Here is a 144,179-nt window from a genome sequence, read left to right as displayed (position 1 = left end):
TAGTCATTTGTACCCGGTCCTAAAGGCACTTTCTCGCCTTCAATGAAGAATGGTGCTTCCTTCGAATGATGCTGAAGAGCAAAGGTATGTCTGGATGGCAGGCCCTTTAGCCGCCCTGTTTCCTCAATTCCCCGCCCCCCCCCCCCCCCCCCCCCTTACTAGGCCACATTTTACCATCGCTGATCGCCAGTCCTGTTAAGGTTCATGAGCCATGATTTTAGAAAAACGCTCTCAATACGAGGACGAGGCGAACGACTTGTCCCGAAGTGGGGCCTAGAACTTTAGCTATTTTTTCTTCTGACATCGCCTAGGCTCATCCTCGCTGAACGCCAAAATAAAAACAAATTTACTCCATTCCTGACTAAGGGAGCCGTTCAGATTTGAACTTGCTTAAACGTTTCAAGCGACGCTGAGCGTTGAGCCAAGTCGAGAAAAAAGAAATGGAGGCAACGTATTATTTTCAGAAGCAGAAACGTACACTCTTGCTCAGAGGTCTTCAGGTAATAGGATTTTCGCTAGAACCGCACCGCAGCGGTGGCCAAGTGGTTGAGCATCCGCCTCACATGCGGGAGGTGCGGGGTCCGATACCCAGTGACACCGGGCACCCACCAGTGATACAATGGGTACATTTCCTTGGTCCGGTGCTCGGCTTATTTAGGGTGAAGTGCTTGGAAAATGGGTCTTTGACCCCATCTTGAGAAGTCGAAAATACATGCCATGGCACTCTTTGGCCATAGATGCCCTTGCGCCATAAAAATCCACAATTATCATCCTCAGAACCGTACAATGGAGCCATCATGGCGCCATCAAGGACCAAAGGGTCTTGAAATGCTAGAAGAAGGTTTCTTCGCGCGGAATAGAACCTTGCTGCTTGACGTCTACTGTACATGCTACGGTACACGGAGCATTCAAGATACATTCTGTACGCTACAAGGGAACGCTGTGGCCTGGAGACTTTTGACGCGGAGTGTACGTACCAGTCGTTACGATCACCACCACCAAGATGCCCATGAGGATGAGGAAGAGCGTGACCATGATGCTGAACACCATGAAGGTCATGTTCTCGTGTACCCTGCGTCGCGACGATCAAACGCCGTTTTAGTAGAGAACAAAACAAAGTATATTCTTCATTTGCGCGGGTAATCCGTCTTGTTGTAACACTTCGAGTTAAATCGACACCAAAGGCAACAAAATTGAATGTTTGCTCCGAGTAAACAACGGCTGCTTGGCTCTTTCGGGCTATGCTGACGTTTTTTAGGCAGCAAAAGATGTATTTATTGCTCAGAGGTGTAGATTTAGAATTAGAACATTTTTTTCTAGCCATTCCATTTAAACGCATGACATAAATGCTTGCAAAGATAGCGAATGGCAGAGTAGCTTAGCCTCAGTGATCCGTTTGTGGAAGTTGTCTTGACGCCGACAGAGTTTGCGGTGGTAGCGACAGAGGTCGTTCTTCTATTTTACGACCACTTCTTATTTTACGAAAGCTCTGTAATTTATAAACACAAGACCACTTTGATTTGCCCTCTGTGTTCCTTGGCAAATTTTAGGTGTAGAGCGCTTTGAGGCCCTTCAATTTACCTCTGTCATGTGGCACATGGACACCCTATAGCGCTTTTAGCATCTACATTGAAGGTGTCCTCGTCGCTTGTTATACGGACGACTCCAACCAAGCAGCAAGAACAGCGACGGATGATCAAGCGGTCATTCAGGATTGCACGGCGGACAAGGTCCTGGGAGGGAGCGACCAACTGTTCGAATAAAACATGTTTGTTTTCCTTTCTTTCACTCGTAGGCGTTTTGAGTGACCGACAAGGGGAGATGGATGAAATCTGCTCCAAGTAAAGTTGAATGCGAAGAGAGAGTTGGCGTGCCGCAGATCTGTGCAATGAGGTTTGTGCCATAACTTACGTGAACATTTGACTCTTTGATGCTAGAAAAAAACAACAACATGTAGTGTCGACTGCTGAAACGTATGTCCGAGCAGCCAAAACAGCATTTTTCTTTATCCAGTAAACGTTTATTTACAAGATACATGAATATGTCGTTGGTTCCGCGCATTAATTAGCTAGCCAGGCCCACGTGTACCTGGTCTTCTGAGAATGAACCAGACTTATAAATGCAGAGCACTTGTCAAAACATGCTAAGAGGCCTTATCGAATAATGCGTCATAGTAGAAGTTAAGGCCTTAGTAAGAAGTTAATGTGCAGTAGACTTTGATGCGGATGTCTTTCTTCTTCTACGTCTTGTTTCGCCCTCCTCTGTCCAAAATAAGCAGTTACTGACTGACGAAGCTTTATATCTTACCTGAAGATAACCTCCAGCAGCTCCATTTCAACGTAACATCGTCGACTTAACGTAACATGCCGCGGAATCCAAGCTTATTAATCATAGGGCAATGAGAGTTTCGAGCTGGTCCCTACCACGCCACTCAGCGCCATTTGAAAGCCTGTTGAGAGCAAACAAAGGCACAGAACGCAGGGCAGAGCGCTGACTTCTGCCTTACAGCCTGTCAAAGTGTGGTGGCCTGTCCTATCCTATCTGCTGCTTTTACCTCTGTTCCTTCCTTTGGCTGGCCTTCATCAGGCAGACATACCAACTCGCCCGGTGTCCAGTTCGCCACGTGAGTGCATATACAGGACTACACTCACTAGGCTCGGTGTTCATCCCTTCCGTCATGGTCGTAGAGCTGACATAGGTCGGCTGCGTCTGTGCCACCGGTTGCGGTTGTGGTGCCGGCGGCACAGGCGGCACCAGCGGCACCGGCGGCGCTGGCGGACGCTGCGCGGGCACGAGAGGCACCACACGCAGGGGCACGGCCTTTTGCGGGATCATGGTCTGCCTGCACGGACAAAGAAATGGACCGCGCGACACGCGATATGGTGGATAGTCAGTGAGAAGTGTTCACCATTGGCTTTCCCCCATAGCGTGATGTGTTACGAAGCGTTTCCTTGTATTTGATCAATGCACAATTGTTGTATCCTAACACAGCTCTTTTACGATGCCTCAGTCGGATCTTCAAGTAAAACCCTTGTTTAGAAATCTGGGGTTTCGACAGGCCCTTACGATAGAAGATTTCCTGATTGTTGCGTCTCAAATCCGCAGAGCAACGAACTGCACAGGTAGCGGCTTATGGTATATAGGATATGAGTGATGACGAACTGCTTCTGCTTTTGGTCAAATGTTTAGGGGAATCCCCCAAGGTGGAATAGACTTGTAATAAGGGAGTACTTACTCCGTTATTGCTTGTGTTTTTATTTGTCGCTTATAGGACACCACGCTGGTGGAAGGCAAAAGTTGCGGCTCAGAGAAACAGCTTCGTGCAAGGAGGCAAAGACAAAAGCGCGCAGCTGGATATTTAACCTTCAAAGTGCTTTAGGCACAGTTTGCAGGCATTGCAGCGTCACTCCTTTCGGTTGAGTCTGCTTCATATAACACAGATTTCAATGTTGCATACGAAGCTGGAAACGTTCATAATGAAACTGTGATTGATGTTAAGTGTCGAATCCAGGTCAGTAAATCTGATTAGACAAAAATTTTAACTGAACAAAATATGCAACAACTTGCTATGAAGGCTGACTTTGCCATTTTATTTGAATGTTAACCGTCAAATGCATTTCTAAAAAAAAATTACTTCCCTGTAGAATCTTCACCTTGGCATTTAAGAATTACCATAACACCAAACGGGAACCTTTCACCAACACCATATCTTTGTGTACAGCTACTCGCTATTGTGAAGCTTTCTGTTCTGAGCAGTGTGCATGAGTATAAGCGAGTAGCAACAGTTTTCTATGCAATATTTATCCGTGTGATTTTCATTTTACTAATAAAACGCGTGACTAAATAAAAAAGCACCTATCAAAATTTATTTCCTACGAGATGGGGAAGGATCATTCACGTTGACTCTGGAGAGAAACACGAGTTTTCTGAACTTGACCTTTACATTTACATCGCCTTTTAAAATTCGTTGGAGGCACTTAAACTGGGGAAAAGCGAAAGCCGTTTGCGACTCATTGTACTGATTTGAATTTGCCGGTCGCGGCCACAGTGGGCAGTTTGCTTACAGTCCAGTTGGCAGGTTGCGATATCACAAGGTCACGTGACCTAAGATGTAACGGACGGACGGTCACCGCGAGTATAAGCCATTAAAGGGTATCGCCTTAATAGGTGAGTTAAGAAGTGAAGGAAGGCATGTCTTCCGGACAAAGGTTCCACACTGCAAAGTAGGGCAATGCTAAACGAAGATAAACCTCCACTAGTGTCCACTCGATCGACTGGTGAAGTCATGCTTCACGCAGCTGATATATGTTAAAAAGCAATGGCTACTTACGGTATATCTTAAATCGTGCAAATGCAGTTCGATGGTTTTCGGAAGGAGGCGCAGCCTGCATGATACCAAGAGTACCTATTTCAGACCTGCTCCCCCTAAAAACCACGCCAAGTGTAATCAGCGATCACATTATAATGACTCAAGCCAATATATAACCTTATGCGGTGTGAACAGTGTGCGTTTGCAGGGCAGCTGGGGGCAGGTTTCGCGGCGTCGTGATGGCCGTGAAGGTACGCTGATCGAACACTGCCTTGAGATATGTTCCGTGTGTGTTTCGTAAGTGCCAGTACTTTAAAAGCTGTCGCATCACTCGCTTGACCTCCGTTTCATAAACTTTGGCGTTCTCAAAATCGGTCGGATGATCAAAGTCCTCGGAATCCTCAGCGACCGCACTGCCTTCTGCGACAACGACGCGGACGTTGATCCTGCGCTGGCGAAGACTTCGTGGAAAATTCGCTTCGCCGATGAAGCTGCTGAAGCAGTCAGTACAGGATATTTTGTATGCGCTGCTGGGAGCCAGTTCCTTTGGTGAGCTCGTTCTCGGCGGGCTTGAAACATCCAGGATTGACACTGAGTTATCACACACCTTATTGCCTGCTATCTAAACAAGCCTTCGATAGTTTCACTCGAGCCCTTGACGTCCGGTATGGTGAGGGAGGTTGTTTTTTTTACGCGTGTTGTCTCCTTCCATCAAGAGCAGATTGTCTTAGCTCTAGATAGGTGAGAGGGGGCTAATGTTGCTTTCTGTAATCTCGGATTATTTGATCTGAAATTTAAGCGTCTGGTGGCAGTGGATTTCCTCTAGACAAAGAATGCCAATTCAGGTCTTGTTCGCTTCAGTAGAACATCGAGCTAGAGGCCGGTGATTGTTTCGTCTTCCGCACTGAACTTGCCGGGCTGTAAAAATACGGTCAAAGTTTACCAAATTGTCCACGAAGGATTTGATCAGGATGAAAAACCACTCCGCAACCTACTTGAGGAGTGCGCTGCGCCCGTCGCGTACAACTTAAGCACTCGTAGGACACCTACCTACAACGCCTGGTTAGGAGCCGTCATCGAGATTGGCGCTGCCATTTGTGTGTTTAGCCACAAGAATTCCCTAAAGAAGTACGTGACCCCCAGGCAAAACTTCAGGTGTTAGCACACCTCGTCTTCATTGAGGCACGTCCTATCCGCAAGTCGGTCCCGCTTGCAGCGCTTTGCTGTTTGCGCTTACTGCCAGAGGCACCAGAACGCTGAACAAGACGACAAGCTCAGATGAAATGAAAGCCTCATTCGATCTCACTGTCTCTAGCGAGAGTAGCGGATAGAAATGTCCGGAGCTCCATATCTTCGTGGATGTTCTTCCAGTAAGTCGGGACAAAACACGGTGCAGGTAGATGGAAAGGCTCTTAGGGGGGGGGGGGGGGGGCATGGGAAGTCCGCGACTGGTATCAGGGGCACATCGGACTTTTGCACTTTGGGGAGGCCATTCAAGCGAGGTCCCGGACCACATTGTGCAAGAAGACCTCAGGAAGAGTGGTCTAGTGACCTGATGTGATTTTAAAATATGTAATAGAAGCGCATGAAGCACAGGTGAGGTGAATCTGAAGAGAACTGAAACGTAGGTTCTCTCCTCATGCATGTGTCTGTTTGGATTATACCAGTAATTTCTCTCTAAACAAAGTGAAAAAAAATTATTTAGTCTTCGTGCTCAATGACTACATAACTGCTTAAGAGATGAGATAAAGAGGACACTACAAAGCTTTGTGTTATTACAACCCTTAGGGTCTTAACATTCCCGGTGGAGCCATAGCATAAAAAAAAAAACTTGCCGAACAAACAAGCTGTGTTCTGTCCTCCCTAGGTGTATTGCCAGTTGCGCTGCAGCAATAGAGTACATGAATAAACTTACCCAACCAGTTGTCTTGTCAGATTTCTTTAATCTTCCATAAATTATTTCCGAGTTTAAAAAGTCATTCTGCACTGAAATAGTGATTGAAGCCAGAAAGGTGCAGCGCCACACAGCACGGTCAGATTCAAACTGCCCGCTGCTCGATACTTTCATTAAGGTAAAAAAATTTAGAGGGTTGTTTCACCTACCAAAATAGGAGCCAGAGATGTTTTAAACTAGAGTAAGAAGAGCGTTACGAAAGATGAGATGGGGAATTCAAAAATTTTCGAATATTTCATAGCGTTCTTTACTGACTATTACTCTTCGTCACAGGTCACAGTGCCTTGGGTATTGTGTTGTGGCCTGCGGCGCCTAATAGAATGCCGCATCACATATACTTTTTACAGTCGGGTCTTTCGCAGCTATTGCAGTAGCGCACACGAACAGCTTGTACATCAGATTTAGAAACAGATGCCATATACATCAAATAAAAAAGGGTGTTGTTACAGTTCTCCAGGAGTCGAATGCCACATTACAACACCGCAGGATCAGCCAATTACACAGACAGGTATTTAAAAACGCGCATGTTAGCCCATACACAGGTGGGAATGACAAGACAGCAGTTGTTCAACAATCAGTATCGAATGAAATAAGAATGAAATGATGTTTCAGAACAAGTTCATGGAAATATAAAAGAATATTCCGAACACCTGCGTTACCGTTATTCTGGCAGTGCCCTAGCAAGGCGGCTCCCGAAGGCAGCGAAAGGCGATCCCCTGAACTGATGGACATCAACTGATCCAGCTTACCGTGAAAGGTTCCCTTCTTCGTTGTCTTAATGTGCGGCTCCCATGCCGCATGCCCCACGTTCAAAGCTGAATGAAATAGAATACGAATATTTCTTACCGCAGAAGGGAGCGCGCACTACTATCTGCCATATATTTTTGGTCTCTGAAAAAAAAATCATCTGTCTTTTAATGTTGTGAAATATTCTTTTGAAAAATAAATTGCGAATCACCTGCTCATGACTACAAAGTGGATAGGTCATTTCAATTACGAGGCTGGCAACTACGTCTCCATCTTCCCTCTCCTCATCGAAGGCTGCTATGAGGGTTGCTCGATGAACAGAAAATATATGGGTAGCGGACATATTTCTCCGTGAATCCCAATCCCGTGAACTCCTGGACAAGTAGGTGCCCACCTTTGGGGACCTTTTTTTTCAAATAAATTTGGAAACATGACTACTAGGTGTCAGCGGAAAAAGAAGTCAACAAGATCGACAGCTATGAGTAACTATCCCTTAGGTCGATCATCACCATCACTATCGCCCTCTTCAACTTAATATACTTGGCAAAACGTTTCAGCAATGGTTCGATCCTTGCTTAAACCAAACAATTCATTTCTTTTGCCTTATATGACGAACTCCTTTTCTCTGTACCCTCTGTACCCGCCTTGCAGAATTCTCGCGGCAGAGCCCACAAATCGCTTAGGCCCATGGCATAGTGGTGAGGTTGTTCTGGGCAAACATTGCGCACTTTCTTAGTTAAAATCTGCATGCAGTGTCAATATCTTGATCAGCATATTTTATCATTACAATCGATTGACATCTGTAAAAGCGCTTCTGAACAAGAAAAAATGAAACGCAGAGAAGATGAACCGGGCAAAAACATCCAATTACTGTACTCCTTGCCCATATGTGCGCTTGTATTAGCAATGCACCCTGGCAAATTCCCCACCGAGGGTATGTGCCATTCAGCCTGAGAACATCGTCATCATCATCATCGTCATCGCCGGCTGGCTGCTGAGGACGCCAGAGGGGTAAATGAAGTTAATGAGAGCGACCGCAAATAAGTTTCGTCCGCCATGTTCGTGGGGCGCAATCATGCGGCTAGATACACCATGACCATACAAAAAATTGTTTATCAATAGGCGGCAAGTCAAACCCATACATTTTCGGTTATCGTACAGCCTTATCGCTGGCGTCATCAGCCGAATATTTTAAGCGCCCTACTCTTCAAATGTTTTGCCATAAAGGGGGCCAAATCTGTAATAAAGATGGAATATTACACGACTAAAGTCTGCTGCATAAAATTCGATATTGATGCTGTTACGTCGCTCCTCCCATATTGCAGAGACAAAACAAATCGTGAATTTTCTTTTTCTTGTCGAATGCTCTCCTCGGCATTCCTAAGGAATGATAGCCATGCACGATGGCTCTGCGAAATCGCTGCTAGTTAGCCGCCTATAGTAGTCTATAATCCTCCTGAGTGTCTTAAAGCGGCTGCGCCTGCCAAGCTTGTTGATGGACGCGCACACGTTGGAGTAATCGTCATAGTCTACGTCGAAGGAAGCGATACCGAAGTTCATGTCCAGCTCTTTGCTTTTCACCCTGCAAAGCTGCGTGTTCAAGAAAGGAAGACGCATTCTGAGCATTTTATGAAAAAAATGCTCACTAACGCTCAACTAAAGCAAAAATTTTCCATTACGTGAATTAAGAACATTTAGAACCATCTCGAAACCATGGAAAACATCACATTCCAGCAAGAAATACGTAAGTTCAAAAGCCATTCAGAAATCCTTGCCAAACTTTTATTGGCTTCCACAAGTAGCGACATTAGTTGGCTGTCAATAGCGATAACCGCGGTACTTAATCAGGATATTTAAAATTTGTTATTTTGAATCAACTAGGTCGTCTCGAGAAACAGTGCGCGATAATAGAGCTCGGTATTATCTGAAAGGAAATCTGTCGCCATCGACTATGCGAGTTTCTTAAAGAGCACTTCATCCACCGCGGGAATGCCGGGAAGGCGAGGTTTCTAATTTCAGTAGGCTAGTGTAGAGACGAAAACGCAGGTTCTGCCTCGGAGTCGGCAGCTGCAGTGCGAGGCTGTGGTCTGCGAGCAAATGAAATTATTAAATAGTGGCTCTTTCAGTTCTTAGCCCATTGAATAGAAGAGTCAGGCGGGTAAGGAAAATCTCACAGCATTTTATGAGGATTGTTAAGAGAAGAGCAGTTTTGTTACGGTGGAATTCACACTTTATGCCCAACAATAGCCAAGCCAGGTACGAAACATGATTTTCCCGGCATTCCAGAGCAGCGCCGCTCGCTTGCTCTCTACGTAGCAGTGAGAATATTGAAGTAATATGGAGTGCTTCCTTCAGACACAACTTTTTCCGACGACTATAAAATTGGATTGCAAAACATTTATTTCGTCGGAAAATGCAAATGCAGATCATCTGTGCTAGGTTGCTATCAGTCGACGGCTGAGAGCGACCTGAGTAGTCCATTCAATGGCTCATGTTTGAACGCCCAGGTATGAGCTGACCAACACGGCCTCCCATTGCTCGAGAGTATCAACCTGTTTTAGAAATTCCGGTGGCGGCTCCTTTTTACAGTTCCACAATATGTGATCGTAAGTGCCTATTTCGCCGCATAGTGTACATTCCGGGTAGTAATCATCGGAATAGAATTTTGATAGTAAGTGAGGAGTAATGATAGGTCGCGTCTGGAGTCGCCTCCAGGTGGTCTTTTGCTCCTTATCTAAGAATTTGTCTAGAGGGGGAATAGCCTCCTTTCTCCTTCAAAATGATCAGTAACGTCGTGATCAGATGGTAGGGACGGCCAAAAAAAAATAAATGAGAACTCAAAACGTGCAAACTTCCCCCGGTGATTTTAACTCTTCAGCGGCACGATGTGTGACACAGTAATCATAGCGCGGAAAGAACGCGGGACAAAGACGAGACGGGACAAGCGTTTGTCCCAACTCTATATGTGACCTCATATACATCGTCTAGCTAAAAAAACCTGAATTAAAATTGCACACGAGAAGCGTTTCTAGCAAGAACTGGTTGCAAGCAATAAAATTCCACATGCTGATCCACGTTCACTAATATTTTGCGCACGATTCTTAAAGAACTGACCGCAAATGTTTAGTTCCTGTACCCCTGCAATTCTCAGTGCTTTCTTGATTCGGTGTAGCTGCCAAATGACTCCGCTTCCGGGTCCTGCTTGCACCGTGCAAAGAAGTCCATCCGCTATCCCCGTTCCACATCTGTGTAGCGGCCTTTCAGGGTCACAGAGAGGAACCCTCGGCTCGAAACATTCCTAGTGTGGAGCTCACGAAGAACGAACTCGCCGGCAGACTGCGAAATCAGGCTAAAGGCAGTAAGTAGTTGGCTCAAGCAATATTATTTTACAGCGACAGCCTTGCCGAAACTCGAAGGAGTACGAGAATAAAATGAGAGGGGGAAGAAGAGAAAAGCAGGTCACCACGCCTCGCTAAATTGTTACCAACGCCGTGAGTGCTACGCATTGCAGTGATTGGCTCGAAAGATAGTAATGTCACGTATGACTGCCTAGTTACGTCACGCGCACTCTACTAGAGAAGACCAAGAATAATAATGAATAAACAGCAGCTTATTTATCCCGCAAACCCTGCGCGCTGCCTATTGCCTGATGTAGTGAAAACCAACCTGTGGGTTCTTTACAACTGCGAGGTATATGCCAGATATCCTTTACAGAGGCTGACTATTCGACAACTGAAAAGAAGTGCCTTGCCATCATCCGGGCTACGTCAAAATTTCGCTCCTACCTATACGGACGACCGTTGAAGGTAGTCAGCGACCACCACGTGCTGTGCTGGCTCGCCAATTTGAAGGACCCCTCTGGCCGACTCGCTCGATAGAGTCTGCGTCTCCAGGAGTTTGACGTCACCGTCGTTTACAAGTCCGGACGCAAGCACTCTGGCGCCGATTGCCTCTCACGAGCCCCTGTAGATACACCGCCGCCGTATGACGACGAGGACGCCTTCCTGGGACCTACCAGCCCCAGCTCTTTTGCTCAGCAGCAACGCTCGGACCCCGACCTAAAACGCCTCATCGAGTACCTGAAAGGCAAGGTTTCTTAACCCCCGCCTCATTACAGCGAGGACTGCCTTCCTTCTGTGTGCAGAATGAGGTCCTTGTGAAGAACTTCGCAGCGAGCAAAACAACCTACCTCCTTGTTGTACCTGCTTGTCTCCGCGAAGGAGTTCTACACATTTCACACGACGAGCCGACAGCTGGACATATCGGGTTTACTCGCACCCTCCGACGCATTCAAGACAAGTATTACTGGCCCCCGACTGTCTGCCGATGTCGCACATGATGTGAAAACCTGCTGAGATTGTCAGCGACGAAAGACCCCTCCCACACGACCAGCAGGGTTTCTGAACCCCATTGAACCTCCCTCAAGGCCCTTTCAGCAGATCAGCATGGACTTGCTTGGCCCTTTTCCAACGTCAACGTCTGGAAATAAGTGGATCATCATTGCGACCGACTACCTGACCAGCTACGCCGAGGCGAAAGCCCTACCGAACGGAACAGCAGCAGAAGTCGCCAAATTTTTCGTGGAGTGCATTCTTCTTCGACACGGTGCCCCCGATGTGCTCATCACGGACAGAGGAACATCATTCACGGTGGAACTAACGCAAGCCATACTGCGTTACAGCCAAACCAGCCACCGGAGGACAACTGCATACCATCCGCAGACGGACTGACCGAGCGCCTGAACAAAACCATCGCCAATATGCTCGCCATGTATGTCGATGCCAAACACAAAACCTGGGATGTCATCCTGCCTTACGTCGTCTAAGCCTATAACACCGCAGTGCAGGAGACGACCCAGATGACGCCTTTTAGACTCGTCCATGGCAGGGAGGCCACGACCACGCTCGATGCCATGCTGCCCAATGTTACAGAAGAAGAGAACGTCGAAGTTGCCGCCTACCTTCAACGCGCAGAAGAAGCTCGAAGGCTTACCCAATTACGGATCAAAGATCAGCAGCAGTCCGACGCCAGACGCTACAACCTACGAAGACGCAACGCGGAATACAAGCCAGGAAACCAAGTATGGGTTTGGACGCCCATTCGCCGCCGTGGATTGAGTGAAAAGCTTTTGCGCCGCTATTTCGGCCCGTACAAGGTTCTGCCTCGGATAGGTGAACTGGATTATGATGTCATCCCTGACACAATGACTGCATCCCAGCAACGCCGTGTACGTTCAGAAGTTGTCCATGTAATCCGTCTGAAGCCATATTATGTGCGCTAAAGGACGCTGCTTTTCCAAACTCTATATTCGCAAGATCCGTTTTATCTCTTACTAGGCGCATTATTTGTTTTAATGCATCGGGTCGATGCTTCTTTGAGAGGGGAGTAATACCGCGAACATTTGCAGTGTTCATTCTTCAAATCTGCCGCCACACAACTTATGGCTTTGTTTGCGACGTAAGACGCGACTAGAATTATCTCGATTGATCGCAGCCAGGCAGAGCTGATTCTACGTTGTTCCGGAATGTTCTAGTAACTTTGCACGCTTTATCTCGAAAGTTCGCTATCAGCTTTAAATTGAGCACGGCCCGACATCGGCGGGCATTCTGTTCGACGACCGTCGAGCAGGCTTGTCGCTTCGCCGCCGCCGAGTGATTCAGTCCGTTTTGGGTGCAAGTCAGCCCAATAAACAGTTTTCGTTTAGAAGACACTTTTCTTCGTCTTCATCGCTGCTTCAACTGCCGTCACCACTACGTGACACTGTGAATCTTGCTGTGCACTGCTATTTCAATGCTTATTAAGCATTGAAGCACGTTTTGCTCACTGCGAGAGTATTTTTTGCTACACCCGTAGATCCTGAGCTCTTCAAAGCAAATACCCGAGTTATTCGTTGCTTACCTCTACAGTGGCTCAACAAAGCAGGGAATGCCATTTTTACGTGCCAAGTAAACGTGTATTCAAGCACATCGAAAACGCCGAACGACAAACAGCTTGAATAACCGGTGTTCAAGGCATGATAGAGGGCACAAACAGAGAAACAAGGAGAATATTGTGTGAAACAGGGCAAGCGTTTTCTTTTGACTTTTTCATGCTCTGGTTCGCATTTGTTATTCGCTTTTTGGTCGCTACATTTCCGCGCGTTTCACGAAGCACGCGTGACTGTATGCGAGGCACTTATGAGCGACAATGTTTCCAGGAGACAGATGTAGGCTGATGAGATGCACATCGGAGCTCCTGACTGCGCACGAATGCCGCGTACGTGCGTTCACCGGAGACATGTTCCCCTGAGACATTCGCAACGCGTATGAACTCGTATTGAGCCCGTATGAGTTCATACAAGGCACATCGCACGTTTCTCGACACATATATCTCATATGAGTTCATATGAGACAGATTTTATATGACCGCGTATGAACCATATGTGTTCATACGAGGAACATATCTTGACACCTATAACTCATGTACTGCCCATTGAGTTCAAGGGAGACACATTTGTGGCACATATGACCTCGTATGTGTTTACACGAGGCACAAAACTTGTCCCAAATCATCTCGTATGTACCATATGTGTGGTCATACGAGGCACATATATTGACCCATATAACTCAATTGGTAGATGCAGCTGGCAAAGGATAGGGTTAATTGGAGAGATATGGGAGAGGCCTTTGCCCTGCAGTGGGTGTAGTAAGGCTGGTGATGATGATGATGATGATAACTCAATGTTGCCCATATGAGTTGGTACGAGACACATTTGTGACACTTATAGCTCGTATGTAACACAAATGAATTCATACGAGACACCTATGAAATCATACGAGATTTTTCGATAGGGAAGGATTTTTGTGAAAGATGTCAGGACATGCATTTTGTGCTAAAATGAATAGGAACGTGTAGCACGATCTTCATTATCAAGCCTGTTTTGTTTGCAGCTTTGCAGTACGCCTTATGGCTCCAACTACAGATATGACAGTGTAATAGCCAGCGAATACGCTTTGAATCCCGAGACCCGCTTTATGATGGTATTTGACTCTGATTTCGCCCTCAAGCAGAATGTGAGTGTTTGGCAGAATTCTTCACTGCAGTCAGTTAACCAATGTTTCCATTTAAAGGTCAGGTTATCCAGCTAATTTTTTTGCGTTCATCGATTATGATGCATGTGTATTTTTTTCCGCGGTTGGTTTTTACACATTCCATTGAGGCCTGAGCGCTGTGTGGAAGACATATTACTGTAGAAAAAAAGACAAGACGACTTCTTCAACTTCGTATAATCTGAGAAAGCGTGTATGTCTTCAGTGTAGCTCTGAGACAGCGCTCAGTTCGTTGTTGGTAACAAATCGCGGACTTATTTGCATTGAGAGATTGTGTTTTTTGTCATTCTAATTATGATACAATAAGATCTGAAAGGTATTTTCTCCGGAGTAAGTTTGAGTAAGTTGTATTCATGCCGTCAACGCATTAATTCTTTAGTCTATGCTGGTACCGGAAAATAGCACTGTTTCAAGATCATGCTTACACGTGTAATCTGTAAGTGGGGCTTGGAAGTTGTGTTTTCAGGTGATCTTATCTATACAAAGGCCGAGTCAACAACTGAAAAAGTAAAAAAAAACAGCGCAGCGACGACGGAGAAGAAAGAAGCACGAGCGCTGACTAACAATTGAGGTTTATTAGAAAAAAACACAGGTATTAATACTCCCAAATAACAACCAGGACGCATGCGTCTCCGCAAACATTTCTAATCATGAGAATAAAGATACTTATTCTCACAGGCATCAAGAAGCACCGAAGCTGTGCTTAAACAACTGTAGCCATTCTAATGGATATGATATGCTCACACAGTTCCCTTGTGAATTTGTCCCTATGCCTGCCAATAACTTTTGTCTCATGGAAAAGAGGTGTGCATATGAGACAAAAGTTATTTGCAGGCATAGACATCAAACATGAAAATCAATTCGTCTCCTGTGAAGAAGGTGTAGTTTATGCCATTCTCTTCTAATGTGGCAAGCTTTATGTGGGTCAGACGGGGAGATGCGTCACTGAACGCTTGAAGGAGCACAATAACAATGTGCATAACACTGTAAAAGGGCATCTCGGCATCCGCTGTAGCGATTGTGAGAGCAAAACTTGCCATCCTGACTTCGCTCGCACACACAGAAGTTTTAAGCAAGCACAGTAACCAACTAACACGTGAAATAATTAAAGCACCGCACATCGCTTGGTCGAAAGACGCCTGCGTCAGCAGCCCCTCTTTACCGATTGGTTCCAAAGAACTGGCATTTTTAGCGGGGAGGAAATGATGATCTTAGTTATTATGTTTGTTCAGTGTGGCATGTATGAATGACTTGAATCATTGAATGTTTTTTTTTAACTATACATGCCTCGTTCCAAGCAGTAAACATCAGTGGCAAGTCAGCGCTCGTCAATGTCGTGTCTTTCTCGTTGTCCCTGTGAAAGTGCGCGCTGTTCTGTTTAAAAAGACAAAAAAAATATTATGCCGCATTGTTAGCTTCTGTATATATAGAGTAGATGTTTTTTAATTTCTTTCTGAGTAAGATACTTACGAGCCATTGCTCTGCATGCTTTATGATTACGATCTGTTCCGTGCCTCTGTCGTGTAACAAACAGGCCAAATATCATCATGAATGTGTCAGGCTTTTGCTGCTTCGCCTCAGAAGACGGCGACATTTGTGGGAGTATTTTTCAGGACTGTGGGGTCATTATTCTGTCATCCACGCAATTCCAGATTTGCATCTCGAGGTCAAAATTCCGGTACTTGGAATTCGGCATTGCCGTCTACGACATTGACTACGACTCTGATGATACGCCCTGCCCCGGTATGAGGATCGGCCCTGGCTTCTTCAATCGTTTGAAGCTCATCAGGAAGCTGCTGGAAGCTGTCAACTCAAAAAACCGCTACAGTGCTTGGAGCTGTGACTCACAATCTTCGTCTTGACTGCATACCCGACCCTGAGCGCTTCGGCTGCAGAGCTGAAGAGTCTGTACATTAAGAGCTGATAAAAGCTTGCTGACTGCACTGTTATCTTATGAAGGTATTGTCCTCGTGTACGAACATCGCTGCACTGGCAAACCAAAAAATAAATGTTTTAAAAAGCGCCTAAAAATACTGACTGAAAAACTATTTTCGAAATATGTACACGGAGCGATTGAAGTCCTCCTTAAGAGGCCGTCCCTTACAAACACTAGGTGGGCTGCTCATTGCAGGAGCCCATTGGCTGTAGCTGCTGCTCGGGCGCGCCCGACCAGGGCATTTTGGCTCCCCAGGTCAGAGCAGCCGAGCAGGGCAGACTCCCAGTCCTCCCGGGTGGGGTAGAAGATAGGGGGAAGGTGCGGCGTTGATTGGCATGTCCACACCATGTGGTAAATGTCCGAAGAATTTTCCTTACAGTGCGGGCACTCCCCTGTGCACGCAAGGTCGAAGACTCGGGTGATGTCACGAAAAGTGACTGCTCGGTGAAATTCCCCCTCTATACGGTCGTTGGGCTTAACTTCGGCCGCCTGACATGTGGTAAGTGCCCGAGCCATTCTTAATCACCGCCTAAAGTCAGACAGCAGACAAAGGCCTCATCCGTTCATCTCCTCGTCATGCGCCTGTAGCAGCCAACTTATCGCTTTAAATTTCCTAATTTCATTCAAGTATTTGACATTGTGCACGTCCCTACTGCGCTTGTCTCCTCATTGGAATCCAATCAGTAATCTGTAATCGGGAGGGAGCGTCGGTTTGCTTCCCTTCACGCTTCATGGAATGTCCATGTCCATTCTCTCGTCTTGACCTTACTCATTCGTTGTAATTATTTCTTGTTTCTTCCCTAACTCGCGCCTTCTAATTTTTTCTTGTCATTAGCCTCGGGGGTTATACTGCGAGATTGAGGAGTGGCAAGGTACAGCTGCTTTATATCACGAACTCATTGCCTCTGTGTATTTCCCTCGCTACGCCTGCATGACCACTGCCATTACTAGTATGACACTTCTGGCAGCACATCATGTTCGATCGTTATGGTTAGCATGTGTGCCAACAATAAACTACTTTTTTTAAACAAAGTGCAAGACTTTGGTGGAGTCGTGTCTTTCTTTCGGTTCACTCTTTCTTCCCCTACACACCTCCCCATTATTTACGGCGGCGACGTTTCATTGACGAAAGTTAATACAATAACTTGCTCCATGAGCACTCACTCCCTCTTCCCACTACGAGAATCTTCTATTTTTCTGGAGCAGTAAAGAATGGCGATGTCGCAATCTTTAATCCTTTTTCATGCGGCCTCGTTGTCGTAAATCCCAGATAAATTTCTACCTGTGGAGACCTCCTCTTGCGATCTTCCTTTTGTACCCGTCATGAGCTGAAGCCGAAACTGCTTATCATTTTCTGCAGTCCTGCCGCTGTTTTTCTTCTCTAAACAGGCTCTCGATAAAAAAACTTAGCTTCAGAGACTCTGTTTGCATTACATTTGCAAACTGATTTTGCACTTTAACTTGAGCATATGAACATGGAGCATCACGCAAAGTTTACTTTTAAAACGGAAACAGTCCGTTTCCCAGAAAATTTCTTTACTTACACCACTTTTTCCCTTCTGCATCTAATTGTAATTCCAAAAGCTTATAACTTCTTGCGCGTCAAGCCCTAATCTCGTTTAATGAGCTATCTCACCGGAGCCAACTAGTTACTTGAGTCAGGCGTTCAAATATTTAATTGCAACACATTTAAAAGCGTCTGGAAGGCATTGCGTGTTATTCAGTCACCTACAGCGGGCATGTGTCATTTGCGACTTGACCACGCGAAAAAAAATTGGATCTTTCCTCCCTGATGAGTGTTAAAAACGGAATAAAGACTTCTGCAGTTCGTCCCAAAAACGAAGGTTTGTCTCGTCACCCCGACCCCACACGCAAGCCATAATCTATAAGGAACGCATAAGCATTGCTGCAGTTTCTATGTCATCTCTTACAATTGCTTCGTTCCTGCGATTTCCATGCAAAATAAAAATCAACTTCGCCTGGCCTCTAAAGTTGCTACTGGGGATCCGCTGTTCTTAATTAAAGCACGTAGCGTGTGATGAGTTGCGCGTACGGAACAACAATGACCGACGGAGAGAACTGAAGAGTCCAATTTAACACAGACACCTTTCTTAATGCCCTCCAACAATTCTGGTCCTGCGCTAGCCAGGACGACGGCCTGCGTAAGCCAGGATCAACCTATCTTTACACCCGACCTTCGACCTATCCCGGGTGTGGTCTTCTTCTTTTATCGTTTATATGGGTGCGCCATGGGAATGACAAGCTGGCCTCGAGCAGCGGCGACAGCGGTAGCGATAGGGAAGGGGGATCTGAAAGGTATCCGTAGCTGCCCGCCAGATGCAGGGTCAGGGCGTATGATTCTAAGTAATAGTTTTCTCTAGCTTAACATGAAATGTTAAACTAAAAATATGCTGTCCTTGTATAAAGCCCGCCCACCCCCCAAATATAGTAAGTAGCTTATAGAAAAAAAAGGCAAAACAGACGCCATCTATTGCAAATAACAAAAACTACGCTAACATAGATGTCGTCAATATAAGTTTAGCTAGGTGAATTCATTCAGTCTACCTGTTATGCTTTGCTCTTTTAGAAAAAAAATGTGAATGAGCTGCTTCTTAAGCATCGCCCCCAAGTTAAGAGTTAATTTCATGCGAGTGCACAGAATTTAAAGTGGCGTGCTTTTCTCCGACGAACTTGCATGAGAACGTGCTCTCCTGCATCGATAGAAGAAGAAGCGTGGTTCGACTGATTGCGGTCCGCCCCAAGCTGCTGGAGGTTTTTAACCAAAGCGGACACCGCACGTCATCGTCCTATCAAGCAAGAATGACGGGTGAGCCATTTCTTGAACCCTCTGGAACAGTTCTGTAGGCTAGTGCGGGTCAGTATATTAAGCCGGTGCGAAGCAGTTGCAGTGTCGAATGCTAGGCGCCCTAGGCCCGGTTCGCCACGAGATTGTAATTAATTTATTTTATGGATCCGTGTCAACACTATTGTTCGAATTTTCGTGCTATAAGGCGCTTGTTTCATTGCAGTAGCCACTGGAGTCGGTAAGTAAACACACTTCGTCGCATGCTGACGGTCTGCAAATTAAGATCTTTTACTCCACGCAACTTATTCCTTAAGCCAAATGAGCCGTGTAAAGATGTTTCTTTCCGCCTTTTTTAATTGCAGCCTTTGCTGATAATTGCAAATTAATCGAGTTCAGTTCAGATATGAGGCACACTTGAAAAACGCAGGAGAGAAGGAATCTAAGCCCACGACGGCCGCATGAAAAGGGCGGTGCTCTTCGAACTGAGCTAGCTTAGCGGCCGTATCGCTTAGTACTTTAGAAAGCAGTTATTTTAAGTATAGCCTGACGTTGTGAGTGTTCACTTGCACCACAGCACCACGTGACACTAGCCACGTCCACCGCTATGGCTTTTCTGTCTGTGGCCATTGTTGCTGCGGCCACCGTAATGGCCATTGCAATAAGTGAGACGCACAAATCCAGGGGACAGAGGTTTTCTCGCATAGATTGCGTGCCCTGCGCAAAAGGTTCTTTGCGCAAAAACATTCGCCACATCTCGCTGTCATTTCACTCCAATGACTGCAATGCATGTAAATTACTAATATGGCTCCTTGGGCTATCAGGTGCGACAGCGCGCAGATATTACCGCGAATATGTGTACTGTTTGTTCATTTTTCCAAACTGCAAGCGTGCGGCTTTATCCTTTGTTTGGAAGAGGCGTCCTTAGAAGCCTTTTGCGCTTCGCACCGGAGGACGCGCGACCAGTTCACAGAGTCAGCCAACGTCTCCAGGGAGAGGAGCCTCAGTTCAGGACCCCGCCGGACAGCACCCGACAGTGACAAGACGCTGCTACGAGCGCCACAACCTCGAGAAAGACGCCGACCCTGATCATACTACAGCAGTTGCGGGTGTCGCCAACTTTCAGTGGATCCCTAGGCGAAGACTCTGAAGAATGGCTGGACCAGTTTTAGCGCGTGGCATCATTCAACAATTGAGATGATGCCGCGAAAATTGGACACGTATTTTTCTCACTGCAGGGCTGAGCACGTACGGGGTGCGAATACCAGGAATCGTCCCTGTCGACATGGGGACTATTCAAGCAAGAACTTTTGAATGTATTCATCGGTGTCATGAGAAAAGGAAGAGCCGAACGAATGGTCCAGTCCAGGATCCAGCTTCCGAATGAGCCCGTCCGCGGTTACGTCGAGGGGATGAAGTGATAAGCGCCTTTTTGGCCGTGCCGATCCCGAGATGACTGGAAAAGAAAGTTCAGTTTTATTGAGTGCCGTAAGAGGATAACTCTTTGCAAGCCCCGCCCACCAGACGGCAAAAACCGTTGACGGATTCATGCAAAAAGCCTGCACAATCGAGAAGACCCTCGACATCCGGACTCGGCGGAATAACCGCTCTGCTGATGTCTGTGCAATTCGTTCGGACACAACGACCACAACCAGCGGCAACTTGCGGGAACTTGTGCGCGAAATCGTCCGCGAGGAGCTACGATGACTGCTGCCCACTTCCCCACAGCCTCAAGCAGCGACCCTCACGGATGTTGTGCGAGGAGTGCAACAGGCACTTGGCACCGCGGCATTGACAGCCACATAATCCTAGGCCATGACTTAAGCCGCCGCTGTGCGCAGCCAAATGGGTCCTCCCACTCACAGCCAGGAGCCGCATACACCGCCCCAAAGATCCCAGTCGCCTGCCCGACCAACTCAATTCCAAGCTCACCCAAGAAAAGCCGACCTCTGGAAGACCCCCGACCAGCGCCATCCGCTCTGCTTCCACTGCGGAGAATCAGACCACATTTTCCGGCAGTTACCTACAAACGAATGGGCTTGCGTGGCTTCTCAATTGGTACATCATGACCCCGTCCCGGCCAAAGACCGCATGATATTGACGAGTACCTGCGTCGAAAGGAGTACGTCTCATCTAGCCGTCTCTCGCGCTCACTATTGCCGTCCATCCCACGTTTTGCGGGGAGGGGCCCTAGCTACGCAGCGGTTCTTCGCGGAAGCCCAACCCCCCCCCCCCCCCCCCCCTCCCCCCAGCTTCCACAGGGGAAAGTAAAGAAAGCATCGTTTGGAAGTGAGGTTGCTGACCATAAAAACGACGAAGATCCGCAACCGACCACACCGCATGAAGACGCCGCATACACTACGCCGACGCCGCACACAAACACGAGCTCGAACACGAAGCGACCACACTTCAAAATGACGCCCCCACTAAGAAAATTCCCCAGGGCACGCTCTACCCACGATTCACATACCCGACGAAGCCGTGATCCGATACGCAGGGCACCCTGCATCGCAAGAGCCAGTGCATCTCACTTAGAGGTGGCTGTCGACGGCCTGAAAGTTTCCGCTCTAGTCGAGACAGGGACCGATTATTTAGTGGTGAATGGAACATTCACTGCACAGTTCAGGAAAGTCACGACCGCTTGCGACGGCCCACAAATTCGCACCGCAGGAAGACACCTCAATGTGCCAACAGGAAGCTGCACAGCGCGAGTGACTGTCAAGGGACGTATTTAGTCAGTATTTATTTATTATTTATTTGTGACATGGCCTTCCGTCAGAATTTTTTCTTCGGTGATATGTTCGTGATTAGTTTAGGTTTTAGCTTCTGTCGTCCTGTCTTTTACCTCTTGTCTTTTACAGTTAGTCATCTGAGACAGGGATGTTCCACGTGCTGCGGTAGAGCTTAGTGCTCTCGTCATGTTGTTTGCCTTGTGCGATATCATGATTTGCCGCTTCGCACATCATGTCCATGTGCATCACTGTATGATTATTGTTCACAGTTTGGGCGTGTTGCTTGCTATACATTCGGCACATTGGCAGCCAAACAATAAAGTTGTAAGTTGGCGCTTGTGTGTGTGTGTGTTCTCCTGCTGTCCTGTCACTTGATCTGCGCCATTATTCCGTTAAGTATTTATTCTGCGACCTTAGTAATGTTAGAGCACTGTTCCCGCGTAGTAATATCGGGCATGAATCTTCTAAATGAACACCAGGTGATCATCGACCTTCGATCCAAGCTCATCACGCCTTCGACAGGCGAAGCCATTTTTTCGATAACAACCATGGAGCATTTACCTGAGTGTCGTCGATGAACATGTGAGCGTCCCACAGGAATCAATCGTCATCGTCACCTCAGGTACCACAGATGCCAAGCACATGGAAATTCTCATCGAGGGGAACACGAAGTTGCTCATTGTAGCGACCGACTACCTGACCCGCTACGCCGAGGCGAAAGCCCTACCAAACGGGACAGCAGCAGAAGTCGCCAAACTTTTCGTCGAGTACATTCTTCTGCGACACGGAGCCCTCGATGTGCTCATCACGGAAAGAGGAACAGCGTTCATGGCGGAACTGACCTGAGCCATCCTGCGCTACAGCCAAACAAGCCAGCGGAGGACAACTGCATACCATCCACAGACCAACGGACTCACGGAGCGCCTGAATAGCACAATTGCTGACATGCTGGCCATGTACATCGATGCCGAATACAAGACCTGGGACGTTATCCTGTCTTGCATCGTCTTCGCCTACAACACGGCAGTGCAGGAGACCACCCAGATGACGCCTTTCAGGCTTGTCCGAGCAGGGAGGCTACGAACACACCAGACGCCATGCTGCCCAACGTTACCTAAGAATACGTCGACGTCGCCTTCTATCTTAAACACGCTGAAGGAGCCCGTAGACTAGCACGATTACGGATCAAAGACCAGGAGCACACCGACGCCAGAGTCTAGAAACTAAGAAGACGCAACGCGGAATACAAGCCAGGACACAGAGTCTGGGTTCGGAGCGCCCATTCGCCGCCGTGGATTGAGTGAAAATTTTGCAGCGCTATTTCGGCCCCGACAAGGTTCTTCGTCGGCTAGGTGAACTGCACTATGAAGTCGTCCCCGACAAAATGACTGCTTCCCAGAAAGGCAGCGTACGACCAGAAGTGGTCCGTGTCGTCCGAATAAAGAACTATTCAGCGCGCTAAAGGATCCTGTGTTTCTATTCTTGGTGTTTTATTGTGCACTGTGCATTTTATTTGTTTCTAGTCACCTTTTTTGTGTCAAAGCACCGGGTCGATGCTTCTTTGAGAAGGGAGTAATGCCTCGAATCTGTGTACTGTGTGTATTGTTCCTTGTTCGAGGCTGCCGGCGCGTGGCTTTATCGCTTTGTTTGGAAGACAGGTCTAGATTTATCCAGATTTATCGCATCCAGGCGGAGGTGATGCTAAGTTGTTCCAGATTGTTGCGGTAACTTTGCACGGCGTATCTCAAAAGTTCGCTATCAGCTCTAAATTGAGCACGGCCGAGAGCGGCGCGAATTCTGGTCGATGACTGCCCAGCGCGGTGCTACGCCGTCGCCGAGTTATTCCGTCTGTTGTGGGCGCAAATCAGTCCAAATAGAGAGTTTTGTTTAGACGCCATTTTTCGCTGTCTATCTGCTTTCCGGACTGCAGTCACCGCTACATGACAATATAGAGCGCGCAAGAGACAGGATACCATGAGAGATTCTCACTGCATCCTCCCTCTCGTGCGGTGTATCTCTTTGGTAGCGTTATCAAGCTTATTACAGATACACTGAGTACTGCACGCAAGCTGTTCACTGAACCTGAGAATAGCTCCACCAGCGTACTTGGCTCTCCATTTTCTCTGCCATTGGACTAAAAGGAAGTCTTAATATTGAGTAGGTAGATGCATATATTCCCTTTTTTTTTCTAAAAGGTGGCATGATTCACTTAATATGCAAAGCACCACAAAATGGGTCTTCCGCATCGGGCAGTCGCATTCCGAAGCTGCTGAAACCACAGGAGTCGACAGAAACTTGATGTCAGTCATCGAACTCGCAGGCAAAATGGCGTTTGTGCACACTGCAGTCGCATATAAATTGTTACTAAAACTTACGCTACTCGTCTGCAGCAGTTTACGTCCCAGCGATAGAAGTAAATTCCTCATTATTCCTTTGAGGGTATGTTTATTACCCAGCAGCGCACCAAATAGATGAAACTTCGCTTAGGCCTTCTCGAAGTACCCATCTCTTCTAGAACTAACTCGGTATCATCTGCATTCGGTACATAGTATGCCAAGAGTCTCCAGTATTTTTGCAGTAGCTATACAACCATCTTCCTTCAATTTGACAAACCCTGCCGAGACAGCGCCTGCAACTCTTAAGAATACCTTCTGGTTTACCCTGACTAACGTTTTGTTTTTTGGTAATACCTAACTTTGCAATGCTGAATTTAGAAACCTATCTAGGGCGCACATATTCTTATATTTCCTGAAAGCCGTTGGATCTATTTTCAATGAACTCCTTGTTGTTGAATTCCACTAAACTGTCTCTTTTCCTCACTAGCCGGTGTATAAAAGACAACTGCCGAATAAACAAAAAAATTGTCCACAGCCGCTCCATTCTCCGACTCGGGCGAGGGTCGTAAGTACATTCACGAATTCATATTTTTTCTTCTGTTTTTAGAAGACGTCTTTTTTGGGTATCACATTCTAATTGCTTCATATATGTTTGTCACTCTTCTTTTCCTTTTTTAAAAAGCCTTAGCAGAGTAAGTAGAGGGGAAAAGCGAAAGCCGTTAATATTAGCTATGGCCTCCTTTTCGCAGCTAACCTTACTAGGCAACCGATCGAAAACAGGACTACCTTTATACTGAAATTTTTACTCCTGATCATTTTGGGAACAGCGTTAGCACAGGATAAAGCGAGAACACAACACAGGCGCTGAAAAAGAGCCCAATGTAGAAGAAATGAAATTCAGAAGGACATCGGGCCCTTTCAGTGCCCGTGTTGTCCTGTCGGTCTGTCCTGTGTTAGCGCTGTTCCCAAAATGATCGTACACCAACAAGCCCAACTCTCCACTCTTCTGATTTTACTCCTGTATCGTTCTCTTTCAGTAGTCATCAACTAATATTATTTGCAGTTAATCAAAGTTCTTTTATTTGTGTCACTCCCTGAAATCAACAGTTGTAATTCCACATCTGAATTAACTTTTTCGAAATATCCGTTCGTTGTACTGTCGGCTGGCGCACTGTCATTTCCATCAAATTGGCATTAACGCATATCAGTTCCGGACCTAACTGTAGATGATGTCAGGACGGCGCGAAAGGAACAAGGACGAGAGAGGCACAAGAACACAATAGGACAGGACCTAACATTACAATTCCAACATTGACGACTAGCATCATCAGGAGTTATTAACGACTAAATAATACAGGAGATCACTGCAAGAACCATGATGAAGTAGCCGTCGGACGGGCTGCGCTTACCGCGTCAGGTTAGTCGCCGTAACGCAATCACTGTACCAAAGGAGAAATGTTTATTGGACCGATAAATTAAGTTCCTTAACTTTTTGGTTTCTTATACCAAGTAAAATTCCCATCGTTGTCACGAACCAACGGTGGTTACGAGATTACAGAGGCCTCCTCTTCAGAAGAGCCACACACCGCTAGTAGCCCAGACCGTCCTCCGCGAAGTTCTGTTTGCGTAACAGGTGGCGCTAGATTTAAGTTACGAAGTGCGACACTTAGAGGGACAACGTGTTGCCAAGAAAACCATTCATACACTTCTTATCGACAGAAAACCAGAAACTTGGTTTCGGATTATTTTTCACCCATTCTACACGGAACATTCCTTGGATTCCTTGTCCCGTATTTTTAGTGCAAGACCATCATATGTTCGTCACTGCACAAAAACAAGATGAAGACATAACTTTCCCTGCAGTAAGACGTGCATGCATATATTCCAGAGTTTAATTTGAGGCTTTTGTAATCAAGGCCAAAATAGTGCCGAGGCGTTTGTCACACTTCATTTGCCTTCTCTTCTGCAGGGACGCCCGAGTACAAGAGTTCTACAGCATTGTAGGATGCATCTTCTGCTCTCTGAGCTGCCTGGTTTTCTTTGCTTTCATACTCGCCCTGTTGTCGACGGGTGAGAACTATTCGATTAGGTCGCTCTAATTAAATTACTTTATTACTTCCTTGCCTTCACAATCATAGCACATTAAGGAGGGGAGTAAGTTGCTTAAAAAAAGAATAGGTAACTCGCAAAAATTATAACTACAAACCAGGATCACAAATACGAAGGTCGGTTAAGTTAAAGAAATCGCTGACAGGCTATGCAAAAGCGCAAAGTATAAAAGTACACTGACGATTATAAAAATACCACAGAAATAAAATCCGTTCGCGAAAAATTAGAGTGAGATGAGTAAGCCATTGGCATAAAAGCAATCGAAATAAACGTAGTAAGACTTTAAAGGTTGTCTCGTAACAGTGGTCAAACCTTCCAAGTCGTCTTTCTATAATGACGAAAGAAAATTCACAATGTTGCTTCAAAATGCATTTCTCTTGAAATAATGCTCGCTTCGAACATGGTTTCCTTCAAATATTGCTGTTTCGCCTAAGGTGTGATGCAATTTTTAAGAATAGTCTGTGAGTTATAATTACGAACGATGTAGCACATTGGATTTATAACTAAGACGTCCTAACATGTAGACTGGTCCACTAATACTGAATAGATAAATTTTTAACTCTGTTAGGCAGTCTATTTAATTCGAGCCGTGTAGCCCAACGTAAGGAATATTCATGCCAGTGTTTAAAACTTTGAAAATGCTGTTACTTTCTCCGGTCTGACCAAACAAATTTTGGTGTATTTCGTCGAGGTAAATTTCAGCGACGAGGCTATTTCAGCAAAGGTGAATACGATTTTTTTTTAACGCATTTCAATACATTGAGATGGCTTTTGCGGCATTGTAACAGCAGTGTTGGCGCATATCATATGCATTATGTTGTCTTGTAACCCTGTTACTAATTATCATAAGTCACATTTTTAACTATTCCTTAATAGTCCTTTATTTGCTTCGGAGATTTCAAGCGGGAAGTTAGTAATCGCGACGTCACTTGTTAGAGTTTAAAAACGCCACAATAGTTCTCGCTCTTTCTTTATGTTGCGTGCGTGTGTGTGTGACCGTATCCGAATCGTCTGTCTACCTCGCAAGCGCAAATGCTCACTTGATATTGCGATCGCATAGTTCTGATGGACAAAATGTTTGGGATGTTAATTGCGTGTCCCGGCTGGCATTAAGGTGGCGTTCGAGGCCTCTCCCAAGATGGGCCGCCTATTCCAGCCTCTATTACGCGTGAAATTAGTTTGATTGATTGATTGATTCATGTGTATGAGCACATGTGGCGCCACAGTAGCGACAGTGGGCGAGGAGGCAGCTGATCTGGATCTCGCCCACTGCCGGAAAGCTTGGTGTTCGGGCCTTAAATCGAAAGCCTTGAAATAAAGGTGTCTTATAAATACACTACCTCACATTTGACTCACTAAAAGGAAAAAGTTTTAAAGCGCCCATCATCATGCATGCACACAGTGCACGCACGCCTACGCAGAAGACGGAATCGTAACGACTTCGATTCGAGCGCTTACTCTCTTTGGTAAAGCGATAGCATACAGATCGGATCCGCAGCTAAATTCTTACAGCACACGCGATTCCACGAAAAACATTTCCAGCCAACTGATATGCACGGTTGTCGAGATTGTGTGTGCATTAAATTCCGGCAAAACTCTTAATAGCCGGCGCTTTCCCCAATCCCTATTCTATCTCGCTTGCCGATTCTTTTCCACTTACAGCACACAGGAGTCAGTTCACGAAAGTAGCAAGCGCAGCGACTACAACAGAGTCGGTGACCAAGCAGGGCCGATCGCCCGATGTCCAATTTACTGCTTATTTAACCAACACGCGATAATCCGAGAGTACGGCGCGTTGTTCGATGAGCAGTGCACGCGCAATTCTTCCCTGATGTGGTGTCGAATGAAATACTTTAGATTGCGACTACTGGTCGCATGCTTTCGAAGATTTTGCGAGGCTTACATGCATACTTCACGACAGCCCACACAAACTACCGTCGTCGCCGCCAATGTATACGTGTGCCAGCGTAATAAGCTGTTAGCCCTGCAGTCTGCGGTCGCTCGCAATAACTGCACGCCGTTTCTTAAGCTCTATAGGAGCCTACTTCCACCGCGCGCTTGCGAGCCACGGGACGCAGCAGCCCTCGAAGCAGCGGAGGGCATCTGCACTCCGTGATCCGTGGCTGGCGTCGACACCGGATGGCCAGCGAGCTGGCTGCAGTTGCTGCCAGCCCACGTGACCACGATGCACCTTCCAGTCAGGAGCGAATTTTCGGGCAGACTGCAGTCTGCCCGAGCGCGGTTAATCGGAGAAGCCCACCACTCATTCACTACGTGTCGCAATTATCACGTGACTTGGGGTTGCTCACGCTGCTCGCTGCCACCCGCCACACGTGGTAGAAGAGCACGCGAAACATGCGCCACAGGGTGACATGTAGTGATAGCGAATACGCGCTCTTTCGAAAAGGGCGCTCGGCGGGGAAAATTTTTAGCGCCATAGCGCAGAAGGCAATTGGCATTTCAAGATTATAATAAAGTGATTTCGTTATCACTACCGGGAGGCTCCAAATCTCCAATTTCAACCATGCGTCTAACACTGATTCTGGAGATGTTAACAATTAAAAGCTAATAAGACAGGGCACTGTTAACATGATGCATTTGTTTTCTGAGCTCGCCATCAACGGACTTACAAAGCCGCAGAAATCATTTTCACGTCTCAAAAAACATAATCTTAAAAATCCTGGTTCTCGTTCTCAGAACCAATAGGCATAGACATACAGCAGAGGTCTCGGAAGGCAGCGCTCTTTTGCAAGCTGAAATGTTATGACATGAGCACCTAGGCTCTGTTTGCGGTTTATTGTATTATTATTTTACTACAATTTTGAGAGCTGAATTGCCTCCACATCAAGTTTGCAGGCTTATGATGGCCACTACAAAGGCGCAGCCTATGCGGACATTTCTGTTTCTTGTCTCGTAGCACATAGATGGGAGAGGCAAACAGAATGAATACCAAACCGCACAACAGCTCTAATCGCAGTGCATGCAATGATAACCGCTGAAATATTGCCATCTCGTCACCAGTGAAATATGTAACACGTGCGGTATTGATCACTTGTCTGCAGACAGGGATCGCGATCCCGACTTAACAACGCGCTCAAGTCTTCAGGGGCCTGGCGGTGGCGATGGTGACGCGCCATTGTCAACAGCTCGAACAAACGCGCCCAACAAACCGGATGTAGTAGTAACCACGCGGCTAACCCCAGTGACAATTTCGACGGAAAGGCCTGACTACACCACCGAGGAGGAAACCGACTACACCGATCAAGAAGCAACGACGCCAGATGCGACGATTTCGACCACAACGTCCATAACACCGAGAACACCGAGAACGACCACAACGACCATAACGACCACAACCGCCACACCAGAAACTCGTCTCCAAGGTAAGCACTCAATGTCTGACGCACGTATATTTTGAGGACATTGACCCGTAACGGTGAGAGGCTGTGGCAGGCTGGCGCTGACAGGAAAGTCCATGCTCCTCAAGTCTTCGTTCTTGGGATGGAAGGCGGGGGAACAGTGGGGGGGGGGGGGGGGGGGGGGGGCAGGGGGGGGGAGTTGAAGAGGGGGGTCTGGAGTTCCTCTCTGTGATTATTGCACGCCTTGGGCTTTCTCATTTTCGTGCCCCTTTAAGGACAAAATTGCTTCAATGTGTAAGATGCAATTAAGCAACCCACATGGTCTTGCAGTGGGGGATAGCTAAACAAAATTACGCTCTCTGGGATGAAATTCTCATATGTATATTATCACCGTTCCACCGAGGTCGAGTTGCGTATGTATTCGGCTTTCCCACGGACATTTTCTAGCCATCCTTCAGGGTTAGCCTGTATGAGCGGGTGGCTGCCCTTTACAGACATTAAAACGTTTTAGAGGGCTAATTGGTAATGAAGTATCAATACGCGAACAACATCATGTTAGTACCACATAAAGAGTATAATGGGCGGAAAAGACTAAAAAAGTTTTCTTGCTCAATAACAGACAGCAGGACGAAAAAATCTTGAGGACGCTTAAGCTTCGCCGTTGAGAGTGGGACTTGACGGCGTGTTGCAGCGCTGCCAGGGCGTCCATGAAACGCCATAGCCTTTCCATTCGGACAAATCGCTCACAAATCGCTATTTCCGAAGCGCGGTGTCGTCAACTAAACTCTAAAAATACTACTACTACTACAACGCCGAACGAGCTGTATACGCTATCGCGTAAAAATTAAGATCACGCCAACTAGATTCCAGAAAACGTGCCAAGAAAAAAAAATGCACTCGATATGAGCAAGAAAATAATTGCGCGTGCCTTAGAAGAAAGGACTGCTTGTGCGGCAGTGCAGGTAATAGACGGAGCGTACAGGCATGAACTACACAGCCTCTTAATCTTCAAAGCTTCGACTGCTTCTCTGGCACATGGGGAGGGGGGGGGGGGGGTATTACCACATGTAGCTCTACCGCCGCAGCGCAATCTCACCTCTCAGGTTGCGCCACGCCTCGGTTAGGAAACCCGCCGATCGAGCCTATTCCCCTGTTTACAAAATGTTGGGCGGAGGGGAGGAGGACGCCAGAAAACAATCTTTTTAAACGCGTCGCACTGCTTTCGCAGCGCCAGAGTGCTGCTGTTATGCCTCAGGCGCCTCTGGCAAGAAAAGCCAGAGAAAATGTGCGAGCGTTTTAACTGTCTGCTGAACCTCCCTAATACCAATGAGAGGAAAGCGTTGACACTCCTGTTATGTTCCTCTTGAATATTGGTAATGAATATTTGCTCGAAACATATAAAAGCCGTCAAGGCTCATGGAAGGTGTCGACATCAATGACACTGTATGAGAACACACATAGCAATCGTACTAGCCTGCGAATGAAAGCTCCTGTGTTCCCAAACTACTTAATACCTATGCAACCGAGGTGTGTCTGTGCCATCAGGAAACAGATCAGCTGGTTCGGGCAAAACCATAGGTTTTCTACTTCTATTTCTCGCTCTCTCTTGTAGCCTTTGTGTTTGCTCAGCATGTTCTTTCATTTCATAACTAGTGACACCATACGGAGCACGGATGAACTAATTTTTATTTTTCTGAGGCGGTGAATCATAGAGGCATATTCAAAAGCAATCACACCAGCCAGCGTTATGATACAAGACACCACAAGGCTTGTATGTCTCGCTGCAGGAAGAAGTACCGCGTCCAAACGAATTTCATTGTGAATCAATCAGGTCGGCAGTGAGAGGCAGGAAATGGTGTTCGGACACACGCGCACAGCACTGTGTAGGTTACAACTGGAGTGGGGCGTCCAGTTATTAATCGTTCAAGGTAGAACTCGCGGAGCGTTCGGTCACTGCGTGTAACTACCTGACGGAGAACAGACGGGACGTCAAGCCCGTGTGTTCGAGGAATGCACAGAGGCTCACCAAAGTTCGCTCACGAGTGCGCGCACTGCCCTGCGGCCACAATAGACGCTCTTGTGGCCGCAGGGCAGTGCGCGCACTCGTGAGCGAACTTTGGTGAGCCTCTGTGCATTCCTCGAACACACGGGCTTGACGTCCCGTCTGTACTCCGTCACGTAGTTACACGCAGTGACCGAACGCTCCGCGAGTTCTACCTTGAACGATTAATAACTGGACGCCCCACTCCAGTTGTAACCTACACAGTGCTGTGCGCGTGTGTGATTTAATTCCTCTTAAATAAACTAATCACGCGCACAACCTGGACCCATTACTTGTGTAAATAGTTTGTACATATTACTTCTCCCCCTGTCCTCTATTCCTGCCCCTCACGTCTTTCATTTCATTTCTCCATTCTGCCTGCTGTCCTTTATTTCCGCTGCCCCAGCTCAGGTGCTTCAGTATCGATGGCAGATGCCGGGGCTAGCAAAAATATTTTCCTTCCTTTTTACTATTATTTTTAATAAAACCACTACCACCACCACCACTTTTTCATGACCGACATTATTGGACAATAATAATAATAAAATAATAATAATAATAATAATAATAATAATAATAATAATAATAATAATAATAATAATAATAATAATAATAATAATAATAATAATAATAATAATAATAATAATAATAATAATAATAATAATAATAATTGGTTTTGGGGCAAAGGAAATGGCGCAGTATCTGTCTCATATATCGTTGGACACCTGAACCGCGCCGTAAGGGAAGGGATAAGGGAGGGAGTGAAAGACGAAAGGAAGAAAGAGGTACCGTAGTGGAGGGCTCCGGAATAATTTGGACCACCTGGGGATCTTTAACGTGCACTGACATCGCACAGCACACGGGCGCCTTAGCGTTTTTCCTCCATAAAAACGCAGCCGCCGCGGCCGGGTTCGAAACCGGGAACTAGCTTTTTGGCGAAAGGAAATGGCGCAGTATCTGCCTCATATCGGCGGACACTTGAACCGCGCCGTAAGGGAAGGGATTAAGGAAAAGTTCAAATAATTTTGAATACTGGAAAATTCTAAGTTCAACTATTGAAGGTAATGGTCCATTCTTCTCATGTTCAACCAATTTTTTTTTTAATTTTTCTATCTCTCGCGTCGAAAATTAGGACCGCCAATGGAGAACGTTTTTGGCGATAGCAAAAATGTCAATTACGAAGGTATGCAAGCCTGCCGATGAGCAATGCGCAGACTTTATGATTGTTATAGTGAATTCTTACAATATATGAAAAACTGCGTTTATAAAGTTATCCCCGCTAAAAAATGGGTTTTGTCTAGAACTTTTCGCTATGGAAGTGTCGATGGCTTATAGAGACCCAAAGACGATATCAATCCGTCATTCCTGTGTTTTTTGGCCCCAACATGAAAAGGAGTAATTTTGTGAGTGTCCTGAGCCCCTTGTTAATGTAAACGTATGCTTAGCAGTCTCCCGATTCAGGGGAGTTTTTCTGCAGACTATGCAACATTCAAAACACTATTTGCAGAAGGAGCTTTGGTGTGCACGGTCAGCGTGAAATTTGGAAGGAAGAGCATCTTACCTGGAAACAGAGTGTGTGACTTCATCTTCTACGAGTCATTCTACCTGAAAACAACCCCATTTCAGTGGGACGCCGGCTTGGAACATTTCCGCCTGGTCTGCCGGTTAATGGAGATCCAATTTGGTGCCTCATTTTCACCAGCGTAAGTGCGCACTAAATACTGGGTAAAAAGTTGCCCTTTTATAACTGATGGCAATGAAATGTCTTTCTTCAGACGTGGCTTAATTGGTAAGAATAGTGCTTTTAAAGCTCATCCTGCAATGCCGATTTATTATCGTGACAGATGTTTTGATTGGTGATCGTATTGCTGATTGTTCTTTTGGCACTCTTCTGAGTTCAGGTTCGTGGATATCTTCTTCCTGCGCAAAATTATTTCCCTCTGTGGCTTTATGCAACCTACACGTGCAGCATTTTATAAATAAATAACGAAACACTACCACTCCTCATAAGATGCGACGCCCTTGTCTGCTTCAGCAACAGTCATTTGCTTTCCCTCGCCAATGACTACCAGCCCGGCGTTGACCATGTCTTACCGCGTTGGTGGCTCAAGCATCTTCCCCGTAATGAAAACGCAATGTTTCTATTAAAACGCGGTCATATCGGCTAATATTATCACATCTAAATAATCAAACCACATGTACTGTTTGATTTCCCTGCCCGCTGGTACTACGTGTACTATTTATCTGTACCTTCTATGCGTGAATGACTGTACACATGCCTGTGTTTGGAAAACATTTTTGCTCGACAAAAAAAATTAATGTGGATTATATTGGCTAATCCAGGCGAAAGCTGTCGGCGCTCATTGGGTCCATTGGCGTTGATGGCGTCAACTTCATCTGTTACCGATATGCTGAGTCAGCTCAACTTGGAGCCCATTCATGTACGCCGTTAAGTAGCCAGGTTAAAATTCTTTTATTTGCTCTATCACAACAAATCCGGGTTGTCACCTGACACCTATATTTTTGAAGCACTCCACAGACCAAGTCGACTGAACAGCTCCAGGGTGATACGGCGTTATTTCGCAAGGACCAAGCTATATCAGAATTCGTATTTTCCCCTTACAGCGCACCAGTGGAACTGTTTGCGAGCATTGACTGCCGGATCGTGAGATGCGAAAATCTTAGCGGAACTGTTACTGCAACACATGTAACCCTCTCTTGCTTGCGCAGCGTTGCTGCCTGCAGTATTTGAAATTAAATGAATAAAATAAATAAACAAACAAACAAATAAATAAATAAATAAATAAATAAATGAATTTGAAGATGCCGTTCATTTTCACGAAAGGAAAGGCGCACAACTGGCTCTTTGGGTCACTGGACGCCTCAATCGGGCTTTGATGTATTTATTAGATCTGGGCTGCATGCATTAGTGCTGACAACGGGTCGGCAGACACGCGGCACCGCAGAAACAGGCCCGAGCGTTCATTGTGCAAACAACCTTTCCCGATCAACCTTTAACTGCCGCCTGTCATGACGGCAGGGTAGGCGCGCTGCCTATCCAGTGTGCGGGACGCAATAAAAGCAGGTTTATGTATTTGGACACCGACGCCATATGCATGAAAGCGAGACTGAGGAGTCCACTGACGCAGGTAGCCAGTTGTGCGCCTTTCCTTTTGAGAAAATGAACGGCTGCTACAACGTTGTCAGCGCCAGTGAGCCCAGTGAACGCCGGCGTCTTCCTTTTGGTTTTTAACGAAAGGATATGGTGCAGTAACTGTCTCACATATATCGCTGGACACCGCAACCCAGCCGTCAGGGAAGGGATAAAGGAGGGAGGGAAAGAAGAAAGGAAGGAAGAAATTGAAAACTGAAAATGGATTTTGAGGAAAGGCGCGGCGCTGCGCAGCGGCGGAGCACCTGTGGCTCGGTGCTACTAGTGGCGCATGCGCGGTAGTGACTAGGAACTCTTACCCGAAAGGTGCAGCTGACTAGCCTAGTGTAGCTTTCGCTACAAAAAAAAAAGGAACATCTTGACACTTGAACAATTTGGGGAGAGAATACTGCGTAGATAAAGCAGCCAGGGAACCAATAAACGATCAAATTAGCAGCTGAAACAACGTTGGCCTTGAAAATCAAACTCTAATGATGCCTTTATAATACTCCGCAAAAGTACTATTGATCTTACCTTAACTTGTTGATAGTCTTTATTAATGCCTTAGATATAGTGGTTTCCAGCAATGAGGGTCATGCTCATTTTAAAGTCGGGCTAAAGGTCAGACGGTTGTTTACGTTTTCCTAGACGATGTTGCAGAGGCTCGCAGAATATAGGAAACGCAGAGTTGAGTTATTGCGTATGCAGTCATCAGAATGAGTGCCGTGATAAGTATAGCCTTCGATGAACATGTTCCTTCATGTTACCTTATTCCTTCCAGTGTAAATGTGATTAAAAAGAGGGCCCCATAGATAAGGCGCTCATTGCCCTGATACTGGTAGCAAAAATAGGTATTTGTTAAGTACAGCTTGGGCTCCGCCTAGTTAATTCTCCTGTGGTTAGTGCATGTATGCACAGCGTAGTAAGAAATTATTAGCACAGTTGGAAAGAATTAAACGATGAACAACAGGGATAGACACACCCTATCACGCACTACTGCTCCCAGCCCTGTTGCTCGCCCTTCTGTTCCTTCATAACCTTTGTTAGTGGTCACTATGCGGGGAATGTATATATGTCCAAATAACAGCTATTAATAATTACTGACACTTACACTTCAGCAAAAAAAAAAAATAGTTGCTGGTGTTCGGTGAGAAGCGATGAATAAAGGAAAATTATTTAATTCTGGTGGGGCCCTGTAGAAAAGATAAAATTCAGGCTATAAAATTGGTAAATGAGGCATCAAAACTTATTTAGTGCGAATATCCGCAATCATGCAGATTTCGCATGGGGAGCTGCTGGTGAAGGCAGAGGGATGTAGGCTTGGCAGTTTCTACTGTCTAGAAACGGGTGATAATGCTGCGCATAAATGTTGAAAACGTTTGTCAAAAAAAGAATATCATTAATGAATATGTAAGTGTTGTTGTTATTCATCGTATGCCTACGAAAGGCCACAATTGGAAGAAGGTCACAAGAAGAAAGGATACAACATCCGTATCTTACCACTCACCTAAAGGGCAGAAGCCCTGAGGTTAAGGAAAGGGTTCTGCTTTAGTTGAGGACAACGCACCGAGTTATGGAAAGAAAAATGATAGGTGAAACCTTAAGCCACCGGAAATGGGCGGAGTGAGTTAGAGAACAAACGCGGGTTAATGACGTCATTGTCAAAATCAAGATAAATAAATAGGCTTAGGCAGGGCATGTTATGCGAAGGCAACACAACCGCTGGTCCTTAAGGGAAACGGAGTGGATTCCAAGAGAACGTAGGCGCAGCAGGGGGCGGCAGAAGGTTAGGTACGTGGACGAGTTTAACAAGATTTTGGGAATACGGTAGCCGCAGCTGTCAAAGTACCGTGGTAATTCGAGAGACATGGGAGAGGCCTTTGCCTTACAGTGGGCATAGGCTGATGATGATGATAATGACAATGAACCTTCAATTTACACGACATTCTTCTATTGACAGTTTAGGGATGGCTCACAGCCCTTGATTGAAATCCGAAATGAAAAATGTAAACCGCGCGTTTAAAGACAGAAATACGGAACTCGAAAAGTATGTCATTAGTGTTGCCGTTTCCTGCTTGTAACGAGATGCAAGGCGCTGGGGTAAAATGTTACGCATCTACTTTCTCTGACGTCCATTGCCTACAAAAATACAGTTGTTCTCCCTGCGCTCACGGCGATGCCCAGAATATTGCCTATTTCCGCTTTTCTTTACATGTTTTCTACAGGAACGGCAAGCTCTTTCTCGATGCCAACACCGGACGCCTTACACAGGGTATCGCCAATCTTATCAGCCGAGGATTCTTGCACTTCGGCATTTTGAACTTATACGGCGCCTACAGCACTAAACAAACGCTAATCAAATCTCTGAAGATTCTCAAGGTGCGGATTGAGAAATTTATTATATCGTGATTGTATCCTCATTACAACTTTTTTGTGTGATGCAGACATAACGCTCACCTTTTTTTCCTCTGCAGGAAATCGCTGAATTCCGTACCTATAAAACATATCCGCACACATTTATCGGCGTCCAGTTCGAAGACAGTAAGGCTGAAACGCTGCCAGAAGAACTTGAGTAAGAACGTGTTTTCTGCTTGTTTTCACTTTTCAAAATTGTGGCTGCAATGACTTCAGCACTTGAACAGAAGTGGAATCTTACTTGGCGGACGCGCTTCTCGGAACCAGCAACGGGACTTTTGTCCAACCACTGAAGCGACGAAACTTCAGGCGTGGCAAACATGGAAGTAGTTGACCATCATTTTCGTTATTTGGGGAGCTTGGAAGCTGGTTAGGATCAGTGCCAGAACATTTTACGGCAGAATTCAGACAAAACAATGGCAATCAAATGCATTTTAGAAAGTCCTAAAGCAGATATCAGAAGTTCTCACTCAGGCGATGGATTGCAAGGCATGATCAATGATCTAGACAGGCAGAGCAGAACGGTGAAATTAAGAATTAGCATGCAGAAAACCAAAATAACGCTCAAGAGTCTAGCAAGGGAACAGTAGTTCCCAATCGGTAGCGATGTGCTGGAAGTTGTAGGGGATTATGCATACTTAGGGAAGGTGGTGACCGCTGATCCGGATCATGAGAGGGAAATAATTAGAAGGATAAGAATGAGGTGGAGCGCACATGGCAGGTTCTCTCAGATCATGAGTGGCAGTTTACAAGCATCCCTGAAAAGAAAAGTGTAGAACAGCTGTATGTTACCAGTACTCACCTACGGGGCAAAAACGTGGAGGCTAACGAAAAGGGTCCAGCTCAAGTTAAAGACAACGCAGCGAGCTATGCAGAGAAAAATGATAGGTGTAACGTTAAGAAACCGGAAGTGGGCAGAGTGGTGAGGAAACAAACGCGGGTTAATGACATCCTAGTCGAAATGAGGAAGAAATGGGCTTGGACAAGGCATGTAATGAGAAGGCAAGGTAACCGCTGGTCTTTAAAGGTAATGGAGTGGATTCCAAGACAAGGCAAGCGTAGCATGGGGCGGCAGAAGGTTAGGTCGGCGGATGAGATCAAGAAGCTTGCGGGCATTCGGTGAAAGCACCTGGTACAGGACAGGGTTAATTGCAGAGACATGGGAGAGGCCCTAACCCTGAAATGGGCGTAGTTAGGCTGATGATGTTGTTGATTATGATGATGAAGTTCTTGCCACTTCTATCAGTTCATTCAGGGCTGAAAAGTGCACAATGGAGCAAGGAGGAGCCTCTTTCTTTATTACTTCGGATGTTTTCATTACTTTCTCCGCGCAGGATTGTCGACAGCGTAGAGGCGAAGGCTCAAAACTGAGAGGAAGGGATTCAGTCACGTCTTGGAACATAATAGATACTAACAGTATTAAAAAAATGAGCAGACGCATTCTCCACGTCTCGTCATGCCAGAATGCCGATCACGGTACTGACACCAAGTTGCCGATCATGGTCGGAGAGATACTTGCTGCAGCCGCATACTCACGAGGATGCCAGTGGCATCGTCTTCTGCGTTTTGTGCTACCCGCAATTTCCTGAACACAAGCTACAATTGCTGCGCAAACTGCAGACTGACCACATTCGAACACTGTTAGTAACGCCGATAGAATCCTTAAAAAGAAGGCCTTATACCCGTCCAACACGGACACAATAAAACATTTGTCTCGAACGACTTTCGGAACTACGAAAAGCTTTGGCAGTCAACGGAGGAGCATTTTCAAAGTGGATTGGAGACTTCAGCGTTTACTCCCTGTATTGCAGTGGCTCTGCTGTCGTTAATCTCTGCAGCGATAACCGTTAGTGCGGCTACTCCAGGTGTCCGCACGCACGACAAAGAACCGCAGCATTGTATTGTCCATCAATGGCGGTGACTTACGCGCAGGATTGCAAAGAGATAAAGGAGAGTACACACAGCAGCTCACAGTGCAGGAACTAAGGGCCTGAGGGTCGCACGTGTCATATTGCCCGCAATAACAGAAGTCCGGCATTGGGGCGAGTAGGTAACAGGATGGAGCATTTGGAGTAGTGGTAGTAATGGTTTTAATAAAAATGACAAACCCAAAATATATTTTGCCCCCAGGCCACTGAAACTGCTCTGTACTGTATTAAAAACTTCAGTTGCGGAAGGCAGAATAATTGGCGAGGAGATAGCGAGGGGAAACATAAATAAGGGACAACAAAGGACACGGTGGTGAATATATAAAAGTACACTCATGATCACGCGCGCATTCACACTAATTAAGAAAAGGTAACAGCGCGCGCGCGGCGGCGTCCAGGCACAGTTGTGCACCGCACGCGAGCCGCCACAGGGGCATTCAAGTACGATTCCCGGGCGGGCAATCTGCTCTACCACCCTGTAGATTGACAACAGGTGTAGCGCGTTGCTGTCGGGGGCATACGAATGCTTTCGCGCACTTGTTAACATTACCGCAATCTGCAGTACCTGTGGTGTTAAAAGGCGGCGGGTTCTGCGTATTTTTGGTACCGCCACCACTGCACCACAACAAAAACGCTATGCTGTTTTCACTGGTATCCTGGCACGACGGTACCACTCGCCTTATCAGTTTGAGTCATCTCTACATCAGCCAGCTATCAGAGTAATTCGCACTGCCACAGTGGTAAACTTCGGGCATTTTTTTTTCCACCTCCGCTCGGTTCTTGTGTTAGATGTAACTGCGGTTCTGCGCTCATAAATAACGCTGAAATAGCCATCTACGAGGAATGCTTTCAGATTATCGAAGGATGGATGCTTTATGCTCGTGCCGAACCAAAACCAACGTGATCGACGATGACCACCGGAGTCTTCATGCTGTGCAACTATATAAGCTGCAGCCTATGCAACGATTAAAACTGAAGTTTTTCATTTGACAGGCATTGATAATTTTTTCACTGAGAGCACATATTTACTCGCAAATATTTTTTTGGCTGTCAAAGGATAAAATGAAGAGGCTACAAGCGCGGGTATACGTGTTGATGATTTGAAGGTAGTTCATATCCTCGAAATCCTCTATGGCGTTCCGTCGACTTGAATGGCCTTTAAACCTTGTGCACTCAATGGCTGCCTGGAGGAGCGCAAAACTATGGGTAGAGTCGAAGATTCTTCAGTTAGTTGGCACTTGAAACACTCGTATAGCTGGGGTATTATACGTACAAGAAAACCCCGTTATAACATCTCACAATAATTTGTCAGAAAGAGAGCATAGAGCATAGAGTTTCTACCTTGAGAGATCTTAGGTGTCAGAGCCTCTTTACAGAAGTTCCTCCGGTTGATTTTGTATTTTATTATGTTTTTATTCACTTTATTACTGATGTGTGCGGGCCAGTAAGAAACGTCACTGTAACTGCCAAATAGAGAAACAGATTGGAATAGAATAGAAAAGAGACAGCGTTGCCTTTTAATTTTTTTGTTCAAGTGAATTATCTGCACTGATGGTTCCAAGAAACTGTGTGCTGCTTATATTTTTTTTTGTGCTCAAAGCCAATGTTCAGCTATTCAACACTTCTCGAAGCTTCACGCATATTTTTTTAACAAGCAAAGCTTAGAGCCTTGCCACTGCAAAGCAGTATCTAAGTGTGCGTCTTCTACTGAACTAAATCTTATTGATTGATTACATGGTGTTAGAATGCTGGCGCGGTGCATATAAATACAGAAATCATAATACAGGACTCCTTATTGCACTCTGCAGGACAGTTTTCAAGCCCTCCATGTACATCGCCATCACCCATGTGTCACAACCAGACTTCCCACAGTGCCGGACTCTTCCCATGACGATGTTGCAGTGTCCTTCCAATAATGAGTGCAACGAGCGGACTATTGTAAGTTCTAAGACTTTCCATTCCATAATTAGGATATCCAGCGAGCGTGGCTGCTACGATATTAGTCAAGTAACTATTGCGCCTCCCTCAGGTTGCGTCAAGCTATCGCTTAGTATTAGGTCTTTCACGGAATACAAAAACTAAGCTCAGAAGTTAAACAGCCATTGAGAATTTGAGAAAAAAATCTTAAGTACAGGTTTTCGCAAAAAGAATAAAAAACAAAAACATCAACACATACATCAAAACGAACGAGCAATAAAAAAAAAATCACTATACAGACGCTGTCCAGGCTATGCGCCGTTCCATCAAGATGTTTTACACTTGCAGCTGCAAGTGTTGCAAATTTTTCCGGATTCCTGTTTTTTTTTATTTTCGTCACGCAAGCTTTTGGACGCTGCAGAAGTGGTGTGGATTCGTTCAAGAAGTCAAATTCTAATTTCTGATCTTCAATGTTTATCTTGTTAAAAGCAAGCAAACGGTACCGGCAAATGGCAAATGGTAAGATTGTACCGATGAGCTGCAAGATGCGTTCGAAAAATAATGAAGCTGTTAACACAAGCGATGCCATTACACTGTAAAAAGGTTTTCCACCATCACACGAACTGGTCCGACATACCAACGCCAAACATGGAAGCGCTGTAGTTTTCGATCAAGAGAGCCGTCGGTATCACCTTGCGGCAAACAAGAAACAACGAAAGAATACATACATTAGGAACACGCTTGTAAGAATTCTGCTAATCATAATAAACAGATGTTGCCGGCTGACAAATTCCAAACTTAAATGCTAGTGGGAAAAAGCAGCATTTTAAGAAGCTAGCACGGGCATGAAACTGCGAAACCTTTAGGATGCTATGGCTCCTTCTACAAGAAGGTTTGGAAAATGTCTGGTAATTATCTAGCGAAGAAAAGCGGGGGTGAATTGACTAAAGTGTGCATAAATTTGAGGCATTCAAAACGGTGACGTGGGGCAAGAGTAGTGAATTCTAGTTGGGGAATAAAATTAGACTGCAACGATATCTAGCGGGTTACGCGGTGTCGTCTGGCCACATTTGCCAGGCCACAGGATACAAAAGAAAGCACAATGCAATAATTAAGTAGTTCTTTCCCATGCCACAAACAGTGTCAGCCCCCTGCAACTCGAAGCAGTAGACAGAAAAAAAAAAGATCTGTCAAATCTTCTATAAACAGAAAGCAGGGCCTTTTGCACAGACTCTACTTTGTGTATATCACACTATATATTCATGTCAAATGCGCAGAATCGTCTCTAAATATGTTATAATTGCAAGCTCATTACTGTGACGCTGAGAAATAGTTCCTGCAGTGTTCACTTCTCGCAAGTTGAAATGCATGCCTTTTTTTTCTACTATTTCACTCGAAAAGGTCCAAGCCATGAAGAGGCAGGATAGCGAGGGAAGGCGCCGGATGACTCCTTATTTTGCCATATCCTTCTCTATGCGCGGCCACTGGTACGCGCCACCAAACACGGAAGCCACCGTTGACGACATTGGCCTCTTCAAGCCTTGCCTCCCGCTGCCAATTCCTTTCGACTTTCGACCCAATTTGGTAAATTTCGTTCCATCAACTTGTCGAAGATGTACTCGACATTTAATCTTAACTATATTCGCGAGCATAGCACAGCGGACTATAATAAGCTTCGCGCTATTTCCTTTTGCTAACGCAACGCCCAGTCGGCGCCTAGACTGAGGAGACTTTTTGGTCTGTTCTATTTATTTCACTGATTTTATTAAGTGGGCTGAGAGGGCGCTTTTTCCGAAAAGAGGAGGAGGATAAACTTTATTTTCATCGACCAAGGTAGCAGTTGGTGTGTGGTTATAGCCCAATAAGTGGCCATGAGCCCGTGGTGTTCGGCGACTTCTAGGGTTCTTGTCACAACCCGTATCTGTGTGTCCGAGTCGGAACTGAGCAATACGGCCTACCACTGGTCTGGATTCGAGAGCTGCAAACCTCGAAGAGGGGAGTCCCGAGGGCAAGCTCAGAGTATGTGGGATATAGTGGCATGTTGGCCACATAGTAGTGGACAGGAGGAAGAGTAGACCCTAGGGTATATGCGGGCATATATCGCCAGTTTGGGGAAGGTGTTCGTTCGGAGTTGCCTCCACGCAAACTCTTGGGGTTTGGTTAGAGAAATATGTGCGGGGGGATATAGAAGTCGACCTAAGCGGTAGTGCATGGTTATGCCATGAAATGTAACCATACGATCTCTCGCCGTCCACAGGACGGGCGACACCACATCCTGGTCGACGAATCCTCGGGCAGGATTGTGGGCCGCCTCGTTCCCTGGATGGGATGAGTGCGCAGAGACCCAGATCAATTGGATCGGGCGGATTTGGTCCTTGGTGTAGCGGAGGAGAGATAGGGTGACGTGGAAGACCCGGCCTTTGGCGAAATTACGAATCGCAAAATTAGAGTCGCTGAAGATGGTTTCTGCAGAGGTGGAGACCATCGCCAAGGCTATGGCCGCCTCCTCCGCCTCTTCAGGCGATCTGACGGGAATGGAGCACGCAACCAACGGCCGTCCACAGTAGTTCACAACCACGAGCGAAAAAGCATCGCGATCAGAGTATTCGACGGCGTCGGCGTACACCGCTGTCTGATCTGTTAAATACTTTTTATGCAGAGACTTAGCCCTGTCCTTGTGGCGAGCGACATGATACTCTGGGTGCATGTTTTTCGGGAGAGGAGTAACGATGAGGTTGCTGTGGATATGGGACGGAAGCTGGGCCTTGTCGAGGACGGTCGTTTCGAAGCTGATTCCAAGCTTGTCGAGTATGTGACGTCCCGTGGAGGTGTGGGTGAGACGCACGTATGGAGCCGTGAGATGAGCTTCCGAGAGTTCCGTCACAGTGTTGTAGACCCCCAATGCCAGTAGTTTATACGTGGAGGTCCGGTGGGGGAGATGGAGAGCCGCCTTGTTTGCCTGTCTAATAAGGCAGACAACGCGGTCCCGTTCCTGGCAGCTAAGGTAGAGGTAAGGGAGTGTACATGTGAGGCGACTGATAACAAACGCCTGAGCAAAACGTCGGAGGTCAGTCTCTCGCATGCCTCTATGTTTATTACAAAGCGACCAATTAGACGAATGGTCTGCGAGACAGAGCCTGTGAGTTTAGCCAGAGTGTCGGTGTTTTTCCGATTGCTCTGGATGAGAAGCCCCAATACCCTAATGGTGGATACTTCGCGTATGGGTTGGCCACTAGCAGTAATGCAGATGGGAGGATGGCCGTGGAGGCCGGGTTTACCTCGAATGAGCAGCAGCTCGGACTTCTGAGGTGAGCACGAGAGGTCGGCTCCGGCTACGTGACACTCAGTGACATCCACCGCTTATTGAAGTGCGGATTACACCTCAGTATCGTTGTCTGTTGAAACCCAGAGGGTGATGCCGTCTGCGTATAAGGTATGGGATAGCCGGGGGATAGCGTCTAATTTTGAAGGTTTTTCCGAAAAGTTTCTGTCGCCAACAGTCATGGACTAGCGGCCGCCTAACTCGGCCTCCGGTCCCCAAGCTCTTTAGGACGAAATAACATGTTTTGCAATCAATCAATCTATCACATCGCTCCATACTCTTAGACCCTATGGCGATGCATTGCGTGAATAATTTCGGGATAAAGTACTACTGGTTCTACTATCATATTTTGCCACTGGAATCGGTCGGTAACTGAATCACAAATCATCTGCTGTTCACTTGTTCATTTTTTTTAATAAGCCGCAGAAGTAAATAGCTCTCGCCTACTATGCAGCAGATGTGAATGACATTTCAGAGAAGACAATTAAACAGGGCAGAAGCAGTCAGAAATTGTGGCGTACAAAAGGACAGAAAAATAAGATAATCAGACACCCAAGAAGGATGTTGGAGCTGTGCAATGGTCCTTTGCGTCGTCACCCCATATCGCACATACAAGGCTTTTTCGAAATATATCAAGACACGCATTTTGTGCTAAAATTAATAGCAAGGTGTGGTGCCCCCTTCAATGTCAAGACTGTTTCTTTTGCAGCTCTGCAGTACGCCTTATGGATCCAACTACAGATATGACAGTGCAGTAGCTGGCGAATACACTTTCAATCCTGAGACCCGCTTTATGATGGTATTTGACTCTGATTTTGCCCTCAAAGAAAAGGTGAGTGTTGGTCAGAATTCTCCTCTGCAGATGCCTCAACACCGCAGAGTAGAAAAAAGTTTTCTCCTCCTCCTCCTCTGCAGTTAACCAAAATTTGCTTTTAAAGGACAGGTTATTCTGTTAAGTTTTTGCGCTCATCCAACATGATGCGTGTATTTTTTCCCGCGATTGAGTTTTCACACATGGCATTGAGGACAGAGTTATGCGGAAGAGGTATCGCTGTCGAAAGAAAAAAAAAACGAAGACTTCTTCAACTTCGTAGCATCTCAGGAACAATGTATATCTTCAGGGTAACCCTAAAACAGCACTCAGTGCGTTGCTTGTAACAAATGGTGGACTTATCTGCATTGAAATATTGTTTTTTTCTCATTCGAATTAGTATGCAATCAGATCTGAACGGTATTTTATCCGGAGTAAATTGTACTCAGGCCTTCAACGGATTAATTCATTAGTCTATGCTGGTACCGGAAATAAAACTGTTTTAGGATCATGCTTACTCGTGTAATCTGTAAGTGCGGCTTGGAAGTGGTGTCTTCAGGCAATGTTATCTAAGCAAAGGCCGCAGTCAGCAACTCCTGTTGTTTTCAGATTCTGAACAGTGCAATAAATGCACTCTATGAAGATTCAAACCTGACGTTCGTTAAACCTACGAATAACTTCTAGGAATTGCTACATCGGCGAAACAGGTTTTTGGATCAAAATTCGTCCAGGTGATCGGGCGTACTCTGTGAATTTCGATAGTTCAGAGAAACCGTGCAATCCAATGCTGGGAGTCCTCTATCACCCTGTAATAGGGAATTGTTTTCATATATAGTAACCACTCATCCCCGAGGTATGTTTGATGCGCCATACATTACTTAGAAAACACCAGCCTACCTGTACCAGCTCTTCATGAATAGCGCTGCTGAAAAAGAAGGTACCGTATGCTTTGAAATAGGAACCAAATTATCGGATTATTTCTGCCCTTTCATTTTATACGAGCTGCAAGAAGAGAAAATACATATTCTACCACACTGTTAGCTTCTGTATATATTGAGTAGATGTTTTTTAATGTCTTTCTGAGTAAGATACTTGCAAGCCAGTGCTCGGCATTCTTCAACTTTATGCCCTGTTCCGCGCCTCTGTCATGTACAAATAGGCCACCTATCAACATGAATGTGTCCGGCTTTTGCTGCTTCGCCTCAGATGACGGCGACATTTGTGGGAGTATTTTTCAGAACTGAGGGGTCATTATTCTGTCATCCACGCAATTCCAGATTTGCAGGGCGAGGTCACAGTTCCGGGATTTGCAATTCGGCATTGCCGTCTACGACATTGACTACGACTCTGATGATACGCCCTGCCCCGGTATGAGGATCGGCCCTGGCTTCTTCAATCGTGTGAAGCTCATCAGGAAGCTGCTGGAAGCCGTCAACTCAAAAAACCGCTCCAGTACTTGGAGCTGTGACTCCAAACCTTCGTCTTGACAGCATACCTGAGCCTGAGACAAAAGCTTCTACTCCAGAGCAGAAGAGTCTCTGCATGAGGCGCTCATAAAAACTTGCTGAGTGTACCGTTATCTCATACAAATATTATTGTCATCTACGAACGTCGATGTGCTTGAAAAGGCAAAAAATAAATTGTTTACAAAGCGCCTAAAACGAGGGCTAAAGAGGACTCAAGTGATGTCATCAAAAGTGACTGCTCGGTGAAATTCCCCCTCTATATGGTCGTTGGGCTTAACTTGGACACTTGGCGTGTGGTAAGTGTCTGAGGCATTATTAATGATCACCTAAGTTCAGACCGCAGACAAAGACCTCATCCGTTCATCTCCTCGTCATGAGCCTGCTGCAGCCAACGCATCCATGTAAACTTCAAATATTCATTCACCCACGTGACATTGTGCCCCTCCCTACTACGTTTGCCTTCTCGTTGGAATTCGCTCAGTAATCTGAAGGGAGCATTGTTTTGCTTTCCTTCGCACTGCATGCAGTGCCCATGTCCAATCTGTCGTGTTGACTTTAGCTCTAGGCTGGGATTATTTCTTCTTTCTTACCTAAGCCTCATAAACCCCTGCGTCTTCTAGAATTTAATTTCGCCTCCTCATTAGTCTCTGATGTAGTACTGCGAGATTGGGCACTGGCAAGGTACAACTTCTATATATAACCTACTCATTCCCTCTCTGTACTTCTCGCCAAGCCTGCGTAATCACTGCCATTTGTAGTATCACTCTTCTGGCAGCGCAGCTTGTTCATTTATTACGGTTGCCATCTCTGCCTAGCAATAGGCGATTTCTTTTAAACGAGTGCGAGATCTTTTGGCGGAGTCGTGTTTTTTTATTCGAGAAATGTGCCATGAGGCGTAAGTTGAGAAAGGGGGAAGGAATGCAGGAGGTAGAAAGAAGGAGTGAAGACCTGCTGCGCTGAGGTAGTCGCAGAGGTTGCCGATGAAATGATTGTTCATAGTCCACTTCACATAGTCATGTTCGCGGTTACACCGCAGGCCCACCTCCCAGAGGAGCCAATCTTTCTTCCTCTACCAACTTGCTCATTACTTATGGCGGCGACGTTCTATTGACGAAAGTTAATAGAATGAGCGGTTACTTCTTGTCACCACCAGAATCCTTTTTTTAGCAGTAAAGAAAAGCGATAATGCCATCTTTAATCTTCTATCATGCGGGCACGTTGTCGTAAATTCCAGTTAAATTTCTAGCCCACGAGATCTCTTCTGGGGATCTTGCTGAAAGTTCTGAAACCGAAACTACTGATCATTTTCTGCAGTCCTGCCGCTGTTTCCCTTCCCTAAGAAGACTCTCGATAAAAATCCTGTGTCAGAAGTTCTGTTAATTTTGCTCTTTCCCGTCGAGCATCTAGACTTGGAGGCAGCACTAAATATGTCCGACTGATCGTGCAAAGTTATCTTTTAGAACGGAAAAAGTTCATATCCCAGCAATTTTCTTTATTGACATCACTTTTTTCTATCTGCATGTATATGTAATTCCAAAACCTTCTAACTTCTTGACCGTCAAGCCCTCCTCCTGTTTAATCAGCTATCTCATCAGAGCCAATTAGATGCTTACTTGAGTCAGACGTTCAAATATTTAATTGCAACACATTTCAAAGAGTTTGGAAGGCGCTGCCTTTCCCTTAGTCCCTCACCTACAGCGGGTATGCATCATTTGCGACTTGACGACATGAAATCAAAACCATGATCTTTCGTTGCTGATGAGTGTTCAAAGCGGAATAAGGACTTCTGGACTTTGTCCCAAAAACTAAATGTTTGTCAAGTCACCCCTACGCAACGTGCAAGCCATAATCAATAAGGAACGTATAAGCATTACGCTTTCTATGTCATCCCCACAATTGCTTCTTTCGTGGGATGTCCACCAAAATGGAAATCAGCTTCACATGACCGCTAACGCAGCAGCTGGGGGTCCGCTGACTTAAAAGCACGCAGCGTGCGATGGGCTGCTCGTACGGAACAACAATGACAGGTAAAGGGAACCAGAAAGTATAATGTTGGACAAGCACTTTTCCTTATGCCGTTCATCTACCCCTGTCCTGCGTTAGCCAGGGCCACCCGTTCGCACGAGAGTTTATCAACCTATCTCTACACCCGACCATCGACTTACGCCGGCTGCGGTCTTTCGCTTTTACTGTTCGTATGGGTGCGCCATCGCAATTACGAGCCGGCCCCGAGCAGCGGCCACAGCGCTAGCGAAGGGGGACCTGAAAGATATCCGCCGCTCCGCGCCGGATGCAGAGTCAGACCGTATGATCCAATAAAATAGATTTCCCACACTTGACATAAAAAGTTGAAGAAAAAATGCCGGCTTCCTATAAAGCCCGCCCACCCCCAAAATAGCGCGTTCTAGAAAAAAAAAATCGAGGCAGAACAATCGCCATCCATTGCAAAAAACGAAAACTTGACTAACATAGATATAGTAAATGTAAGCTTGTGCTTTGCTCCTTGGAAAAAATGGTAATGAGCTGGTTGTTAAGCATCGCTCCCAATTTAAGAGTTAATTTCGCGCAAGAACACGGAATTTAGTGCTGCGTGCTGCGGATTTTCCTCGGCGGACTTGCATGAGAACGTGCTCTCCTGCATCGATAGAAGAAGAAGCGTGGTTCGACTGATTGCGGTCCGCCCCAAGCTGCTGGAGGTTTTTAACCAAAGCGGACACCACACGTCATCGTCCTATCAAGCAAGAATGACGGGTGAGACATTTCTTGAACCCTCTGGAACAGTTCTGTAGGCTAATGCAGGTCAGTATATTAAGCCGGTGCGAAGCAGTTGCAGTGTCGAATGCTAGGCGCCCTAGGCCCGTTTCGCCACGAGATTGTAATTAATTTATTTTATGGATCCGTGTCAACACTATTGTTCGAATTTTCGTGCTATAAGGCGCTTGTTTCATTGCAGTAGCCACTGGAGTCGGTAAGTAAACACACTTCGTCGCATGCTGACGGTCTGCAAATTAAGATCTTTTACTCCACGCAACTTATTCCTTAAGTCAAATGAGCCGTGTAAAGATGTTTCTTTCCGCCTTTTTTAATTGCAGCCTTTGCTGATAATTGCAAATTAATCGAGTTCAGTTCAGATATGAGGCACACTTGAAAAACGCAGGAGAGAAGGAATCTAAGCCCACGACGGCCGCATGAAAAGGGCGGGGCTCTTCGAACTGAGCTAGCTTAGCGGCCGTATCGCTTAGTACTTTAGAAAGTAGTTATTTTAGGTATAGCCTGACGTTGTGAGTGTTCACTTGCACCACGTGACACTAGCCACGTCCACCGCTATGGCTTTTGTGTCTGTGGCCATTGTTGCTGCGGCCACCGTAATGGCCATTGCAATAAGTGAGACGCACAAATCCAGGGGGCAGAGGTTTTCTCGCATAGATTGCGTGCCCTGCGCAAAAGGTTCTTTGCGCAAAAACATTCGCCACATCTCGCTGTCATTTCACTCCAATGACTGCAATGCATGTAAATTACTAATATGGCTCCTTGGGCTATCAGGTGCGACAGCGCGCAGATATTACCGCGAATATGTGTACTGTTTGTTCATTTTTCCAAACTGCAAGCGTGCGGCTTTATCCTTTGTTTGGAAGAGGCGTCCTTAGAAGCCTTTTGCGCTTCGCACCGGAGGACGCGCGACCAGTTCAGAGTCAGCCAACGTCTCCAGGGAGAGGAGCCTCAGTTCAGGACCCCGCCGGACAGCACCCGACAGTGAAAAGACGCTGCTACGAGCGCCACAACCTCGAAAAAGACGCCGACCCTGATCATACTACAGCAGTTGCGGGTGTCGCCAACTTTCAGTGGATCCCTAGGCGAAGACTCTGAAGAATGGCTGGACCAGTTTTAGCGCATGGCATCATTCAACAATTGAGATGATGCCGCGAAAATTGGACACGTATTTTTCTCACTGGAGGGCTCAGCACGTACGTGGTGCGAATACCAGGAATCGTCCCTGTCGACATGGGGACTATTCAAGCAAGAACTTTTGAATGTATTCATGGGTGTCATGAGAAAAGGAAGAGCCGAACGAATGGTCCAGTCCAGGATCCAGCTTCCGAATGAGCCCGTCCGCGGTTACGTCGAGGGATGAAGTGATAAGCGCCTTTTTGGCCGTGCCGATACCGAGGTGACTGGAAAAGAAAGTTCAGTTTTTAATGCGTAGCGTAAAAAGACAACTCTTTGCCAGTATTGTCCGTCAGCCGACGAAAAACGTTGAGGAATTCATGCAAGAAGCCTGCACGATCGAGAAGACCTTCGACATCCGGGCTCGGCAGTACAACCGCCTTGCTTATGTCTGTGCAATTCGTTCGGACACGACGACCACCACCAGCGACAACTTGCGGGAACTAACGCGCGAAATCGTCCGTGAGGAGCTGCGACGGTTGCTGCCCACTTCCCCACAGCCTCAAGCATCGACCCTCACGGATGTTGTCCAAGAGTAAGTGCAACAGGCACTTGACACCCCACAGAATCCCAGGCCATGACTTATGCCGCCGCTGTGCGCATCCAAATGGGTCCTCCCACTCACCGCCAGGAGCCGCATACACCGCCCCAAAGATCCCAGTCGCCCGCTCGACCAATTCAGTTCCAAGCTCACCTAAGAAAAGCCTACCTCTGGAAGATCCCCGACCGGCGCCGCCCGCTCTGCTTCCACTGCGGCGAATCAGGCCACATTTTCCGGCAGTTACCTACAAACGAATGGGCTTGCGTGGCTTCTCAATTGGTACATCACGACCCCGTCCCGGCCAAAGACCGCATGATATTGACGAGTACCTGCGTCGAAAGGAGTACGTCTCATCTAGCCGTCTCTCGCGCTCACTATGGCCATCCATCCCACGTTTTGCGGGGAGGGGCCCTAGCTACGCAGCGGTTATTCGCGGAAGGCCCCCCAGCCCCTGCAGGGGAAAGTAAAGAAAGCATCATTTGGAAGTTAGGTTTCTGACTATCGAAACGACGAAGATCCTCCACAGATCACACCGCATGAAGATGCCGCATCCACTACGCCGACGCCGCACCCAAACACGAGCTCGAACACGAAGCGACAGCACTTCAAAATGACGCCGCCACCAAAAATAAAAATAAGAAATTCCGGAGGACACGCTCTGCCCACGATTCACATGCCCGACGAAGCCGTGACCTGTCGCGGAGGGCGCCCTGCATGGCAAGAGCCAGGACATCTGACCAGGACAAGTGGCTATTGGCGGCCTGAAAGTTGCCGCTCTATTCGACCCAGGGACCGATTATTCAGTGGTGAATGAAACATTCGCTGCACAGTTGAGGAAAGTCATGACCGCTTGCGATGGCCCACAAATTCGCTCCGCAGCAGGACGTCTGATTACGCCATCAGGAAGATGCACCGCACGAGTCACTGTCAAGGACCATACCTATTCTGCGACCTTCATAGTGTTACAGCACTGTTCCCGCGTCGTAATATCGGGCATGGATCTTCTAAATGAGCATAAGGCTAGTATGAAGTCGTCCCTGAGGAAAGAGTGCTTCCCAGCGAGGCCGCGTACGACCATAAGTGGTCCATGTCGTCCGACTAAAGCTCTGTTAAGCGTTCTAAAGGACGCTGTGTTTCTATTCCCGGTGTTCACTGTGCACTATCTGTTTTATTTGTTTCTATATCACCTCATTTTTGTCAAAGTACCGGGTCGATGCTTCTTTGAGAGGGGAGTAATGCCGCGAATCTGCGTACTGTTTGTATTGTTCATTGTTCAAAGCTGCCGGCGCGCGGCTTTATCGCTATGTTTAGAAGACGCGTCCAGATTTCTCGCATTCAGGCGGAGTGAATTCTAAGTTGTTCCAGAATTTTGTGGTAACTTTGCAAGCCGTATCTCGGAAGTTCGCAATTAGCTTTAAACTGAGCACATGCCGAGAGCGGTGGGCATTCTGTTCAATGACCGCCCAGCGCGCTTGATGCTACGCCGCCGCCGAGTTATTCAGTCTATTGTGGGCGCAAATCCGACCAAATAGAGAGTTTTGCTTAGACGCCATTTTTCGCTGTCTCTCTGCTTTCCGGACTGCAGTCACGGCTACATGACAATATAGAGCGCGCAAGAGACAGGATACCATGAGAGATTCTCACTGCATCCTCCCTCTCGTGCGGTGTATCTCTTTGGTAGCGTTATCAAGCTTATTACAGATACACTGAGTACTGCACGCAAGCTGTTCACTGAACCTGAGAATAGCTCCACCAGTGTCCTTGGCTCTCCATGTTCTCTGCAATTGGACTAAAACGAAGTCTTAATAACGTGTAGGTAGATACTGAAATTCCAGTTTGTTTGTTTTCTCTACAAGGTGGCATGGTTCACTTAATATGCTTAGCACAAAAAAAAAAGGTCTTCCGCATCGGGAAGTCGTATTCCGAAGCTGCTGACACCACAGGAGTCGACAGCAACATGATGTCAGTCATCGAACTCGCAGGAAAAATTGTGATTGCGCACAATTTAGTCGCATATAAAAGATGTTACCAAAACCTACGCTAGTCGTCTGCTATACGTTACGTCACAGCTCTTGAAATGTATTCCTTATTTTACGCTTCAGGATATGTATGATTTAGCACCCTGTTAGATAGAGGGAACTTGACGTAGGTCTTGTCTTCCCTCACTTTGACAGCTTCCTCGGAGGCAGCGACACCAACCTGTAAGAATAACTTCTGGTTTACCCTGATTAACATTTTGTTCCTTAGTAATACCTAACATAGGAGTTCTGAATTTAGAAATCTATCTAGGGCACATATATTCTTTTGTTTACTCATAGTCGCGTGCATGTATTTCCACTGAACTCTTTATTTATGAATTTCATTAAGCTGTGTCTATACTTCACTAGCCAGTGTACCAAAAACACGTCCTAATAAAATGAATTATCTCTACAGCCGCTCCATTCTCCGACTCAGCCGAGGGCAGTAAGTATATTCACGGAATCATATTTTTTTCTCTTTTTAGAGGAAACGTCTGTTGTTTGGTTGCAGATTTCAACCGGTTTATATATTTCTTGCTCTCCCTTTCTTCTTTAAAAAGCTTTTACAGAGTAAGTACAGGAGAAACAGCGAAATGCCTATTCTGGCCTAATTTGCACCTTTTTTACTAGGCAACCCATCGAAAACAGGATTCCCTGTTTACTGAAATATCTACTCGTCTATCGCTCTCTTTCAATAGTCATAATAAATATTATTTATTGTTAATCTAAACTCCTTGATTTTGTATATAATTTTTAATAATTTGCATCGCTCAGTGCAATTAATACTTACAGTTGCCATCCTGAATTTTGTTTTTCGAAATAGCCGTTCGTTGCATGCTCAGTTGGCAAGTAGTCGTTGAGAGTAAGCTCTCATAAGTGCATATTAGTGGCGTGCCTAGCATTAATTTAAGATTGTAACATTAACGAATAACGTCGACAGGAGTTATTAACGACGAGGTAATAGAGGAGATCACTGCAAGAACCATAATGAAGTAGCCGTCGGACGGTCTGCGCTTACCGCGTCAGGTCAGTCGCCATAGCGCAAAAAATATTACAAAGAGGAAAAGCTTAACGGCCGGACAATTTCTGTAACTTTTTGGCTCCTTACACCAAGTAAAATTTCCATCGATGTCACGCACCAGCGATGATTGCGCGATTACAACGGCGTCCTCTTCGGAACCGCCGGCCGCATCCCTGATAGCCCCGACCGTATTCCATGACGTTCTGTTGGCGAAAGATGTGGCGCTAGCTTTTACGAACTGCGACACTGACGGTGACAACGTCCCGCTAAGAAAGCCAATTAGACACCTCTCATTGCCAGAAAACCTGTAACGTAGTATTGGGTACCCGCCGCGGTGGCACAGCGGTTAGGGCGCTCGGCTGCTGATCCAGAGTACCCGGGTTCGAACCCGACCGCTGCGGCAGCGTTTCGATGGAGGCGAAACGCAAAGGCGCCCCTTTGCTGTACAGTGTCATTGCACGTAAAAGATCCCCAGGTGGTCGAAATTATTCCGGAGCCCTCTACTACGGTACCTCTTTCTTCCCTTCTTCTTTCAGTCCCTCCTTTATCCCTTCCCTTACGGCGCGGTTCAGGCGTCCGCCTTTATGTGAGGCCGAAACTGCGCCATTTCCTTTCCTCCAAAATCAATTGCATTTTTGTTTTTGGGTCATTTTGCGCTCGTTCAATATGGAACAGTCTTTGGAGTCTCTTGCCCCATAGATTTAGTGTAAGGCCTTGATATCTTCGTCACTACATTAAAAGCGGTGGAGGCATAACTTTCCCTGCAGTAAGGTGTGCATGTATAGATTCCCGAGTTTAATTCGGGGCTTTTTAATCAGAAGCTAAAAAGTGCTGAGGCTTTTGTCGTGCTTTTATTGTCTTCTCTTCTACAGGGACGCCCGATCACAAGAGATCTACTGCCTTGTAGGAAGTATCGTCTGCTCTCTGTGTTGCCTGGCACTCCTTAGTTTCACACTCGCCGTGATGTACCCTGGTGAGAACTCTTCGATTAAGGTGCTCTAAATAATTTACTTCCTGACATCCTTGCCTTCACAGTCAAAGCGGATCAAAGAGGGCAGTAGTTTGCTTAAGAAAATTGACTAAATGGCCAAAAATATAAATACTGACAAAGATCACAAAAATTATAGTCGATAAAATAGAAAAACATTTGCTGAAACTCCAAGTGAGAGCGAAAAATATAAAAAGTATTTGTCGAATATATAAGAAAAAAATACCGACACAGATAGCATTCACGAGAAAAAAAACGCCGAGTGGGATGAACTATCCACTGGCCTTAAAAACAACAGAGATAAACGTAACAAGACTTCAAAAGTTTTCTCGTAACAGTGATAAAATATGCCAAGCCGTCAATTGACCGGGCGGGTACGAACATTCGAGTCGAATAATAACCTTCTAACCACGAACGAGAATTTACAATGTTGCTTGAAATTGTACGTATTCATGTCCAAATGCCGCTGTCGTCAGATACAATTGGCTTGAAATATGGCTTCTATAACGAGTGTTTGCCTACGGTGTCATGCGATTTTTAAAAGCACGCTTTTTGAGCGACACGAGCGCGTTTTTCAGTTTAGAGTTGTGAGCGGTGTAGCGCATTAGAACACAGCAAAAACGTGCTAACGTTTAGGCTGGTTAACTAATATTGAACAGATAACTTTAAGTATTACTGCAAGGATTCCTATTTTTGAGGGGCGTGTAGCCCACCGTAAAGAAAATCCATATCACTTGCTCAAAATTTCGAAATCGTTGTTGCACTGGATGCTGTGGCCAAACATAATTTGGCTATTTCGACGGAAAATTCTTTGGCCCACAGCACCGATGGTAACTCTGTTTCGCAAGTCTAAAAACTCATATGGATATTCCAGGTGGGCTACACAGCTCTAAATATATAAGGAGTCTAACAGTAATTGTTAAAAAGTTGACTATTGAATGTAGGCGACACGCCTACTAGTTAGCATGTCTTAGCCGTATTATCATGCTGTGCACCGCTGACAATGCTATGCCTTAAAAAGCGCTCATGTTACTAAAAGAATACAAAACGTCTTGGATAAAGCTCTCGTCATATAGAGCGTATTTCAAGTCCTGGTTCGCTTTCTCACAAGCAGTCGGCATATACATGCATAGAGGTCCCAGGGGGCAGTTCTCTTTTGCAGTTTCAAATTTCGCGACATGAACACCAAGGCGGTGTTTGCAGTTTATTGCATTGTTATCTTCACAATTTTGAGACGTAATTTACTCCAGACCAAGTTTACAAGTTTATGATGGTCACTACAAAAGCCCGAGCTAAGCGGACCTCTTACGTTCCTGTCCTGAAGCACACAGGCGGGAGAGGCAAACAGGCTGTATAGGAAACCACACAGCAGCTCTAATTATGGTGCCAGCAATGATAACCGTTGGAATGCTGCCACCTCGTAACCGGTCATATTTATAGCACCTGAAGAAATTATCACTGTTTTGCAGACAGGGCTCCAGGTCCCGGCCTAACAGCACGCTCAAGTCTTCAGGGGCCTAGCGGTGGCGATGGTTACGTGCCGTTGCCAACAGCTCGAACAATCTCGCCTGGCGAACCGGTGACAGTGGCGACGCCGCGAAACACGATGACCTCTGTTAGGGAAAGGCCTACTTCAACAAGCGCAAACTCTGACTACGACACTGACTACACCGAGGAGGAAACCACGACGCCTGAAACGACGATTCCAACAACCACAGCGAATCCTCATCCTCTCAAAAGTAAGCACGCAATGTGTGATGCATGCATATTTTGAGGACACTGACCCCAACCGTGACGGTGAGAGGCGGCAGCAGTCTGGTGCTGACAGAAAAGTAGAGTCCTTGCATCGCAAGGCTTCGTTCTTGGGATGGAAGGCGGGGGCATCCGATTACTAAGATAGTCTTTAATCCAGTTTAGAATAGGGCCAGTTCCTAAAATATGTCGAAGTTTAACAATAAGTTTAGTGTGCGAGACACGATCAAATGCTTTCGACAAGTCTAAAAATATGAGGTCAATTCGTTTCTGGTTATCAATGCTCATGGATATGCCATGCGTAAATTCGATTAGTTGAGTAATAGTAGAAAGACCCTTACTGAAGCCGTGCTGACACGGGGTTAAAATGTCATTTACTTGAAGATAAGCGTTTATGTGTTTTAAAACAATATGTTCTAATAACTTGCGTACCGTGCTCGTGAGTGATATAGGACTGAAGTTCGAAGGGTCAGATTTATTTCCTGATTTGTGTATCGGTGTTATCTTGGCGGTTTTCCAATCCCTAGGGAGGGTGCAAATGGACAATGATTTGTTAAAAAGTAGTACTAGAAATTTAGCTATCCACTCGGCATATCAATGCAGCAATATGTTAGAAAGGTTATCAGGTCTTGGTGCTTTCTTAGTGTCCAGATTTAGTAAAAGGTTTAACGCTCCTGGTTCAGTTATCTTTAGTGGTTCGATTGTCACGCCTGTGCTAGAGTTCATTCCTGGTAGCTCTCCGTTATCCGTTGTGAAGATGGAGCAGAAGTAGTTATTCAGAGTAGTTGCTGCATTTCTGTTATCCTCCGGTGATGCTTGTCTTTTACCTTGCTTTTTGGGGTTTATATAAAGCCAAAATTTTTGGGCAGCATTTTTTAGAAATTTAGGTAGTGTTTCTGTAAAATTATATGTCTTGGCCCTCTTGATTTTTTATTTCAAATCGTAAACAGCGGAAATAACTTTTAGAACTGTTCGTTGTGACGGATGGGCTTTCTGGCTCTTTCTGAGTCGTCGAACATTTAGTTTTGCGTGGATTACGGTTCGAGTTATCCAGAGGTTATGTTTATGGGTCCTTTTAGTTTTCAATGGTACGTAGTTAGTGACACAGTACGACACAACTGATTTAAATTTATGCCAGAGGGACTCTATGTGTGTGTTTGTATCTTGTGCGAGTTGATGGAAGGGTGAGAGTTCGAGTGAGAGTGTATCAATGATGCTTGTATCATCGGCTTTGCTCTAATCCTTATACATTATTGTTGATCGTGAAGAGGGTGGAGAACCATTATATAGGACAGCACAAAAGACCTGTTTGTGGTCTGACAGGCCGGCTGACACTTCGGATTTTGCCTCATGGATAGGCAAATGATTACTAACAAATCCTAGAACTAGAAATACTAGAAAAAAACATCTGCGCAAGGTGATCGGAAATGTAGTGTGTGCCAGTTAATGTCAGGTAGATATAAGTCGCCCAGTAATATCACCTTGTTTCCCTTCTCATGCTGCTGCATATACGCGTACAAAGATTGCATTGTAATCGGATCGGAAGAAGGACAGCGATAAACGCATCCCACAGTGATGGTAGTATCTAGAAGGCAAAGTTTACAAAAGACTGCTTCAACTCCTACAACGTCAGGCAAAGTAATGAACGGTATTTCTTTTTTTACCAACTAAGCAACGCCTCCGCCTCGTGTTGGCCGGTCTTTGCGAATAATGACGTAATTTGGGGGAGTTATTTCAAAGCCTTTGACGTCTTTTGTTAACCAAGTTTCTGTTATGGCGATAAATTTTGGCTCAAAATTATTGATTCGAGGGGATCAAGCTTGTTAATTATACTTCGGGCGTTAACATTAACGAATGTTATTTTGGACACTGAGGGCGGGGTGGACGCAGGTTGCGCGTATCGGGGTCCGGGTTTTTTGGTTCATTAGAGGTTGGCCCTATGGGAAACGCAGCATTTCTTTGTTCATCCCAAAAATAAAGGCGACTGTTGATCTCTAGTTCGTCATAAACCAAAGCCGCTTTATCACCAGAGTCCTTCTTCGGTTTCCCATATTCCCATAGCTTCCGCCTAATGCCTCTAACATGAGGTGAAAAATCTTCGCTGATGACGTAGTCGCTCCCCTTCAGTTTGTGAGTTTCGCAAAATTTTTGTTTTCTTTCGGAAATGTAACAGCTTTAAAATTATTGGCCTTATATGAGACAGATACTGCGCCATTTCCTTTCCGCAAAAGCCAATTTATAATAATAATAATAATAATAATAATAATAATAATAATAATAATAATAATAATAATAATAATAATAATAATAATAATAATAATAATAATTATTATTATTATTATTATTATTATTATTATTATTATTATTATTATTATTATTATTATTATTATTATTATTATTATTATTATTATTATTATTATTATTATTATTAGAAAAAAATGGCAAGTTTTCCTGGCGAGTCACACACATCAGCACGAAAAAAAAATACAGACGATCAGTACACTGAATAACAACAGAAGGTTTATATTGGGTACATTATGTATACATTAAGGTCACGCCAACGGAATTCGAGAGGGCGCGCAAAGATTAAAAAAATGCACAGGAAATGAGCACGAAAATTAATTACGCTTTTCCTAGAAGAAAGAGTTACTTGTGAAGCAATGGAGTTCACTCACGGGGTGCGTGTACACGCATGAATTACACAGCCTCTTAATCTTCAAAGATTGGATTATTTCTCTGGCACGGGGATTGGGGCGGGGGGGGGGGGGGGGGGGTAAGATAGTTTACAACATGCAACGTCACCACAGTGGCGAAGTCTCACTGCGCACTCTGCGCCACGATTCGCAAACCCGCCGCTGGAGCCCGTTCTCCTGTTTGCAGAACGGTAGGGCGGAGGGGGGGGGGGGGGGGGGGGCGGAGGCAGGAAACGATCTTTCTCAATCGCGTCGTGCTGCTTTCAGTGCGCCGGAGTGCCGTTGTCGTGTCTCGGGCGTTGGTCACTCGTTCGTGACTCTATACATGTGCTTCTTCGACTCTCTCCTATGGAAGCAAGCCTATCTTAATAAGAAAAGCCAGAGCCTGCCAACGTGATAACTGTCTGGTGAACCTCCCTGATAATGAAAAAGGGAACAGCCTTGGCACCCCTTCTATATTCCTCCTGCGATATTACTACTGAATAGTTGCTCGAATCGTATGAAAGCCGTGAAGGAAGCTATCGTGTGCAATGACAATGTACGAGAGGCGCAACACATAGCAATCGTACTGGTCTGTATACGAAAGCTCCTGTTCAGCTACTACTGAATCCCTCTGCGGCCGAGGGGAGTCTGAGCCATGCGGAATCAGGTCAGCCGGTTCGGGCAAATCCATCTCTTTCTTGCTACTATTTCTCACTCCCCCTTTTTCAGTAGCCTTCGTGTTTGCTCCGCACTTTCTTTCAGTGCATAACTAGTGACACCAAACGGAAAGCAGATGAACTAAGTTTTATTTTTCTGAGGCGGTAAATGAGAGGAACTTTCAGGTCGCATTATGACAGAAGATGCACCGAGGCGTAGGTCTGCCAACGAGGAAGAACTACCGCGCCGAAAAGGATTCCATTGTGAGACGATCAGGTCGCCAGTTAAATAAAGAAAATTCTGTGCAGACGTTCCAGTGTCCAACATTCTTGGGCAAAAATTTTGAATATTGCGAAAAATCGTGAGCTGAAATATTGAAGGTAATGCTCCTTTCCTCAAATGTGTACCCAAAATTTTTTTAATTTTTCCATCGCTCGCAACGACCGTTTAGGACTGCCAATACGACACGCTTTTGACGATAGCAAAAATGTCATTTGCATAAAGTTAAGCCTAACGATGAGTTATGTGCAGATATATTGATTGTTATAGTGACATTTTTAAATAATAAAAAATTGCGTTCATAAATTTATTCCTAGTAAAAAATGGATTTGTACAGAACTGATGGGTATGAAAGCGCGCTTGCCCCCACACAGGTCCGAAGGCATTAAAATCGGACCTCCCGGTGTTTTCTGGCTTCAGCATGAAAACAGTAATATTGTGAGGCTCCTGAGCGCCAAGTTAATATAAACGTTTACCCAACAATCTCAGGATTCAGCATACCCAAAAATTCTGAACAAAAGCACTATTGAGCGGCAAACCGTTTATGAACGCAATTTTTCCATGTAATGCAATATTTCACTACAACGATGAATATATCCGCAGATCTACCGAGGGCAGTCTTGCATTTTTTTCTATTAGCTCTTGTGCAATTTTTATTAGCGTTTGTGCTATCATCAAAAGCGTTCCCCATTCGTCTTCAATGTCAGTCTTAAACTGTCCTATGCGATCGATGGAAGCACTTTAAAAGATAGGTAGCTGCCGCATATCAGAATAATGGTCCATTACCTTCGATTTTTACATAAGAGTATCTTACAATTTCTCAATTTTCAAATATTTTGTCTCAGAAAGTTGGACTTGTCTCCAACACTAGATACACTCTTTGCAGGTGGAACTTTGGTGTGCACGGTCAGCGTGAAATTTGGGATCAACAGCATCTTACCGGAACACAGACTGTGCGATTTCATCTTCTACGAGTCGTTCTACCTGAAGAACAGCCCGCTCAGTTGGAACGACACCGGCTTGGACTACTTCCTCACTCTCTGCTTGTCAATGCACATCACCCAAATTGGTGCCTCGTTTTCAATAGTGTAAGTGCTCACTAAACACTAAAAAAAAATACGAGTTGCTTTCTTACAACTGACGGCGATGGGCTATTTTTCAATAGACTTGGCTTAATTGATAAGAACGTCTAAATATAGAGCTATTTAAAGCATACCCTGCTGTGCTGGTTGAATATCGTGAGAGATGTGTCGATTGGTGATTGTATTGCTGATTGATCTATTGTTCTTCTTGCGCTCTTCTGACCTTAGATTCGAAGATATTTTCTTCCTGCGGGAAATTATTTCCCTCTGCTGCTTAATGCTACCTACGCCTGCAACATTTTATAAAAAAATAACGAAAAACCACCACTCGACACAAGATGCGCAACCCTCATCTGCTTTAAAGTACCATACATTTTGGTCTCCCTCGCCAATGACTACCAGCGCGGTGTGGACCATGCCTTGTGTCATAGTGGTCTAAACGTTTTTGCCCGCCTGAGATAAAAACGAATGTTTCTATCAAATCGCTCGCATATCGGCTAATATTATGACACCTAAATGACCAAACAGATGCACCGTTTGATTTCTCTGCCCGCTTGTATGCCACGTAAACTGTTTGTAATCTTGTACCTTCCATATTTGAATGACTACAAATGGCTGTGTTAGAAAGCATTTTCCGCAACCAAGAAAAACCAGCCTGTTGACACATCCAAATATTTGGAAACCCAGGCCTGCATACATAAAGCAGCCAGGGAACAAATAAATGATGAAATCAGCCCGTAAAACCACCTTGGCCCTCGAAAGTAAACTCTAATGACGCCTTTATAATACTCCGCAAAAGTACTGCTCGTATTCCTTTAACTTGCTCATTGTCTTTATCACTGCCTTTCGTATGGAGGTTCCCAGCACTATTGGTCGGGTTCAGTCGGTCTGAAAGAGGGAAGGCTATTTGCGCTGCGTAAAGGATGTTGCAGAGGCTCGCAGAAAAGAGGAAAAGCAGACCCAAGTGATTTTATATGCAGTCATCAGAATGACTGCCGTGATAAGCATAGCGTTCGAAGAACTTGTTCTTTCATATTACCTTTTTCCTTCCTGTGTAAGTGTGATTAAATAATGCTGCTAATATATTGCTTGACAAGGAAAGAATAGGCGACATCAAGGGCCCCATAGATAATGGGCTCATTGCATTAATACTAGTAGCAAAAATAGGTATATTTAATACAGCTTGGGGCCCGCATAGTTTGTTTTCCTGTGGTATAACGCATGCGTGCACAGGCTCGTAAGAAGGTAAACTAATAATACAGGCTGGTAAGTAGCAAAGGGTGAACAACCCGGATATGCACAACCTGTACTGCTGCCAGCACTGTTACTCGCCCTTCTTTTTCTTCATAACCTATGCTAAATGTTGTCACTACGTCGCATATGGGTATCCGTCCAGATAACCCCTATCATTATTTCGTGACAACTGACACTTTAGCAAACTAAATTACTTGCTGGTGTACGGTGAGGAGCGGCAGAGTAAACGAAAACCATTTAATCCAGGTCGAGGCATTTAAATAGAAAAATTCCGACTATAAAATTGGTTGGTAAGACATCGCAACTGATATATTGCCAATATCATCAGTCATGCCGGTTTTGCATTTGAACCTACCGGGGAAAGCATATTCAAGTATACTTGGTAGATTCTACAGTCTAGAAAATGGTGGCAGTACTGGGAATTCAGGTTGAAAACGTTTGTCAAAAAGAAAGTCATGAAAGAACATTTAATACCTGTTTTCATTCATTGTATGCCTACCAAAGGTGCAACTGAAATTCTTAAAATGTTAAAATCCATGTATATGAGAAAGTGTAAAGCTAGCCAGAAACAGCAGTTCACAATTGGTAGTGAGGTGCTGTTACTAAGGCAATACGTCTACTTAGGGTACGTAGTAAGCGGTTATCCTGAACGGCAGTTTACAAATATCACTGAAAAGTACACAACAGCTGTGTGTTACCGGTACTCACCTATAGGGCAGAGTTCAGCTTTTGTAGAGTTCAACTTTAGTTAGACTTGGCAGCAAGCTATGGAAAGGAAAAGGAAAATGATAGGTGTAACATCAAGAGACCAGAAGTGGGCCGAGTGGGTTAGGGAACAAACGCGGGATAATGGTATCCTAGTAAAAACCAAGAGGAAGAAATGGGCTTGGGCAGGGCATGTACTGCGAAGGCAAGATAACCGCTGGTCCTTAACGGAGTATATTCCAAGAGAAGGCAAGCGTAGCAGGGGGCAGCAGAACGTTAGTTGGGCGTATGAGATTGGGAAGATCGCGGGGATACTGTGGTCGCAGCTGGCAAAGAACAATGTTAATTGGAGACTTTGCAGAGGCCTCTGCCGTGCAATGGGCATAGTAAGGCTGATGGTGTTGATAATGACAATCAACCTTCAGTTCACCCGACATTCGTCTATTGAAAGTTTAAGGAAGTCTCCCGACCCTTGATTGAATTCCGGAATGAAAAATGTAAGCCACGCGTTTAAAGACAGAATTACAGAATTCGAAATGTATGTCATTAGTGTTGCCGTTTTCTGCTCGTAACTAGTTGCAAGCCGCTCCGGTAAAATGTAATGCACGGCCTTTCTCCGGCGTCCAATGACTACAAACATACAGTTGTTCTTCCTACGCTCATCCCAGAATATTGCGTATTTCCGCTTTTCTTTTCATTATTTCTACAGGAACGGCAAGCTCTTTCTCGATGCCATCACCGGAGCCCTTAGACAGGGTATCGACAATCTCATCGACAGAGGATTCTTGCACTTCGGCCTTTTGAACTTGTACGGCGCCTACAGCACGAAACACACACTTACTCAGTGTCTGAAGATTCTTAAGGTGCGGCTTAAGAAAGTGCTTATAGCGCGATTATATTCTCATTGCAACATTTTTTTTTGTGTGTCTGATGCCGACATGACGCTCACCTTTTTTCCCTCTGCAGGAAATCGCTGAATTCCGTACCTATAAAACATATCCGCACACATTTATTGGCGTCCAGTTCGAAGACAGTAACGCTGAAACGCTGCCAGAAGAACTTGAGTAAGAACGGGTTTTCTGTCTGTTTTCACTTTTCAAAATTCTGGCTGCAATGACCTCAGCACCTGAGCAGAAGTGGAATCTTACTTGACTGATACTCTTCTCGGAACCAGCAACGGGATTTTTGTCCAACCACTGAAGCGACGAAACTTCAGGCGTGGCAAGCATGGAAGTAGTTGACCATCATTTTCGTTATTTGGGGAGCTTGGAAGCTGGTTAGGATCAGTGCCAGAACATTTTGAGTGAGAGTCAACCTTTTCGCTCTGCAGGAAATCACTGAATACCGTAGCTACCGATATTATCCGCACACAATTATCGGTGTGCAGTTCGAGGAACGTCATGCTGAAACGCTGCCAGAAGAATTTGAGCAAGAACGCTTTTCCGGCTTGTTTTCAAAGCTGCGGCCCCAATTATGGCTCTAATGACCATAGCAACTAGGCAGGAATGGAATCGTACTTGACGGATATTCTTCTGAGAACCAGTAACTTGAAGTTTGTTCAACATTTGGGACAACAAAACTGCAGGCGCGGCAAGCATGGAAGAAGTCTGGCTCCATAAAGATTTCTTTATCACCTTCTTTTAAAATGTGCGATCTTACCTATAGAGCGTGATAATGTCATCTTATTTTCCTTGGGAGCTCTCAACACTGGTTAGGGTGAGTACAAGCACATGTTATAGTAGTGGTCAGAAAAACAATGACAGTCATATCTGTTTCAAAAGACCCTAGAAAAATATAAGAACTAATTGGCACCTATAACAGTTCAATCAGCACAAGCGAGCACACAATGGAGCAAGGAGGGGCCTAATTCTTTGTTACTTCGTATTTTTCATTACTTTTTCCGCGCAGGATTTTTAACAACGTAGAAGCCAAAGCTCAGCAGAAGGTATTCAGTCACGTCTTCGAATCTAACATATACTGAGAGTATTAAAGAATAGAAGACCCATGCTGCAAGTCTCGTCATGCTAGGATGCCGATCATGGTCGGAGAGACCCTCGTTGCAGCCTGCCAGTTGTTTTGACTTCTGCGTTTTGAGCTTCCCGAAATTTCGTGCGCACGACCTCTGAAAGCTCCGCAAACTGTAAATTGACCATGTTCGCACACTGCTCAGCAACGAGGCTCGAAATCCTAAATAGAAAATCCTATACCCATCCAACCCGGACTCATTAAAAGAACATTTGTCTTAAACGGCTTTCGCTACTACGATTAGCTTTGGGAGTCAACAGAGAAGCATTTTAAAATTGCATTGGAGACATCAACATTCACTCCCTGTATTGCAGCGGCACTCCTGTCGTCAATTTCGCCCATCAATGGCGGTGATTGACGTGGACGAGTGCGGAGAAATAAAGGGGGGGGTCAAAGGAGTAGCCTTGCAGTGTGTAAAATATGCACCAATGTATGTCCAACAGTGTTATTTGTTGTCTTATTGCTTGTAATATGTGAACTTGATTGTGTCCAATGAGAATGTCTGGGGGTCTGTTGGGGGACCACCACCTTTTCGTATGTTAGCAAGCTTCATAGATTACAAAAACGAGCCCTTAGAATCATCGTCAACGTTTCTCGAGACGCACCAACAGAAGCGATTTTTTGTAAATTGAATATAATTCCTATCCCGCAGCAATATGAACAAACTTTATTAAGGCGCTACAGGACTACAGCCATAAACACAGCTATCTTCTTCAAGGAAATCTACAGACTTGAACGCAAGTCTCACAATTACAGCACTCGTACAAAAAATCATTTCGTCATTCCAGAAACCCGAACAAATTACGGACGGCAGAGCATTAGTTACACCTTGCCTCTTCTTCTAAACACAATTCAATAGTTACAGTGTGCAGATAACGTTATTATTTTTATTACCTCACTGAAAGTGTGCATTTCTGTAAATATGTTTTCCACACTGCGTGTATGTTTTTTCTTCCTTGCCGCAATCGTATGTCACCTTTTCTACAGTATTTAGTTAAACATTATATGAAAGTGCCATTTCGCCCTGTTGTTTCTGTTAAAATTATATTTCATTGCATAGTCAACTCATACGCCGAAGTTACCAAGTTTTTGTAAGGGGCGCAGCCCCTCGTCAAGCCGTTAATAGGCTTTTTGGCTGCGCCCCTAGCATCCTTGTGATGTTGAAATAAAGATGACTTGACATATGTATAAGTGATCTCTGCTTTTAAACTAGACACCTTTAATTGTTTAATGAGAAGCTGTATGTTAGCGCCCTTCAACCTGTCAAATATAAGGGCAGCAACCTTCGTCAAGCTGCTAATCAGCAGCTTTTTGTTGCTTGCCATCGCATTTTTGTACTCGTGTAAAAAATGCGAAATAAATTGAATTGAGAGTACACAAAGCAGCGCAGAGCGCAAGAAGTAAGGGGCAGAGTGTCGCAGACGTCATATTGCGCGCAATAACCAAAGTCCAGAGGTGGGTCAAGTAGGTACGACGATGAAGCAGTTGGAGTGGCGGTGGTAATTGTTTTGTTGTAAATAATGAACAAAACCAAAATAAAAATTAAATGGCGTTAAAGTCCGATCGGCTCTGCGTATCGTTGGTACCGCCACCACTGCACAACCTCTGAAACGCTATTCTGGTATTACTTGCCTAATTAGTTTGAGTCATCCTTCCGACAGACATCTATCAGTGCTATTCGCACTGTCATAGGGGTAAACTTCGGGCGTTGTTGAGGCGAAAAGCTTGAGTACGCCAGCTTTTCGAGTCGTGAGCGGGGCCGCAAGTTCGACCTTGAATGTAGCTCGAGGTCAACGTGGCCGCAAGTTTAACCTTCTATGTAGCTAGAGGTAAGCGTGGCCGCAAGCTTGACCTTGTATGTAGCTATAGGTCAGCGGGGCCGCAAGTTTGACCTTGTATGTAGCTAGAAGTCAAATCATGAGCGTAGCTAGTGGTAGTCAGGTTCGACACAGGACGTCAGCTACAGCAGTGGCACCAGCGGCTGTTACACCAACTATCTCAACTTCGACCCTTGACCTTGACCTTCGGTCAAGCGTGAAAGTGTCTACGGCATCACATGCGCAGGTTATGAAAGTGGGCTTTGCATAAAACGCCGCCGCTGCGTTTTGATGCGTTCAGCGGAACTGTAGGTGTGGTTGATGCGACGCCTGCGTGGAAAGCGGCATATGTGCGCCTCTTCACCGCGTTGCGGAGAGGCGGAAAGGGGGCATCCCAGGTGTGCTGTCTACTCCCTCCGTGACGTCACACACCCTGACCGAGCGGGGCGGGAAAGCGTCTGCGCATTCGTAGGGCGTCAAACTGGGTTGTGCATAAAACGCCGGTGTGGCACTCTGATGCGTTCAGCCTAACGCCAGATGTGTTGGCCTGCCGTGGAGACCAGCAGTCGCTCGACCACAAACGTAGCCAGGGTGTCGCGAATTGGTAGCCCGTCCCCGACTTTCCGGAGGGGAACGCTCTCGCGCGCAGGTTAGAACAAAATAAGAGAACAAAGAGATCAAACTGAACGAAACGAAGCGGTATTTATAATTTAAAGGAAAAGGGGCGAATAAGAAGCGCACACGACAACAAGAAAAACACACTCAACACGCGTGCAACACCGCAGAATAAAATAAAAAAGTTCACCAGGTACTGAGCATCCCAGGTAAAGCAAGGATACCTTGCAGACAGGGCGGACGCAGCTGGTTGTAGTGCGACGCCTCGCTGGTACTGCGCCGAAGCAAGCGACGCAAGGGAGCCAGGGGCCGTATTACGCAACTGTCACAAATTCTATCAAAAGTTATTGACAGTGACGTCAAAATTACGAAACAATATGACGTCACCGCTTGATGCAACAAGGAATCAGCCAATTACAGCAGGGCGGCGCCCCGAGAGCACTTATTTGCATGGCGAGGGGCCGTCTGCTAAATTGTTGTATAAAGACAAGAAATACGCAGCTATCAAAATAACTAATATTTTATTTTGCCATAACATTGGTTTAAATTTCGAAAATATGTAACGAAACAAAAAGCGTTTGATATTGTGCTGTTCAATTTGCTGGTGTGTAACTTTTGATGCCACGTGGAAGCGCTCACAGCGGTAAAACGTCAAGCCGCTTTGCACGAAAGCACCCGATTCTAAGCCGTGTTATTGTTTTTTTTTTTTACGCGGCGCCGGAAATCAAGCTACTGTGCGGTTCACCTAAGTTCGAAGAAAATTGTAAACGAATGCAGGGAAGGCTACGTGCCTGCGGAACGAACTTGCAAGGAGCGCACGGAACGAAATCGACGAAGACAACTTGTTGAAGTCTGTGTTCTTCGGCTCTTTCGGTCGATGACAAAAATACCAAAAGTTGAGGTGTTGCAGTATGTGACGAGTGGTTGTTTGTTTCTTTCCCCTTGAGAAACAGAAGACGACCACGAAGTGCGATATGCTGGAAAAAGTATAGTGCTTTGCCAGCATAAGCATAGCTTATTTATAGCTGTGTGTCACATAGTTGACGACCGCACCCACCCCTTCTGCACACTAACTTTACAAATTGTCTCCAGCACCCGCTGTACGCCTTTGCTCGCCGTCGGTTGTGCGGTGCACACGTACGCCTCATTGCCAACGGCAGCTTGAAAGCCCCCGGTAGTAAAGAACCGCAATGCACATAGCACCTCCCGCCGCACCGCAGTTCTCCGGCGACTTCGTCGCACAGCCACTCCATTGTCTGCTTCTCCAGTCGAAAAAGGCGTCGAAACAGCTCGTCCGGCAAGTCAAACGCGTCTGTGTGCGCCCTCTTTCGCCGTTGCTCGCGCTGGAGCAGCCGGCTCAGTCGTATCGCCACGTACACCGCTACCATTTTCTGTCAAAAACGCAACGGTCAAATTGACCGCCTCGATACTGTCACAAAAGACTGTCAATTAGCGCCTGCATAATTAGATGTGCAACGTCACTACTTCTGCCACATCCATGACGTGACCTGCAGCCACCCATAACGCAAAAGAGCAAAATGGCCGCCGGCCATGGCCGACCAATAGGAGCGAGGCTAATTGACAGCTTTTTGACAAGTTTTTGACCTTTGTTTGTTGACAGTTACGTAATCTGGTCCCAGGCGGTATTAGCAGCGGAGAGGAACACAGGGAGACGCCTGTGGTCTCTCGCCAAGAACCTGAAGAGCTTGGCAGCAGCAGAAGGCACAAGCGTATCCAGGTCCCGTCGACGACGTCACTAAACGGCGGAGGCTTAAAGCAGGCTATCCAAGGGTGCCTTATGGCAGCACGGACCCTCAGTCCATCGGCTGCCACTTCCACGCTTGCAAGGACCGCAGTAGGCTTGCGTCGCTGATCGAAGGGTGGTCACGGCAGCACGGACCCAACGTCCGACGGCTGCCACCTTCACGCTTGCAAAGACCGCAGTAGGCTTGCGTCGCTGATCGAAGGGTGGTCATGGCAGCACGGACCCAACGTCCGACGGCTGCCACCTCCACGCTTGCAAGGACAGCAGTAGGCTTGCGTCGCTGATCGAAGGGTGGTCACGGCAGCACGGACCCAACTTCCGACGGCTGCCCCCTCCACGCTTGCCTGACCCGAAATCCGCCGCGCGCCACGCTGTCTTCCTTAACACCTCGTTTCTTGACACGTGAGCTCTCCGCTCCTTGTGTTCGCCATGCTCATTGTCGCCGCCGCCTCGCACACACCCTTCGCATTTGCACAGGCGCAACGCTGGGTTGGCACGCGCTGCGCTCCGCTGTCCGACGCACCACTGTCGACGCACCGCATTCACAAATCCTCCGAGGATCTTTTGTGCACCTCATATATGCCCCTCCCTCTCGAAAAAGTCTTTTTCGCAGAAAAAAACTGCCGTCGGTGCACATACCACGAATGTTCACGTGGGGAGCAGAAAAACGCCGTTGATGCACCAACACTAATGCTCACGTGATAAACTGTCAAGTCAGACGCCGCCGTAGTCACCGGATGCACTTTACACAGTGACACATGGAGGCACATGGAAATGCGCACAGAGGGAACAAGTCAAAGCTTATACACAGAGGGTCAAAGCATATACATGTGACAAAATGGAAAATATAAAACAGTACAAAATATCAGACACAAACTTTAAGCATGTCTCTATACTATGAAGGTGAATATGTACACAGTAAACAACACATAGCCGGAGAACGAAGAGAAACAAACAACTCGTAGACACTCCTAGACTACCTTTGCATAGGTAACCATTGCAAACACACCGGATAGTAGCACTTTACATTGGCCATTACCCTCCGGTAATATTGCCACAGTACCAAGCAATCCAGTGGCGCCATACCGCGACCGAACTGTTTTAGATAGGACTTGCCATGCCTTGCGCACTCGAGGGGCTAGGGGATTCGTCTCTTTCTCTTGAGCTCCCTGCTGTCTTGCACTCCCAGCACGTCTAATTAAACCTGGTTTGAGTGCTTCGCCCGTTTGTCGGTGACATATTTGGTGGAGGTGCTGGGTTACGGTCCATGTACTTTGACCTCGAGGACACTCTTGACGTCAGTTCTCAACGCGTGGCTACAACACCAGTCCACAAGGCGAGCTGCCGCCTGCGAGGCCTACAGCCAGATTTCGGCCAACTCGCAAGACCAGCAAGGGCCATGACGTCCGCTACGGCTAGCCAGACAAGTCAGCATTCCGGGAATGCCCCGCCGTTCGTCCTTCACACGCCTCGGTCGCCCTCATCATTCCACGGTGAGAGGTTTGAGGACGTCGAAGACTGGTTGGCCAGCTTTGACCGAGGGGCGGGTTTCAATGAGTGGGACGGCGAGCGCAAGCTGCGCAACGTGTACTTTGCGCTGCAGGACTCGGCCAAAACATGGTTTGAGAACCACGAAGCTTCCTTTACCACCTGGGAGGCTTTTCGTCGAGAGCTGCTGGCGACATTTACCAACAGCGAAAGAAAAGAGAAGGATGAAATCGCCCTGCGCTCAAGATCACAGCAGCCGAATGAGAGCGTCGCGATGTTCATAGGGGACATGACGCGACTGTTCAATCGGGCCGACCCTGCTATGCCCGAAGCCCAGAAGATACGCCACTTAATGCGTGGCGTAAAAGAGCACCTATTTGCCGGACTGGTCCGTGACCCGCCACGAACAGTGTCCGACTTCACCAAGGAGGCAATGGGTATCGAGCGCTCTCTGCAGGAACGGGGCCCCCACTACGGACGTCAGGCTACTGTAGCAGCCGCTTTCCAGTACACGCCTACGTCGCTGCCCGCTGAGGATCTTCGGGAGCTTGTAAGAAGCCTTGTGCGCGAGGAACTGGCGAAACTTCGCTTTGAAGCTCCACAGGTCAGTGTCGCTGCCGTTACCGACGTGGTCCGCGAAGAAATCCTACGAGTTGTGCAGCCACCCCCAGCTCCACTACCGGCGCCCTCCGTTATGACGTGCAGCGAGGCGCTACGAAGTCCCGGGCCAGTGATGCGAGCTTTTTCCCCCGTCGCTCCTGTGCCATACCTGCAGGAACCAGTCGCAACTGTACCCTCCGTGCCGCGGGAGTTCAGGCCATCCATGAGCAAAGCGCACGTTTGGCGTGGCAAAACAATCGGCCGCTCTGTTACCACTGCGGGGAGCCCGGCCACATCCTCCGCCACTGCCCCTACCGCATAATGGGTTTAAGGGGGTTTTCATCTGACGCACCTCGACCACGCTACGGTGAAAGACCACGGGATATCGAACAGTACTTGGCTGATAACGTGCAATCTTCGACCTCGCAGCGACGCCAGACCCGATCGCCATCCCCAAGGCGGTTCTCTTTGCCCGGCCGCCCGTCATCCTCTGGCCAGTCCAGAGGCACGTCCCCACGGCGGGAAAACTGAAGACGGCGTCCTCCGGGGGTAGGGCTGCCGTTACTGGACCGAGTCAAGAGCCTCCACCTGACGAATCGCCGCGACGCTCCGACCGACGACGACCTGAACCGACGACTTCGACGACGCGCTGCGACCGACTGGTCTCCGCCAAAATACCGGTATCCGCCGACAGCCACAACGTTACCGCACTCGTGGATACCGGCGCCGATTTTTTTGTAATGAGCAGACGGTTAGCCACGGCCTTGAGGAAGGTTCTGACCCCTTGGTCTGGGCCGCAGATCCGGACTGCTGGTGGCCACGTGGTAACTCCGATAGGTGTCTGCACTTCGCGAATCCAGATCCGCGGTGTTATTTTCCCTGGCTGCTTTGCTGTTTTACCCGAGCGCTCCAAAGACCTCATACTCGGTTTGGATTTCCTTCAGGAGTACGGTGCGTTATCAACCTCCAGGAGCTAATTGTGTCGTTTTCCACCCAAGGCCTTGTCGACGACGATACCGAGCCACGCAGGGCTAAGTTATGCGTCTGTGACGACCACGTATTGATCCCGTCCAGAGCCAGCATGTTTGTTACCGTCGAGTGTGATAACAGCCCCAGCACTCGGGGCATCGCTGAAACCAACATCTCACTGCTCCTCGGTCGGCAAGTCTGTGTAGCTTGCGGAATTATTGAATTGAGCAGTGGGCGAACCGAACTTTTAGTGACCAATTGTGGTTCTGAACCCCAGTGTTTGCCTGGCAAAACAGCTATAGCGTATTTCGAAGAACTTAGCGAATTCGCGGGACAGCACTCGCTGTCCGAAATCCCGGCATCAATGGAGGCACCGACCACTCCCATAAAAACCGACGGGAACCCGAACCTCCCGTCTAATCAGAAATGCTGCCTCGAGAGCATTATCGAATCTTTCCGCGACTGTTTTGCCTCAACCTCCAAGGTTGGGCCGACTCCGCTCATAAAGCACCGCATTATAGTTGGCGCAAACCAGCGACCGTTATGCCAGCCGCCTTATCGGATCTATTCGAAGGAACGGGATGCCATTCGCCGACAAGTTCAAACAATGCTCCAATACGACGTGATACAACCGTCGACGAGCCCGTGGGCATCGCCTGTTGTTCTAGTGGCAAAGAAAGATGGAACCCTACTGTTCTGTGTTGATTACAGGCGCCTAAACAAAGTCGCCAGAAAAGACGTTTATCCTCTGCCGCGCATTGATGACTCCCTGGACCGATTACGCCGCGCCACGTACATACTTCTCGTCACTAGATTTACGCAGTGGCTATTGGGAAATCGAGGTGGACGAACGCGACCGGGAAAAGACCGCCTTTATTACACCGGATGGTCTGTACGAATTCCGGGTGCTTTCTTTCGGCCCGTGCTCGGCTCCTGCTACATTTCAGCGGATGATGGACACCGTGCTTGCCGATCTAAAATGGCAGTCCTGCCTAGTGTACCTAGATGACGTAGTCATCTTTTCCGCCGCGTTCGAAGAGCACCTGAGGCGCCTGCGCGCTGTATTCGCAGCAATTCGTTCGGCCCATCTTTCCTTCAAGCCAGAAAAGTGTCACTTCGCCTTCCAGGAGTTGAAGTTTCTCGGCCACATCGTGAGCGCTAAGGGAGTCAGCCCTGACACCGATAAGACAGCCGCCGTCGCTGCTTTTCGTGCCAACCGATAAGCGCAGTGTGGGCCGCTTTCTGGGTCTCTGCGCCTATTATCGGCGTTTTGTGCCGAACTTCTCCCAGATCGCTGAGCCCCTCATCCGCCTCACGATAGATGCCGAACCGTTCCTCTGGGGCCAGGAGCAACAAGAGGCCTTCGAAGACTTCCGCACTTCTCTCCAGAGTACGCCCATCCTTGGCCACTTCGATGAATCAGCCGACACTGAACTGCACACCGACGCCAGCAACATCGGCCTCGGTGCGCTCCTTGTGCAGTGGCAGGATGGTATCGAACGTGTCGTCGCATACGCAAGCCGCACCTTGTCACGCTCGGAGGCGAACTATTCCACAACTGAAAAAGAATGCCTGGCAATTCTGTGGGCAGTGACGAAATTTCACCCGTATTTATACGGCCGCCCTTTTAGAGTCGTCAGTGATCACCATTAGCTTTGTTGGCTGGCGAACCTCAAAGATCCCTCGGGACTGCTTGCACGCTGGAGCGTTCGCCTTCAAGAGTTCGATGTCACCATCGTTTATAAGTCCGGTAGGAAGCACAGTGATGCCGACTGTCTGTCTCGTGCTCCTATCGAGGATAACCGAGCTGATCCCGACGACGATTCTATTTTTCTCGGCGCCATCTCCACGTCCGTCCTCACTCAACACCAAAGGAACGACAGTGAACTACGGCCTCTTATTGAGTATCTTGAAGGAAACGCTGCGTCGCACCCGCGAATCTTCTGACGTGGACTGTCATCATTCTGTTTGCGCGATGGCGTTCTGTATAAGTGTAAAGGGATCGTACGACTCGCGGTGTCATTAGAACCGGTCGCCCGCTCATCGTCTCCCTGAGGCGGCCTCCTCTTTGAAACTCTCCCCCTCCCCTTCGGTGGCGGGCGGCGGCGGGGCGCCGCACTGAAAAGGAGCGCCCTTGGGGTCAAGAGCCCCTGACAGCGACGGTCAAGCGCTTTGACCCTCGCATTGTTTGGTCCCCTCGTCAGAACGGCGCCAAACGCGATGCGACCTTGCGACAAGCATCTCGTGAAAAGGGGTAAGCTCGTCAAGGAGGGTCGTGAATAAAAACGAGCAGATGGGCTGCACCGCGGAAGCGCCCCGCTGTAGTGCGATGACAGAGCTAATTGCGGAACAGCTTCCGTCAAGGGAAACCGAGAGTCAAAGGAAACCGCTTGCACGTGCGGGTACGATGTGTGGTTGTTTGTGCTTTTTTTTTCTTCTGAGGGAGAGAGTTCGAATCATACTGTGGAAGTATGGGGCGTGGCATGTAAACCTGGTGGGCCACTCATTTCGAGGGTCCATTCCCGAAATCTATTTTCTTATAGCGATTTTGATGCTCTTTTCCTGCTGTGTATTTTAGGGAGAGGGTTTTGAACCTTGCCGAAACTGGAAGGCGTGCCATGCAGGTTGTAAACCAATCATGAGTTAGTTTGTTGTGATTGGGTGATGCAAGGTATGGGCTGGGCCTTTAGGTCTTTAAAACCAGGGCCCGGAGCCCTGGAAAATGTTCTGGGCTAAGGTCAGATGTAATGCATCTTCGGCTATGCCGAGTAGGGGCCTCCCCTAGTGTTAGCCAGTTCCACCTTTTTGTTCTTTAACCATTTTACCGTTTTCAATTTGTCTCATGTATATCAAAGTGCTTTCAATGTAAACATTTCGTATAATACAGTCAATTCATACTCCACTTAACGCCTGCATTCTGAGTCGTCGAAATACCGTCTACGACGGAGCACCCCTGGTGCGGAAAAGAAGTCTGCGGTCATCCAACAAAGCAACCGTCTCGGGCGGTGGGCACCTCTGGTGCGGAGAAGAAGCAACTCAAAGAACCTAGTAAGGTCTGCAGCAAAGGAAGAGACCTTACGACGGAGAACGTTTAATATAAGAAAAACTACAACCCGACAGAAGCTGCCTACTGTTCGTCGTACCTGCTGCCTTGCGCGACGAAGTCCTGCAGGCGTGCCATGTTGACCATCTTCTGGTCACCTGGGTTTTTCCCGCACTTTGGCGCGGATGCGCTAAAAGTACTACTGGCCCAGGGTTGCTGCAATTGTCCAGCGTTACGTCAAAACTTGCGGCGAGTGCCAACGTCGCAAGGCGCCACCGACTAAGCCAGCCGGACAACTGCAGCCTATTGATCCGCCACAAGTCCCCTTCCACCAAGTCGGCATGGACTTACTCGGCCCATTTCCGGAGTCCTCGCTGGGTAACCGCTACATTGTGGTCGCCACCGACTACCTCAGCCGGTACTGTGAAACTAAAGCTCTCCCTCGTGGTACCGCTGACGAAATTGCGAACTGTTTCGTTCAAAATATTGTGCTTCGTCACGGTGCACCCAACATCGTTGTAACTGACAGGGGAACGGCGTTTTCCTCGGCCCTTACGCAGAAAGTTATGCGCCTGAGCAGCACAAGTCACCGCAAAACAACAACTTACCACCTTCAAACGAACGGACTCACCGAACGGGTCAACAAGACGATCGCCGACAGGAATTCCATGTATGTTGACGCAGACCACCGCAACTGGGACGTCATACTCCCTTACGTCACGTTTGCCTACAACACTGCTCTACAAGAAACGACACGATTCACTCCATTTCGTTTAGTGCATGGTCGCGAAGCCACAACCATGCTGGACACCATGTTGCTTCCGACTAGTAGTACCTCATCTGTTATGGGTGCTGCCCAATTCGTTCGTCACGTCGAGGCCGCCCGCCAACTCCCCCGACAGCGCATCCGGCCCCACAAAGCCCTCGACGCTCGCCGCTATAACCTGCGCCACCGAGCTGTTATTAGCCCTGCGAACAAGTCTGGGTTTGGAGCCCAATCCGTATGCGTGGGCGCGCCGAAAAGCTTCTGCGCCGATATTTTGGCCCCTACGACGTACTCCGCCAAGTCAGTGAGGTGAACTATGAAGTTCTCCCCCAGGGAACAGTTCGCTCCTCTAGACGGCCGACCCCCGAAGTCGCCCACGTCGCACGGATGAAGCCGTACCACGCCCGCTAGCACTTCAGGCGTGTCTACACCAGCCGCCGGAACATTCGCCGTCCCTTGCCTTCCTGCTTCTCATTGTTGCGGCACCGAGTCGTTGCCCTTCAGAGAGGGGTATTGCCACAGTACCAAGCAATCCAGTGGCGCCATACCGCGGCCGAACAGTTTTAGATGGGACTTGCCATGTCTTGCGCACTCGAGGGGCTAGGGAATTCTTCTTCCTCGCTCGAGCTCCCTGCTGTCTTGAACTCCCAGCACGTCTAATTAAACCTGGTTTGAGTGCTTCATCCGTTTGTCGGTTACAATATATAGACCACTCATGCAACCAGCGCCTACTTTTTCTGATCCTCTTAACTTCTTCGATTACGACAAAAGAAGACGCCTGCATAGTCTTTTGAGACGCACACTCTTCGTATCATTTAAACATATTGATGTGGAAAAGCTTCTTAGTGTGGCCCAAGTCGATCCAATAATCCACATCGTTCTTTTTTCCACCAACCACGAATGGACCTTTCCACTGCATCAAGAGTTTATTGTGCTGCTCGGCAAAAGAGTGAGAGTACCATCTACAACCCTTAACTGCCGCTTCTTGCTGTTCTTGTCATACTATCTCTTCTAAGACTGTTGGGCATGCAACCGATTTTGATGTGCCGCTCTCGCAGTTTTCTCGAGACGTTCTCTTAGATCGAGAACGTAGCCGTATGTCGTCTTTGTGTCTTCTCCCAGCTCTTCCCTCGCCCAGAGCTATGTCAGGACTGCCAGCGTTCCTCGCACATGTCGTACAAATATAAAATCAAACGCAGAAAACCCCAGACTCGCCTGCGGCACCTCTTTGTATGCGAACAGAAGCGGAGGGATATAATGATTCCATGTTTTTGGGCTGCTCCTGAATGAGCTTCCGCAGCATCTGCTTGAGTGTGCCGCTAAATTTCTCCACTATCCCATTGCACATTGGATGGTAAGGGGTAGGGCTGAGATGTTTTACCGTCAAGAGATCATTGAGCTCTCTCATTATTTCGGAAGTGAAAAATGAGTCCTGGTTACAAATGATCTCTGGGAAAACCTGTCCTTGAAAACATGTCCACCAAACCTTCAGCCAAGTTTGCTGAATCTATCTTTGGCAAAGCCACGGCGTCGGGATAACGCGTGGTAAAATCCACGAGAGTGAGAATATATTCCCTTTCACCGATGTGGGCGACAGCGGACCGACAATGTCGACAGAGACCCGATCAATTGGAGTGTCGATAAGAGGCATGCGTCCCAACGGAGCTTTCTGTACTTTGTCTTTCGGGTCTTTCGGGATTCCTTTGACAGGAGTCGCCCGACCTGACATACCTCTTAATTTCCTCCTGCACTCCCGGCCAGTAGAATTTTTCCAGAACTCAATCTGTAGTCTTCTTAATGCCCTGATGCCCCGCCAACGGGCTATAGTGGGCAAGGCTCAACATCTATGATCTGCAAGACTTTGGAGGTACTACCTGTCGAACCTCTCTGCCAGAGGCGAGATGATAGAGGCGGTACAGCCTCTATCGGTACAGAATGCGAGTGCGAATAGCCGTGCTTGCCATGGAACACCTTCCCAACTTTCATCTAACAGGCCTTCAATGACTCATCATCTCTTTGCTCTGCTTGTAACATTTCTATGGTGAACCTCATGGGATCAACGCTCAAAGCAGTACTTGCCCTCCTCCGTCCGGAAACTTCCTTTCCAGCCAACACCACTTTTGGGCCCTCACCCTCGCCACTTTCACTGGCGACCTCGTCATTGACAATGTCAGCACATAATTATATGCCAAGCACTACAATTTCTTCCAAGTAATATCTGTATTTGACGGCTCACTGGCCTTTGGTATTTTTCGAATTATGACATCGTATAATGGTGTCTCCATGCACTTTACCAGGGCCGTGCCAGTGAAATAAGGGGAAACGGTATAGCCTTCTTCCTCGGGAGCCAGGCTACTGCCATCAACAAGGAACACCGTAGATGTCTAGCCAGTGAAAGCTGAGTCATGAACAAGGGCCCTCCATGCAGCCACCGTATTGATCCCCGTTTGCCGTAAAAGACGTACGGGTAGGCCTCGGAGCTCTCCCTCTAGTACAGGCATGTGTTGGGCGTCTGCAGGCTTTTTTCGGACAAGTCCTACCACCACCTTGTCTTCAGCTGGTTCAAGCCTATCTGCTGTTGTGGACACCGTTTCAGGCGCAACACACTTTGGCTGAAGAGAACAGGACGATTGCTTCTGGTTTTCATGCTTTCTTGAGCAGGAACTTACATCATGCCCTGATTTTCGACAATAAACGCCATAAAGCTGTTTTGGCTTAGGGCGACAGTCGGCAGCCTTGTGTCCTGGTCGGTTACAAATAAGGCACCTGCCTGACTGTCTATTTCATGTAACATCCTTTTCTCGCGGGATGCCCACCACGAACGATTCTTTGAACGAAGACAAGTTTCATGGCCGCTGGGCCTCTAGAAAGTTGTCTGCTACCTCCGCCATTTTGTCCAGCGTCTTGCACTCTCTTTCTCGAAGGAAAATCGCCACACGACTATGAGAGTTCCTCATGAACTGTTCAGCCACCATCAAGTCACGTAGACCATTGTCCGTTCTGGCCGTTCCCGACATCTCGACCCATCGGTCAAAAAGACTGAGCAAGCGTGCTGCTAATAGCTTTCCTGTTTCTTTATCTAGTGGCTTACATTCACGAAACCTTTCGTTATTACCCTCTGCTGTGAATCGAAAATGTTGGAGCAGGGCTAGTTTTGCTTTATAATAGTGCATTGAATCTGTGGGAGACAAACGACCGAACACATGGAGAGCCTCCCCAGTCGAAGACATACAGAGTGCTGTAGCCCATTACTCCTTGGGCCAGCTGTGCCCTTCCGCGATACGCTCAAAACGTTTGAGGTATGCATGTGAGGTGCACAAAAGATCCTTAGAGGATTTGTGAGCGCGGTGCGTCGGACAGCGGAGCGAAGCGCGTGCCAGCCCAGCGTTGCGCGTGTGCACGTGCGAAGGGTGTGTGCGTGGCGACGGCGACAAAGAGCGTGGCGAGCACGAGGAGCGGAGAGCTGACGTGTCAAAAAACCGAGGTGCTAAGGAAGGCAGCGCGGCGGAGTTGGGGTCATTCCAGCGTGGAGGTGGGAGCCGTCGAACGTTGGGTCCGTGCTGCCATGACCTCCCTTGGATCACCGACGTAAGCCTACTGCGTTCTTTGCAAGTTTGGAGATGGCAGCCGTTGGACTGAGGGTCCGTGCTCCTAAAAGACACTCTTGGATAGCTTACTTGAAGCCTCCGGCGTTTCCTAATGCCGTCGACGGGACCTGGCTAGGTTTTCCCTGCGGCTGCCAAGTTCTTCGGGCTGTTGTCGGGAGACCGGCGGCGTCTCCCTGTGTTCGTGTCCACTCCTAATACCACCTGGCTCCCTTCCGTCGCTTCCTTCGGCGCAGCGCTAGCGAAGCGTCGCACCTGGAATGCTCAGTACATGGTGAACTCTCTCCTTTTATTCTGTAATGTTGTACGCTTGTTGAGTGTGTTTTTCTTGTTGGCGTGTGCGCTTCTTATTCGCCCCTTCTCCTTTAAATTATAAATACGGCTTCGTTTTGTTTTGTTTGATCTCTTTGTTCTCTCGTTATCTCGTTCGAACCTACACGTGATAGCGTTCCCCTCCTGAAATTCTGGGACGCGCTACCAATTCGCGGCACAGGGAGATGCAGCTTTTAGCTTTAGACCAGTGTTAACCAGACCTAAACCGCCAGCTATGTATTTTTTTACTACCTTCGCTCAATTCATGCGTTTGTTTCAACTCCTTTTTTGCGCTCATAAATAACACTTAAATAGCCGTCGTCGAGGAATGCTTAAGTTTATTGAAGGATGGATGTTTTATGCTTGTGGAAAACCGAAGCCAACGCGATCGACGTTGACTACCGGATTCTCGATGTTGTGCACCACAGCGATTAAGACTATTGTTCCACGTGACGGGCATTATAATTTCATAACTGAAAGATGCATGTTTACTCGCAAATATTTTCTGTTGGGAAATGAAAAGAAGACGGTGTGCACGCGGGTATACGTGTTCGTAATTCGAATGTAGTTAATATCCCCGAAATCCTCTATGGCGTTCCGTCGACTTGAATGGCCTTTGAACCTTGTGCGTTCAATGGCTACCTGGGGGAGCGCAAAACTATGGGTCGAGTTGAATATTCTTCAGTTGGTTGGCACTTAGTGTAGCAGGGGTATTTTGCGTACAAGAAAACACCATTATAAGATCTCACGATCACTTGTCAGAAGGAGAGCAGAGAGCATAGAGTTTCTACCTTGAAAGATCTTAGGTGTCAGAGCCTCTTTACAGAAGTTCTTCGGGTTTATTTCGTATTTTATTTTGTTTTTCTTCACTTTATTACTAATGTCTGCGGGCGAGTCAGAAACGTCACTGTAGCTGCCAAATGGAGCAACAGATTTGAATGGAATGGAAACAAGACAGCGTCGCCTTTTCGTTTCTTTTTCAAGTGAAATATCTGCACTGATAGTTGAAAAAAAAACGATGTGTGCTGCTTATATTTTTTGTGCTCAAAACCAATGTTCAGCTATTCAACACTTCTCGATGCTTCAGGCATATTTTTTTAACAAGCAAAGCTTAGAGCCTTGCCTCTGCAAAGCAGTATCTGTTTGTGCATTCTACTGAACTAAATCTTATTGATGGATTTCATGGTGCTAGAATGCTGGCGCGGTGCATATCAAGGCTCCAATCTAATTAGAGTACTCCTTATTGCACTCTGCAGGACAGTGTTCAAGCCTTCCATGTACATCGCCATCACCCATGTGTCACACCCAGACTTCCCACAGTGCCGGACTCTGCCCATGACGATGCTGGAATGTACTTACGGTACCGTGTGCTATGAACGGACGATTGTAAGTTTTAAGACTTTCCATTCCGTGGGAAAAATTACGATTGCCTGCTGTATTATAAAAAAGATTTGTTGGGGTATAACGGACGTCGGAGCTTAGGTTCTGCTACGGGGCTCCAGGATGAGAGGAAGCGTACAGCAGCCTCCACTAAATGTAAGAGGGGGGTTGTGGCTGAGCAGAGTCTAGGCCGTTTTGCAACGCCCAAGAGAGGTTCGGAACAAGCGTTCAGACTGCGAGCGAGCTGATGATGATGATGTCCTCGGGATTAATGGCACCTCAGGATCATCACCTTTTACCACATTTCACCATCAAGTTGTCTGGTTGCTACGCTACAATTTAAATATCTAATGCGCCTTCCCCAGGTTTCGTCAAAATTTAGCTTAGCAGAAGCTCTTTCACGGAATATGAAAAATACATTGAGAGGTTGAACAGTCCTTGAGAAAAACCATTCTCAAGTATACGTTTTCCTAAAAAAGATAAAAAATAAAACATGTTGGCATATATTGAGGTGAGCAAGCAATAAAAAAAACAATATAAAGGACGCTGTCCAGGTAGTCCGCTGTTACATCCAGATCTGAAATACTTCCAGCTGCAAGCGTTGCAATTTTTTGGAGGGTCCCTGATTACTGGGGCTCTTCATGCAAGAATCTAACAGGTGCAGGATTGGTGTGGCTTCGTTCAAGAGGGTAAAAGTCCAAATTCTGATCTTAAAGCTTTATCTTTTTGAAAGCAAGCACATGGTACTGGCGAATGGTGCCGGAGAATTGCAAATGGTAAAAATATACCGATGAGCTCCAAGATGCGCTAGAAAAACAATGAAGCTGTCAACACAAGGGATGACATAAAATTAAGTATAAAATAAGTATAAAATTTATTTTCACAGGAACTTGCTCAACACAGTACCTAATAAACTGATCCGTATATGCCTGTATATGCCTTGTTAATAGGGGGCTCGAAGCTCAAGTGGAAACTTCCACTTTTTCTTCGAGCCCTCCTCGTCCTCCGTTAATCTTTTTCTGAGGAAGAAATAAAATATTGATTGATTGATTGATTGATTGATTGATTGATTGATTGATTGATTGATTGATTGATTGATTGATTGATTGATTGATTGACACACCCACGCCAAGCATGGAAGCACTGTAGTCTTTGATCAAGAGAGCGTCGGTATTATCTTCCTGCAAACAAGACAAATAGTATATACATACATTAAAACAGGCTTGTAACAATTCTAACGATAATGAATAGATGATGCCTGCTAAGGAGTCCCACACTTCAATGATATTAGGGAAAACGCTGCACTTAAAGAACCTAGCGTGGGCACAAAAAGGCTAGATTTTTACGACGCGAAGGCGTTTTCTAGAAGGTTTGGAAGATGTCTTAATTATCGGGTGAAGAAAAGCGGGATGAATTGACTAAAGTGTGCATGAGTTTGAGGCATTCAAAACGGTGACGTGCGGCAAGAGTAGTGAATTCTAGTTGGGGAATTAAATTATGCTAATGATATCCAGCGGGTTACGCTCTGTCGTCTGGCCAGATTGACCAGGCCACAGGGTACTAAAGAAAGCACACGACAATAATTAAAGAGGTTGGGACATCAAATTTTGAGGCGATATTAAGCTTGTTATGGGCTTCCTCTGTGTGTAAGGTCACTCACGGCGAAGTATTGGACGCAACAAGCGCTTAAATTATACTTTAATTGAGCTCCAAAGAGTCCTTAAGTGCTTTTTCCCACGATGGATGCATATCGCTAGCGCTATAGGTGGTGACGTAAAGCCCTGGGAACGATATAAGTGAATAGCAGTGACATCACAACACAGTAACGTGTTGTACTATGAACGGGGACGCGCGACATCGGCGAGACGCTGCTTCGGCGAGTCAGCTGTCCGTGTGCTGACCGGCATATATGCCGTTGCAAACGCACCAGCCGGCACCTTATATCGGCGGCCGAGCGAAACCTTCGCGCCGATGAGACGATGACTCTCTTGTTAGCGCCTTCGCCGTAATACGAATAAGCGAAACGAGCGACTATACATTTCATATGTTCACCCTTCGGCTCACCTGCAATACCAATAGGCCTAGCGAGTCCGCCGGGTTCGTATGTGCAATGTCGGCGATTGTGGAGAGCGAGTTCACAAGTTTGAGCGAATACATATATAGTCATCGAGCATAGTTTTGACAACAGTGACCTTAAATCTAGGATTGTTTACTTCTTAGGAGGCAAATACATACCAGCGCCGCTGGTAGTCGGTGTGGCCCAGTCTGTCGGTCAATGCTGCAGGTGCCCGCGGCGGCAGCTAGCAGTCGTCGGTGTCGCTTGAGGGCAACAAAAAGCCATTTTGTTTATCTCAAATAGGCTCCGAACGTACTTCTAGATAAACCAATTTAAATTCATGTACTGGACACAACGAAAAAAGCAAAAAAAAACAGTTACAACGAGTCTGAAACGCCGGTCCTACGCGCTGACAATAACATGGCCATGAAGCATTCCCCAGGCGATTCTTGCAAAGTTACCGCACTGCGCAAACAGTAAACCCGCATCCGGCGCAAAAGAGATGAGCTTGCTTAACCTAAGTGGAACGCAGCTTGCAATTCTTGAGAACTATCGCACAATTGCTGCCCGTATACAGATGCAGATATGTAAACAAAAGTAGCGCCGAGATGCAGTCGTCGTCATGGGCGCATTCCTGGAGGACTTACGTAACCGTGCGGTTAATTCTGAACCCTGTACATGTGCCTGGAAGCATTCATTTAGCGAATACATGGAATGTTTGCTAAACTAGCAGCAGATATCGTAATCAGCGGCCACGGGACCCCGAGCACTCTCGTAACGTGGCTGCGCGGGCGGCGCCAAGTGAAGACAGAGACGGGTATTGGTCGGTACGAAAAGTGATGCATCGTGTCGCTGTAATGTCACCAGGGTCAGCTACGGGCCACCGAGCATCGGCGTCGGCGTGGCAGAGAAATACAACGCAGAGACCAGACGCGTTAGCATACGCGGTATGGAGACTGAGATCGGCCGAAGCGAGCCGCTTGCATGGTTTCAGAACTCAGTGTCGTTCCTCGCTCGCTTGGCTTTTCTCAGCACATCGCAGTACCGACCAAGTTTGTCGGCATATGATTTCGAAAGGCGCTGCTATGCACAGCATGTGTACGAGAGCAGACGACGCAGCAATACGTGCGTCACAACTTTTGGGGCCCACGTGACCAGGGTTGCTGCTCTTCCCTGATCGTGACGACGCAGCACAGCCCGACGCTCAGAAACCGAAACCGAAATCGCTCAGTATAAATAATGCAGTAATAAATTATTCACCGCATTTATATGAATTGCGCAGCGTGTGTAATTCGTCCTGGGGCAATACGCAACGTTTGAAACAAAGAACACGCCAACCAAAAATTTGGTGTCTCCACCCTTTTAAGTAGTTCTTTCCCATACCATTCACAGTGTCAGCCCCCGCAGCAGGAAGCAGTAGACGGGAAAAAAATCCATGTCAAATCTCCTGCTAATGAAACGCAGGGCCTTCTTCTGCACAGATTCTAATATGTTGATCTCACACTGTGCATTCATGTGAAAAGCGCAGAATCACCTTTAAATATGGTAAAATTGCAAGTTCGTTACTGTGACACTGCGAAAAAGTTCCTGCAGTGTTCACTTCTCGCAAATTGAAATGCATGTCTTCCATTTTTTTTCCCACTCTTTCACTCCAAAAGCTCCAAGCCATGAAGAGGCAGGACAGCGAGGAACGGCTCCGTAAGACTCCCCATTTTGCCATATCCTTCTCGATGCGGGGCCATTGGTACGCGCCACCAAACAAAAATGCCACCGTTGACGACATTGGCTTCTTCAAGCCGTGCTACCCGCTGCCAATTCCTATCGACTTTATTCCCAATTCGGTAAATTTCGTTCCATCAATTTGTCGACGATGCACTCGACATTTACTCCTAACTCTGTTCGCGAGCATATAGCAGCGGGCGATAGTGATTTTACAAAATATCGCGCTATTTCCTTTTGCGAATGCAACGCTCAGTCGGCACCTAGACTGAGGGAACTTTTTTGTGGCGTTCTATTTACTTCATTGATTTCATAAAGCGCGGCGAGAGCAAGCCTTAGTTTTACTCCTTTACTCTTTTACTCCTTTTTTTTACTCCTTTCTTTATCCTTTTTTTACTCTATATACTCTCAGATTCTCTGGCGACGCATTGCGTGAATAATTTGGGGATAAAGTTCTACTGGTTCTGCCATCATCTTTTTCCACTGGAGTCAACAGTACGCAACTGGACCAGTAGTCATCTGCTGTTTACTTGTTTATTTTTTAATAAGGGGCCGAAGTTCATATCTCTGGTCTACCATGAAATATATGTGAATGACCTAGCAGAAAAGGCAAGTAAACAGGGCAGAATCCATCAGAAAGTGCAGCATACAAAAGGAAACAAAAATAAGTTACAAGACACCTAGAAAGGATATTGGAGCTGTGCAATGACCCTTTGCGTCGTCTCCCTAATTCTTGTGGCGAGGATTTTCAAGTCACACAAGGATGTTTGCGAAAAATATCAGGACAGACATTTTGCGCTAAAATGAATAGCAACATGTGGCGCGACCCTTAATGTCGACTATTCTTTTGCAGCTGTGCAGTACACCCCACGGATCCAACTATAGATATTACAGAGATATGACGAGCGAATACACTTTCAATCCTGCGACCCGCTTTATGATGGTATTTGATTCTGATTATGCCCTCAAGAGGAAAGTAAGTGTTGTTCAGAATTCTTCTCTGCAGTCAGTTAAGCGAAGTTTGCATTCAAAGGACAGATTATGTTGTTAATTTTTGGCCCCCATTGATTATGATGCATGTGTGACGTTGAGTTTTAACACAAGGTTACATTTAGGACTGAGCGTTATGTGCAAGACGACTACTTCAACTTCGTAACATCCGAGGAATTGTGCAGGTCTTCACTGTAGCCCTGTGACTATATCTTCAGTTTTAATATTAATAATAATACTTTATTCATTCTAATACCAGAGTCCATAACGCGGACACGTCAAGGCCACGAAAGGGCTTGTAGGGCGTAGTCCAACAGCAGCAACCAGGTCTTTTTTAGATAGCAGCATTTGTGCAAAAAGTAAAAGAAAAAAGCAAAAATCGAAACCAGTTGCTTGGTAGTAACCGATCACGGTAATATCTGTGTTGAGAGATGGTGTTGTTTGTCAGTCGAATTACTATTCAACTGTCGCGTCCGGGCAACGGCGCGATTGAGGAGGAGACGAAGATAAGCCAGTCGACAGAAGAGGAGCAAAGAGCCCCGGTCTTTATTTCCCGCTTCCTTATACACCGGCATGCGGTGATCAGCTTCCAACGAAAGCCGCCTTATCACGGTTGCGCACGACCGTGTGCACACAAGTCAGAATGACACCACACCAACCAGATATCAAAGGTATTTTCTGTGGAGTAAATTGCGCTCATGACTTGGTGTATGCTTGTGTCGGCAAATAGCACTGCTTCAAGAACGTTGCTTGATGTGTAATCTGGAAGTGCGACTTGCGAGTGATATTCAGGTGGTGTTCTCTAAGCAGAGGGCGCTGTCAACAGCTGCTCTTGTTTTCAGATACCGAAAAGCACAATAAATGGACACTCTGAAGACGCGAATCAGACGTTCAGTAAAAACTACGAATCACTTATGGGAAACGCTATTTGGCGAAACAGGCTGTTGGATCAAAATTTGCTCATGTGATCTGGTGAACTCTCTAAGAGTCAATTAATTGTTCGTGGAAACCGTGGAATCAAATGGTGGGGGACCGCATCACCCTGTAATGGCGAATTATTTTCAAATTGTACAGTAACAACTCATCCCAGAGAAATATTTGATACGCCAAACGTTAATTTGAAAACACCAACCTCGCTGTACCTGCACACCATGCATAGCGCTGCTGCAAAAGAAGGTATCATATGCTTGGAAATACAAATTCACTGATCGGGTTATTTTTGCCCTTTTATTTTCTGCGACCTGCGAGAAGAGAAATAAAATATGCGACCACACTATAGTGGTTGTGCATATCGATTAGCTGATTTCTATTGTATTTCTGAGTAAGATACTTGCAAGCCAGTGCTATGCATGCTTGGTCTTCGTGCTCGGTTCCGCGCCACTGTCATGTAACAAATAGGCCACATCTCAACATGAATACGTCATGCTTTTGCTCCTTCACCTCAGAGTGTGGCAACATTGATCGCAGTTTCTTTTTAAAGTCTGTCATCCCCGAAATTCCAGATTTGCATCTCGAGGTCAGATTTCCGGCACTTGGAATTCGGCATTGCCGTCTACGACATTGACTACGACTCTGATGATACGCCCTGCCCCGCTATGAGGATCGGCCCTGGCTTCTTCAATCGTGTGAAGCTCATCAGGACGCTGCTGGAAGAGGTACACTCAGCAAAACGCCGCGGTGCTTGGAGCAGCTGTCGCACAGGATTACCGTCATGACAGCATCCGTGACTGTGACAAACCCTTCGACTCCAGATCTGAAGTCTCTCTACATCAAGCACTGATAAAAACTTGCTGAGCGAATTGTTATCTCCTGAAAGTATTATTGTCGTGCACTAACATCGCTGTGCTTCCAATTGAAACAATAAATGTTTTACAAAGCACCTAGAGGGAGGACTGTGGTAATGAAAATAGAAAATTGTTTTTTAGGGAAAGGAAATGCCGCAGTATCTGTCTCACATATCGGCGGACACATGAACGCACCGTAAGGAAAGGGATAAAGGAGGGACTGAGAGAAGAAAGGAAGAAAGAGGTGCCGTAGCGGAGGGCTCCGGAATAATTTCGACCACCTGGATATCTTTAAAGTGCACTGACATCGCACAGCACATAGGCGCCTTAGCGTTTCGCCTCCATCGAAACGCGGCCGTCGCGGTCGGGTTGGAACTCGGGAACTGCGGATCTGTAGGCGGATCAGTATCGGTGGTGTCATCAAAAGTGATTTTTCGGCAAATTTCCCCTTTGTATGGTCGTCGGGTGCCTAGCATGTGGTAAGTGCCTGAGCCATTCCAAATCATCACTGAAGTTCAGATTGCGCTTTAGATTGAACTTCAGATTGAACTTCAGTATTAAACAAAGATATAATTGTAAAATGTGAAACGGCTACAATCTATGAGATTGCACTGACGTATGGTAAATTCTAATAGGACAAACAAACGGGAGACTGCATAAATGAGCGTCCTCGCAAGCAACGAGCTGAGGTTGGCCCGCGGAGGGGACGGTAATCTTGCACAGCATTGTAGCAGATGTCCCAAGAAATGGCGCCCAAGTTTTTTGAAGTTTCCGTCCTTGGGCATGGGAAAAAAATTGATGACGGCCTAGCCGTGTTAGGCCAGGGTATACGTAGCGTAAGCGTGACGACATCCGGTTCGGAAGAGTTAATATATGAAAGGCGCGCATTCGCTACATGCGCCTTTATTCACGGTTGAAGCCTGTACCGTCGTGGCCGAGTGGTAGCGTCTCCACCTGAAGCGCTATAGCCCGTGGGGCGGTCACGTGGTCAGTCACGTGGTGTGGAGCAGCTGCCGGCGGCGCAGCGGTGTATCGTGGTTGGTCCCGTGGCGCTGCTTCCAGAGGATGAGCATACCGGCGAGGCGCGCGCGGCGGCGGCGGCGGCTCCGGCGAGCCAGCTGTGCGCCATGTGTCGTCACTGCTCCTCGCGCATGCGCAGCACGGCTCTCCAGGAGCCACGCGAAACTGCTCAGTCTCGGCCAGTCTAGCCTTCCAGATAGCGAAACATGGCGATGCGTGGATCAGTCCCCAAACTCTTGCCCTCACATTTGAGGAATTTGATTTTTCGAATGATGTTGTCCAGTTGCCGGTCATGACTTGGCGCTTGCGTAGGTATATTACTGAGTGTTCTGTTTTCATTAAAAATTTGAAGTTCTAGTCCAGCCCTTGTCCTGTGTGGTTCTCTCTTGTGTATGCGTCTGCTTTGGATGGTAAAAGTTCTTCAGCATGGCTTAAAGCTTCGCCTGCGCTGTATGTCCTTGATAACGCCTAGGGATATGAGGCATTTCGATCTCGGGATGCGAGGGACCTTGTCTTAGTACGTTTGTGGCCAATGTTTCAAACGCGTTGATTTTCTGTTGAAAATACCGCACATTTACAAGCTCTGCCTTACCTCTAACGTGCAGCAGCCCGAACACGAAGGTATATGCCCCCTTCGGCACTGATTAAAGCCTAGCGGCATAATTGTATTCATTTCTGGCCTCATAAGCACAATCTGCGCGGACTCTGCGCTTCCATTCTAAAGTTTCTGTCCACGTAAAAACATTTGGCTTGCACAGAACCTGCAATATCTGTGACCAGTGGCGAAATTCAATTCAATTTCAATTTAATTCTTTATTTTCCCTTCTAGAGAGAAGGAGACAGGACTAAAAGCCGCAACGGCGGCTTGACTTGGGTCCTGCCCCATTACGAATTGGCACACATACAGATACGGCTCTCGTGCAACCGTATAACAGGTAAAGAAACAAAACAAAACTCACACTAAAAACAATGCACAAGTTTTACATGTTAAATTAGTAACTGAGCATACACCAAGAAATGAAACATAATAGATTGGAATACAGTTGTTAGCGAAACGAACTCTCTATCTAAAATGACTGAAACAATAGGCATCTCACGTAAGTAAACGTAATAAAAATAACTTAATCTTTGAATTAGAGTTACAAAAGGGGTCAAATGACTCTTGCTGTAGCCGATCTAACAATTACGAGAGGGTATATGATATTGATTCCTTGCAGTAGTTTGCGCGGGGCGTTGGCACATTCCACGTTTCGCCCTTCCGGGTGAGACGACACGAATCCTTCTTTTCCAGCTTTGCGATTTTCGTCAAAATGTTGTCACTTTTTTTTTACAGAGGTCTTGTAGCGCATCAGTAAACTGTTAACTGTATATTTTATGTCATATCATAAGAACAGGTCATGGGAAGGATAACGGGAAGGAGCGTTTGCTAGGTATCGCAGGGCTTTTTTCTGCAGTAAGTGTAGATTCAACAAGTTTGTGACACCTGTTGTTCCCCAAACAAGATTTCAATATTGAAGTAAAGACAGCACTAGTGAATTGTATAGCATGATTTCAAGTTTGTCGGGAACTATACGTTTCAATCTAGATAAGACTCCCACTGCTGAAGCTACTCTGGAACAAAGATAGTCAACATGGTTGTTCTATGTCAAGCGAGTTCAAAACATAACGACGAGACTTTTTACGGTATCCACCGTTTCTAACGCGTTTGTGCCTAGACTTATGTTAAGTGGCTTCGAACTGTTTTCCCTTCGGCAGCTATAACACTATTTTTGTATTATTTGAATTTATCTTCAGATGATTTGCATCGACCAATAATTTAATGTCAGCCAACAAATTATTTGCGCTCAGTTCGATGTCGCTTTCACAAGTACCTGTAATTAATACAGATGAATCATCCGCATAGGATACAAATTATGCGCACAAGAAACGCGAAGCAGTGAATGTCGTTTATATATACGGAAAATAAAAGTGGCCCCAGAATGCTCCCTTGCGGCGCTCCAGAACTAATAGGAAGGGTAGATGATTTCATTGTTTATTTCTATGTACTGCGTCCTATGTTGAAAATATGATTCCAGCAGGGCCTGCGCATTCCTACGGAAATCGTATTTGTGAACCTTAGCGAGAAGGATTCTGTGATCGACTAAATCAAATGTCTTTGAAAAGTCTATATATGTGCCTAATATTAGTGTTTTCTTAATAAAGGATTCCATTATTATTTTATTTGGGGGGGGGGGGGATTTAAGAGCTGTTTCAGTCGATCTATGCCTTCTGAAACCGTGTTAAAATTCGTGAAGGGACCTATTTTTATGTAGGTATGATGCCATCCTGGTGTGTATTAATTTCTCAATGCCTTTAGAGAATACCGGCAATATTGAAATATGGCGATATTTATTAACGTGAATCATAAATAAGACAATGTGTTAATTATTCAAGCGGCTAATTAGTTCTGGCATGCCACGTCATCGCAAAGAACGATACACTCAGCAGAAGCGAAGGGAAAAACGAAAAGTCCTACACACACCACTCATTGTGCAGCGAGCTCCCCCTCGCCTTCTATCACGATTTTCTCCTCTCTCCTTTGATTGTACCTGGGTATACCGGCTAGCCACGCCGTGATTACGGCAGACGTGGTACAAGTAGTTCACTCTGTGGATTGAAATCCTTAACAAGAGCAAACAATGTCCGCCAAGCTTGATTGCAGGCAGTGGCCGATAGCTGCAAGGAAAGAAGCCGGCCCGATATCCTTTCTGTAATGAACTTGTTGCCTGAGCACAATGGGGATGGTGCGGCTGAATGGTATTCCACAACGTCTCAGAGACAAGGCTGTCACCATTGATGGGCAGGTCTTCTCGTTCGGCTCTTTCGACTCCCGGAACCTGCTCAGTGACGAAAGATTCATCGCCGACGTGGACACACTCGGTCCCGCATCGTACCGCTGGGATAAAGTGCCGACTCAGTCCCTCCTCGAAGACGGGCTACTTGGCATTTCCGCTCTCAGCGTTGTATCCTACGGCAATTGCGCCTAACTGTGGGGTGCATGGCACATCAGCCCCGTGAATAACGGTCTATTCCGCTTCGATACCCATGTCATATTGCATGGTGCCGTCCGGAGGTGTGCGGCGAAGTGCCTACAGCGGACTTGTACCACTCGGCTTGTGTGCTGGGTCACCGGATGTATATCTTCGGGGACTTGGACAGCAGTTCATTCGACTCTGTACGTTTCTTAGACCTGGAATCCCTCAAGTGGCACCTCGTCCCGGCAGCGGTGAGGCCCTGCACTGCTACCACACAGCGTCCGCCATCGGTATGCACACGTACGTTTGAGCGGCAGGCTGAATTCCGAATGATCGCTGGGACAATTCCTTGTATTATCTGGAAACGAGCACCGCCACATGAGTGCGACCACAGCACAAAGACGCATGTGTCACTATGCCTTCATGTACGATGGAGAGCTGTATTGGTTACAGCGAACTGCTGGACGCTTTGCAGCCATGCCCAAGTGCGACCTCGAGAAATCGCGCTAGACTAAAGTGCCCCAATACGAATTACGCCTGTCTGCCAGGCGCTCGCCCTCCTGTACCATGCTGGGAGAAAGGGTGTTCGTATTCGGTGGCCTCGGGCCGTCAAGGCGAGGAGCAATTCGAGGAGCCTAGTAAAGAAGTAGAGCTGCTGACGGACCTGCGCGTCTTGCACTTAGCACCGACGCTTGAAACCTTGCGCCTACTCGCTGTCATCGATGCATGTCTAGGTGTCGGCAGCTCACTAGAATTCATTATAAATGATATCAACGATATCACACCATGCCAACCTTATTCGGCGGGTTGATGCTGCATGTGAAGTGAGTGTAGCGCGCTGGTAGGAGTCAAGGATGGCGGCGCGCCGGTTGAAGACAAAGGAGTCTGTATATAGGCCTGCAATAAACACATTTTGATGCGATAGCGTTAAGGAGTTCATGTCGTAGAAAATCCGGCTTCGACGTCGTTGACAGTTAATGAAAACTTCACGAAAAATTCTCAGCGAAGCAACCTTGGAGGCAGGTGAACCGCCTAAGTCACGTGACCTGGCGGCGTCATCACAACCTGCCCACCGGACTGTGAGCAAACTGCCCACCGGGGCAGCTGCTAGTTAAATCAGTGTTTGGTTGCTCAGGAACAGCAACCTGAATCGTACAAAACCCACCGGTGGCAGCAACTGCTATCACAGGGCAGTAGCCCATCGCTTAACCAACCGCTGCACCACTGCGCCAGAAGTAGTAGGAGGGCTCTCAGGGATCTCTGATTGTAGATAATGACCAATTCTGAACATATGGTAATTAACCGAATACGCTATCGCCTCATAACCTTTAGTCGGTGCTTGAATGTCCCCTCCATTTATTTCATTTTTGTCTAGTTTGCAAGCCGCGCTATGCCACCGTCGAGATAGTGCCTCGTATGCTATTTCCAGGCCGACTCGAGAACCCTACAAAGCAGTGGAATTTGTTCCCCTCTATTGTGCGAGATATTCAAGCGAATCGAGGGCCTGGTGCAACGCGGATGTGTCATTCGCTCGCTGTGGGTGCCCAGTCACTGCTCGTGGCGTCCAATGAACGGGGCGACGAAGTCACTACCACCGCAATTAACTACGTCCCGGGGACATCCCGCTCGCATTGGAGGCAATGCACGCGGTGATTCACAATGGTGTCCAGTATTCTTGTTAGCTCGAGTCCTGTTAACTAGAAGAGCAAAGACGGGACAATGGCTTTATGTGCAAATTCGTCCACAATGCATGTAGTGTTTCAATTTCGCACTGAGTGAGAGCGGGAAGAAAAAAATAGCCTTAAACTCATAATAGGAGTCTCTGCGTTTCTCGAATGAAACTTTGCACAGCAGAGCGTACATTCCCCTCGCTTCGTCCAATCAAAGAAGCGCCAATGGAAAGAAGAACCGCAGAGGACCCAGGAAGACCCAACTGGTGAAACGGAAATTGTAATAGGCGCCTCCTCAAAGCAGTCTCTCGCGCTGCTGCTTTGGAGGTCAATGTCTTCATCAACTTCCGTCTGCCCGCACTGCACCCAGAACACACCCCTATCGCAGTGGCCTCTTAAGGCGGAGGTGTAGAGTTCGACGGAAATCCGTCTGGTCGGGACGTAACATATTTTCTCACACCCTTCTTCAAAGCACTCGCCAACTGTTAAGAAACTGCAGCCACCATGGGTACACAGTGTGACGAGAACAATATTTCTGAAAGCATTTCCTAAATGTGTTTTGAGGGCGATGTATAGTTACACTGTGAAATCAGAACAGTGCTTTGAAAACCTTTGCTTCCATGTATTCATAAGGGCGCTAGCCCCCGTTGGCTCAGGCGTCCGCGAGCACCCCTGCGTTTGTAAGCACGGTGTTGGTCTATAAAAAAGAAACGCATACAGATGGATGCTTGGATTTTAATTAAAACCATTCGGTTTCGCACAAAGGTTCCGTCGTCGCCTCACTGGCTCAAGGTGCGAAATACGCCTGCGCGGAGCAAGGAGGCCTCCAAAAATTAGAAGGGACACTTTAGTTCTGCCTTAGCAGCATGACTCGATAGCTTAGCGCGACAGCAAAAGGTCATTTTGTACTCTTCATTCATGGATCCCTGGGAGACCTCGCACCACTCCAGGCGCGGTGGTGCAGCAGATAAGCGAAGCGCCACTGCCCTACTATGGCAGGTGCTCCAGCGATGGGCCTTGTGCGACCCAGTGTTCTGCTCCCGAGCGATCAATCAACTAAACGCAGCCTGCCACGGCGAGAAGTTCGCTCACTATCCGGTGGGCAGGTTGTGAAGACTTCGTTGCGCCCAGGCGTTTTCTCCTTCGTACGAACGCAGGCGCAGCGGCAGTTATTCAATCACTTGTCACTGTGCTCAGCGGCAGAGGGTCAAAGCCAATGAACCGCTTAAAAAAAAGACGCATTAAAAATTCTTCTTTTGCTGTACTCCTGTTGTTTCTTTTCATAACTTCTCCTCGCCTTATCTCAGCGCCTGCAGTGTCCGTGAGCAAGCGTCCATGTTTACCCCTTAACGTGGCCTGTCGCAGCTTCTCCCATTCCTGCGTGTTCTGCATTATTTCTATAACGGCAAATGAAGGGTACAACACTGCTTACGCTTTTAATTCAAACCGTTATAAGTTCTATGGGCAAAGGTCAGTGCAGCAACGTCATGTGATGAGCCGCTGGCAGGCTGCGAAATCTGTAAAACGATTGAACCTTGTCCTGAAGAAGTTGAGGATGATACGGATCGCTTGCAGCCGTGAGAAGGCGCCGTACTTGTTCACCGCCCCGCACGTGTTCGAAAAGTCTTCGTAGTCCAGATCATACACAGCGATGCCGAAAGGTACGGACAGGCGCTGAGACTTCACGGTGCACAGCTGACGGGGAAAGGAACACGAACAGTCAGGAAAAAGCAAGCAGAGCTTCTTCAGCCACTTCAGCCGCATCTTTTATAAAAGCACTATGGCAACTAAAAGAAATGCAAAGAACATCAAACATTGTGTTCTAATAGTGGCAGTGGTTATTAGAGCACAAAATGCGGATGAATCGGTAAGCATGTAGCACTGGGCACTTGTGGTGGTGCGAATTGCAGCGACACTTGGGGCGGCGAGATGTGGCTGCCAGTCGAAATATTTGATATTTCTGAATAGAGATGAATTATTGGTTATCGGGAAATTAAAGTCACGGTAACTGTCTCATTTATCAGCTGACACCTGCACAGTACCGTCGGGGAAGGGAGGAAGGAGGGACTAAGAGAATAAAGGAAAAAAGAGGTACCAGTGGAGTGCTCCGGAGTAATTTCGACCACGTGGGACTCTTTCAACCTACCCTCGCATCGCGCAGCACATGGACACCTTTTGCGTTTCGCCTCCATTGAAACACGCACGTAGCGAACGAGATTTCAATCGGCAGTCTAGTGCCAGCAGCCGAAGACCGTCCGACTGCGCAGTCGCTGTCGGTAGGGAAAAGAATAGGAGAGGAAGACGACAGACGAGAGAGGATAAAAAAGGGGAGCAGAGAGCGGATCAAGACGGCGAGATGAATTCAGGCAGTCTTTCGTAGACAGCTGTCTCGGCCAATTCTTGAAATAAGCAGCCGAAGAGTCAAGGCAATCAGACTGCATTCAGTCAATGGGCAGACATGGTTTAAAGGGCATACAGCAATCATTCCGGCATGCCAATCAGCAAGAGTTCTAATGACTGTTTAGTAGTAGTGGTGTGCGAATCAAACCTTCCTAGCTACCTGCGCTCTCATGCCTCACTTTTTAGCTCCAAAATTTAGAGGAACTAGAAATGAGACGCAAAAATCAACATTTCACTTTGTACGGAACACTATGAACAGGTGCCAGAAGCACCCTGGCGAGATGATACGGTATTACACAAATAAGTGCTAACACATCAATAAAACGTGACAAACTATGCACATATTTCAACTAGAGCGCCTCAGAAAATAAAATTGAGGGATTCTCAAACAGAGGGCCACATGCACTTCACGTTAACGCAGTTTCTCCATTGTCCAATGTAAACTTAGGACGCAAACCTTTGGCGGCCAATGTCGTAAGTGGCTGCAGTCAAAAGCGGTATCGTTCCCCCAACTCATCAGGTGCCTTTCTTTTTCTCACCGCCACTCTTAACTCGTAAGCCTCGGAGGTCTGTTCAATGCGTCATGAGGACGCAAGGGTCACGGATGTGGCCGTCTACTACAATGATAGTTATAATATTTTATATTCATGAAATCCAAATGTTATACCACCTGCCCACCCTGGTGGGCTGCGTCCACCTGCCACATTTGGCAGGGGGCATTAGGGAGAGACGGAAACAGCTTTTAAAATTTTCTGGGAGAGAAGAGAGAGAGCGGGGGTTCAAGTTCGTAGGGGAACGAACAAAAAGAGTGGGAGGTGATGGGCTGCCAGATCAGATTTTGATGATTTGCGTGATCACGGCTAGGCTTTATTTTACGCCCGGCTGACGATGTAGATTGCACAGCTAAATGCAGCGTTAAATGACTACAAGAAAGCTAAACAGCTTTTGACGGTTAACGCGCTAGTCCGGTGAACTTAGGTCGACACATTTTCTCGTAATTTTTATTTTTTTGTCTTTATCTCCTGCATTTACTCCACGTCTAATTTTGTCTTGATTAACACAACGAAATAAAATACACAGAAATATTTCCTTATCTATTCCTTGGTTTCTGTGGCTGTTGGCTTCCTGATACCTTCAATGCCATCTGAGTCTGAGTACAGCCTTTGCCATTGCCTGCCATTTTCTCTCGTGAAAGGCTCGCAAGCTCTTCGCTGTTCTGTCTCCCAACTGTATGTTACATAAATTCCCCACAAAAAATGAGCACAAATAACAGCCGAATAAGATGCAAATATTTTTGCCACATGTGTCTACAGTTTAGACGCTCGAACTTAATACTCAGGATATCATAAGTGCGTGAACTAACCTGCAGCCCCATATCAATGCAACCTCCATACCAGAGGTTTCAGATACGTTCCACATCCCATAACTAGCAACAGCGTCGTGTGTAGTCGCACCTTTCTGCAGAGGCCAACTTCGTTGTCGTAGGCGAAGAGCAAATTATCAGTGTCGTGGACAGATAGAACCGCATTAACTGCCTGGCTGTAGCTGCCGTGGAAGAAGCTGGTGTTGGTGCAAATCTGAGAGAGTGAAAGAAGAAAGAACCGCTTAGAATTCGCCTGCAGGGGCGTAAAAAAACAGACGGCTGGGGTTAGGTTTATTTTGGCACCAAGACATAGAAGAAATGCCCTAAAACGTCCAATAATCCTAAAGTCATCGTAGTACGATTGCTTCGGTGAATCGGAGGTCCTGGGCTTGAACCCCGGAACAGGGCGATTTTTTCTTTAGCTACGGAGTTTAATAGGAAGATGTATAGCTTGAATTTGTAGCCCTGCGGCTGTGTTTGGATGATTCTCCTAAATCTTTCACCAACCATGCCATAGCTGTATAACTCACTGTGCACTTTTTCTTGTAATTGCCTCGTTGCCAGGGCCAAAAATAACCACTTCGACAAAGAGTTACTTGGGTTTACCCGCGGCGCTGGCCCGCTGGTTAAGGCGCTCGGCTACTGATCCGGAGTGCCCGGGTTCGAACCCGGCTGCTGAGGCCGTGTTTCGATGAAGGCGAAACGTTAAGGTCCCCGTGTGCTGTGCGATGCCAGTGCACGTTAAAGATACCCAGGTGGTCTAAAATTATTCCTCCACTGCGGTACCTCTTTCTTCCCTTCTTCTTTCAGTCCCTCCTTTATCATTTCCCTTATGGCGCGGTTCAGGTGTCCGCAGATATGTTAGATACTGCGGCATTTATTTTCACCAAAAACCTTTTTTTGTCAAAGGGTTCAGAGGTGTGTGCAAGGTTTACGCTGTGTAGTATTTTTTATTTAATTATTTCATTGGAGGATATCAAAATATTTTGACCTAAAATCACAAGGCGTCTTTTGTTTTCAATAGGTGGCGCCACATGACGATGGCATCGAATGCGATATAAGCAACAAGCTTAATGCTGCTGGAACGAGAAGTCACAGGTGACCAGTAGTATTTAGTGTCAGTTCAGGAGCAGGAAAAACACCTATGTACTGTAGGGTTGGCATTCTCACTCCTACTCCGCATTTTTCTCAATTACTTTTGGGACGCTGTCACTTACGAGGCGCGCCTGGATACACATAGTGCTTTTCCTCTTGTTTAGTACGCTTCTAGGTGCCTTTACCAGGCAGCAGTTCACCAACCGGTTTCTCTGCTTCTCCAGAGAAGAATGTTCTAGGAATACTGACCCGCAGTTTCCGGAACCGGCTAAACAGAGAGAGGCGCATAAAAGATTTCAACCACTGTCTCCATTGCAAGCAACAAGTAGTTAGTTCCGGCACTGATCACATTTAAACTGACATGAAGCCCTTGAGGCTACTCGATGTCTCCTAGACACGAATGTCGTCATAGTTTTATTATCATTGCAAAGATGACGCATCTTTGTTGTCAATGTACATTAGGTGTCCGCTTAAGAAGTGTTTCATTGTGTATCCGACATGAACTCGCGGGCAATATTTGTAAACTGTAAATGTCTTTTCAGCCAGATTTCTTTTCTGGCGCGAGATACCACTTCATTAAAGGAGTACAGACACTTAACTTTTGGGTGCGCGTTGTTCTGTTTCGTACGATGTGTAAGGCATTACCATACATGGATTACCACCAAGTATTCTCCTACGACTGATAATTTATAATTGCACCACTTTCTCGGGCTGTTTGCGTTTAGTTTTCAATAGTCGAATCAGGACTTTGACGTCAACGTGTGCTTGCAGGTCACATGAGACAAAAAACAGCAGCATAATCGCTGCTTCCACACTCGTTGTCATTCTGGCTTTTGAGGCAGGCTGGCTTCAGCACTGCAGTGAATTATAACGGTGAAGCAGCGATTATATAGACATTTTTCCATGCCTCGATCACGTGGCACAAAAGCACTCTTTGGCGTCACAGCCATCTTTCGGCTTTTGAAATCGAAACGGAAACAGCATGGCAGAAAAAATTCGATTATAAATTATTTAGCGGCCGTAGGCGAATATCACATGGCGATTCATACGTAGTAGTGTCTTCCGCATCATTGTAGAGAAGAAAACATGCCATCAAAATTAGGTGTCTAAACTCCTTTAACATGGGTAAGGATTAGGTGCCCCCTTGAAGACTCCGCGGCAGGGTGCACCGAGACGTTAACTCCGCAAAACTGTTTTGATAGATATAGGCGCAAAAATGGCGGCTCACCTCGGCATAGCTACCAAAGGAGGGGGCGCTTGCGTTGTGTACGCATCCGGAGAAGAAGTCGTCGAAACCTTGCAAGGGCAGTGTCATTGTCCAGCGGCCCTTCATGGTCACCGAGAGCGCCCAGACTATCGGCAGTCCCCGTGCTGACAACCTATTCAAGCTGGCGGCTGCCAGATTCTGGGTGACAGTACGAGTCATTAGTGCCGCACGTCGTTTCTGTGTCTAAAGTTCCTGCAACTCGCGCACAAACTTCATGAGATGCATGTACGGTCACAACGCATAGCCATAATGCTGGGTCATGAGGTAGTGGCCGCGGCCACATTCCACCTGCTGGGTTGCTAAAAATTCTAGAAAACTGGTCCACTAACTGGCTACAGTCTTTTAACTCTGATCTCATTTCACTGACGTCAGTCATTTCCCTCACCATTCCATGCCACATGAAGTGTTCCAAGATCACATGCATCTATGTATGAATATCAAGGATTCAGCCTAACGCATGAAATCTATTGGGCTGCCCATATTATGATCGTAACCAATTAGGTTAACCATGCCCTTGGCTATCTACAACATAAGCTACCACTCACACCGCTTTCATTAAAACTGTCCGCCTATTTAACTGTAGTTCTCCCTGAACTTCAATATCCATGCTCGATCTAGAACACTCAACAAAGTAATCTTGCCAGAACCCTTGATTCCGTCCAAAGCGATGCGGCAAGATGTGTATATTATGATTACTTTGTTTATAGGAATCTTCCTTATTTAAGCATGAGAAAAAGGAGCAGGAATACGTTTTAAGGACGGAAACCTCCACGATTTTTTTATGTATTTTACGTTTGAATTCCTCGAAGAAATTGTGTACTGAGCCCAGCTTAGCGGTTAGTTTTGAATTCGAAAGCATTGGCAACAAACTGCTGAACTCCAAGTGTTTGATGATGAGAGTGGCGCGTGTGTTTTGCAGCAGAGATACTATGGGGACTTTTGAAGCTGGAGCGTTTAATGATCTGCGCTTCGGCAACCCCCAAAAGAGGTGACAAATTAGGCCTGCGCCGCACAAAACATAACAGTGACATAATGACACTGCAGCACAGTGCGCCACCACTTTCACTTGCAAGTAAAATAGAAGCCTTCCAATACGTACCGCATAAATCAGTAATGAAGTGATCTCAAACATAAGGACGGATGGCCTACGTCGCTTAGGCATTGCACGGAACGCATGTCGCTTAAGCACTGCTGAGAAAAGTATGCTCGCCTGTAAGACGTCACAATGGCACTGCCGCTCCACTCCAAAAACACCGCTATTCATTGGTGTCCTCTTCACACTTTACAACAGGAGATATTTGGACACATTTGTGCATTTGGAACACGAAAAACTTAGTGCTAATTTGCGCTACGTTCTCGGTGCTCTCTTACATGTTCGTGGACTAGAGGTCTAAATAATATACCGTACGGCCTCTAATGAAGCCGCGCTAAGTGACTAACAAACAGCAATGCTGACCTATATGTCCATGCACGTGAAAGTGAAGCAACCTGTCACAAATTTTTTGTGTGATAGGAGTGCATGTTTCGAGTGAGCAACGACATGAATGCCATTAAAACCAAGCGCCATGTGTCGCTTACGTGTGTGTTACATTGATTGTGCCCCTGTTCAAGCAGCAATACTAATTGCTACAGCACGCACCTACTGGCCAACATAGAAAGTTGGTCGTCTTTTTCGCTACCTCTTTCAATGATATATGTTATAATTTCTCTTGTTGGAAAGATCACAAGAAACTATAACATGCGGACAAGTGTTTAGTTCCCACCAAGTCATGCTGGTAAGTTTCTTCAACACCCGCCGGCCTGGAGAGCAGTGTAGGCGGCATCACGCGGCAGTTGCGAAGTGTGTTGTCCCCGTAGAAGTAGTGGCCCTGCGCGATGAACAGGTCGGGCTTGTAGAAGTTCCTGTGGAGACATAGGCACTGTTCAAGCATAGCAGTCCAAATAATTTGTCCACTCTGCAAACACCGCTTGCAAAAAAGCCGGTATTTATTTATTTATTCGTAGGAACTCGAAGCTGCACTTTCCATTTAACTGTCTGATATTTCTTTTAAAACGCTGAAGAATATATTGTGTTCTCTCTGGACAAACCAAAGCACTCGTGCAGCTTTAATTGAGAAATCGTCGCCAACCAAGTTCTTAAATATAACACGCCGTTTCCAAGCTAAGTCGTTTTCTTCATCTAGGTGTGACACCAGACAAGTTGCAGCTTGCTTTTAAGTCTACGTATGTTCGACCACAGGGTCACTGACCTTCAGACATGTGCGTAGAAATAGCAAGGGTTTAAAGAAGCGAATAATGTTCTTCAGTGTCTAGTGAATATTACTCAAGCAGCAGCCTTCTACGCGGGCTTGCCTCCTCGATCTGCAACAGAAGAGTTCCTTCGAAATCAATCCTGTGGTCACATGCCTTACAGTTCTCGACCACCACGCTTCGCTCACTGTTCATCAAGACTACGAAGTGCGCAGGTTATGCCTAACCACGCCATTACACGGTAGGACCATCAGCACATCAAGAGTGCATGCGCGCATTGTGGGGCCATTACGTATGGGTGAACAAATACGAGACATTTAGAACTGACGAATTGACCCGCTGAAGTGTCCCGTCTAAGCTCAAAGCTGTTTATGTTTAAAGGCTTCGCTACCAGTAGAGGTGTAGCTGTGGACGCTCTGGGAGGTCGACGAAGTTTCTTGGACGACGACGCTGTGGGGCGCACTTGTGTGCTTTCCGGCTGTCCCAAGCCGTCCATCCCTTGCTGCATATAGCCGTTACGTAACAGCATTCACAAGAACATGACGCCTAAAGGACAGCCCCGCCATCAAATTTTCCACACATATCGTGGTTGAAAAACCGACATGATAAATGACCAGACGTCAGTTCTGTAACCTATTATTTCTGAAACAAGCTGGCTCGGGCAACAGCCTATTTAACCAGCTATTGAGCAGTGGAGACATAATGAGGAATCGAATTTTTGCTCAGGACCCTTAACACCTGTGTAAATTTTGGAGAACGTCCTTATATTAAACGTTCGTTTGAAAGGAAATATTTTTTAATAGTAATTGCGCAGTTTTTACGCTATGCGTGGTAAATCGCATAACAGCGAAAGCAAAAACGTTCCGCACCCCTAGCCCCGCCGCGGTGGCTCAGTGGTTAGAGCGCTCGGCTACTGATCCGGAGTTCCTGGGTTCGAACCCGAACGCGGCTGCTGCGTTTTTATGGAGGAAAAATGCTAAGGCGCTCGTGTGTTGTGCGATGTCAGGGCACGTTAAAGATCCCCAGGTGCTCGAAATTATTCCGAAGCACTCCACTACGGCACTTCTTTCTTCTCTTAGGAACAGTAGCAGCGCAAAAAACACACAAAATAAGAACTAGGCACCGAGAGACACGCACAGACGCTGCTGTCTAGTTCTCATTTTGTGTGTTTTAGGTGTCCAACGATATATGAGACAGATACTGCGCCATTTCCTTTCCCCATTAAACCAATTATCATTATTATTGTGGCCCGCCGCGGTGGCTCAGTGGTTAGAGCGCTCGGCTACTGATCCGGAGTACCCGGGTTCGAACCCGAAAGCGGCGGCTGCTTTTTTATGGAGGAAAAACGCTAAGGCGCTTGTGTGCTGTGCGATGTCAGTGCACGTTAAAGATCCCCAGGTGTGCGAAATTATTCCGGAGCCCTCCACTACGGCACCTCTTCTCTCCTTTCTTCGTTCACTCCCTCCTTTATCCCTTCCCTTACGGCGCAGTTCAGGTGTCCAACGATATATGAGACAGATACTGTGCCAATTCCTTTCCAGAAAAACCAATTATTATTATTATTGTGTTTTTTTGCGCTGCTACTATGCCTAAGAAAATTAACCTACTCGCCCAAGAGCTCGTTTTACTGAACCTCTTTCTTCTTTCACTCCCTTCTTTATCCCTTCCCTTCGGCGCAGTCCAGGTAAAGTGTACACTTTAGTCCAGGTGTCCGCCGATATACGAGACAGATACAGCGCCATTTACTTTCCCCAAAAACCATTATTATTATCATTCCGCACCCCTTATTGAGATTCCCAAGTATCCATGGCATCATGTAACAAATGCTTCATAGCTACACGTACTCTTTCTCATTGATGTGTGGTAACTGGAGTTTAGTGTCGGGAAGCTGCATATGGGCGACGCCATGTAGGAGATGGCGTGTGAAGAACTCGGGACTATTAGACACCCTAGTATTTTAGAGCGAAAGTTTTACTGGCCACGAACTCGCGATTTCGCCGTGACAGTGCTCCGAGGGGGCACATGACGTCACAACGCGGGCCTCGCAGCGGAGCCGAACCGATCTGGCCGGGCCGGCGGCAGCTGGCGCACTCGGAGCGAAGTAGAGACATGCTACAAGTCTCCGCCAGTGCGGTCAGAGTGCGCCGAAGCCCCTAAACGCGTCGGCGGTCAAACGCAGTTGGAGTATAGGTGGTGGTGGTAGTGGTTTTTATTAAATAATAGTAAAAAGGAAGGAAAAGATTTTTGCTAGCCCCGGCATCTGCCATCACTACTGAAGCACCTGAACTGGGGCAGCGGAAATGAAAGATAGCAGGCAGAATGGAGAAATGAAATGAAAGAGGGTCTCGGTTTGGCTGACGTGACTTCGCCGTGCAGCGCCCGCGCGCGCGTTGCGCCGGAGTATAAACGCGCCTTAACACAGCCTGCTCTTAAGCGCTAACCAACGTATTCGGTGCCGGCATCTATGGGAGCTACTGAAACCCTCCGCACACTCACTGAATAAAAAAAAAAACCTGTGCCGAGGCTCGGAATCGAATCAGGGCCTTCCGTTTGAGGTGGAGACCCTACCACTCCACCGCGACAACTCAAGTTTTAACCACGAATAAAGGCGCATGTAGTAAATGCACTCTTCCGATGCAGAAGTCGCCGCGCTTTCGCTACGTATATCCTGGCCTAACAGAGCTAGGCCATCAGCAATCTTTTTTCTCTTTTTAAGACTTGCTGGCACAACACAGCACACACGCGTTTTGGCATTTCGCGTCCATCGAAGTGGGGCCGCTCAGCACAAATTCAATTCAGTGCTTGCTCCACTGCTACACAAGGCGCTAGCGCACTCACTGTTCGAACTGTCTCTCTGCATCACCAACCACCGTTTTTGCCATAAAAGCGCCTCACCCCATCTCCTGTGAAAACCTCGCCCTCTCACTTTTTCTCGGCCGGGGCCGCTAAGCGACCCTCGATCTCCAAGGCGAGAACTCGCAGTCGCATTCAATAGCGGCGCCAAGAACTTTGCTGACCAGAGCATGTGAACCACGGTAAAGCTTGCGACACGTAGATACACGTGCAAAACTTACGATATTTGGTAAGAAATGTCAGTTGTACTTACGCAAATTTCTCGTTATAGAACGCAAGCCAGTTTTCGCCGGTAATTAGTCCGGCCAAAAAAATAAAAGATGGGTTTCCCAATTGTCTCTGCGCCTGAACTTCCGTGTCAAGGGCCTGAAAGAGATTCACGGTCCAAATCAGTTGAGAGTATAAAAAAAATTCACATGCACCAGTTCTAAACTATATTTCCTTAGGCGTATGCACGTTATCTAGGTGCTAGTGCGAAACCACGCTAGACAAACTTGAAATACATATCATGGAAACAAGATTAGGTTTAGAAGGCGTTAAATTTCGGTCAAACGGCGCACACTATTTTAGAGAGAAAACAATAAAGACAACGAAGTCGAATACAACGTATGAATGACGCATAACAAGCGCGTCTCCTACGTTGTTCTTCTGTTGTGTTTATCTCATTAATAGTAATAGTTTCCTGTCTCAAGTACAAGATGAGATGCACGCCTCATTTGTTTACATGATTCAGTGAACGTTTTGTACAATCAAACACGTGATATTTCTCAAAGTCATGTGTTAAATCATGGTGTCCAGTATTTGAGCTCTCCTTTGCGAAAACCTCTACACACATTTCGTAGACTGAGCATAGACTTGCTATGAACTCACGAAATAAACTTTCGTTAGCGTCACCAGGCATCGTTCCAAAACTGCATGCGGCCACAAGTGGAGATGAGCAGTCCAATGAGCTTAGTTCGGAAATGTTCCAGGTTGAATGGACTTCTAATTTCTTTCTCGTCGAATAAACTGGGGGGTATGACATGCCCTTCTATATCTAATGCATTTGGACTAGTGCGAAAAGAGAAGACCTCATAATAATTGGGACGCAATTACAACTTTGCATGCAGGCCCTTCTCATTAGTTGTCTAAGCGTAATGGTAGTCCCTTGTGAGTGCAAGCAGCACTCTGTTTAGCAACGCCCACGCTAACATCGAACAAACCTTGCTTCTCCGCACATCTTCTTAATCCCTCACCTTCCCTCCAGTAGGGCGATCATGTCTCCTGATTTTTGGGAACAAAAGCATCAAAATAGGAAGCGTAGACACAGACACTGTGCTGGCTAAAGGGAACTACAGAATCTAGAGAAAGAATAACGGCTATCCACGCATATACATAGATAGAATTTATACACGTACAGGCACACACCCAAAATGAGCAACAGACGTACGAGTGCACTACGTGAATGTGGAGTCGCGCGAGATTTACTGAAGGATTTTATTCATATGGGCAGCTCATGTCATACACGACCTTTGTCTAAAAACACTGAAAACATGCCAGATTCCAGCCGCCGCAAAGGGTTCAGATGGGCATCGCACATGCGATACCCACCTATTTCTTTTGACTCCCCGAAAGTACTGATTTTATTACATATTCTCTGCGCAGTTCCATAGCAGGCCATGGGCGCGTAGAAACCTTTTTAGCGTCTTACCGACCTTCAAGGCGTCCAGGGCCAGCTCCACATCAACTTGCCTCGCGTTCCTCGTCGCCGTGTCCAGGATTCCGAAGTGGAAGATGTCCTTCTCCCAGAAGGGCTCCAGCAGCGACGAACTGATGGCGGCGCGTAGCTGCCGTACCAAGGTGGACACCTTGCTGCACCATGGCCACAACCGTCAGATTTAGATCGCACTTCACGCACTCGTCTGAACGGAATTATTCGGCTTGAACCAATGGCAGTTACATTCATCATAATGGAGGTGCGATACCGATCAGCTCTCTTAACCGAATCGCTCTTAACCATAAATTATCTCAATAATACATAGCCACATTCTAATACCGTGAAACTGGATATAAGAGATGATGGATTACAAACCGCCTTTCTCGTGAAGTAATTCGCATTACGCTACTTACGCAACTTGAGCTGAATAGCATTGCATATCTACGACGTTTCACCTTGATGATGACGGTAAATTTTTATGGCCAAAGGGCATCTGTTGCCGCAGAGCGGCGTGGCACAAGTTGTTTTCGTCTGCACAAGGATGTGTCAAATACGCACTTACCAAGCATTTCACCCTAAAGAAGCCAAGCATCAGGTGAGGGGAAAGTTTGTACTCATTGTTTCACCGGTTGGCGCATGGCGGCGCTGTGGGTAGAACCCCGCACCTCCCGCATGCGAGGTGGTTGCTGAAACCACTAGGCCACAGCGGCGGTCTGGTTTTCATCTTGTTTGAGTAGCAACGGAATATGCAACTTTTAAAGCAACATTAAATTTTTCCTTTTTCTAGTAACATCTTATCATGAGGTTTGTCAAGCGCGCTTGCATCTCTCTTAGGGCGCAAGTGCAGACTTCCGGAAGTTAAAGCTCCTACATCGCCGTCTGAATAATCTTTTTCTCATGCTCTAAATTTTGTATGTACTCTTTGGTTGCTCCACGGACTATTTCTTCAGTGCTGCGTTCTTCACTGGCCAGGAAAATTTCGACCCCCTCCCCCCCAACCCACGATCATGCTCTCGTCTTCTATTTGTGTTTGAAGGGCAAAAAGTAAGGAAATCCTGGCATTAGTATTAGCATGAACTGCACACACAGTGGATGATTTTTCTTATCCTTTATTATTTGTTATGTTTGTATAGGTATGCTTTGTACATTTTTGGTATCTTCCTCTCCTACATGAACCGTGGTCGGTCCGATGTGAAAAATAAATAAATGCTCACAAGTACGCTGGACGGAAAAGCGGCACGACGTTTGCACTAATCAAAAATGACACGGCCGAGTTAGATGCATAAACTTGAAAAAACTGAGCACCTCGTCAAAGCTAAGCAGTGTTTTCGTAGCAACGTCACAATGATGCCGTAATTGTAGCCAGCGTTTTAAAATCTAAAACGTCTTCGCTCATTGTCGTGAATAAGTAGCGCCCAAAAGAATTGCCAGCCTCCTGATTTTCTATCTGAGCTGTACCATATCGGCACATTTGCACCACCGCATCCTCACAAGCCATCGGCGCAAAAAGGAAGAATGTGTCGCTGTCAACTGCGTGATATTGTCCTCGCCCTCTAACGTACAGAATGCTAGATGAATAGCATGTAATAACGGACTTTCACTGTTACCTTGTGGAGTTCATGTTTGCTATCCTCGAACCACGCGTTGATAAAGGATGAATGAAACGAAATTGAGAGCGTTACCACAGCGCATCAGGTGAAAGTCCTGAGTCGCAGGTACTTCGTATTTTATGTAAGCCAGAATTTCTCTAATGGCGATAGCTCAAGGTCTCTGGCACTTACTCGTAGGCGAAGCCGATGCCGAAGGCCGTCGTGGTGTACCTGGCGTAAGCGTCAATGAAGATGCGCAGGTCATTGCCCCACTGGTTAGGAGAGGCCAGTGGGTTGCGGTTGTCCTTCTCGATCGAGTCGTAGATGATGTACTCGCAGAGGGTGTCTGGTGGGAACATCTGCGCTGAGCTCGTCCTAGAGCCCATAGTGCATACTAAGGGCTGCTTGTCCATGACTGCACAGGAGGATGGCAGCAACTCATCACGATCCCTACCATCACCCCACTTACGTCCGCTGGAGGACGTGGGCTTCTTGCAACAGGTGGCCGAAATTATCCGGAAACCATCACTAAGGCTCCTCTTTGTTCCTTCCTTCTTTCAGTTCCTCCTTTATCCCTTCTTTTACAGCGCGGTTCGGGTGTCGACCGAGATATGTGAGACAGTTCCCGCGCGACTTCCTTTCCTGGAAAAAGCAAATTTTCACACTACAGTTCGTAAGCGCGACTTCCCATTCTACAAGTGGCGCCTGAAAACAGTGGCTAATAAAAACTAAAAATTGTTTTTTGAGGAAAAGAAATGACACAGTAACTGTCTCGCATATCTCGGTGAACACCCGAACCGTGCCGTTAAGTGCACGGATGAAGGAGGGAGTGAAAGATGAAAAGGAAGAAACAGGTGCCGTAGTGTAGGTTCCGGGAAATTGCGAAAAAATTGAAAATTGGTTTCCGGGGAAAGCAAATGGCGCAGTATCTGTCTCACATATCAGCGGACACCTGAACTACGCCGTAAGGGAAGAGATAAAGGAAGGAGTGGAAGAAGAAAGGAAGAAAGAGGTGCCTCAGTGGAGGGCTCCGGAATATTTTCGACCTCCTGGGGATCTTTAACGTGCACTGACATCCACAGCACACAGGCGGCTGTGCGTTTCGCCTCCATCGAAACGCGGCCGCCGTGGTCGGGTTCGAACCCGGGAGCTCCAGATCAGTAGCCGAGCGCCCTAAAAACTAAGCCACCGCAGCGGGTAAAGAAGGACGACTGCATCAGAGAAAATCGTGGATAATAGAAAACGTCGTAAAAAAAGACGTTTGATAATGCTGGGCAACTAAAGCGTACTGTAGTTTATACTAAAATAATGGTAATTGGTTTTTGGGTAAAGGAAATGGCGCAGTATCTGTCTCATATATCGTTGGACACCTAAACCGCGCCGTAAGAGAAGGGATAAAGGAGGGAGTGAAACAAAGGAAGGAACAGGTGCCGTAATGGAGGGCTCCGGAATATTTTCGACCACCTGGGGATCTTTAACGTGCACTGACATCGCACAGCACTCGGGCGCCTTAGCGTTTTGCCTCCATAAAAACGCAGCCGCTGATCCGGATCCACTACAGGCTGCTGATCCGGAGTTCCCGTGTTCGAGCCTGTAGTTTATACTGAGAGGCAAATTTCAGTAATTAAAAAAATCATCGCATCATCGGGACGTTTACTACCAACCCCAGCCATAATATTCTATGTGGATGGACAACGGGTAGACTCTCACCCATCCTGGGTGACTGGGTCGACGACGATGGCGTGGCAGTACTGATGGGCATGGTAGTCTCCATCCTTGTCGTCAACTTCGTCGTCGTCTTCTTCGTTGTCCCCGCTACTGTCGTCGTCTTTCTCTCAGGCGTGATCCTCAGCACGGAAGGGCGGGGCGGAACAACCATCACGGGGTCAGGAATGATGGACACCGTCGCGGATGCGTCTAGATTATCCGGAGCGTCGTCGTCGGAGCCAGATTCGAACTCTGGTACGGAGTCGCAGTGGCGTTACAATCATCTTTGCAGCGACTGATGTATACGCGGCTTCGTAGTGACGTCAAGTTGTACTACGTCAGAGCAGTAGTGCGCAGGGACAGAAGCTTATCGCGTTTAGCTACCAACCAGTCACATGTATACTTTAGTGCTGCGCCACACAGAGCACAGGTACTGGAAGGATGCCGCGTTTAAAGATATCACATATGTGTTCCTGTAGCTCACGTGGGCCTGGTTTTATGCAAGAAAGGCAACGTGCACTCCGAGAGAAGGGAGGTGATGTGATAGGACGAGTATGCAGTCCTAAAACTTAATCGCTCGCAGTGAGTGGCATAGGCTGGCTAGGAATTCTCTTTTCTTTGCGTTGCGGCGAAGAGCACTTCTTTCTTTGCTAATAGGTTACAGTAAAGCAGCGACCTCAACTTCCGAACTTTGCGGCTTGCCTCGAGGTGAACAATGAACTGAAATTGCCTGAAGTTTCCGTGTAGTCTCTATGCCTCCTTCCCATCCTAAACGCGCCCACCCGCAAGCCCAGCTGGTTGACTTGACAAGAGACGGTAGCTCTTCGATAGCGTCCTCTTCTCGGCATTCTGAATGGTCGTCTCAATGATACCCCTAATGGCTGTCGGGCGAAAGAAGAGATTTTCGGTTCCCATGTGCTAAGAAGAACTTTGGGCTAGATGGTTCATGATTCACAAAGAAAACGGCGCGAAATACGGAGACAAAAGAGAAATATACACGATAGGACCAGCGCCAACTTACAACTGAATTTTATTTCGCGTCAAACCTGCCTTTTTATAAGCCAACACGCTGTAACATCCGTGCAATCACGCATTCGCACAGTCACGAAGCCAACACGCAGTACAACAGATCACGATAAGTAACCACGTACCATATTTTATCATGACCATCCGGAAGAAAAACGCAAGCAACGTTATGAAAAATATAACCAACAGCTCTGAATCAGCATTAAAATCAAACGATCATTACCAAGCAAACCCTTATCAACCGAAAGCGATACAACCACATGAGGAATTATATCAGATGACCAACAAGAAACGTGGTTATTAAGTGTTTGCTTGGTCATGATCGTTGAATTTTCATGTTGATGAAGAGCTGTTTGTTATGTTATTCTAGCCGTTGCTTGGGTTTTTGTTCCGGATGGCTATGATAAAATATGTTAAGTGGTTACTTATCGTGCTTCATGTATTAGATCTCTCTCAGTGATCTGTTGTACTGCGTGTTGGCTTCATGACTGTGCGAATGCGGGATTGCACGAATGTTACGGCGTGTTGGCCTAGAAAAAGGCAGGTGTGACGCAAAATAAAATTCAGTTGTAAGTTGGCGCTGGTCCTGTCGTGTATGTTTTTTTTTCCGTATTTCGGGCCGTTTACTTTGTATGTCATGTGCTGCAATGCTATCACCTATCAGTTATCGATGCAACTGTCGCTTTGACCGCGCCGGACATTTGCATCCGCCTCTGCCACTGTTCTCAGTTGACAGAGAAGAGCGGAACACAGAGCACACTAGAGGAATTGATGTGGGTAGTCGAAAGGAAAGTGTCGCATATTACTGCACTATAGGGACAAGTTCACGCTCACCGAATATCAGAACCAGCGACGTGAAGATCGCTAACACAGCAAAGAGGGTGACGAAGCAGCATGTAAGTATCACCAGTGAGGTCAAGCGGTTCTGCCTGCACGTGAGAGACCAAAGCAAATGAGATGATAGGGTGAGAAATCAGAGCACTCGAAGAGGCAAACGGTTAGGGAAAAAAGAGCTATTAGTTTCTGAATGGCATTTCAATGCTGAAGAATAAAGGATGAGTAAAGGGCACAAAAAAAAGGAATGGCTTCACCAACCGAAAAGAATAGATGTGAGGAGCACATTAACTGGCAGTGATCAAAGGCGTGACTTTGCAGGCTTCTTTTTTTTTGGGGGGGGGGGGGGGAGGGGGGAGGGGGATAGAGCCGAGGAGCGCTAGGCGTGTAGTAGTGATGAACCAAAGGTACTGCACACATGAAAACAAGGACAAGGGTACACAACAAGCAAGTATAGGCTTCTATTGACACACGCAGGTAATCACACAAAAAGCAAGAAGTATTGACACCGAGATGTAATGCATATAAGACCGCGTTCGTGAAGCCTGTACCGTAGTGCAACACGAACAAAAGCAGCAGTCACAAAACGTCTAAAGGCTTGGAGGAAATTTTTGTTCGTCCCAACGGATTGCCTGCAAATAACCCACGAATAGAAATAACTTGCACTGCAATTTTTACTTTGCTTAAGGCTACGTACTATGAAAAATGCTTTTGATATTGCAGCGTTGAACTTAAATATGTTGCAGCGCCGAACTTAAAACCTAAGAACCTAAAACCTGCTGCCCGGCTTGTTCTAGACGTCTCGTTTCTTGTTCACGTAGTCAGCTATCGCACTTCGAGCTATATTTAAGAGACGAACTTACTTATAGATATTATTAACGGCTGTAGTGTCGTCATAAGAAGCTCTTTTACAGGCCATTTGTGACACGAAATTGAGTAACCAAGGCCTCTGGTTGCTATTATGGTTTTCAGACAGGTATTTTTTACTTCTTTTGGTACTGTTCCAAGATTTCATTCTCGCACTGTCCTCTCACAGAAACATAACTTCAAGTGAACAATATCAACCAACTCTTCTATCCAAGCAAAACTTACTTATTGTGAATTGTAATTTTACATCTTTAAGCGTATTTTTGAAATGCTCCTTGTTTACATTTCCATTATTGCTGTGCATGTCCATGAAATTATCTTCTCTACTCAAACAATTAAAAGTGAAAGTGCTTCTTATGACGACACTAGAGCTCTTAGCGACATCTCTAAGTAAGTTCATGTCTTAAATATAGCTCGAAGTGTAATAGCTGACTACGTGAACAAGAGGCGAGACGGCTAGAACAAGCCGGGCAGCTGAAAGCATTCCTGTAAGAAATATGTTGACTTTTGCCTGAGCATCTTAAGGAACAAACTGGTTTGTCAAGAGTTTGTCCAAGCTTTTGCAAAGACACCTGCGAGCAGTTGACTGCACTCGTGTCAAAATGCGAGATTACTTACGACATAGGCTGTGATTCTGAAAGCAGAACGACAACAAAAATAAATGTAAACAGGGCGCTTCGAGATTTTCTAACCAGGCAGCGTGTCTAAACATATAGCGTACCATGGCGGACTAGAGATTAGATACGCGTTCATAATTCAGTGTGAGAAAACGCCGAACACAAAAAATAAAAGCATTTGACGGAACACCATCTGGCGATGAGGGAAGATTGTAGAAGTAGTAAACATAACCTCTCCAACTTTCGAAGAAAATTGAAACGCTATGTTTCGGGCCCCTACGGGTCCCTTGATCACAAGGTGTAATCATGGGACCTGTACGAGTCCGGAACCTAGTGTTTCTTTTCTCCTGGAATATTCTAGAGTGTATACTTACTCTTCCCTACAACCCAAGCGCAATACCTACAACAGTACCTAACCTGGTACGTACGCAACCTACACTCGTCGCACAATAATCGTAAATATGTATTTTCCTGGGTCACTTCTAAGGTCTCCACATGCTTAAAAGCATTTCCCAAGATGCTGACTACACAGTATTTTTATTTTCAGAATTGCTTTCCATTGCATGTCCCTTTCAAGCGTTTCTGACTCCCAGATGTCTTTTTGTATAGTCATTCTTTAGCTGTGCGTGCTCCCCCAACGCGAAGCTGACTTGTTTTAACCGTGCTTAGTAGCGTTCACTGGCACCTTCATTTCCAACGACGTTGTTCGCCTGACTTCATTTCTTTGTTATTTTTCGAAAACCAAGTGGGATAATATTCTTATGCTCTGGTAATCGCTTTTATTCCTTAATGACACCGCGTTTCTCCAGCAACATCTTCGATGTCGCGTACTGGACACCATCGAAAAGAGGTGTAGGTAATTTAGCCACGGTCTTGTAATTTTAGGGATGCTCCATCGCATACAAGGTGCAATGAAACATACCAATGCATAATTCTTCAATTTTTCTGTAGAAGTTGTTCTTTCAGGGTGTCTCAGCAGCCTCTGCTCTAGGTTACAGAACATTCCTGTTAACCGACCTAGATGTCGGTCGTTTTTCTAAGCATGGCACCATTTGCACGCTTTTACACGCGCTTCGTATTAGTGCACAAAAGTGCCTGCTTAGTTTTTTCACATGTGGCGATGCAAAAGCGTTTGCGGACTATATGCCGCACACCATTCTGCTAGCTGAGGAAAATTTTACCGTTAAGAATCCATACGCCATCGATCCATACCATCCATCCATCAATAAAAGCCATCCCTACCTGGAGATTTGGAGGTGACGATGCGCGTGCTGGCTGCAATGTAATTATTGTACGAGGTCTGCCCGTACGCAATCAGGTCGCGGTCGTACTGGATAGGCGGGCCGGTCTCCCGGCCATGGTGGGAAGTGCCGTGCGACATACTGACCAGGGAATCGGCATCCTACAATAAGAGGATATTCTTCGTTGTTCAGTGAACGGAAAAAAGCAGACACTTTTTTTCCTTCTGCTCTCCTCCACATTGAGATCAAGAGCGAATGAACTAGCCGAAAGTAGTGCACTTAATGTATATAGAAGGTCTCACAGGATAGGAACAGTACTGCAGGAAGCATATGATTCTCTAACTCACGGCTTACTTTCTAGCTTACTTTACTCTTCAAGCCGGAGCATAACCGTCAAAACCTCCAAACGTGCCCCGGCACGAGCTGGATTAGTATTCTGAACAAGTACGTGGATTGAGGGTCACACTGTTCTCCTCGATTGCGCAGATTGTCTCTGGTGCGAAGAGAACGATCACGTGCCATGGCTACTGGACCTAAACGGCAGTGTGTGCTTGCTATGAAAAACATGAGAAGCTTGCGTTGCAACAGCATCCTTCCTGAGCTCGCCGCTCGAATGCCAAAGTTAGAATTGTGAACATTGTACACACGCAGAAACGTTACTAAGTTAACGGCATCCCTATCTTCCTCAAAAAGATAGCACATATCAACTAGCGCCAAAAATACGCAAAGGTTGAAAAGCAAAAAAAAAATCATAGTGTTCATCGCTAGGCAATACTTGAGGTTTAATAGCGACCAGTAAACTAAGCAACCAGATGAATTGTGATACATCCTGAAACCGCCAAACATGCGCGAGCACGAGCTGCTTCAGTATTCTGGAGAAGTATGTAGGTTTCTTATTCGTTAAAACAGGACATCACAACTAAGAACTACTATTACCAACTCGCTCAGTTATCTATCCTTCTTCAAGAACGTATAATATGTTATGAGTGGTTTACCATCCAGGAGCTCAACGCGAAGAACGTGAAAAAAGACAACATGGGACTCAGACAAAATGCGATCACAGCAGATGGGATTTATAACACAACATTTGGATCTGCCGCTGAACGGCGAAACCGCTCAGCTACTTAGGTCGCCTATTGGAAATAGGTACGAGCTTTGCGTGGAGTTGCATCCAGGAGGTAGTGGTACGCACTCCTTGGCCAAGCAGGCATGTTCACGCATAGCTAGTTTTTCCGAAGCTGTGAGCAGGAAGGAATTCACTCACCGAGTCCACTTGATAGATGAACCACTTTCCGGTGCACGTGAACAGTCGAAGCCACGATACCGTGCAATGGACGGGGTCTCCTTCGGTGAATGCGAAAAGCACGTACTGCTTCAAGCGGAGGGCGAACTTCATCTTCGTCGACGCCAGGCATCGCTCGACAAGCCCTGTTATGCCGCCTTGTGTGCCAACGAAATTGTGTGCCTCCTGATTGCCATTCTATACCTCGAAAATTAGGCTGGATGACAAGCCGGAAAAGCATATGCAGAGCCACATGATCTCACGCGCGTGCTTCAAACACCCCACAATGATCACACAGTACAACTGTGATGACGTAGCTACACGATTTCGTTGGCCAGCATGGTCGTGACGTCATTGCACCGTCGTTACGTAGGCGTTGTGGGTGGTACAGCGCAAGCTAGACGACGCACAAAAGCAAGAAGACAACGAAGACGAGCGTTGACTCGCAACAATTTTTTTTATTGAGAAGATCAACCTTATACATGAAAATCAGGTGACATGACAGAGCATCGGGCAATCTGACAAGCAAAATCATGAAAGTACAACTATCGCAACTCATCTGTGATGTGGTGAAGTCCACTCAAAAGCCTGCCCCTACCCCCCCCCCCCCTCCCACCCCGCCTGACTACCCCCAGCCAAGAAAATTCATGAATTATCTAGAAATGAGACTTCTTTATCAACCAACAACAAGGAAGGCTGGCTGACACACTGATACTGCTTTTTCTCATGAAATAAGCTTCCATTATTTCCCTGGTTGTGTTATCTCGGGTGCGAAACAAAATCTTCGTGGACCTCATTGCATGATAGTGGAAGTTCATAAACTACTGAAAAGGAGCAGTCCATACATCTTCACCTGTGTGAAATCTGGCATTTAAATTGACTAACTTCTATCACCTTTCCATGGCGGTTCCTAATGGCACGACAGAGCCCGCTCAACTTAATTGGCGCAGAAAAAACGACGTAAACATCAAACCTTCCTACCACATTTTTCAGAGTGTGTGCTACTTTGTGTATATACAGAATAACCGCCGTTATCTTAAAGTGCATTGTCTTTTTTTGAATTCACGAAATCCGCCTTTACTATCCGCAATAACTTTTCAGAGGTTGTCGAGATAAGTGAATCCGGAAAACCTGCAGTTTTTAGCCTGCGCACCTGTAACAGTACACTATCTTGGATGCAATGATGCCACGAGTTCCGCAGGCTCGAGCGAATGCAAGTCATGCGAATGCAAAAAACTCGAGGTAGGCCTTGCGTTTCTTGAGGTAAATAAAACATAAAGATCATAAAAAATAAAAGCACAATAAGACAATGATCAGTGCCCGTGTCTGCAAATAATGTCTGGAGAGGACTCCACGCCGCTGAAAGGACCAATTAACGCTAGGCTAGAAGGTTGTTAACAACCTATGCAAAAACAAACGCACTATTCAGCCAGCAGCACTTTGATGATAGGTGGAGGCGTAAAGCCACTCCTCTTTCTATAGCATGGGAATGTCAAGGATCGAAAGAGCAATGATTTTAGCGGCATCCCTCCAAAGGCTGAATATCTTTAGAATTTGACTCAGTAATGAAAATGAAGCGTCGCTAGATTGTCTGCGTAGAATTTTGTGCGTATTTCACTAGGAGTATGCACGCTGCAAGCAATGGTTTTTGTTTGTCAACCTCACTGAATCAACACAAGAATAATGCCTGCCCTGTTGTTTCTTACTACAAGAATTCACGCTCTTGCACAGCGTTTAAAACTAAAAGTTGACATGGAAGCTTAAAGTGCAATGGTGACCACTTCCTCATAAAACTTGTCACGTGCCTTTATAATTCCGTCCTACTCTGCCAACAGATGGCAGAAACGCTTTTTCAAGGCTGCGACGCTTCGCCAAGCGATTGCTACATTCGACCTGATTTCCTGGTTTCCGCCGCTTTTTGCTCTTTCGCAGCGGTGTGCGCAAGCACAAAAAAGAGAGATTAGTGAAACTATACATCAATAGCCACTTTTCTCAACAAATACACCGAAGCCGTAAAAGCAGTGGCTGCAGCCAACGATTGCTTTACCACGCTAATATGGCGGTCGAAATGAATATGGGAGCCAACGACCGCCACTGAACGCTTAAGTACTGCATCTCCTCTCGCGAGCTGCTGCAAATAAAGCTCTGCACTTTCGGGTTTCACCCTCTGGGGGCCTGCCTTGACCATTTGCTAATAGTAAAATTGTTTTCTCAAAGAACACATTGTCAAAATCGTGAAGGCGCAGGTAGAAGCCCACGTCTTCACACTGACTTTACTTGCATTTGAATAGAGCAAAGGTGCTCCTCACGCGGCGTGTATGTATGTTTTCCGGACAGTGCAAGAAGGCAAAAACGAATTCATTTACCTCTTTATTGTGGGCTTCTTTTCCGGGGACATCACTCTCCGTTCTCCTTATCTGCTCCGTAGGTGTGACCAATGCTTCTGCGCAGAGTGTAGCAACTACACTTCTGTTTATTGTGTAACTAGTCAAGCTTCTCAATAATTTCTGTCACCGGTGCCTTCGTGCAGCAGAACCATGGGATGCGGTGCAGCCATGGATTACTTCTTGCTTGTAAACACGTTACAGGGTTTTTCATTGTTAAGGAATGTTTAACCATCTGTTGAATCTTTTTTATGCCCCCAACGTGCGAAAAGCATAGCAGAGCAAACTTTCAATCATCAGTGCTCCGTGGCACCTCTTCCTTGTTCCGTTATGCGAAGCGCTCAGTTTGACCAAATGTGGAATGAAAAAAAAAAGTGCTATTCCGGGTCGTGGACAAAAACTTTGAGCTTCCCGGATAAATAACCCCAGACAGCCGGGTTATATTCTCCACGAGCGTAACTTGGCGCCGCTAGCACTTTTGGTGATGGCTATATTTCGGCATATTTTTCAATTTTATTTACAGTCGGCGACAAATGAAGCGCGAACACAGTGGAAATGGGAGCAAAAAGGCGGAAACTCTATGTTTAGGAAGACACCTTACTACCGCATTTTATATACCTTTCACTGGAGCGAATACCGCTACGTGGAAGCGTTAATTCACCCAGCCTGCATGTCGTCTTGAATACCTGCCGTGAGCTAGCCTATAACCTGACTAAAAGACGAATGCTATCTGGAACGAGAAATCGTTTGACACCGACTGCAATGGTCAGCGATGAATGAATGGTTGTGTAACAATTTTAATATGAAAGTTGGCTTTTGAAGAAAGCAAATGGTGCAGTAACTTTCCCATATCTCGGTGGACACTTCAACCGCGCCTTAACAGAAGTGAAGTCTGGGAAGGCAAACAACTGAAGGCGTGTATCATCTGTTCGAATCCCTGTCGCAATCTAGCCTCTATCTTGACTAGCAAAGGTAGGTTATATGCAAAGAAAATTCGCGTGACACCATCCGGGACGCTGTACAACAATCGGTTGCTCAGAATTTTGGTACGAACGTAGTCGGGTAAACTGGCGCTACATTGAGGTCAGCCAGTGGGGGTATAAATACTAACCGAATGTGTGTTATCGCCTGGAATTGCGTCGCTCGGCTTGCTGTGTGCGTCCTACGGCCGCTTAAAGCCGCCATCCTATTTTTCTTGCCATCGCTTGGATCTTCGGCACCATCTGCGACAAATACACTAACACGCTGCCGGCTTTTATCACCGGCTAGTTAGGGTTCCGCCGTAATACCACAAATCATTTTAATAAGCCAGCATTTCTGGCCGCGGCAAACGATTTCAGTGGCCTCTGTATCGTCGTACTGCGTCACACAAACAGAAAATAGTAAATCGAGTATACGTGCGAAAGCATGTGTCTAGGCTTACTGGCTCATGGTTTCGCTTTGCTGGGTCGTCGGCAGGTTTGGCGACGTTATTAGAGTCAGGTTAAGCTCTGATGGAGGTTAAACTGATGTGATCTGTTCGCGCCGCAGATGGAAGTTAAGACTACGATGTGCAATGCACAGAGAGTGTGTTACAGTTTAACACGAGGAGCGATTGGCTGCAGCGATATTTAAAAAAAAAGTGCTCTCGTGCAGTGGCCAGTCGAAACTGACATGTTCGCACCACCGCTGGTTGGAACCCCAATGACTGAAATGCGTATTTTATTTTATTTATTTATTTATTTATTTATTTATTTATTTATTTATTTATTTATTTATTTATTTATTTATTCAAGGTCAAGTTCATGGCTTCAGAGATGGCCCGGCTTTTGCAGTTTTGTTCATGGAGTAGAGCTTTTGCTCTAAAGCGAGATGCAAATGAGAAAAAAATATAATACTCTAGCGAGGATCATTACATTAAGTTGCAACCGCTGTTGTTGACGATAGAAAGAGCTTCGATTTGTTTCGACGACCCTGGCAATTATAAGTTACACTGACCGGAGTACGTGTGTTCCTCGCTTCTGTGAAACGCAACTGACACGTTTATTTTTTTCTCAGTTTCTGCATTAGATCAATCCGCTGAGCCAAAGCAACAGTAATTCTGCCAAAAAAGGGCATATTTATTCCTGAAAGTTAAGAATTATTATTGACGATCCACAAACACACACACAAAACACACACGAGTTTTTTTCTCCCGTGCACCATTTAATGCCTGCGTAAGAATATACCACTACTTTTCTTCTCAATGACGATTGCGTCGTGCAAGAGACCGCAGGTGGTTGTGTCTGTTTTCAGCTTTACTCCGGTCTTCCAGCAGGGTAAGGTTTGGGGCGCGGGCGCCAATTCGGGCACTGTTTCCGACGGACACAACGTCCCCTATTATTTCTGTACAAGCGGGGCTTGCAGAAACAGCCTGTCCTGCAGTCCAGTGTGCATGGCCGCAGCCCACCCAGCCCCAGTTGATAACACTTTTTCTCACCGCAGGTGAGAAAAAGTGTTATCAAACGACCATTTTACGGCATTTTCATAAACGATGTTATCCTGTACATGAGACCTCCGGCAGAGGGTCATAAATGGTCTTTTACATAACAGGTATGGGGGCAATAGAGGTTTGTTTGCGACATTACTACCTATGAATGCGTGTCTTATTTTTTTGGAGGCTAACTTTTAGTTTTTCTTCATATTTAACGTAGTTGAAAGGCCCACTACTCAATAGACGTATGGATACTGTTTCGCCTTTTGTCTAGCGCAGTCAGCGGCACTGTTTTCACGCTTAGTAACTGCGATCTGCCGTATAGACCATGGCCGGATCACACAATCTATTCCTAACACCTCTTGATCAGACAGTCACTAGATTATTTCGCGCAGCAGCGCTGGTTAATACAGCCTCTCGATGCAGCTCAGACATATTTGCTGCCTATTTAGGTTCCCGCGAAGCAATCAAAAGACAATAAAAAATATTAACGAACATTAAATACATTTGAAACTGCGAGAAACAACCACTGAAGTCTCGAAAAAGAAGTAGTAAAAATGCTAGTGCGCAGCTGCCACTTTCAATGATAACAGTATTCATTTCTTGTATTCGTGCAACCATTCTTTTTTAACAGCTTCTTGGCGGAAGATATGGTAGCGCGCCAGAATGACTGAAGCGATTCAAATGTTCTATGCACACACTATTACAACCGTTTTTAGGCCAAGGCGACCTTGACCATAGTTCGTGTGTATCCACACCGGGACGCAGGAATCGATGTCATCCGGCTAGTTTGGCTGGTTAAGAATTTATGGTGAGTTTTGCTATCGCCCATGAGTTTCCTCGAACGAGTTAACCGAGTCATTTTATCAACATGAGCGTAGGACCACACTAGGGCAACAGGCGGGCTGGCAGTGGGTTGCAACAGAGGGTGCAGTCAGGCCGGAATGGAACACGAACAACGCCTCTAGAGATATCAAAATACTTTTCCAGAGTACTTTCAGCTCAATGATACAATTATTCTGATTTTGTACCTGGGTAAAGTGTCTGTCGAAGTGCAAATTCATCAAACGGTCATCAAACAGTGCATCGCTGCAAAGCAGAAGAGTGCGGCATATGGGTGTTCGCTGCTAAGTCCGTCTTAATTGCATTTTACACTAGAATCTCTTGGTGTTGAGCGCTCCGTTTTTAACTTACAAAATTATTCTCGGCGAGAGAAGCCGACACATTCGGTCCGGAAGCGTTTGCTTTCTTTTTTCAGGCGTTAAATTCCAGCGCTACGCAGTTAATTTCCACAAGCACGCTAGTTTGTTTCTTTTTGGTAACATTCTGAAATATTATAGTTTGATATCGTCATGAATAGCATTCGCTTTTTAACTAGTTTTGATCTCTCCCTTGAACCGAGAAGAAATGAATATTAAATGAACATACGAAAGGCTGCTAATGTGGAGAGCGGATAACTGTTGGGCACTTGAATTAATGGCGTGGGTTCTTAGAGAAGGCAAATACGGCAGCAGGAGACAAAGAGTGTTGATAGGCCATTGGAAGCACTGTCATAGGCCGCTTCACTGAAGTTATGACTTCTCTCACTCATGTTCTCTCTCGTATGTTTTATTGGCCGTAAATTTATAGTATATTCGTATAAACCACCAATATGCATATAAGCATAACGGAAGTCTGAGTTTGCTATTCCTTACTAACCGAATAATTTCCACGTTCATATCTGGTTCTATCCTGCCACACATCAAGATACCGGGAAAGTTTTCACTGATATAGAAGCCGAAAAACAATCCTAAGGTTTCCTGACCACGCCATCAACACTGGTGAGGGAGAGCCGAATTCCCCTCTGTCGTGGTGGTCTGTTCAGATCGTAAGCCTTCGTATACGACCTATTTGTGATAAGGGCCTGTTTACCCTTACCACCCAAGCTTTCAGCAGTTACGGTGAAGTTGCAAAAACAATTCCTGTACGTACGCCTTCCTCCGTGGCCATATGAAGGCCAGAATCCATTCGGGAGTTCAGGATAAGTTCCAGGTCCCCAAAGCGCTTGAGGCCCGACTTCTCCTCTCACCAGCAGGAGCATAGCACATAGTGCCAAGAGCACCAGGATGCTCGCAGTAGTCAACTTCACCATCTTAAATTTCCTCGCTCGCCCTTCGATAAGAGTTGTGCCTCCTGGAGCGTTTATATGCGGTTTTCAGACAATAGAGGAAAACGGCAGCCAATTCTTTAGCTTTATTTCGTCAGACTTGGCTTTCTCGATGCCAGTTGTCCAAATGCCCTGCCCTTGACACAAGCTTCCGTTCAGTGCAACTATTTTCTTTAGGTTTCTTCACGAATTTACTTTTTATTGTTTATTTCTGTTTCGTGCTCTGCATTTCAGCTTAGTATTGTAAAATATGTGCTTGGGTTTAAAGAAATTGTTTCATCACAGTGCCTCACTGTGGAAGAATAATGTTGCTCAATACAGCAACAATGACGTCAATTTTTTCCACCTATGTAATAGCGACCGTTTTACTGCTCACCTAGAGGGTGAGCAATTCTTTCTTTCCGCGTGCGAGGCCACAGCCCAAGAGAGAAAGCATCGGCCAGTACCTTTCCGCCTCCATATACCTGACCGGCATAACATCTGCCTTCTATGCGGGAGGCGCTTTTATGTGCTGGAAGTGTTGGGCTCGCATGTGTCAGATGCGTTTTTACCAGCGCGTGCTTGAATTTGCTCTTTGCCAGTGGGTGTGCGGCTTATATGCGGACGGCATCACCAGCTGCACATTTCTGAGGAACGAGCTAAAAAAAGCTAACTGTGGAAAATTTCTGCTCTGTAAAAACAAATGCCAGATTGTGGAGTGAACATTTTAGACACCATCTGACACAGCGCTTCCTGTTAGCCTGACATCCCACGCATCTTCATCGGTTTCGATAATTCTCCGGTGAAAGCTCCACTCTAACGCGACCTTTTGCGTTGCATTAAAGGAAAGTAACACGTTCACTGATTAAAAATCAATGCAGATAGTAATCTTATAGTTTTCGCACACATTACGTCATGTGATTACTGATGGTTTCCAGTACTAAAAGCGTGTCACATCAATCGCCCCTGCCGTGAATTGTGAGCTGTCATTCATCTTTCACATTGTCCATTGCTTACCAACTCCAGGTTACTTACTATGAAATTCACTGTTACCTTAGCAATAATGCTAGCCTCGTGGTGGTTACAGGGACACCCGACCCTCTCCAACGAGCGTGCCCAGCTATTGATTATTTCCGCGCTTGTTGAATTGTATTTCTGTGGATATAACACCAGAGCCCATGATAAAGGCGCGCGCATACAAATCAGATGTAATGGATGAAGCCTTTAAACATCTTGAAGCCAGCAAAACAAATCTACTGGACCCTGCGACGAAGGTGCGAAATATTCACTACATACTAAAAACAGACTTCGAATACCTCACCAGCCATATTCCTGCATTAGTCAATTTCAGTCAGTTCCAGAATTCTGATATTTTACGATAAAAAAAATAACTTTCGGCAATAGTCGAAAAATTCGATGACGTAGAGAATTGCTTACAAGGGTAAAATGATCTGCTCTCTTATGTGCAGATATTTTGCGCGAGCAGCGGTGATTAATTTAGCCACCCTTCCGCGGGACGTAAGATATGACATTCCTTACAGAGATGCTTTCCGCATGTCAAATCCGGACAGAACACTGTAGACTAGACCACAGTAGACTAGAGCTCTCTAACTTGTGTAAGCGTTGTAGCAGCTGTGTAGCAATGTGTGTTAAAATAATGGCTCTGCTTCTATCTGGCGATGTCGAGACAAATCCAGGACCTTCTACCGAAGAACCGTTAACTACTGTTTTGGAAACCGTAACAAGGATTGAAAGCGGGCAGGCAGATATGCGTAGTGATTTACACGCACTTAAGCACTGGCAAGCACCTGTCAACGAGGAACTGCAACAGCTATCTTCAAGAATACGTGTTCTTGAGGTTGACACATCATCGCTGAAAAAAAAACCAAAGTACATTGCCACTCCACTCGCCTGAAGCTATTAATTCAATATCTGAGCAAATTAAGACTATTGAATCAAGATGCGATGACACGGAAAATCGGCTAAGGCGATGTAATCTCCTCTTTTTTGGCATCCCTGACGATTCCAATGAAACATGGTCAGCGTCAGAAGGCAGAGTCATTGATATTTGTTCAAAAGAGCTTGGCGTTACAATCGAATCTTCGCAACTTGACCGTGCGCATCGTCTTGGCAAATACCAAGTGGGTAAATGTAGACCGATTATTACTAAATTCACCTTCTTCAAGGATAAGCAAAGAGTAATAGAAAAAGGTTAAAAGTTCAAAAATACAAATTTTGCTGCGCGCGATGACTTTTCATTGCAAACACGAGTAGCCAGAAGAAAGTTAATAGAATTTGCGAAGTCCAAAATTGTGCCGTTTAAACTAGCCGTGCATAAACTGCGCATAGAAAATACCGCGTTCACTTACTGCGCTGACACTAACAGTGTTATTCAATCATCTAGATAGCAGTTTCAAAGGCCGGCAGTCTCATCTGATTGTGATCCACCTCCTAATCCAAGTGTCCATAATGATGTAGCGCAGATTTCGGTATCGTTCACGAATATGCGCAGTTTACTCCCAAAACGTGTCGAAGTTTGCTCGCATCTGGAAAACAGCAATTGTGATATTCTACTAGTCACAGAAACATGGCTCCACTCATATATCACTGATGACGAAGTCCTACAACCATCAGTTGACTACAGCATCTATCGTAAGAACAGGGACGGAAGAAGGGGCGGCGGGGTATTGATAGCCGTAAAAAAAGACATTACTGCCTTTCCCCTTGAAGTTTCAAGCCCACTTGAAATAACCTGGGTCTGCATTCCATCTTCGTATTCAAAGAACGTATTTGGAATATGTTATCGACCACCAGACAGCACAGAAACGTTCACGTCTTATTTGTATGAAAATCTTTGCGAAATTACTACGAAATTTCCTAAAGCTAACATATTCTTATTTGGCGATTTTAATTACCCAGAAATTGACTGGGATAACCTAACGTCACCCTGCCAACCCTCCAGCGATTTCGTAGCGCTTGCACTAAATTTTTCTCTAGTGCAAATGATTCAGAAACCCACCCGTGGCAATAATGTTCTTGACCTCGTCTTCACATCCATCCCTGAAACAGTTGCATCAGTTTCTTTGATGCCTGGCTTTAGTGATCACCTACTCGTTAACCTCACAATAGAACTACCCTTATACAAACGCACTACGACACCTAAGTGCATATTTAATTATAAGAAGGCTGATTTCACTGCCATCAACATAGGTTTGGAGAATTTCTACAGCTCGTTCTTACGTAATTTTGTTTCCCGATCTGTTGAGGAATACTGGAAGCTCTTTAAGGAAACACTAATGCAGCTTACACATGCTCATATTCCACTAATTCACTTCCGGGTAAATAGTTCAAAACCATGGTATCACAGGACGCTACGCTCATTAAAAAATAAAAAGAAACGCCTGTTCAGAATTGCTAAGCGGCAAGGAACCGTAGTGGCGTGGTTAAAACATAAAGAGTCCGAAAAAGATTATTGCTGTAACATTCGTAGCGCTAAGCACAAATTCTTTTCACATGACCTCCAATCCATGATGCAAAATAACCCTAAAAAATTCTGGGCAGTGATTTCCCCTCGAAAAGACTCGAGCCGAATTTCACTCCAAGATAATACCGGAGCACCTATTTCAGAAGAATCCTCAGTTGCTTTTAATAACTTTTTTATCTCGATGTTTACACGCGAGGATTACTCTACCATTCCCGCAATCGCAGACGTAAACTACAGGTATATGGCACCAATAAAGATTGATGCCTCTGGCATCTCATCCCTAATTAAGAAACTAAAGGTCTCTACCTCAGCCGGCGTTGATGGTATAAATAATAAAATTTTGAAGCATACATCCACATATACAGCCCCCATTATATCACGCATTTTTGAGCAATCCTTATCCACAGGGGAACTGCCATGTGACTGGAAAATCGGGAAAATCATTCCCATCTTTAAGCCGGGCGATAAAAGTAAGATAAGTAATTACCGACCCATTTCATTAACAAGCATTCCATGTAAATTACTAGAGCATGTGATAGCATCAAATATTATGCAGCACTTAGAAACTAACAATTTCTTCTATCCGAAGCAACACGGTTTTAGGAAAGGGCTTTCCTGTGAGACTCAACTAATCGAATTCACTAACGAGCTATTCACATACATAGACAATGGTTTCCAGATTGATAGTATCTTTATTGACTTTGCCAAGGCCTTTAATCGCGTTCCACACTCTAGATTAATAGCCAAATTATCACCATTACATTTAGACAGCCTTAAAATATCGTGGATAAGGAACTTCCTCACATTCCGCAAACAGTTTACTTTTACTGACAACCATTCTTCTTCCTTGGCCGATGTCTCATCCGGTGTACCTCAAGGTAGCGTGTTGGGTCCGCTATCGTTTCTCATCTACATAAATGATTTGCCATCCAACATAGCATCAGCAATCAGATTATTTGCTGACGATTGCGTAGTTTATCGCCAAATTAAGACACCCGACGACCACATCGCTCTTCAAAAAGATCTAGATAAGATTACAAACTGGTGCACGCTATGGCAAATGTCACTAAATACAGAAAAATGCAAATTAATGACTGTCAGCCGAAAGAAAACTAACTCTCTTTACACTTACTCGCTTAATAACAGTGCTGTCACTGTCACTCCCTTGTACAAATATCCCGGTATTCATATTACAGCAAACTTATCATGGAAGGCGCATATAAAACATGTTACAGCAAAAGCATCTAGCACACTTGGTTACCTAAAACGAAACCTACGTGAAGCCCCTTCAGCCACTCGTGAAATAGCGTACAGAACCTTTGTTCGTCCTCAGCTCGAATTCGCTTCCGCCATCTGGTCGCCACATCAGGAATATTTAATAAATTCTCTCGAATCTGTTCAAAACCGTGCTGCGCGTTTCATCGCGAAAGATTACAGTAGGCATTCTAGCGTAACTGCTATAAAGAAATCACTATCACTCCCGTCTCTTGAATCTAGAAGGACGATAGCTCTGCTTTGCTTACTGCACAAAATCACTCACAGTGAACACGCAACTACATTACCCCTTTCCCGCCCATTTCGCACATCTCGCCGCTTATATAACACACACAGTTTCACACGTGTTTTTGGCCACACAAATGCATTTAACAAATCTGCATTGCCTCTGGCAATAGCAGCTTGGAACGATCTTCCAAGCCACATTGTTGAAATTAATAATCTAGACACGTTTAGAGAAACATTAAAAAATTGATTCCGTGGTGATGCGCACACGTTTCATTTGCACCATGCGACTTGGCTGTCATTCTCTATCCTTGCAAGCAGTTTATAAATATACATGCATCTGCAGTTCTTTGCAGGAATTCGATGAGCTATGCGCGTTTCTGATCGTCCAGAGTGTTGTTCTTTTTCGTTTGCTTGATGTTGTTCGGCGTCTTTCGATTCAATTTTCTGTTTCTTTTGATTCTTTGATTTGTTGTTAGCTATGTTTTTTGCTCCTGTTTTCGCTATATGTTGTTTGTCTTACCCCCCTCACGCAATACTCCAGTTGGAGCCTGTGAGGTATGTGTATAAATAAAAAATTAAAAAGACGTACGTACTGAGCAAATGTTACTGGAGATGTTCGGAGTGCGGTGTAATTGTGGCGCATTGGCAGTATTAGAATCGCTGACTACATAATAAGCCCGAGGGGGGGGGGGAGGGGGGGGGGACAATGTGATTGCGATGGTCAGCGTGCGCGCACGACGACATGATCCCACCGATCTACACCCGGAAGCTACAGATGTCGTTGTAAAACAAAACTATTTGCAGCGCTGCGGTTCAGCCGGCTGGTCGATGGCTGCGCGATACTGTTAAGATCCGTACCGCTGTCCATATGTTTTATCTATTTATAAACATTGGAGAGCGCTTTGGAGAAATCTATAGCCGTATCTCTCGCGAACAAGAAAATAAGACTGCCTTGAACTTTTACGCTACGCGCATCATACAGAGCACTGCAAAACGCGGCTGAAAACGTTTCTGTGCACAGTCAGTGTTATAAGTATTTTCTTGTTCTGGTACTACTTCGTTATTCCTTTTGCGCGTAATTTTCTGTTTCCATGCCTCCATAGAAATTAAATATTTTTCCGTGTTAATAGTATATCAGGGCCTTAGCAAAGAGAATTTATAAGTTTCCCAAGGGAGGGTTAATTGGAGAGACATGGAGGAGGCCTTTGCCCAGCAGTGGGCGTAGTCAGGCTGATGATGATGTTGATGGCTATGATTATGAAGTTTTAAAGACAAAAATACTAGCGGTTGATTTATTGCAGCGATGTGCTAAATTTCGTATAGCGTCATAATCCATGAAAATGGCAACATCGATTTTGATGACTTATCAAGTAAACATCCCAAGAGTAATGAAAGAATTTAGGAGGTGCGTGATACTCTTGTAATTGGATAGAAAAATTTTGTTACTATAGATGGAAAGATTTGTCTTCACAAAAGTCGCTGACGACGTGCTGCCCAGCTCATTGTTTCGCGGATTATTATTTACTGCGTGCGCTATATGGAATAAAAAAGAGATTATTTGCGAGATGAACGATGTTAAATTTGCCTAAAACAAAGAAATCAGGGCTGCGAACAGCCCACTCTCAAACAAACCTGTGAGTTCTCTGTGTACACAGTTGTGTACATAGCGCGTGAAAGGGAAAAAATTTTTTACTATTGTTCATTGTAGAGGGAGGAATCTGCGAACCCTTCAGCATAATCTGATGCTCAGATCCTATTTCCATTGATGCATTTGCTATATAGCAGTATTTAATGGGGTAAGTTATCCCATGGAATTCTTTCCGGACAACCTCTTAGAGAAAGTGCTTGTTTACACGCCACCCATTACTAAAAGCTACTATTAGTACTTCCTCATTCCGCAGTAACTTCTCTTGCTTCTTCGTTTGTGAGTGCGAGATTGTATGTTTTATTGAGTTTCCATAATTTAGTTGTACTAATGAACATATCTGTGCTCCATATTTTCTAAATGGCAGGCCGCATTTTCCTGATGAAAGTGCAACGCTATTTAAAGCGCTCTTATGCCATGTATGCACAGCTGGAAATCGCCTTATAACACTGTGCGTTTGTAAATTTTAAAACTTTTCTCGAGGGCTAGTTCCACAAACGTTTCTTGCGTAAGCATTCTGAGTCCAAGCTGTGCTCTGCGGTATTAAAATGAACAAAATATGACTTTTTTATAAAATTTATTTTTTATATGGGCAAAACTCGATCAGCGCTATTTTCTTACAGCCCATTAGTTTCGGGTGCTCAAGAACAGATCCCACAAAAGACGTGAGTCTGCTAGGCCTATATATACCGAGCATATATACCAATAACTGGCCTTTTCAAACAATAACATCATGAGATTCTGCGCGACCCGGCAGGCGAGGACCTAGACACAACGAGCAGTATATAAAATTTGTATTCGTAGTCAGCGCGCATTCCTTCTGCCTTTGTCCTTGTCTCGTGTGCCACGCTGAACGTCGAAACGTTAGTGTCTTTATTTTTCTTACATTGCGAGACGTAGCGTTTAAGTCACATTTTTGTCTCTGAATTTATTACATTTTATTACCTGCGTACTTACACCGGAGGTGGCGCTACCTACACAACACAAGCCGCCATCTTTTGAGCGCGCGGATTTCTATGCAAGCTAAGCTGCCCCTGTACTACTGGGGACACAAGTTTCTGGGACGCGAATTCTCGGAAAAACGTTTATTGTAGCTCCAGCTCGCTACCCAGACATCTGTTATTGTATGGAGGCATTAAAGGCCTGAATGTTCCTTCCTCGGTCCACAATATCAGGCAGACTGGGCAGCGAGGCCGAGCTACAATAAACGTTTTTCCTAGAACTCGCGTCGCGGAAACATTTGTCCCCAGTAGCGCATCTTTTTTGGGTTCGATGCGACACAGCCTAGACAAAGCGATGGCCATGAAAAGCACAGTGCCACTGCAGCGTCGACCGGCGTTTCCCTAGAGAGTGCCGTTACAGTAAGCTCGGCACTTGCGCAGGCGTACATTATCCTTGCCCAAGCACAGTACGCAATAATTTCAATAGCACAGCTGTTTTGTCCTTTCTGGCCCAAAAGTCAAATACAATGAACGAAGGAGCGCTCAGGCATTGTTGCAAGCTGCAGGCTAGCAAAGTGTGACGTTAGCTGTGGATTAAACTGGAAAGGAGCGGCGCATCATTGCTTTCCGCTGCAGCTGTACCCTGCCCGCTGCGTGCGATGAATTGCGAGCAGCGCGCCAAGGGCCGCGCCGATCTAGTTTTCGCACATGTGACCCCTGCATGACGCAGCTACTGCAAAACAGAAATGAAGCGTTTTCTTTACTCAGGGGAATTTTATATTTTTTCCTACTCCGGGAACCTGGTCGAAGCGTATGTTTTGTTTTTTGGCCCAAGTGTAGACTGTCGGAACGCGTGGATTTGAAATTGTGGACTTGCAGTGCCGATGTTGGTCGGACACCGTGTTTGTAGATTTCCAGTTTCACATCGACAATTAGGAAGCACCTCATAGAGCGATTCAGCGGTCTTATGCACGAGGGCAATCCCCCAAAGGACTCCCTAAATATTTGACCAACACTGTTCCCACTTTGAGTTATTGATCTGATCGCTCTCGCTCTACCGTAAGCCTTCCGTCCCGGTTAGCTGAGTTGGTAGAGCGACTGCTCCGGTGAAGCGGTGGTCTCGGGTTCGAACCCCGGACCAGAACGAATTTTTCTTTAACTGCGAAGTTTCTGAGAAAGCTGTATAGCTTTCCTTTGTAGCCATTTGGCTGCACTTAGGTGGCATGTTAAAGAAAAAAAATATACCAGCCAAAAAGGACGAACACAGAAGAAGAGAACAACACAGGACAACGGCTGGACTGACGCGCGCAGTGGCACGATTACTCAGAGGTTGACATAAAAGAAAAGAGCCCGCGGTAACGTTCCTTGTACGCTTTGTACGGTTCGTTGCCTTTTCCTTCTCTTCTTATTGAGGGGCTCTCACACTGCCCTTAAAAGGAGAAAAACACATCCTGTGACGCAGTACCACTACAGCACAAAGCCGCACTCAATTATATTGCTGCAAATGCCCCAGGTGCACCGTTACAAGGTTGTATTGCCAATAATACTGCAGCGATATTCGATAAATAAACATCGGCGAGAGACGAATAATACAAAGTGCAAAGTGGCATTTTCTTATTTTTCGGTTCACCTTTACAATGACGTAAAATGGCTGTGCTTTACCTCATACTGTTGGCGGAATGCGTGCACATTGTGTGGGTCTCATGCAATGGTACACCGCTTGATAGCTGCAGGCAGCGTGATTCTCGCAGTTTTCCACCGGCATTGTATCCTAGACTTTGTGAAAAAATAGCAAGAAACACATTGTCTTGCAATGAAAAAAACATTGTGGGGGCACTTAAGCAATTTTTATGTGTAAGGGTGAGAGCATTTGTACATGTCGCTAAATCTGTCGCTGAGTTTTTTGTCGGGGGCTTGGGGTCTAGCGTTGTTTCGCTGCAGCAGCTCGCTTCGCACATTTTGCTGAGTTGTAACGGCCAGGTACTTCGTCGGTAGTGATCTACCGCCTCTCCCCACGCTTTGTTGTCTCGCTTGATGGTTTTGCCGCTACGGTGACCCTCTGCCCAGTGCATGCGAAGGAGCGGTCCAGCCGCCCTATCTTGAGCGAAGTCGGCTTTGTTATCCAGCTGAGAGGGCATTGTATGGCCACTGCAGAGAGGAGGGGCGCTTCCAAACCTGTTTCCATTCACCACGAAATTCGACTTCCTTTCTCGATCTAAATCTAGGTGATGACGTCATTGGCGGGCCGCATTCTTTCCACGCCAGCCTGCCACGGCTTTCTGGCGAGGGCGAGGTTTTCGTTCAGCGCGAACACCGTTTGAAAGGATTTTGTTCAATTTTGTCTACATCGCGCCAAAATTCATGTGCTTTCGAGAACATTGCAGGCAAAGCAACCTCTCCAGTGTACTTGTCAGATAGTCAAAATTTTTTGGGCCACAGCGCCTAAGGTGACCGCGTTTTTAAATTTTATTGTAAAAACTGATAAGAATGTTACATGCGTTGGGCTATACGCCTGTCAATAATTGAAGAGCCTAACAGTAATAGTGAAAAAGGTAACTGGCCAACATTAGTTAAACAGCATATCTTAGTAGCTGAATTCTGATGTACTAGACCGCTGTGAATGGTATGCCAAAAAAGCGCTCTTCTCAATATAGCAGTAACTTCCAACATGGTCACCAAATATATATATATATATATATATATATATATATATATATATATATATATATATATATATATATATATATGTATAAGCCATGATTTACAAATAATGGAGCATTGCGTAAACCTCTTTACTTTAGCGCTTGATAATCGAGGCACGAGAACAATTATAGCTGAGTTGATGCCACGGAAGCACTGAACGAGCATCCATGTGGTGCACACATCGCATTTTGGTACCGCCATTTTGACAACAACAAAGAGTACGTGCGCACAAAAGCCATTCGGCTCTTCTTGGAAAGAGAGAAGGTAATTTAATTAAGAGAAAAGTGGAGAGGTCGGTCGTCGGAAAGGTGACTCTGGAGGCTCCTAAGTTGAACAGTAGCGCTCAGAGGATTTTCATCCCTCTTTTTTTTTTTGCAGCATGGAATCGACAGATAAGTATCCTCTAGCGAAAAACTGTCGATAAGCACGAGACAGCCAGCTACGTATAATACTAACTGTGAGGTGGCTTTCGAAGCCATTCTAGATGAGCAACTGATGGTCATTTCGGCAAAGGCGGTTCCATGAATGAACCAAGAGAATTTAATGCCTAAAGAGGCGGTTTTGCTTGGAACATGGCTTGTAACGCCTACGCAACCACTCCCACCTCTTCCCTCTCAAACAACCAGAAGGCCAGTAACTAAACGTTCAGTTGCTAAGGAACTCTCTAATTGCAGTTGGTTTAAGATTGCTTAAAGTCTTAGGTTAAACACCCTGTGCACTCTGGCACTTAGTGTCCTCCTCCATTTCCTTAGGCTGCGCAGTGGCTATGGAGTACGGCCGGGCGAAAGTTCTGCCGTCGTGCCAAGCCCAGCTCCCAGCATCGCTTTCTGCGCAGCTCTGTCTTACCTTAGCCATCTTCCTCTTCCTCATTCAATCTAAAGTCGCGTTATTGCTGATGCCTCACGTGAGGTGTGTCGCCGCATTAGATTGAAGCTCGTCTCAAGAGGGCCTCGGTGAGGCGGCTCTCTCCGTAGAAACATCAACGGCTCGCTTCAGCTGCGGCTCCAGATTTTAACTCCAGAGGAAAGTGTGTGTCCATTTCGTTCAAGTTTAGACTGCTTTTTGAAACCTGGTAAAGAACTGGCGGCTGCGTTCCTCTCCCAGCGTTACTCGTGCTGCGCAATTCTGCCTCTAACATTTAGGTAAAAGAAAAAGAAGAAAGGGATGTAAACCAAGAAGAAGAAACCAATGAACGTCAAGACATTGCATTGATGACTAAAATTCAAATGAGTTCGCATTAACTACAGAATTGCTTCGGTGAAGGTCGACGGAAATAGTCCCAACACAAGTCTAGAAATCGTGTTCGGCGAACGTCGACGGAAATGGTACCAACACATGTCTGAAAATCGTCGCGTTAAAGAGACGTTTTCGGGAAGGACACAAACACCTCAAACGGTGTTTACATAATGACGTCTCTAAATTTAGAAAACGCGACAGCAACAGAGTACGCGGTGCGCTCGGTAATAAATTAGACAGGAAGGTACATATACTATATTTTGACAGTAACAGGAAAAGCACGATAGCTAACAACATCTTTAAATGAAAAGGCAGTCGGCATGATCGGCGAGCCGCGGACAGTTAAACGCTCTCGCGAACTCCGAGCCGTTTCGTGCCAAGCCACACGACTCTTCTGCCCCATACTCGCCGCAAAAGTGGCTACAATAACTAATATAAAAAGTTTGCATTGGCGAAAACTTCTCCAGTAGCTTCACTTGCAGCGGATAACCGTCAGCCGCTGACGCTTTCTTCATTGTCGCCAATGCCATTTCCAGCGCAAACAGGTCTTTGATCATCTTGCGTTCCCTTGCCGACTGGGTCTTTTTGATTCGGCACGTCTCGTTCTCTTCCCACCAGCTTAGATACGTTCCGGTGGAGTAGTCCAGTCGTCTGCCTCGCTCGTCCACCGACCTCACCATCTGCCTGGCGAACTGGAAGCCCAGACCAGCGTACGTCATGACGTGGTTCCCGTGCGTAAGGTAAGTGGGCGGAAATATAGCCGCGAAGCCAAGGAGCATTACGTTCAGGGAGTAAACGTACGCGATCTTCTCTCTGTACCATCTCAACTTAGACGTCATCAGAGCTCCGTGGTAGCGGTTTGACAAAGCCTGTCTCAGAGCTTTCCTCGATTCAAACCAGGATGCGTAAAAGTTCTCAGAACTGCCCGATGGAAAAGCAGCGTAAAAGCTATCTAGAGCATCGAAGTTAAGAAACAGATGCGAAGGCCATAATTCGTGTGAGGCCAACGACATAATCTTTGCATGGCTCTCGGACTTGGTGGCATTCAAAACGTTTCGGGACGCACCGACGGCACTGATGAGTGCGTGCGCTGTGCCGTTGACGATGGCAGTCACCTTATCTCGCTCCTGCTCTGGGAAAAGATGCACGAACAGAGCTGCGTCCATGGAGATGCCGAACGACTCATGGACGGCTACGAAGCAAAGGACGTAGTTGGGATGGAAATCAATCGTGGCTGCTCTTTCGAAAACGTCGAAGCTAGAGTTGACGATCCAAGAGTAGGAATAAGCGAACGTCCAGCCCAATGCATTGAGCAGCCTCGATGCCGGAATCTCGCTCACGACCTTCGAAAGTGCGTCTACGTGCGGCTTGTTGAGGACAAGGAATGCTGTGAAAACTGAGACTTCAAGCCCTCCTGGCTTGAGGTACTTCTCCAGAAGATCCATCCATTCTTGCAATGAGACGTTGCTCAGGAGGAAGCCAGCCCTGTCTAAGGAGACCAACTCGTCGTGGGAGTCGTCTGCTCTCAGCGTGGACATAATGGCTGTTCGAACCGCCGTTTCATCCTGTCGGAGCTCCTTTATTGCTGCAGGGTCCTTGAGGAGATCTTCGTTAGCTGCAGTGGCATCGCTACTGTTGCGGTCCGTCAAAAAGTGCGCGATCTCACGAACTACGTTTGAGTAAGCCTGATCATCAAGCGTGCCGAGCTGCTCCATACGCAGAAGTGAAACGTGACCCGGTTCATCCAGGACAACCAAAGGGTGAGGTTTCACGCGTCTGTCCGGGTACCACAACCGGACATCCAACCATAGCGATGCCCTCCAGTCTATGCTTAGTTGTAGGAGTGCGTCGAGGATGTCTACGACTTGGGTTCTTCGCTGTGGTTTGGAAGGCCACGGAATATCTCGTTTTTGCATGAACTCTGCGAAAGGACTGGAAGCTCCCTTGTCGTCCCTTTGGAGGCAATGGTTGAGAGATGAAAAGGCCTTCACAGTCGCCGCTGGAGTTGTCTTAATCGACAGCAGTAGCCTGAGGTTCCCAATGGTGCTGTTGATCACTTGAGCGTAATGCCGGGTTAGCCTGCACAATGTAAATAATAAGTCCATATTAATAAAAATTTATCATTGCATTCTAAAGATTACCAGTGGCTCAACCTTCACCGCAAGTTTCAGTGCCCATGCGAGTACGTGCATGCTCTTGAGGGCAAGGCGGTTCTGATGGTGTCTACAAAATTTAAGGAGGTCGTTGTCGTTGAGGAGGAGCTCTCAAAATATTTTATTTTGATAAAGGCTCATATTCCCCACATCTAAGGTCCTTTAGTCTGGACCGAATTTACAACTGCGCATAATTATTGTCAGCCAAATATTAATTAGACGCAATAAAAGAAAAGGCTTCTGATCTGTGCCACAACACTTCAGAAACATGTATTTGGTTTCACGTGTCTACGGCGCACCGTTCTGCTCAAGCCTCGGGTAGTGTTACATGAAACGCGCTTGTAAACGGTCATAGGAGGTTCGTGCGTCCTTTCTTATGCTCTGTGCTGTACTCAGTGTAGCGGATGTTAGGGGCATACGCTAAGAGAGAGTATGTATGTGTGTACGTACGTACGTACGTACGTACGTATGTATGTATGTATGTATGTATGTATGTATGTATGTATGTATGTATGTATGTATGTATGTATGTATGTATGTATGTATGTATGTATGTATGTATGTATGTATGTATGTATGTATGTATGTATGTATGTATGTATGTATGTATGTATGTATGTATGTGTGTGTTGCGCTTTCTGTTTCTAGTTGCCTGCAAATGCGAGGAAAGCGATTGCCGAATAGCTGAACACTAGCACAAGAAAGGCTGTTTTCGATGTTAACATAGGCACTACCCACCTCCAGGCTGAAGGGAGATTGCCCATGCTGCGGAGATCTGGGTCGGAGTTCGCTCCAAGCTCTACAGACGGCGCCTCTTTACCGCTTGGCGATGAACTATCGCCGCATACGAACGCGTGGAAGTTCGAGCACGGGTCGGCCGACGTGTTGAGGGTGAGCAGGATGTGGCGCGCGTGCGCTACGCAGTCCTCAGTATCGCAGGGGTGGCGCTCGACGACATGCGGAGGTTTCATCATGTTACGAACTATGAGCACGATCAGGACAACCACCACGAGCACCAGCATGGAGACCACGCAGCCGAGCACCCACTTGGAGATGGCGTGCTTGTGAACGCGCACGGAGAGCTGCTCGCCAAAGCTGGAGCCCTGCAGAATAGCACAGGGAACACGATGTTCCATGAAGTTCCATCAAAGAAGTAAACTAGAAGGGGCACCGTATCATCGCTTCCATAGGCTACATTTGTTAATAGATAATAATAATAATAAGAAGAACGTTAGAGATCACTGGGGCTACCCGCATTGGAGGAATGCGAAAGCATTGACGCCTCCTCGACACTCGTCGCCTCCCTTTGCCGCTCTTTCAGACCATTGACGTTTGCTTCTAATTAATTAGCTAATCAATATATGTTTCACACTTTTTGTTTCATTAATTATCACTCATCAAACACATTTAAATCCTTTTCAAGCTTTCTTTTCACTTTCTTTCCTATTTTCGAATATTTTGCCGCGCACGGCTGTTTTCCGCGCAGTTTCTACGTTTTTTGGCATTATTGCCAAAAATAATTAGCCAATCATCCTACTGACAACAATTTTTTTGCGCATCAGCGTCACATCGTCCTATATCGATCGCAGCCACTCGTTTGATATTATTTCTGAGAATGTCACAATCGCTGTGGACACGTTTTGCGGTCCCGCAGACATAGCCTAGAAATGTTTTCGCATTATTAATGTTTATTTCAACACCAAAATGCACTTGGTGGCAGGATGCTCACAGTAAAAGCTGCCTCTTGGATCATGGACACTCAGCTGCTTTGGCAGCAAAACAGTGGTTAACACAACTTTCAATAAATATGTATTAAACAATATTACACACGATCACGACAAATAAATGGGAAAAGTGGCCAGATTAAAATAACAGATCACTCGAATCGTCCAGGTGAAAATTTAGCAAATAAAAAATGAAAAACTCATGGTAAAAATAAACCATCATTTGCAGCAATCGCATTATGCTGAATATGTTGTGAGCTTTTGATTGTCGATTTGTAGTATTGCAGCGTGATCATCGCGGCATTATTTACTTAGCACATGCTCCATACATAACTAAGCGGAAGAGGCAAAAACCGTAGTTCACTACAAGTAGACTTCTGCAGCAGAATACGAAGAACAGTCTCGCAGCAAATGTCACAATTCCACCGGTGAAAACCGCCTTGCTTTCGCATTGAAAAAATTACGTAGAGCATGTCTGCCCATACATCTAAATTAGGTTTTAAAAAAGCAGGAAATGGCGCCTCGTTAATAGTTAGTTCAAATAGTTCCGTTTTCGATCACTAACTGCTCATGTAGAGCATTGATAGCACGGCCGTTTTTCAGATGCGTCCAGTGAAAAGAATAGTAACACTTAGCTAAATATCAAAGAAAGAACGAGCAATAATTTTACGACGCAGCATTAAGCGTGAAGGAGAGCGTGCGTCGGGTCCATCAAGGCCAACTCGTACAAGAGCTGACGTGAGGCTAGCCATGCCTGCCACGTGGGGAATAGGGATATGGCTAATGGGTGATTTATTTATTCATTCAATACTGCGGAGTCGCTTGACTCTAAGCAGGGGTGAGCACAGATACAAGTAAAAAATAAACAAGATAGAGACGAGCGTCATGCAAAAGCAAACAGATGATGCGAAAAAAAGAAGCAAAAAACAACGGTTTCACATACAAAAGGCTCTCAAATTATCAACAAACATTTCTACATTCTGGCTGTTCACTACACACTTTAACAATTCATTCCACTCTGTAATCGATTTGACAAGAAAATGAGTGTTTAACTGTATTAGAATATGCACTAAATTCTTGTAGCATTTGTAGATTGAATGGCAACAGGGCAGGAGAAGGAGTGTTTCATATCAGCATCAAGTACGAATGATTCAGGCATGGCGGCAAGGCACAGAGGAGGCAGAGGAAAAAGTGGACAGGGCTGAGATCTATAAAAATTTTGATGCGCTGCAGAGTGCACGCACACGGCCTCAGTTATAATCTTTTCAAAGTTCCCTTACTTAACCGATTAGACTGCGGTTGCACTTCGTACGTTGCGCAATAGCGCGTTCAATATTCACATACACACGTCCGCTAACAGCTTACACTTTACGAGGCTATTTTGCCCGGGAAACGCCCTACACAAGCATCGAAACTGGCAGATGCGCCATCTCTCCAGAACCACACAGGGCCACTAAATCACTCGCCACGCTGATCTCAATGCCCTTTGATCTCTTCATCATTACCCTGTCTCCCGCTCCCAAATAATCCACACCACCCCCAATTCTAAACACATTATGACGGGTATCAACGCGCGCAGTCGCTCTCCTGACGGCGCCTGCCACACTTATCTTGCTTGATTCAACGATGGCCTCCACAGAAGCTCCACGAGCTGAGTTCGAAGGGGATCCAATCTTCAGTGCGGTGTTAAACACCCTGCGTCATTACACTGATCAACCTCAAATCACTGCCCTCGAAACCCTCCCCATAAATACCAGTGTACAGGACATCCCCAGGGACAGACAAACCCTACTGATATGTTATATACCGATTTGATCCATTCTATGCACGCAGATCGTATGGCTCACATTCCAGCGCAACTCGTATATTATTTACAAGACCCTCTCACCAAATTTCTTCGCCACAGAGGAACTTTGAACTGTATTCCAGTCACGCTGGGATCCCAGGTAATGAGGTGGTGATTCGCCCGCGAACTTCGACACAAGGCGCATGCGACAGCCCAGCCTTATCCAGCAACGTGGGACAGCACTCTTCATGCCAACCGAAAAATAAATCAACACTATGGGACATTGGAGCACCCTCCATTACAAAAATCCCGGTATCTCAGTTGTCTGTTCCATCTTCAAGGTTGAGGTCAAGGGTGCTTGTAGAAAATTCACTGCGATGGCATCGTTTTTCCAGCCATTTTTATAACCTCAGAAACGTAAAGAACTCCGCGCGTGTCAGAAAAAAAAAGACTATTTTTGCATCGCATAGAAAAAAAGTAGAAAGATCCAAAGGTATCCAACCACTTACACTGTGCGAGCTTCCCCGCGAACCACGCCTTCCACGGTGGGAAGAATGTCGGCGGATCCTGTCCGAAGAGCCATGGCTCCGTCCTTCCTGCGAACTGCGCCGTCGGCGTGCCATCTTCTTTTGCAGCCACATGACCAACTCCTGAGTGAGCGGACTCCTAACCACTGGTTGGCTCAGTGGCACCTCTCTAGCGTCAGCACTGCATGGCTGCTGGGCTGGTGCACCCGGTGCCAGGACTGTGGTTAAGAAACGATGAAAAACGTGCGGCTTAGTAAACGTTTGTTAGCAATTCTGTATGGATGCACGTACTTGAACAGGAGCCTCTTTGAACAAGAAAATTAACCTGAAACGTAGCTTGCAATCGTTTTGAACATCGCGAAAACCCTCGCCCATTGGTTAAAGGGTGTTGTCATTAACATCAGCAACACGCATAATGCGGCTACAAACAGAAACGAGTAGCAAAATGCCGTAACCAGAAGCTGGCTCATCAAAAAACAAACCTTCCACGCGAAAGTATTGTTTCCAAAAAAAGCTCAATTTTCCAGGAAAAATAACCTCTCACCGTTTGCCTATGTGCGGTAGGTACAAGACAATTATACCAACCGATTACTGCTCCTCACCTCCTACTTTAAACGCGATGTTGGACCTGCGCCGTCTATCGCACAAATATTACAGTCTCATTCGTAAGACACGTCATAGGACAGAGGGTTCTACGACCATTCCGAGTTGACGGCACGTACCTTCTGGCAGTTCCCCACCGCGGAGCTCCTGGTCGGCCTCAGAAGGTCGACGCACCTTGAGTACAGGCGCACAGATGACGGCATGCTTCGCAGAATCCGTAGAGGTCCGCCGACGACTGGACACCGACTGACGCCTAACGGAATCTGCTGCCTTCTCTCGGGCTTCCTTGCTGAGTGACGCTGGTTCTGTTGGCGTATAGACCGCCAAGCGAAGGTCAAAACTACCTGTTATTAAAGAGGCCGCTGTGCCTCAGGTTAGCGGAGTCGGAACTAACAAAATCACGCATTCTTTTTGCTGTTGGCATCAAGGACGACATTACGCATTCATGCTTGGACAGGAACATCTTTCCATTTCCTTCGACTCATCAGCTTCGAAACAAGCCTCGGAAGAAGTACGTGTCCCATCCTAAATACTTCGCCATCCATCCTCCATCAATGAACCATCCACGAGCCGCCGCGGTGGCTCAGTGGTTAGGGCGCTCAGCTGCTGACCCGAAAGACGCGGGTTCAATCCCCACCGCGGCGGTCAAATTTCGATGGAGGCGAAATTCTAGAGGTCCGTGTACTGTGCAATGTCAGTGCACAAAAATGTTCGGAGCCCTTCATTACGGCGTCCCTCATAGCCTGATGCGCTTTGGGACGTGAAATCCCCATAAACCAAACCAAACCTCTTCTTCTTGCGGACCGTTCCTAGTGCGCTCGTCGGAGTTTTTAATTGCAGTTATTGTCAGGGAACGCTGTCATTTTTACACGAGTCGTCTTTAACGAAGAGCTTTCCGGAGAAACACTGAACAAAAATAAGCGCGCAAAGATGGTCACAAATTAGTGAAGACTGCAGTCAAAGTATTTAAGATATTACCACAGTGTTAGCCATTTACTGGCGCCGCCATGCGGTGGGACAGCACCCGCTGGTCTTCTTTGTCTTCCACGGCTCGTGCGTTCGTTCGCTGAGTGTGTCTGCCTGGCTAGTCCTGGAGTGTCCTTCTGCCCTTTCTGCCGGCTTTCGGTGGCATTTTGGTGCAGGTGCTGGGTAATTTCTCAATGCACGAAGAGCTCCCGGGAGCCTCCGACAACGCCCAGCTACACCCCGTGGACACGACACCGGTCCACAAGGCAAGTCGCCGCTTGCGAGGCATAGATCCTGAGTTCCGACCCCTTACGGCACCACGGCGTGCAATTACATCCACTGCGGCAAGCCAGAGCACCCAGAATGCCGTCAGTTCCCCACCACTGCTTCTGCATGCGCCTCGCACTCCCGTGCCGTTTCATGGTGACAAGTTTGAAGATGTGGAAGTCTGGTTAGCCAGCTACGACCGAGTCGCTGCGTTTATTCTGTGGGACGGGGACCGCAAGCTACGCAATGTCTATTTTTTCCTTGGACGACTCCGTCAGGACGTGGTTTGAAAACCACGAGTTCGCTATCCCCACCTGGCGAGACTTCCGGCGACAGTTGCTCGACACCTTCGGCAGCAATGAACGGAAGGAGCGAGCTGAAGTCGCCCTGCAGTCCCGAGCGCAGCGGCCAAATGAGAGCGTCGCCATGTTCGTAGAAGACATGACACAGCTCTTCAACCGCACAGATCCTACCATGTCGGAAACGAAGAAGGTGCGTCATCTTATGCGAGGAGTGAAAGAGCAGCTTTTCGTAGGACTTGTGCGCGACCCTCCCAGCACAGTGGTTGACTTTGCTAGGGAGGCGACGAGCATAACGCGCGCTTGCAGCAGAGGTTCGCGCATTACGGCCGTCCGGCGAATATAACTGCTACGGACGCCAACATGCCGCAGCTTAGAACCGAGAGTGAGGTCCTCAGTGAGCTTGTCAGCAGCATTGTGCGCGAGGAGCTACAGAAGCTTCGCCCTGTCGAGCAACACCCGGGTGTCGGAGCCATATCGGATGTCATTCGCGATGAAGTACGTCGAGCGGTGCAGCCAATGGCCTGTCCCTAGCCGCCGCCTGAGCTGTATGCCATGACGTACAGTGAAGCGTTGCGCAGCTCTGCGCCTGCACCACCGGCGTTTTACTGCCCTGCTCCTTCTGCACCGCATCAACGCTTTACGACTTCGCCTGCCCTCTCCGACGCACGACCACCCCTCAGCAAAGCACACGTGTGGCGCACGTCCAACAACCGGCCCCTGTGCATCCACTACGGTGAAACCAGCCACATACTGTGCCACTGCCCGTATCGTCGGATAGGCCTGCGAGGGTTTTCACCAGACGCACTCCGGCCACGCTATGGTGAACGACCCTGTGACATCGATTAGTACCTGTCAGCCAGCGTCCCCCCTGCGCCTTCGACACAGCGCCCGTCCAGGTCACCATCGCCCCGTCGGTTCTCTTCTCCAGGTCGCCAGCCGTCCATCCGGCAGTCTCGTAGTCCACGCTGGGAAAACTGAAGACGGCGACCTCTGGAGGTAGGGCCGCCGTTGCTCCGCAATTCGAACAAGATCCTCCGCTCGCCGACTTGACCCTTCAACCCGATCTTCCACCTGCTCCGACAACCTTCCAACGCCCAGAACAACCTCTGCTCGACGCCCCATTTCTACGAACACCTCGACTCGCCACTCTAGAACCTTCCACGACGCGCGCTCCAGAAAATGAGTTTGTTTACGCCGAACTACCAGTCCTTGCTGACAACCACCATGTGACTGCCCTCGTCGATACCGGCGCAGATTTCTCCGTCATGAGTCGTGGTCTTGCTACCCTCTTGAGAAAAGTGCTGACTCCCTA

General features: G+C 46.5%; 5 protein-coding genes and 1 long non-coding RNA gene across 7 annotated transcripts in view; 3 read left to right on the top strand and 3 right to left on the bottom strand.

Moving 5' to 3' along the window:
• Positions 1–2,835, bottom strand: part of LOC144101683 (uncharacterized) — a 16,025-nt gene extending 13,190 nt beyond the window's left edge. The window contains exons 1-3 of the mRNA XM_077634817.1: positions 2,652–2,835; positions 1,912–1,933; positions 978–1,072 (exon numbers count right to left, since the gene is read on the bottom strand). Of these exons, the coding sequence (XP_077490943.1) occupies positions 978–1,072; positions 1,912–1,933; positions 2,652–2,835 (301 nt within the window). The remainder of the gene's footprint in view (positions 1–977; positions 1,073–1,911; positions 1,934–2,651) is intronic.
• An 11,110-nt stretch (positions 2,836–13,945) lies between these two features.
• Positions 13,946–16,214, top strand: LOC144100018 (uncharacterized). Its single transcript, XR_013307496.1, has 2 exons — positions 13,946–14,062; positions 15,751–16,214. It is a non-coding gene; the product is annotated as an uncharacterized LOC144100018 (long non-coding RNA).
• Positions 16,215–25,829: 9,615 nt separating this feature from the next.
• LOC144100016 (uncharacterized) lies at positions 25,830–46,562 on the top strand. The gene is made up of 9 exons (XM_077633067.1): positions 25,830–25,975; positions 29,077–29,397; positions 32,922–33,117; positions 36,791–36,944; positions 37,040–37,137; positions 40,717–40,846; positions 42,227–42,409; positions 44,857–44,979; positions 46,236–46,562. Exons 3-9 carry the CDS (start codon positions 33,083–33,085, stop codon positions 46,443–46,445), a joined length of 933 nt encoding a protein of 310 aa, XP_077489193.1. The 5' UTR covers positions 25,830–25,975; positions 29,077–29,397; positions 32,922–33,082; the 3' UTR covers positions 46,446–46,562.
• An 8,265-nt stretch (positions 46,563–54,827) lies between these two features.
• On the top strand, positions 54,828–88,292 carry LOC144100015 (uncharacterized). Of its 2 annotated transcripts, XM_077633065.1 has the most exons (9): positions 54,828–54,922; positions 56,407–56,676; positions 61,187–61,388; positions 64,051–64,204; positions 64,308–64,405; positions 81,603–81,732; positions 85,441–85,623; positions 86,355–86,477; positions 87,994–88,292. In XM_077633065.1, exons 1-9 carry the CDS (start codon positions 54,913–54,915, stop codon positions 88,204–88,206), a joined length of 1,383 nt encoding a protein of 460 aa, XP_077489191.1. In that variant the 5' UTR covers positions 54,828–54,912; the 3' UTR covers positions 88,207–88,292. The 2 variants fall into 2 exon arrangements, with proteins under 2 accessions (XP_077489191.1, XP_077489192.1); XM_077633066.1 differs by lacking the exon at positions 87,994–88,292 and having other exon boundaries at positions 85,441–85,480; positions 86,355–86,471.
• A 7,111-nt stretch (positions 88,293–95,403) lies between these two features.
• On the bottom strand, positions 95,404–112,148 carry LOC144101682 (uncharacterized). The gene is made up of 9 exons (XM_077634816.1): positions 112,060–112,148; positions 110,203–110,451; positions 108,685–108,907; positions 106,902–107,058; positions 105,461–105,573; positions 101,868–102,006; positions 100,066–100,242; positions 97,834–97,956; positions 95,404–95,674 (listed from the first exon to the last, which is right to left on the bottom strand). Exons 2-9 carry the CDS (start codon positions 110,369–110,371, stop codon positions 95,465–95,467), a joined length of 1,311 nt encoding a protein of 436 aa, XP_077490942.1. The 5' UTR covers positions 110,372–110,451; positions 112,060–112,148; the 3' UTR covers positions 95,404–95,464.
• Positions 112,149–134,838: 22,690 nt separating this feature from the next.
• Positions 134,839–143,771, bottom strand: LOC144101680 (membrane metallo-endopeptidase-like 1). The gene is made up of 5 exons (XM_077634814.1): positions 143,717–143,771; positions 141,452–141,637; positions 140,712–140,947; positions 137,431–137,795; positions 134,839–136,618 (listed from the first exon to the last, which is right to left on the bottom strand). Exons 1-5 carry the CDS (start codon positions 143,769–143,771, stop codon positions 134,839–134,841), a joined length of 2,622 nt encoding a protein of 873 aa, XP_077490940.1.
• Between the last annotated feature and the right edge of the window lie 408 nt (positions 143,772–144,179).

This window comes from Amblyomma americanum, chromosome 8, assembly GCF_052857255.1.
Source record: "Amblyomma americanum isolate KBUSLIRL-KWMA chromosome 8, ASM5285725v1, whole genome shotgun sequence".
Classification (NCBI taxonomy): domain Eukaryota; kingdom Metazoa; phylum Arthropoda; class Arachnida; order Ixodida; family Ixodidae; genus Amblyomma; species Amblyomma americanum.
This window is presented reverse-complemented; position numbering and strand designations above follow the sequence as displayed.

Excerpts from the sequence above, each read along its gene's own strand:
- LOC144100016 (XM_077633067.1), top strand. The coding sequence starts at position 33,083 with ATGGAGATCCAATTTGGTGCCTCATTTTCACCAGC. Across the intron at positions 33,118-36,790 it reads GGTGCCTCATTTTCACCAGC|GAACGGCAAGCTCTTTCTCG; the intron begins GTAAGTGCGCAC and ends TGTTTTCTACAG. Across the intron at positions 44,980-46,235 it reads ATTTTGCCCTCAAAGAAAAG|ATTTGCAGGGCGAGGTCACA; the intron begins GTGAGTGTTGGT and ends ACGCAATTCCAG.
- LOC144100015 (XM_077633065.1), top strand. Across the intron at positions 56,677-61,186 it reads GAATCCTCATCCTCTCAAAA|GTGGAACTTTGGTGTGCACG; the intron begins GTAAGCACGCAA and ends CACTCTTTGCAG. Across the intron at positions 64,205-64,307 it reads AGTGTCTGAAGATTCTTAAG|GAAATCGCTGAATTCCGTAC; the intron begins GTGCGGCTTAAG and ends TTCCCTCTGCAG.
- LOC144101682 (XM_077634816.1), bottom strand. The coding sequence starts at position 110,371 with ATGGTTGTTCCGCCCCGCCCTTCCGTGCTGAGGATCACGCCTGAGAGA. Across the intron at positions 105,574-106,901 it reads TGGCCCTGGACGCCTTGAAG|GCCCTTGACACGGAAGTTCA; the intron begins GTCGGTAAGACG and ends AATCTCTTTCAG. Across the intron at positions 95,675-97,833 it reads AAGTTGGCCTCTGCAGAAAG|CTGTGCACCGTGAAGTCTCA; the intron begins GTGCGACTACAC and ends TTTCCCCGTCAG.
- LOC144101680 (XM_077634814.1), bottom strand. The coding sequence starts at position 143,771 with ATGGTGACCTGGACGGGCGCTGTGTCGAAGGCGCAGGGGGGACGCTGG. Across the intron at positions 141,638-143,716 it reads GGGGGGACGCTGGCTGACAG|AACCAGCGTCACTCAGCAAG; the intron begins GTACTAATCGAT and ends ATACGCCAACAG. Across the intron at positions 137,796-140,711 it reads CGCGGGGAAGCTCGCACAGT|GGCTCCAGCTTTGGCGAGCA; the intron begins GTAAGTGGTTGG and ends GCTATTCTGCAG.